The sequence below is a fragment of the Protomyctophum parallelum genome (genome assembly GCF_964188405.1).
Source record: "Protomyctophum parallelum genome assembly, chromosome: 13".
In the NCBI taxonomy this organism is placed as follows: Eukaryota; Metazoa; Chordata; class Actinopteri; order Myctophiformes; family Myctophidae; genus Protomyctophum; species Protomyctophum parallelum.
The window spans coordinates 6,792,444-6,936,622 of NC_139708.1; the positions used below are offsets into that span (position 1 = coordinate 6,792,444).

Sequence of the window (144,179 nt, forward strand, 5' to 3'; positions counted from 1 at the left end):
TATCCTCATATTGTATTGACTCATAAAAATTACAATCTCATACGCATACAGTACATATTGACTCATATTGAAGATATATGTTATTTTTGCTGGAGAGGAAATAGTACTTACCGTAATTTGTTCAACGGTTGTTATAATATAGCAAATATCACACATGATCTGATTCTGAATAGAATAAGATCATTACCCCACTAAGACAGGGACTTGGGTGGTCTGTGCACCACTGGTGGTCCGTGAAAGTATTGCATGTGGTCCTTGACCATGCATTTAGTAATGTAATGATTTTGTATTTTCTTCCACGGAACAGTGCACTAAACCTTTGTGCACTGTTCTGTGTGACTGCAGGCCAGTCAATCTATGACTTGACACAAAATAAATTGGAATAGTAATCAAGGTTTTTTATGATCCTTAGGGTCATCCAAATAACATAAAAAATTGTAAATTCAGGGGTTGAAAGTTGGGGTACCATTAACAACCTATATAAGGCAGAACATTCAAAATGTCATTATGCTTTAAGTAGCATGTGACAACTGGACAGGTTTCATGATTCTAAATCCAAGCATTAGTTTTTCACTAGAAAATAAAAATAAAAACGGGCATAGCCGTCATGACAAATGTGATGATGCCATCACTTTTGGGCACATTTGGGAAAGTGGCTATGTGCCGAATTTAGCCCAAGGAGCATTTCTTTTAATATTTTTTGGGCCTTATGGGTTGTTAATAGTACCCCAACTTGCAACCCCTGAATTTACTATAGCTTACTAGAGCGGTGCCCGTTGGAGCCTCTACAGCGGTGCCCGTTGGTCACTGGCAAGCTGAAATGCATGCCCCACCCAGATATCATGTCAGTGTCCCTTTTATGCACATATATGGAGTTCTTTGTCATGCAGGCATGCCCAAATATGGAGTCTATGCAGACGTTAGAATGATGTCAGAACAGGCCAGCTCCATATATGGACACTGGGCAGGGGCCCTGTCCAGGGCCCGGGCAGAGGCCTTTTGGGGCGGACAACCATTGGTCCGACCGACTCGACACCGGGCACTGCACTCCCTGTGGGGGCGTGGAATGCGGCAACACTCGTGTCGAATTTGAGGTCGGTGGGGTGAACGGTTCTCGAGTTACATGGATTACAACACACACACACACACACACACACACACACAGACAGAGACTTGGTGCATTTATAGATGTTACCTGTTACCTTGAATGATTACTATTGCAATTTATTTTGCGTCATGGCCCTTTTTAGCTTAGATTGACTGGCCTATTCCATGGGTTCAATCCAGTGTTCAAAGTGTCCTTGAGCAGGACACTGACTGCTCCTGATGAGCAGGTCGGTGCCGTTGTCAGTGTGTGAATGTGGGATGGGTGCTTTGGATAAAGACTACAGTCACTACACTATAGGCTATAGGCCTATATAATTAATTATAGTTTTTTAATCATGTTTGAGTCTCTGACTTCTATTTTATTTCATGTTTCTATATTCATGTCTCGTGACTATCTATGTTGTTTGTTGCACATGTTTCTATGTTGATGTTGTTATACAGCACTTTGGTCAATTTTGATTGCTTTAAATGAATGTATATGAATAGGCTACAATGTACCATTTACACACACACACACACACACACACACACACACACACACACACACACACACACATACGGGGGGTACATAGGCCTATATACTGTGTTAATGTTATTATGTTATTATAGTGTTATATTTGTTATTATAGTGTTCTTAATATTATTTGTAGTGAGGATATGCCTCACATTCAGAAGGAAATATAAATATCCATATGGTTTTCTTGTTTTAATTCCCTGTGGGATTTAAGACGTAGGGTGTCACATGACAGTGGAAAATGGCACTATTATGTAACAACATGTCGGCAGCAGTCAGTGCACTCCTCCTATAGCAGTCATCTCATCGTACGATTCCACGCCGTGGTGTGACGCTGCGTGTACCGGCGGAGGAGGCGTTGGCCCCGGTTGGCCCAAACGGTGCTTCTCTGCTGCGAGGCGTCACTTTTTATTGCACACAAACTAACCGGCTGCCCTGCACGCACGCACGCACGGACGGACGGATCGACGCACGGACAGGGGGGGGGGCATATACATTCAGTAGGTATACCAGGCTTGACACATAGCCTTTCCATCCAAAAACGCGAGCAATCCCATTGCTGTTGTTTTTTGTTTGTTGTTTTGTTTCTCTGTAATAGGGTTGTACCGCATAGATAGAATCTTTTTTGGCTATTTTCTTTGCCGTTGTTTGCCTTGCACGCACAAAAATGATCAAAAACGGACACCACCAACACCAAGGGAACGGTAACACAGCACCACCGGCCGGGGGGAAAGACGCAGGCACTGTCCCCAGCGCTGCAGCCTGCAGCCCGGAGAAGAGACGGAGAAGCATCCGGGTGTGGTGCGATGGCTGGTGAGTTCAAGTTGGTGGCATTCTAATAACCGTAATATGAATATGATGATGATGATGCTGCTGCTGCAACATTAAGCCATGTATTTTATCTCAGCATCATATTAGCGAGCATGTTTGATTCAATGACTCAAGGCAAGCCCACATCCATAGGCCTATAATACTGAACACTGTAGTGTAGTCTATTTGAGAGCTGACTGACATGATGACAGCCTAGCTGCTTTCTTGTGCATGTGCCATGTTGTATGCATTACATTATTGCAATACCCTAACCGCATGCAGAGAGAGACTAGAGAAGGCATTCTTTTATATAACATCACCACCAGCACGGCATGCAGCGGCAGCCAGAAAGTTTCAATGGGCTCCTAGGACAGCCTACAGTGAGTGTAGACATGACAACTTGTTCTCTTCCATGGGAACAAGTAAATGGAATCGTGACACACTAATCGCACGAATCTGCACAAGGAGTCCTTTTCAATATGATTCACTGCCAGTGCCACCATATGGACTCTAGACATGGGGCTCAATTTCATCAGGTTACCTTGCCCACACAGCACCACGTGACTCACTTAACCCCTTAACCCCCATATGGTTGACCCGACTGAAGTACCCCAGGGATCTATACTATAGGGTCCCTTGTGGGGAAAGCTATTAGCAGATCTACAAGACGCGTTGTGAGCTTTGTTGATCTCCTATTTTCTGTGAAAGCTTTCCCTACAATACTTTCCGGATACTGGGGTTTAAGTGGTTAGGCAGAAGATATGTATTTGGTCAAATGATCAAAATGCCAAATTTCTGACATTAGTAAGCAACTGGCTGCTATGCACAATTAAAAAAAAGGTTCATTTGAATATGACATCTTTGTCATTTAGGTTCTTCTGGCTGTATTTATCTATGTAAAATCCTGTGGATAACATGCAGGTTACACATTGATGGAGGCCAGGTTTATGGCAGAGTTCTGTTTACACTTGCATCATGCCATGTATCTATATCTGTTAGGTGAAATTAACCTTTAGATTGTTAATGTGAACTATGGCTGGACAAGATCAAATATTAAGACATTTTTGACCAAATACCTCGAGAGCAAATACCTCAATATAATGTTTTTCTTTTTGACGATTTCCGAAAGTATAAAATAAATCTTAAGTGATTAAAACCAGGACAAGACAACAGACATATGCCATCAAATCCCAGATGGTATCTAGTCGTCGCATATCACAATCTTGATATCATATCTATACTGCATGTTGCCCAGCCCCGATGTGGTGGGAGGGCTGTGAGTATGTCATGTACAGTACAAATCCTGCACTGATCTCCATGAAGCACCGCTGATACATTTGATGACAACACACTGATATCCTTCTAACGATAAACATACATGATATACATGTTATACATGACGACATGATATAACATGCAACATATGCCAACATGATGTAACAGCAAGCTGATGGAGAAGACATTTTCACTGACACTGCATAAACGGTACTTGCCTTGGCTGTGGAGCCAGTAATGGCTATTCAAGGCACAGAATGGAACATGTGCGCCAACATTCCTTTGGTCCTGAGACGCAGTACGTGCACTGCCTGGGAGCGTGAATGTGATGATGTTTCTATAACAATATGTCCCAGCACTCACACATCCCACAGTACATTGCACACACGGGTCAGGCAAGTTCATTTGATGCTGAACATCATTTGAACATTTCATTGGTTCTCAATACGTTTTAATTTCAAGGATCCCCATAGCTGTCAGTGTAAAGAAAAAATGGATTTGTTTCCATTTGTACTCTCAGTTATGGACCTGTTAATGGTCCATTTGGAACCAACTCAAGGAACCCTGAGGGTCCACTTTGAGAACCACTGGCATTTTAAAGCACTATTCCATTCAAGTAATGTAAGGAAAATAAAAGTAATTAAATAATAATAGGTATATTCATATAGGCCTATTAAAATCAAGATATTTGTATATATTTAAAAAATCAAACTGCATAGCTATGTGAAGCAACTGAACTTCCTGTGAGAATATGGACAGTAAAGAACAGTAATGAATTTGATCATTAATAACTCAAATATATAAATCCATATGGATACCATCAATAAAATAAATATGACAAATCTACTACACTACTCCAGCGACTTTTGCACTGCGTGCGTGCGTGTAATATGTGAATGTATATCGGTATGCACACATACTGTAAGTACAAGTATGCGATGTACAGTACAGTACCACAGTTATCATGCATTGCTCTGTTGAAGCTTGCCCAGTAACCCGCAGGTGATGGATTGTCCATGTGGAAAGGCTACAGTGAACTATGTGAGTGGCTTTGTGTCACTCTGCCAACTCACACAATAACAATAACAACAGCAGCAGCAGCAGCAGCAACAACAAAGTCAGAATGAGTGAGAACACATACTAACTATTCCTACAAACTGAGTCCATGCGTAGGCTGTAGGTAACATCATTTTTTATGTTCAAATAGTAAAAAGTCTAAACTCAGGTCAAGCCTTTCAGCTAACTACACAGAGACAGGATTACAGAATTAGTTGCAGTCAGCATTGCATTGCAAATTGAAATGAAACAAGTAATGGCAAGTCATGGAAATGGTAATCACATTTGATCCATTTATAACTATATAGGTTATGATTATATACTGTGCAGGTTCTGGAGTTGAGTAGGTTCATAGATTATGTTATTCAAACGCACACGGGAAGATGTACATTTATACCTAGTTATTTTTGTTGAAAAGTAAAAGCTCTGAAAGTAATCATTGCTATAGTGTTAGTTCAGTAAGTAGGGGTCTACTCATCTCTCCAACTCTTCAATAAACAGAAGATAAATATTGTGGTGGGTCATCTATTTTAAATCAACCCGGAGCTGTAAGGTGAAAGGTTGTCTGCAGTAAGGCCAATTCTGACATTAGTAAGCAACTGCTATGCACAAAAAGCTCATTTTGCAATCTGACATCTTTTGTCATTTAGGTTCTTCTGGCTGTATTTATTTACATAGAATCCTCCAAATGATTTATTGGTGTAGTGGTGGATAACACAGGTTATACATTGATGAAGGCCAGGTTTATGGTGGAGTTCTGTTTACACTTGAATGTTCTGAGTTCTTGAGTTCTGTTTACACTTGAATATCTGTTGTTGGGTGGAATGAACCTGTAGATTGTTAATGTGAACTAGGGCTGGGCGATATGGACAAAATCAAATATTAAAACATTTTTGACCAAATACCTCGATATCGATGTTGTCATGATATCAGCTGTAATGGAGTGGAGGCACCGCTCAAAAATCACACCTGTGTGAAGTGAGGGGCACTCTTCATACATCATCATACATCATCTCATTCCGGCCAATCAGAATTTGCGTCCTCACCTTCGTCTTCAATGTTTGTGCAATGTTTGTGTTTACACGAACACTCAAAATTCAGTCCATTCAATTCATTGCAATCCTTTGAGACCAAGGTCTCTTTTTCAATTTACAACAATGATTTTATAAATGACAGACAACAAGATACATAAAGTTATAATACACATCTCTTCTCATCTCTCCAACTCTTCAATAAACAGAAAATACATATTCTGGTGGCAGTGGTGGATCACCAATTTAATCCAATCCAATTTTGTCTGCTCATTTGTGACACTGCCACATACAGTACAAGTGTGAAGAAATGTATTTCCTGTCCTTGTATGAGTATTGAAAGAAAATGAAACATAATATATATGTGTATGGAAAATACATTATGTTTAGTGTAGTTAAACCATGGTCATTCATTTTCTGTTGACAAGGTTTGATCATAGGGGGAGCTGTGGGGGAAAAGCATGTTAGCACTATTGCTAACATGCAATAGTCCCAAGGAAGCTCTGAGAAGGAAGTGAAGTGGTCACGTGACTGGGCTGCGCCATGACACTTTCATGGACACTTTCATGGGAGCCAAACTCACACCGGTAGTGCAATGAATACATGGCAGTGAATGGAGCCGGCTGGACCAGCTCATAACAAACATTATACATGAACGATTGCGAGCTTTGTCATATAATTGGTTCAGGAATATGAAAGAAGACATAAGTGATATCACACGTTGTTTCCGAGTGGTTGTTTTTCGACTTAATAACTATTTATTTTTATTGAGGTATTTATAGAAGAGCACATAGTAAGTTTTCTGCCTGGGCTGCTCTCTGCTCTTTGAAAAAATAAATCACATTAAGTAGTATGCACATCAAAAAATAAGACAGCCTAAAATAACGTGTTATATATATTATTTTATTTTCCAGAAGCGATCACTTTACAAAAGGTCTCATGCAGTCATTCATAAATAATGTTTGTTCATGAGCTGGTCACTGAGCTCTCATTGACTCCAGTGCCTTCTGCCGAACTTCCAGGTGTAGTTTGGCTCCTGTGAAAGTGTCCATAAAAGTGTCATGGCGCAGCCCAGTCACGTGACCACTTCACTTCCTTCTAAGAGCTTCCTTGGAATAGTTCCAGGAAGTGAGGTACCAGGAACAGTTATAAAAGTACAGGAAGTGAGGCAGCAGTGGGTTCCATTTTAGGTATCAAAAAGTGTTTGGTGGTAATTTGTAAAAGAGATTCTTTGGGGCCAATGCTAAACCATAATCAGAAATTGATAAACCACATAGTAGTGGGGCCTGGAAACCTTCTGGAATCAATTCTGGAATCAATCAATACAGTTTGGATACAGTATAAAGAATTACTGACGCAGGTACAGGACCTTTATTTCTTTTAGTTCTTTAATATAACTCAGACATACAGTACAGGTTTATGGTTCTGATTGTTATACATTTGAGTTTTTCTTGATTAGTTTTTGGCTTTTGTGCCTTCGTTGATAGCAGCAAAGGTCGTCATGAATGGTAGTAGGTACTGCGCCTGGACCTTTAGGTCAGCGGACGTCCCTCTTCATCATTTCTTGTTTATTATATCCTGTATGAGTTTACTAAAGGAGTGGAGAGATGGGGAGACCTGTTACTGAACACTCACTAGCAATGAGCTCTATTGGAATGTAGAACTGTTTAACACAATGTATTCTTTAAAATAAATGTCACTTAGTTTACACCTTTCATTTTGGGAAATTGTTGGGCAATTGTTGTTGTTGTTTTTTTTTTTCAGAGGTGATGCTTTCCATTGTCAAGGTTATTTGAGGAGAATCAAATCATCAAATCTAGCTTTATTTATAGCACAACATTTACAACAATCGAAATTGACCAAAGTGCTAGAATAGAAGGCATGAAAAGAACAAGGCCTGTGCAACAACATAGTCACATCACAGGACATGCACAGATAAAAAGATAATGAAACAAGCTAGAAGACTATTGACTCAAACCATAATTATTAAAAGCTAGAGTAAATAAATGTTTTTTGATAGATTTAAAAACCCCAATAGTCTGAGCACTTCTAATGGGAGGGTAGGCTGTTCCAGAGCCTATAGGGGCAGCAGCAGAAAAGGCACCGTCACCCCTGTTTTGTTTTTACCTCCAAGAGCAACTTGTCAGCAAACATCAGAGCCCTGACTGGGGTATAAGGTTCCAAAAGTTCAGCCCATGTGAAGATTTTAAAAACGAATAAGAGGACCTCTCACATTTATCACCAGCTGTAAGCGCCTGAGTGCGGACTGCTCAATACCTCCTGTATGGCGAGAGTTGCAATAATTAAGCCAAGAGGATATGAAGGCATGGATAGTCCATTGTTGTCACATCTTGGACACCCTTACACTGCTCTGCACTATGATGACTCATCTCAGAAACCATGTTAAATTGGAACATCCACTTTGGATGCACATGACTCATGCTGTGTAGTTGTTGCACATGAAGATGCACTGTGTGTGGCACGAGATGTAATGTAAGCAGAACAAATTAGAACGGCATGGACCGTCTTTCACACAGTCAAATATCTTGATTTAAACTTCCTCACATTTTGATTTATTTTCTTTAAAAAACAGTGCATTTTCTTCACATATAAAATAAATGAGGATATTTACAGATTCACAGAACCCCCCATATTAGTCGCCCTCCTTTTTTCCTTCTACGCCAAATCTTTTTGCCGAAAATAGCAGATCTACAAGCTCATAACGTGTCACATTGTAATGTGTCGTGCACATGTAGATCTGCTATTTTTCTGAATGTTTGCCTATTATGGCGAGCCCAGAATAGGGCATCAGACGCAGGTGTGTTGGACACTACAGTGACAAATGAATCAACCATGAACAAACAAAAATCCAACACTGCTCTTGCTCAGCAGCACCGTTAAAAAAAGAAATCAAATCAACATGACGTTTCTGTCCCTCTGGACCTTCATCAAGAGTCAGCAGCAACTTCATCAGCAGTGAGGATTTTACTTAACGGCAAACTTTTCTCCTGGGCAGAAACTGGGCTCATTACAAAGAGAGAGAGAGAGAGAGAGAGAGAAGAGGAATTCTCTGAATCTGCGTTGCTCGAAGACCAGGATTAACGGGGGCTTTCTCTGGGAGAATTCCAGCCGTTTAGGTGCGGCCCGGCCTCGCTGTGGTTTAATGGAATGTTTGCGGAATATTTGGGATGCCACGATATTAACCGGTGGGCTAGCTCGCAAAGAGCCCCAGTGTCAACACAGCTCATGTCATTAACCCCATCTAACCCCTGTGGGCCACACCTGCCAGCAGTGGTGGAAAAAGTACGCACATTCAGTTTTTACTCAAGTAAAAGTATCAATACTGCCAATGCAGAAATACTCTTGTTTCTCTTGAATTAAAAATGTACTTGAGTAAAAGTACAAAAGTATTGGCATCAAAATGTGCTTAAAGTAATGAAAGTAAAAAGTACTCATGCTAAAATCTTACATTTCTTGTTTTAAAAATGTATAAAATCATTTGAATATAGCAGATCTACAAGCTTGTGAGTAGATCTGCTATTTTCAAATAGCCTAGACAATGTGACGTCTATATAGGGCTGAAGTGGTTACGTTTTGTAATATTATTTAAAATCTACAAAGTAACTAGTAACTAAAATTGTCCAATGGAGTATTTGCCTCTGGGATGTAATCGAGTACAAGTAAATGTATTGGAAATACTCAAGTAAAGTAAAAATAAATAGCTCAAAATTGAGTAGTACAGTACCTGAGTAGTGAGTACATGTACTTAGTTACTTTCCATAGTGAACACGTTGCGCTGGACCATGCTCACCATGTTCTTATTGACATTCTGCAGCGTCAGCACAATGATAATAAAGGCCTAATTGTTCCAAGGAGGAGGCAGCCCTCGTCTTTCTCGCCCGGCGGTAACGTCACGTTGTTTGTATGGGTGGGGACAGTTATTCCAAGTAATCGATATATAAAATATATATAATTATATCGTTAAGCGATTTTAAATACAAATAGTACATTTTGTGCAGGGGGGTGGGGAGGCAGATCTAGAAGCTAGAACGACGATTTGCGTCCCTAGACCAATCATTTGATGACTGGTAGAGTTTCTGGTAGGAGACTGAAATGAGTCTCCGATTCCTATTGACCAATGACCCGGACATCAAATTATTGGCCAATGAATGCGACAAAAAAAAAATCTCCATGAATGGGGTGAACTACACCTTTAAGTGGTTAATCATCCATCCATCTTCAACTGCTTATCCGTAGTCGGGTCGCGGGGGCAACAGCTCCACCAGAGAGCTCCAGACATTCCTCTCCATAGCAACATTAGTAACTTCCTCCTGGGGGATCCCGAGGCGTTTCAAGGCCAGTGAATCGATGTAATCTCGCCATCTGCGCCTTGGTCTGCCCCGGGGTCTCCTCCCAGTGGGACGTGCCTCGAGGACCTCCCTAGGGAGACACTCGAGAGGCATCCTAACCAGATGCCCGAACCACCTAAGCTGGCTCCTTTCCAGGCAAAGTGGTTAATCAGATATATCAATTTAAATTATAAGAAATCATTTTTTTGTGTTTATTTGTTGATAATACAGTACTATATATAGTCTATATATAAATATTACTCAATTAAATGAAAAAAGTTATCAATAGAATAATAATTGCGAACGCAGTGAGCCACTTACTATGACAGCAGGGGCTGAGTGTCTGTGTGTGTGTGTGTCACGCTGTGTGGTGTCACGCTGTTACACCACCGGCCCGCCACCAGAGGGCGCAGCTGTGGCACGCACGCACGCACGCACACACACACACACACACACACACACACACACACAGGGCGCAGCTGTAGCACACACACACACAACCACACACACACGAGCTGCGTTCGCTTCACGCGTTTGCGCGTCTTACTTGTCACTATATGCACCCCTAGTTGTTTGTGTAGTCATCCCTGTCACCAACGAGGCATGTACTCTGCTGTTGTTTTTACTCCTGTGACACAGCTGGGCTAACAAGGTAAAAGTTCATCTGCCATCATCATCCAGGCCTCGAGTAAAGTCCACTTCCAGTTCATGTAACAGTGCAGACATGCACTTGTCCTGTTCTTTATTGACTCATTCTAGGGTCACCTGAGACGATGCAAACATACTGTGAGTTAAACCAGTCGATATCAGATACAAACACAATAATAAATAATGATATATTTAAATATTTATTGTCCGACATGGTGTTGATTTAAGTGTGTAACGTCATAGCAGCACTAGTAGACAGACATTGAAATTGTTCCTGTTCAAATCTCGAATAATTGTAAACGGTATAGTTCTTTACTTTCCATACATTATTACTTAAGCCATACTGGTATAATGTGTGTGTCTCCGTGCTGTACACTCTGGCTGTCAACGAACCGCAGTCCTCTTGCAGGTATTATTGTCACGGAGCCCTGGCTCTGTTTGGGTGTCTGTTAACAAACGAGTTAATTTTTTATTAGTCACCTGTGATCCGGGTGTGATCCATCCCTGCACAAAGAAAAGACAACAGAAATACAATCACTTCACCCTCTCAGCGTTCCTGGGTTACTCAAGGGCAGATGCTGCTGACTGGCTGCCTCCTCCCCAACAAGTCTTATGTAAACAGGGCTTCTCAAAGTGGGGCCCGCCTGGGGGACACCAAGGGGTCCTTCAGAGGGTTCCAGGTGGTCCCCTGCAAAACGGGCAACAGTTTAAAACACTCGCAGGCATTCGAAATTAGCCGATCTACAAGCTCATACTTGAAATATATGATGTACAGTATGCTGTCTGATGACGTTACTCAGGGCCAGCTGCAAGATGAAATGACTGAGGGGTCAATTGAGATTTTTTAGGGCGCAAAAAAAAAAAAAAAAAAAAATCATATTGCGTTGTTAAATCAAGCAGGCAGTGTCAGTTCTATGACTCAGGTGGTCCTATGCAAGATTAGAATGATAACGCTGCCCAACCAGGGGCAGGGGCTCCAGATTTTTTTTTTAATGAAAATGCTTCATTCTGGTGCAATTAAAAATGAAGAGGCTATATCTATAAAGAACTACACACATCATATTAGATTATTATCATCTTTACTGTGCTATTATTGCCATTTGCCAACATCAGCAGTAGGCTACAAAACAAAACATTGGATAGGCCAGGGGTGGGAAACTTCGATGATGGAGAGGGCCACTATATTTCAAACTCACTTCAGAGGGCCACAATGCATATAGTCAAAAATAGCTGATCTACAAGCTCAAAACGTGTCGCAGTGCGATGCATTTTGATCTGCTTTTTTGCTCTTTTTTTTTTGGAATCCTGCATTATTTTCACCTATTTTTTTAATTGGAATCCGGAAAAGTAATCTTGTTTTATTTAATTTCAAATAAATGTATATGTTATGTTAACTTTATGATTATGAACTGAAATGCAAATATTGGACATAAAAAAGCTACTAATATAGACTGAAGTAATTAAAGCGGGTCATGTTTGCAATTGGAACAGCTGAAATCAATAACATATCAGTATTCTGATATTAACCTGCAGACCACAACTGTCTTTGCTCAAAGAACACATTCTTCAGCGTGTCCACAATAGTCCACATGCAGCCCACTTTGCCACTCTCTCTGATCCACTGCATCAATAGCACACCTCCCCCCAATGGCAGACAATCATGTCAGACGCATACATTCAGTAGATCTGAATTAACATATGTTAAATTCCTGTGCCTCAGGAATGTCGTACTTCCTGTTCTTTCCAGATGGGAGATGGCCATGACGCATGTTAGCTGTTCCTTGCATGCCTGTACAATATATTTTTTGTTTGTAGCAGCTGTTCGCTGCTAGCTGTTTCGAGTTGTTATAACCAGTGCTGCTAGTGAATATCTCTGCCCAATATCACTAGAAAACCAATCCAGCACAAAAGGTAGTTTTATGTTTTTATTATTGACAATAATATACATCTTCTCAATACATCTTTTTTTTTGAGGGGTCAAGGAGGTCGGGTTGAGGGGTTAAGTAACCCCTTTGACCCCTCGTGGCGTCGGGCCTGTTCTAATGTTCTGCTGTTGTGTACAGCACTTTGGTACAACGGAAGATTCTTCTCAATGTGCTCTATAAATAACTTGATTTGATTTGAAATGACTCCTCGTCACCTCCAAATGCCGTTGGCCTGCATTTTCCATCAATTACACACCCCATGAAGCTTGTCATCGGTCAATGGGTCCCCCCAGGTACCTCCTACCGACCGGGTTAACGGTGAGATTAGCTGTTCACACACGGACAGACGGAGTGCAAAACATACTCTCTCCCCATGCCTTCGGCCTGGTGGGGCCAATAATGGTTTATCATATCTTTTAGGACCTACTGGAAGACATAATAATAATAATAATAATGGTTTATCCCATATTTTAGTTCATACTGGAAGATTCATTCAGGCCACTGTGTGAATGTGTGTACAGTGATACCAGCCACGGCAAGGCATACACAGATGCACAGATATGATTAACATGCCTCGGAGCTGCAGCATCAGTGCATTATCATACCGTTCTGGCCGCGCACAAGGTCCTGGTGGCAATCTGTTTCTTATCTGTTCCTTATTGATTTGTAGAGGATGCTACAGTATGCTATTCTTGTTCCGCACACCACTGTGAAAATCCCGGGTAGTTTTCTTAAATGCAATTGGAGAATGTTTACAACTCTATGTCATTGTCCAGCTAATCACACAGGTTGTGTACACAGTCCTACAGTACATACCACTGAGCAGGTTCTGGGCCTTGCTCCAGGGTGTTGAGGGCGGTGAGTGGTGAGAAGTGGTTATTCACTTCCTGCCCGTCCAGTGGGCTGAGTGGTTAGTCTAGGGGAGATTGTGGAATAGTTGTCTGGCTTTGTAGTAATAATGCTTAAAACATGCTGAAATCACCCGTCACTCCTGACAATGCGTTGTTCCCGACATGCGTTGCGCTGCACAGCACGGTGCAACGCATGTCGGAACAACGACCTAACCGCAAGCATGGCCCGTTCTTGCAGTTTGGGTTAGGCTAGGTTAGGGTTTTGGTCTAATGACAGTCGGACCAATAGTATAGGAAACTTGGAACTACCCGTTTTATTTGGTACAAATACAGATGTATTATTTCAGTTAATTTTGTCTTCCAGCTAAATGCATTTATTTACCAAAGATACTGTACGCACCCCAGGGTGACAGGGTCCAAGCGAAGCAGCTAGATTATTGCCATCATTTATCTTTGAAATGGAATAAAATGCCACCAACCTGCAAGAAATTCTTGGACAATGGACTGCATAAGATTCACTACCTGAGGCTGGTACCTCAGTGGATTTTTTGAGTTTTATTGATGTTGATGTTTTGTTGACAATAGCTACACTTATGGTGTGCATCCTGATCTTGGTGCTATCACTCCCAATCTTCCGCCGTAGTCTGAAAACCCACCTTTTTAGACTCCATCATGGCCCATAGCACTTACCCTACCCCCTTAGATAGCATTTCTGTAGACTTAGATAGCATCTGATACAGACTTATAGCATGTTATATGTAGACGGCACTATAATTGCATTGTATATAGTCATAGCACGCCATAGTACATATGTATAGCATAGTAGTATATATATATATAGTTTATATGTATAGTCTCATAATATAGATATTCCACTGTTACTTTCTTAGCTTACGCATGTTTTATGATAAATGCTTTTGTGATGTATTCCCATGCTTTTGTTCTTGATTATTGTAAGTCGCTCTGGATTAAGAGCGTCTGATAAATGCCTAAATTGTAAATTGTAAATTGTATCTTGCCTGTACATTAGACATCACTGTGTGCAGACACAACAAATACCAGATGAGTATCCTGCAGCCTGTGATCATAGAGGGGCCAATGACCATCTGTCTGCTATCCCTACGCTACATAATATAGGTGACAGTGAAAACTCATTTGTCTGTCAAGGTTGTGATCAAATTCATATTTTATTCAACATACTTTATTTCTTATTCTGTCGATTGCTTTTTAAAAGAATGAAATAACTGGGAAGAGCATTATTTTCATTTAACATATTTTTCGGGTAGTATGATATAACCTTGTGCCTATTTTATACATTGTCTTACAACAGTGTTGCACAGAAATAGAAAAAAATGTGGATCTACAAGGTCGTGATTATTATTTTAATGATTTAAATCGATTTGTTCTATTGTGCCTGCACCTGTTTGGAGTACAGTATTAGGGCTACTTACTAGAGCACTGGTTTTCAACCCCTTACATGCTGTATTGTGGTACCATAGGAGAGACAACAAGCAAATGTTGATAAAAACAACACCTTCTCTAATTGTGTAGACATAATTTAACTCTTGAGAGCGTCCATTTAGTTTTATTTTACGCTCTCAAGAGTTAAAGATCCATAAGAGACCACTTGGAACCCCCTCAAGGACTACTGGTGGTACCCGAACCACTGGTTGAAAACCACTGTACTAGAGGGTAAGAGAGCTTGCGTTGTATCACAGGAAAAACCAGAGTTAAGTTAAGCGTGTATCTTCTCCTTGTCTCTTCCTCAGCTATGACATGGTCCATTATGGCCACTCCAACCAGCTGCGACAGGCCAAGGCTATGGGAGATTACCTCATCGTTGGAGTACACACAGACAGTAAGGTTCCACCGCTTCAACAGTGTTGACATTTTGACTACTGAGCCAATGAAAGGAGAAGGGGTCTTTAACAGGGGGTCCGTGACCCCTAGGGGTGCTCTGAGATAATGCCCTAGGCGCTAGGCGCTAAGTTGTTAGCCAAACTGCACCTCTTTCCAGAATCTTTGGTTTTCTTCATAAAACACCCAAAACATGCTAAATATTTGTTTTGTTGTTAGTACTGGGTGAACATTGACACTTCTCTAGCATCATGTGATACACATTGGTATGCAGCTTGTTGGCAGTGGTTTAACCTTTGCTTTTTTGAAATATCCAAGAAGACCATTGAGGTTTTATGCAAGATGCTTCTCATCATCATGTATGCTTGTGTTATCGTATCCCTGTATTCTATGTGATATCATGCAACAGCAAAGCTTGTTGTTGTCCTGTAATCTAGCTTTTCACAGATTTAAGTTATAATTCGCCACGACTGAGTTCAGTCATTTTGATAAGACTAAAGACTAGTATTAGAATGAGTCGAACTAGCATATTAAATCAGCTAGATTACAGGACAACAACAAGCTTTGCTGTTCATGATATCACACAGAATACAGGGATAAGATAACACAATGCACGAAAAAGTCTTTTTCTTAGAGACTGGCCCATTATCATGTCAGTGAAGGAAACGTTGCTGTTGTTCTTTGTTCAATTACAGTATATGTGAGGATCCCATTGTTTATTGTGAGCCACAGTAACAGTTGCTCTTCGTTAACCTTAAGCCTGATTCATACTTAGTTGTGCGCCAGTGTTGTACACTGAAAATAGACGATATACAAGAGCATTTTGCTGCGCCACATTGAGGACTTGTAGATCGGGTATTTTCGGTGCACGACAGACACCCTCAAGCAACTAAGTATAGGTCAGCCTACTTTGTTGTACCATGAAGAAAGGGAATCCAACAGCACACTAAACAGTTAAGAGGCAGGTCCAGTGGTCACAGCATCACAGAACCGAGACACATCAGCAGACTGGAGCATGGATGAATACATTACTTTTTTATTTATGTTAAAGTAAAGAAGAGACCGACATTACGATGCCACGTGCATCTCCATTCATGATGCTGGTGAAGATGCACTTGACGTCAGTCACTTGTTTACGGAGGCCCTTTGAGAATAAAAGGGAATTTTGTCGTCCGCGATGCTCCGGTGCTTTATTCTTTTTGTCCACTTTGGTACACCGTGTTTGTGTCACAGTGTCCGAATACCCCAGTGTGCCATGATAGAGTGGGACAGATGGGTGGGCCAGCATCCCTGGGTCCCTCCCTGTGCTACCGTCACGAGAGCAACCCTCTGGAGCTCAGAACACACAGCTGGTGCCTGCCTGCTGATTATTGGACCGAAACAGAACAAACAAGGGCTGGTGTGATGGGGAGTTTAAGGTTGGAACACGAGTGGGTGAGTTCAGAGGAATCTGGGATAGTGATGGAGGCAACAGGCTAGGGGATCCAAAGGTCAATCGAAGGACCTTTTGAGGTAATGACAGGGTTCCCACACATTTTATAAACTTTTACCCAACTTTAACAACATTTGTTGTATACCCCATTTCCATCACTTTATTGAAGTAGTTTAAAATAGGAAGGCCTATAGCGAGCTCGTCAATCTGCTGTCTTCAGCAAAAGCTTTCCCAGCATTACGGATGCTACTGGTTTAAGTAGGCCCTTTAATCGCAGGTCTACTTCTGACCTCAGCGGTCTACTTCTGTCTCTCTGTTGCTCATCAACGTATAGGCACAATACCAGCACTTTGTGAACTGACCCTTGCTTGCACACTCCTCCAAGTGTGCCCTGGTGTGGTCACTCCTCCAAGTGTGCCCTGGTGTGGTCACTCCTCCAAGTGTGCCCTGGTGTGGTCAATCTCTGTGCCACATTCTTCAGATTCAAATCATTCACAATCTTCAATGTATTCGCAGACAATCAGGACGAGGATCACATTCCCCTCTTCCCACAGTGCCGTTCTCATGAAACACTACAGTGACTAACTATCCACTCCTTCTGTTCTGACGTGAACCCTACAGCAGTGGGTTTCAAACAGGGCAAGGCACACAAATGGTCCAAAAGTCCAAATCTGAATTAAGGCACACCTGTATTCATAGCGGGCGACTGTGGCTCAGGAGGTAGAGCAGGTCGTCCAATGATCCATGGGTCGGCGGTTCGAATCCCGGCTCCTCCTGTCTACATGTCCAAGTGTCCTTGGGCAAGACACTGAACCCCAAATTGCTCCCGATGTGCTGGTTGGTACCTTGCATGGCTTCCGCCGCAATCGGTGTATGAATGGGTGAATGTAATGCACAATCTATGTAAAGCGCCTTGGATAAAGGCGCTATATAAATGCACCATTTACCATTTACCATAGCGGAAATAGCCAATTTACAAGCTCACAATGAGTTAACCTTTTCAAGTACATTCTACTCCTTCGGACATGTACATTTCCCATTCAATTATCCGGGCACAAAAGTCACTTGTCTGAATAAAAGTCACATCATTTTGCACAAACATGGGCGTCCGATCGTCTGAATCTTGTTTTTTTACTTTAATCACGTTCCGTGATTAGGATTCTGTTGATGACTCTTTATCTCATGGGGTGAGAGTGTATGTTTAGCCTCATCTTTAAGACAACAGTTGTTGTCATGTTGTTGTCCATTTAATCTTATTTCCCTTTGGTACAACGGACAATCTGGAGTGGGTGACAGCTGATAGTGGAATTAATACACACGCAAATATTGATGATGACATCACTGGGTGACAGGGCAGTCCTGGGCACCAGATACAAGAAGATTTACAAGGTCTTTTTTAACATAGTAATAAGATGTGAACATAAAATATGAAACAATAAATCATAATTAAGAAAATACCCATCAACTGGTTTGGTGAATATTAGATGAATATTCTCATTTTACGAGTTAATAGCCCCCTAGAATGTCTGATCTTTTACAAACATCTTACATACATGTATTCCAAATACACGTGTGCGGATAGGATCGATCTATGGCTGTGTATTTGGAATACATAAAAAAAAAAAATATGTAAGATCACAGACATTCTACGGCTATCACCAATATTGGAAAGGTGATTATGAGGGAAGCCAGACAATAATGCCAGACAATATTGTTGTCTGATAGGAGCATCTCCGAAAATATGAAACAAAGAGTACAATTTTAATACACTTGTGCGGAAAGATTCTTTATTTGTCCCGGACAACAGGACAAGCCTTAATGTAATGTAGTACATTAAAAGATAATTCATGGCCTTTTGTATAGTGGTTGTGGTCACTGGTAGGTATATATTGCCAAAATGATGTATGGTTGTCACAGCCTTGGCAAGGCACACCGTTTGGTTTGGGAACCACTGCCCTGGAGTGACCTTGGGACGCCCTGTACTCTCTCTCTCAAGAAGACATCATCACTCTGTACTCCTTTCTTCATTTTCTGCACACTTTTTGTCTTGTTTTTGTTTGGCTCTTTGTCTCTGATCTAGGCATCGCATGCTTCTAAGAAAAGGTTATTGCACAGGTGTCTTGAGCAGGAGTGAGATGAGTAAGGTTTTACAATCCATTTCTCAAGCAGCACCTGCCCTTTTATTTTAGATCAAAACCAATATCCACCGTAGGCCTGGTATATAATAGTTATGCACCAAAAATACATTTCTAAAAACTCTACTACAACTTCTATTTTCAGTGTACAAACACCGGAGAGCAGCTAAGTATAAAATAGGCTACCCTTTAGAGGCATTCTTGTGTTCACTTGCTTGATCAAAAGTCACTATTAGAGGACGTTTCTTTCAATGTCCTCTCTTTGATCAAACAATCCATTGTCTCTGCAGACAGAATAAAGCGGAATAAAGACTAAATGTATTAACTGGTTGCCTAGGTCATCATCATATTATTCCACTCACGTTATTACTTCATTTGTTCCCATGAGAAAAATAAAAATTAATCATTCAGTTTCAGTTTACTGGCTAATTTGGTGACTGTCACAAATATTTGTTTATTACACTTTCATCAGATAAAATACATTCAACATATTGATAGTTTAAACAATGTGCATTGTATAAAGGTTAAGGTTAAAGTTAATATTTCTGGATTATATTACATTCATCAGTTCTACAGCGAACATAATTGTTTGACAGCCGATTCTGTTTCAATTAGTGAATTGGAAAGAATGAAACTACAGTAGGCCTATGTATTTATGCTTGTGAATGGTATAGCTTTGGCTTATCGGTTTGGTATTGGACGAGAAAATGGAATGTTGATGGTCTCACTGGAAAAGTAGATCTGCTCCGGCTTTCTTGACCTCCTGTAAAAGATGTGATCTTTGGCTCTGGTAATGCTCCTCTTGAGACTGTGTGACATGGTTGATCTCATGAGACCACAGAATCAGTCCTATCTCACAAACGTTCAAATGTTTAACCCATCGGTGCTGGCAGAGTCTAAGCATGGATGCATGTGTTGCATGCTTCATAAGGTCTTCCCAGTGTTCAGGGCTGTTTTTAAAATGCCAATACAGTAGGGAGAGAGTATGATCCACCTTCCATCCGCTTGCCCTCTATCCATCCCGGAACACGTCAATGGAGAGTGCCTAGTACAGTACGTTCAGCAGAGATGTTGACTTGGACAAGTTTGGAATGAAGAAAATTTAACACTGTACAATTTACATTAGGCCCGCCCATTAACTGCACAAGGTTCTTATATTCTGTCTGTGCTGTATGATGTCCTGCGTCATGGACCTCAGAGCTTACATACAGTAGTACTGTAGCAGGTTTTCACCAGCCCCACATCCATAATTCAGACACACACAGCCATTTGTTTGAGTTGGAGGGCTTTGTTGTTCAGGCCTTCATTGAACATCATTCCATAACCAGCCAGCCTGCATGGTCACCTTTGATAACAAGCCATTTGAAGTAGGGCACAATTCCGAATTGTGGTGGAGAGGTATGCACTTTGTTTACACACATCTAAATTTGGCTGCTATTCCAGGAGCCACACATTATTAAACGGGCACAAGTTCCTAGGCATTGTTGCAGATATGCAAACTGCTGGCACTCGCTAACCTTCTTCCTTGTTAACCCATTACGACCTGTGGCCGATTCTACAAATGGCTTCTAAATCGGTAGTTTGCACACTTCTATAATTATGACACGGATGCTTTCCTGGTAAAACAAATCTTCCGATGTTTGTTAGGCCAAGTCCCAATCTGTGATTTGTGAAACAGCTTGAAAGGAACCCTAGTGTTCTGTTTCCTAAAAGATTAGCACAATATGTAGAATTATGATGTTTAGCATTTGTGTAACCTATGTGTTGCTGTTCCGAAACTGCAGGTTGAGGCTTTAATCCCTGCGCTTGCTCCCGTAGGTGAAATCGCAGAGCACAAGGGCCCGCCGGTCTTCACTCAGGAAGAGCGGTACAAGATGGTACGCGCCATCAAGTGGGTGGACGAGATCGTGGAAGGAGCTCCCTACGTCACCACCCTGGGGACCCTGGACAAGTACAACAGTGACTTCTGTGTGCACGGAGGTACAGTAGAGCTGCTCATTACAGCCAGATATTTATCGAAAATAATAATAATTTATATATCTTAACACGCAAAGGCAAATCACGCATTCTGGGTCATGTGGTTATATGTGGCAGAGCTCAGGATACAGTGTGATGTCGTCATGTTATGTAATTTCAGATGATATAACGCTAACTGTGGATGGAAAGGACACGTATGAAGAGGTTAAGAAGGCGGGACGATACAGGTGAGTACACAGATGTGATGAATATGATGATGTCATTGCACAAATTGATATCCCCCCCCCCCATCTGAACAGGTTTTGGGATCCCCAGAAGAGAAGACTTCTCAAACACTTTAAAGTTAAATGTTAAATGTACAAGCGCACAGAGAGAGATTCTAGCTATTTCTGAGAACCACTGTTCTGTAAATCCCTAAATCTAAAGAGTTTATTTTTTTAAACGTACGTTTTGCTATATACAAACATATGTAGCTAAAATCTAAAATTACACAGATGCTTTCCCGCTTTTTAATCAAATTAATTAAAAATAATAATCAATTTGAACAAAAAAGATCACACTCGTGTGAAGTGGGGCGCGATAATTATCATCATACATCAGCCAAAAATCATCACATTCTGTGTTACAAACACCTACACACAAAGCTGTGCATAGGAGGGGCCAGCGACCCTCGAAAAAAGATCTCTTTGTACATCGATCGAACCAATTAGATTTCTCTAATTAATTGTTGCGCACCTAATGTTCTGTTCTTCCAGGGAGTGTAAGAGAACACAGGGGGTGTCGACCACAGACCTGGTGGGCAGGATGCTGCTCATGACCAAAGCTCACCACAGCAACATAGTGAGTAGAACAGTTTTTATTCTCACCACAGCAACATAGTGAGTAGAACAGTCTTTATTGTCACCACAGCAACATAGTGAGTAGAACAGTTTTTATTCTCACCACAGCAACATAGTGAGTAGAACAGTCTTTATTGTCACCACAGCAACATAGTGAGTAGAACAGTCTTTATTGTCACCACAGCAACATAGTGAGTAGAACAGTCTTTATTGTCACCACAGCAACATAGTGAGTAGAACAGTCTTTATTGTCACCACAGAAACATAGTGAGTAGAACAGTCTTTATTGTCACCACAGCAACATAGTGATTAGAACAGTCTTTATTGTCACCACAGCAACATAGTGAGTAGAACAGTTTTTATTCTCACCACAGCAACATAGTGAGTAGAACAGTCTTTATTGTCACCACAGCAACATAGTGAGTAGAACAGTCTTTATTGTCACCACAGCAACATAGTGAGTAGAACAGTCTTTATTGTCACCACAGCAACATAGTGAGTAGAACAGTCTTTATTGTCACCACAGAAACATAGTGAGTAGAACAGTCTTTATTGTCACCACAGCAACATAGTGATTAGAACAGTCTTTATTGTCACCACAGCAACATAGTGAGTAGAACAGTCTTTATTGTCACCACAGAAACATAGTGAGTAGAACAGTCTTTATTGTCACCACAGCAACATAGTGATTAGAACAGTCTTTATTGTCACCACAGCAACATAGTGATTAGAACAGTCTTTATTGTCACCACAGAAACATAGTGAGTAAAACAGTCTTTATTGTCACCACTCACCCCTGTAAGAGCATTAAGTCTGCTAACCCAGTGTTTCTCAAAAGGACCCCCAAATTGAATTGGTTCTCAAACCACACTTTGAGAACCAATGTCCTAACCTTACACTCTCATCTCACCTCTTCAGGGTAGCCCAGACTACCAGCAGCACACGGACAACTTTGGAAAGGTAGGCATCTTGTCTGTCAAATCATTCTTCCTATTACACTTTAACCATGATGAATGGGCTGTCTATGGGAATTTGCACCTTAATTAAAAAAACGGAATGTCAATGTTTTTTGGAATGTTGCCACTACTGTTGGAGCAGCCATAAACTAAACAGGTTCATCTCGATGTTCTGGGAATCTTTGTAATGTTAGTGTTAGTAAAAAGCAGGTAAAAGAGTAACGTTTGACTTGAGGCTGACTAACATCAGTCACTCTACCGTTCACTGTAGTAGAAGAGGCGTGCCTGGTGAGGGTTTAAACCCCGCAGCTATAGCGAGTCCGCCTACAGGAAATACGTAAGCTGCGACCATGAGACCCGTTTCTGAATTCGTCTTTAGAGCACCGAAGTCTGACATCTCTGCCGCTAGAGGGCGCTATCCCTCTGGGTTTTCTCTTGAAAATCCCATAGGGGAATCTTAGATCGTGTCATATTAGTGTTCCAGAAATAAACAAATCAGCAGGGTGATTTTAATCATAAGGATATGAAGCATCAACTGATGGTGAAAAAGTACAAATGTTTTTCTCTCCAAACACAGACGTTATCAAATGTAACTCAATATCATAAACAACACACATGCATAACAAAATCGCCAGGGTGTTCTATTTTGTTTTTGGAACAAAGTTATATCACACGATCTAAGATTTGGGATTTTCAAGCGAAAAAAGAACACCATGAGTCATGACCCAGCGGTAGTGGAAATGACTAAGGTAAGGTAGTATATCTTGTCCCATCCTTTGGGAGTGACATCTTGTCCCATCCTTTGGGAGTGACATCAGGACTAAGGTAGTATATCTTGTCCCGTCCTTATCCTCCTCTACACCAAATCTCTTGGATAGAAATAGACGATTTAAAATCTCGCAACGCGTCGCAACACGATACATTGTGAGCTTGCAGATTTGAATTCCGCCGGATGTTTTTGCTTATTTTTTGCCCACCCAGACTAAGGACGGACTCTAGGGTTCATGTCAAAGTCATTATAATTCTGCCCACTTGATTTACTCACAAACTCTAAACCAGGGTCTATTTATTTAGGGACCAAATCCTTGCCTCTTTAGCCAGTCTGTTACCCAAAGTTTCCTAAGTTGTCCTCTGGGCCAGATGCCACCGTTTCCAAACAAAGGCCTTTACTGTGGGCCCAGTGCAGAATCATGCTGCGGGACTGGCGAGGAAACAATGAATGCCAACCCTGTTCCCGGATGGGGAAACTTAACACGCCGTGAGTCCTTACGGTGGCAAAAGAAAAGAGCACTGTTTTTAGGTTGTCCTTCACTCTTCTGACTGGAAGGGTAATGATGTGAATGTAGAAGGCACAGCAGAAATGCACATCTTTGGATGAATGGGCCAGTGATGTTTCTGTCTTGACATTTGTTCAATGTGCTTCTCATGCCACTTGAGGGCGCTGGTGTAGTAGCATGAGCATTCAGTGTTCCATAGACATTAAACTGTGCAACACATGGATCCACTGGATCATAATATGTTAACATCTGTGCCATATTAGTAGGGGACATTTGCTATAATAACTCCACTGCAAGAAATTGTTGTATAGGTAAAGAGTTGTATAGGTAAAGGTATAAGTTAAAAAATTTGACATTTGTAACAACCCAAACCCACTTTAGAATCGATTGCGAATACAGACAGCAAGTTATGATGATTTGAATGGAATGTGGATAGACCTATACCTCCGCATTGAGGCATGGCTCCAATGAACGGCAGCAGCCAATGCTGTATCTACATGTCTAATCATATCTATGGCATCCTCTGTTCAATGCACTACACAGTGTTTGAGAGCACATCTCGTCTTGACTGCTTCTTCTCAGTACTTATTTACTTGTGTCTGTGAATCCAGAAAGGCCACAGTCCGTGGACAGGGGTGTCCCAGTTCCTGCAGACCTCCCAGAAGATCATCCAGTTCGCCTCGGGCCAGGAGCCTCAGCCTGAAGACACCATCATCTACGTGGGGGGAGCCTTTGACCTCTTCCGTATCCTGATGACCATACTGTACAGCATGCTTCCTGACTGAAATTTATGACCTGACTAAAATAACCTATAGGCTTCTTGACTGAAATAACTATGACCTATAGGCTTCCTGACTAAAATTACTATATTATTTCCACCTGACAGAGACAGTACAGTTTTGTCCAAAAGGTTGAAATGGTTAAAAATCGTCTGCATAAGTTCTCAAATGTTATCAAAAAAGTCAAATAAATATCTGATATATCGACCAGGCTGATATACCTTTGCCCTAAGTTCATATCTAAGTGGCTATCTAAGTGCTAGTCAAATGTTTGACCTGCAGGAGTGAGGACTTTTAAACCAATTCTAGGAATCTAATGTTCAAGTTCATGGCTGGACCTGCAAATTGCATCATTGTAGCGCTCTCAAGCCCTGTAATGAACTGTTAACTCTATAGAGGGTATGCGCTTGTATGGGTATGCGCTCATCATACCCGTAAAGAAAATAAAACTACTTTCTGGCCGTGACAGTCCAAACAGAAAACTCTTATATGATTGAATTAAACGGCATTAAACAACGTTAAACTCACTTTGCCACTCGATTTATACATGCAGACAGTTGTGTGTTCTGTTTTTTATTGGAGGGCATACGACAATCATTCCCTGCACGACATGCACACGTATAGGCTAAATAGGCTGTACGCTTGGCACGTGGTCAATGGATGAAATGGTTAGCAGACACTATACGCTTTTCCCCTGAAAATCTCTGCACGGCATACTACGTATATACTGTAGTGTAACACGGTAGAACCACACCACTGCGTACAGACTAAAAGGCTGCACTGGCTAAAATGCCTGTGTGTCCTGCCTGTGGGTTATATTTTGCATCTTTAATGGTTTTAGTGCCTGTCGTGTTTCTCCTTTCTTTTTTGTACCTATTTCTATATGGACCTAATAAAGATTGAGTATCTGAAACTGTAGTGATCCTTGACCAGTCTCCTCGCAGACATTGGCCATGTGGATTTCCTGGAGGCAGTGTATAAGCTGTCAGATAAGCCATATATTATTGTGGGGTTGCACTTTGATCAGGTACAGTTCTACTCTCTTTTTTTATGGTTACAAATGTATGAGATATAGCTACATGTATACTGTACATTTTGTTGAGGCTTATGAACTGGTTTCATACTGTGATTTGACGTTACTTTATTTCAGGAGGTGAATCGCTACAAAGGGAAGAATTACCCCATCATGAATGTCCATGAGAGGACGCTCAGTGTGCTGGCTTGTCGGGTGAGTTCTTTCCTATGTAGGGCCATAGCTGCCATATATGAAAAGAATTATGAAAAGATGAAGAAAGGAAACAATAAAGAGCGAAATTCGCTAAACATGTTTAGCACTGCAGTTTTCTTTTGTAAGTAAAAAATCAAAACAACAATAACAAACAGTTATTTTTTATGTGTTTCTTTCTCAGTATGTTTCTGAAGTGGTTATCGGGGCACCCTTTGCAGTCACAAAAGATTTGCTGGACCATTTCAAGGTAAGGTAAATACCACGGCTACAGTTTCCACCTTAAACACGAGAACAACAGAACAATCTCATTTCAAAACAAATTTCACTCAAATAAAAACTGCCTACGTACGTGTGGCTTTCAATTTACAGGTGGATCTAGTGTGCCATGGGAAGACGGAGATATATCCTGACAAGGATGGCTCTGATCCATATAATGTAAGATCTATTATTTCACCTTTAACCTTTCCATTGAGCATTTTCACAAGTGTCGTCACAAGTGCAAGACGAGGTTGATTTCTTCCTAACCAGGAGCCCAGGAGGAGAGGGATTCTGCGTACTGTGGACAGTAGCAACAGTCTCACTACGGACGCCATCGTCCAGAGGATCATCAAAAACAGGTACCAGGAGGAAGGTCCACCAGTGGAAAAAGGGTCTGAGGCCCCTTTTCTACCGGTCGGTTCCCAATGGGAACCGGTTCAGTTATTTTTGGTTCTTCAAAATTGGAACGTTAATTATGAATTGAATGGGAAAAACCATACCCATATTAGATTGTTATCACCATGAAACTTCCCCAATTGAGATTTATTGTATGACAAATGATTTATTGTGATACAAATTTTACATTTTTAAATATGCAAAAGAACTGAACTGGTTCCCGTTGGGAACCAACCAGTGGGTCTCAGTGTCTTCACATGATTGAGAATGAGAACCACTGTTCTAGTAGTCAACATAGAGACCTACAGTAGGGGGCAGCAGTGGACCAAATTACATTACATTCCCTGCATGTTTTTGCCTGCATCCTAATTTAGATGACTGCTTGCTTACATTGTATATTTCTGGATGACTCAGGTTGCTGTTTGAAGAAAGGAATCAGAAGAAGGAGGCCAAAGAGATGGCTGTGATCCAGGCCATGAAGAGACGAGAGGAGGAGAAGATGAAAGAACGAGCCCAGGCCGTGCTGTAGGAGAAAGATAGGCTCCGTTCCGCTCCATGAATGAACCACTGACCAGCCCCCCCGTGTACATGCAGCCCAGATGAACAAACACTACTTCCACATGCTCTCTCTACTCTACCCACAGCAGTCCTTAAACCGCTACACTTGTGGGACACTCTGCCGGAGAATGATCACAAGATTTGGCGGGGATATTCTGTTTTATTTATTTTATCTCCAGTACATGCCACATTATGCAATTTACCTTTCATTTCAACGAGGAGTCATTCGACAGATCAAAAACTAATGGAATACCGGGTTGGAAAGTATCATGAATAAACAGAATGAACATCTGCTCCAATGTAATTTAATGAGCCAAGGCTCTTTTTGAGTGAAAAACCTTTGAACCGATGTAGAGCCTTGGCTCGAAACGGTGTCATTAAATTATTGGAGCAGATGAGTGTGTGGAATCATTCTTTTTATTCAACAGATCACCCATGCATACACATAATACGTACTGTACATCCCACACTGGCGGCCCTCACTGCTAGGTTACGGTCGAGGCCATAGAAAGCCAAAGAACAGATGGAATCATCATCATGTCAGTAACTTCACTTATTTTCTGCCTTCAAGATGATGGAATTAATTTTATGGGCATTTATTTTTTATTATTATTACTATTCCTATTATGGAATTTGGAATAGGATGTGGGCGAGCAGATCACCTGTGATGTTGGTCAGAGCTTGGTTATTGTTCCATTTGTGAATGAATGGCGGGTAGATTGTTTAAAATATAAGTGGAATATGAAATACGACTGGCTGTCATGGGATGATAGATGACCATCAAAAAACCTTTGATGATAGCTGACCATCAACAAACCTTTGATGATAGCTGACCATCAACAACCAGGGGGCTGTTGCTGCTTTTATGCCCGACACTGGGATCAGTCCCCCTCAATAATCTGACCTTTGTATATAGTGTATGTAGTTTGTATCTAGTATTAAATTAATAACAGGCTCTGTGGAAGATGCTGAAGCCAACGGAGGACCGGGAGTGAGACGCTCTCCTTCCTCCCCTTGGAAGCATTCCAATCGGCTGACCGGGAGTGAGACGTTCTCCTTCCTCCCCTTGGAAGCATTCCAATCGGCTGACCGGGAGTGAGACGTTCTCCTTCCTCCCCTTGGAAGCATTCCAATCGGCTGACCGGGAGTGAGACGCTCTCCTTCCTCCCCTTGGAAGCATTCCAATCGGCTGACCGGGAGTGAGACGCTCTCCTTCCTCCCCTTGGAAGCATTCCAATCGGCTGACCGGGAGTGAGACGCTCTCCTTCCTCCCCTTGGAAGCATTCCAATCGGCTGAACGGGAGTGAGACGCTCTCCTTCCTCCCCTTGGAAGCATTCCAATCGTCTGACCGGGAGTGAGACGCTCTCCTTCCTCCCCTTGGAAGCATTCCAATCGGCTGATTTGCTTTAGGAGAAGCAGTGGGCATTAATTGCATTTTAATCCGATATATAATGTTTTGATACACATGGTCGTGTCTTGATTATATAAGAGCCGGTGTTATTTCTGAGGTGTGCTCGACCCGAGAGTGCACAGACGGTACCCTGCTGCCTCGGTTACTGCCCTCTGCATTTAAAATGGTGAACCTCAGCCTTTGGAAGTGGAAGACAAACGGAAAGAAAGTATTGGATATTTTGGTGGGCTAACTTTATGGGACCTCATGTACTGTACATACCAGAACCTAAAGCCTGATTCATACATAGATGCGCAATGGTGTCACGCACCGAAAATAGCTGATCTAACGCTTTAAAGACCTGAGGCCCATTCTACAAATGCCTTCTAAATCTGTAGTTTAAAAATTTGTTTTGCCATTGACTTGAATGGGAATTGGGAATTGTGGGGGGGGGGGGGCTAATATGGCATAGACATCCACACAAAGCCACACGTTGGAGTGGTTAGCACCGCTCAGAAATAGATGTACAAGCTTGCAGCGTGGCAGAAACCATATCTGCTATTTTTGAATAGCCAATGCAAAAATCTAAAATGACACGGATGCGTTCCCAGTTTTAATGGGCTAAAGCTCACAGCCGTGTCAGAACACGACAACACGTTGAGAGTTTGTATGTCAGATATTTAATTTTGGGTGCGCGACACTGGCTCACAGCTACGTATAAACCGGGCTTAACTCCAGAATGCACTGACTGTACGCTGTTCGGAACCATCAGAACTGTTCTGTTTTATAGATAGAACAGTTTTTTAACTCAAAATGCACACTATCAAGGTCTGCACATCTGGCCTTTCTGAGTGCAATTGTTTCCTCTTTTTTTAAAGACACACTCCTTATTCTTATTCTAGCATAGAAGCACCTATAGAGTTTTAACAAGAATGCTTTTAATGTTAAATTATCTTAACAAGTAGAGGATTTATGAAAGATGCTCGGTGTCGTCGCCTTGATTATAGACCTCTTACTGTCATATTGTCGAAGCCCTGATGACGTTAACCTCTATCCCAAATATGAAATGGGATTTAAATAATATATTTTTTGTAGATGTATATTTTGCTGACCACCTCTACATTAACTCTGGTTGGTTTCATATTGTTTAAAAACCATAGTATGTCTATATGTCATGTTGGAATGTATTGAGTGTAGGCTGTAAAATCTATATGTTAATCACAACTCCTAATTGACAAGCACTGTAGATATCGGTTGGCCTACTACAGTATGTTATCATCACTGACAATAATAACATTGATCTGAAAAGCTGTGTCGTCTTGTGTTTATGAACTTACTGTAACTCTACGCCTGTAGGTCATAGCAGTGGTGGCCATTTTGTGTTGGCACATATAGAAAACCCATCCACTTTTCCCATGGAGATTTCCGAAAATATTTATATAAATTATTTTAAGCCTAGAACCATGCCATCCGGCTCCTGGTCAATCAAGACCATAAAACATTTGATTCTGCGTTAAATAAGTATAATAATTGGAAACTGCAAAAGATTTATTTATTATATCACCAGCCTGGATGGGTTAATATAATTTATTTAAATACCTGTAAATATTTTCGGAATTCTCTATGGGAAACATGAATGGGTTTTCTGTATGTGGCACCACAAAATGGCTGGCACCGCTATGCCCTAGCCTAGGTCAGGAGGTCTATTTTACTGTAGGCCCTCATATGAGTCATATAATAATACTGAGGTAATTGTGAAGGTTATGTTAGTAACATTAACAAGGGTATAAGGCCTAGTTGGACATAATCCTATTCATCATCAGTAAACACAGTTAATTTGAACTTGAAGGTCAATGACTGCATGCAGTGTCCATTAAAATCAGGGCATGTATGCAGAGCAAACCTGGCTGCTCCCCAACATATTAGGCATGACTTAACAACTTAAACCCTATAGGCCTACTGTATATTGTCTCGGTCGGGTGGAAAACATATACTGTATGTCTGAAACGGTTACTTTTCAGGATTCAAATTCTAAAGTAACAGATTTGCACATGTACTGTAACGCCCAGGAATTATCCATGGCTGGGAGAGATATTACATATTAGGCTTAGTCATTAGGCACATCATATGCTCTGACTCTGAGCCACTATAGGCCTACACAGGTGAGCTACATTCTCCAATTAGTCTCATCATTGCCTCTGCCAAAAAAAAAGGAAAAAGATCGAACCCCACCCCTTCTTCCTCTGGGGTTTGCATTCATATGAGAGAAGTCTACAGGTTGCTGTGAGCTCAAGGACTACTGTTTAAAACAAACAAGCACGCCAAAAGTTGTGATGTTTTGCTGTCTCACTTTTCTGCCATCCCCTCTGCAGGTAGGCTATTTATCTATGCAGTTGTTCTGCATAGACTTCATGGTTCTGCTTCTGCAACGTTTTCATTACAAGGACCTGTAGGCCTACAATTTTACTCTTGAGTTACAGACCCGGTAAAGGGTCAATTTGGAAACCTCTTTAAAGAACCACGTTTTCCCCATTCATTTTAATATGTGCTGCTCATCACTACCAAATCGAATGCTTGCTATTCTAACTGTGTAGTTTAGATAAACAATCCTATTGGGGTGGCATAATGAAATGAATACATGAAATTGAATTATGGAAAAGTAGCCTTTTCTGTCTAAAGTTGTCCCACCTCCTCACCTGCCTGTATACATAGATTTGCATGGGCCTTTGCAACCAAGATGTGACTGAGGCGGGTAAGAGGGCAAAACTGCAAAACTCTATAATAGAACACGACATATGTGAACATGCCAAGAGTGAGCTCAACGTGACAAAGGTCCTGATGCTGGGTGAGTTTTAAATGTCTTCTTCAAATATTTCTGCTGCAAAACAATGAGTCATGTCAGCTAAGTGTCTGTCTCTAAGTGAAATGACTTGTTCTGTGTGGTTGGTTTGCACCAGGTGCTGCAGAGAGTGGGAAGAGCACCTTATTGAAACAGTTCAAGATCATCCACAGTCATGGCTTCTCCAAGCAGGAGCTTATTAGCTTTAAGGTAGGGTCCATAGACATTTTTAAATAATTACTGAAGACCTATTTCTTTTCTCATATTTCTTCTCTGGCTTTTGAGCATAACTAAATCTAGATTTCACTAGCCGCAATTTGCAACACTAGATTGTTTTGAGTGGTGCAACCACTCCCTTACGGAGCTATGTGTGTGGCTGGCTGGGTGCGTCTGAGCATAAAATTAGCATGGTTGTTTTTCACCCCCTGTGCTGTGCGCAACCTCACACACACACACGCGCGCACGCACGCACATATTAACTGTATATATGATGATTTTGGGTGTGCCAGTACATTACAGTGACAGTACAGTACAGTCGAGGGTACAGTAGAGGCACCCACACCATAACTGTCATTTTTAAACCGTTTCGGACGTGGGTCGGCTTGCCGGGAAACGGCATGCCCCCCTGGGAGCATTCTTGGGGGTCTGGATGTTCCGGGGACCCCCCCAGGGACACCCCGGGGTCCCCCCGAGACCCCCACATGGTAACTCTCATTTCTCTGCTGTTTCGGACTTGGGGCGGCTCACCGTAACTGGGCCGGCACCCTGGCTGTGGTCCTGTGGGTCTGGAACTTCCGGAGACTCCACGGGGACCCCCACACGGAGTTGCACCACTCACTTCACATGGGTGTGATTTCTAGTTTTATAATGGGATGAATCTAGAGTTGCAAATTTGCAATACCCTCCATTGACTCCCTACTCATCCAATGTTCATCTGCGATCTGCTTGTATTAAACAATGTTAAACTCACCAACATTGCAGCTCTAGGCCAAGCTTGAATGATCCTCTTTCAATCTGCCGAGCTTTTGTGTCATAAAAATCCACCGTAGAAATGTTATGAGCTACTTTCTGTCAAGAAATTCTGTGCAGGTGATTCTTTTTCTAAGTGTTGGAGTTTGGAAGCACTCGTTTTTATTAACGGGTCGCGCCGCTGCCTCCTGCATTATGTGCAAATGCGAAACATGTGTTACGCACGGCCGTTCAGTGACCTACGACGAGTGCTTCCAAACTCCAGCACTTAGAAAAAATATCACCTGACAGAAAGTAACTCATAACATGTCTACGGTGGATTTCGTTTAAAGGACCACTTCACCACTTTTTTTTTTTTTTTTTTTTAGATTTTTTTTTTGCGGCTTACGCCTTTTTATTGATTTTTGAAGGGACAGACAGTAGGCTGACAGGAAACGGGAGAGAGATGGGGGGATGACATGCAGTAAAGGCCGTGTCGGGCTCGGGAGTCGAACCCGCGGCACACTGCGACTGGATTACCAGTCAGGTGCCCAGACCGTTACGCCACGGCCTGGGCACTTCACCACTTTTCAACCTATCTTCATATAATAGGTCCTCACTAATAATCATGAAAAAATTGCACGATGTTTTTCTACTCAGTCTGTGTCTCATAGGAGGGCTGTGGGCAGTTTAGAAACGGTCTTCCAGTGACATCATCATTAGGCAGACTTTTTTTTTAAAACATGATTTCTTTACAAAAATATTTTGATTTTCATTATCGTGAGAACGATGGCTTCCATTTTCACATTGCAACTTTTCAGGACTAGAAAGCCTGCAGTTTTTCTTAGCTTGTATTCCCCATCGATGATGTCACTGGAAGACAGTTTCTGAACTGCCCACAGCCGTTTCATGATTATTAGTGAGGACCTATTATATGAAGATAGGTTGAAAAGTGGTCCTTTAAACGATGTTAAACTCACCAACATTGCAGCTCTAGGCCAAGCTTGAATTATCCTCTTTCAATCTGCTGAGCTTTTGTGTCATAGAAATCCACCGTAGACATGTTATGAGTTACTTTCTGTCAGGTGATAGTGGTCCTTTAAGTTGCAAATTGCGGCTAAAACTGGGCCAGCCAGTCCCGTGCGATAATCCAGCCCTGGGCACATAAGGCACCACTAGAGTTGACAGTGGTTGTTATCCTTCCACAGCCTGCGGTGCTCAACAACCTCCTGACCTCCATGAAGTTTGTGCTGCAGGGTATGGGAAAGCTCAGGATCAACCTCACCAACAAGAAAAACAAGGTGATGCCAGCACACACTTCAATAGACATTCAGAGTTCAGACGCAAGATGTTTGTTTGAGAAAACTCACCAAGTGCAACAGTCTTTGTACATGTATGCAGTACCTCATTGTCACTCTAGGTGTCTGTATCTATGCACTGCATACAGTGTGTGAGGAAATGAAGGCTCTGAGCCTCTGACCAACTGAAGATTGGTGTCGTAAAAAGGATGAAACAATTCCTACATTGGTAGCATTACGCCATTTTGCAATTAATTCACTAAATTCTCAAGCACTGGGATGCATTTTCTCATTGCAGTTCAAAGTGAACAAGAAAATCTGTCAATTATAAGCTATATATTCCTAATCTAAAAAGCTGATTTAACTGTTTAAAAAGTGTGTGAATCCGTTTTTTGCACGCATCTGCCTAGGTGACAGCAGACGGCAGACTGCTGGGCGAGCGCTGGCGCTTTGGCATGGGGGGTCAGATCAATACATGGAATGAATTCTGTACTGGCCATATATGGAGTGTGTCTTGAGTGTACAGGGTTTGATGTGGTCAGATCAACATTATGGAATGTCAGAACAGGAAGGACGGGTGGGGTAGGATCAACATATGGAATGTCAGAACCAGTCAGCTCCAAGGAGATCTAAGCGTTTGAGGTTTGACGTCATTGATTGATTATTATTTACACTCCCTCTAGTATTATGGCTGTGGGAGTTGCTCACCTTTTTGATATGGTGGCGTGACGTGTCACGAGGCATGACCATATATGGAGGCGTGATGTCACGAGGTGTGACCATATATGGAAACGTGGGTGAGATGTAGGTTTTCATAGTAAATGCAACCTATGGTCGCAATTAACAAAGCCAAAACACTCTACATTCTGTATCTACTCTAGGTCCATGCCCGTGCCATCCTCTCTTGTTTCCAGTGTCATGGGGAGGACCAGGAGTTGCTCCCTTTCGTAGCTCATGCTTTCTATGCTCTGTGGACGGACCAGGGCGTGAGGACCGCCGCAGCCAGAGGCGCCGAGTTTGAGCTCAACGACTCTGCTCTCTAGTGAGTGTATATACAGTACTGTACCAACTCCTTTATGGTGCATCCTTCAAGGTCCCCTGGGGGTGAGTGTATATACAGTACTGTACCAACTCCTCTATGGTGCATCCTTCAAGGTCCCCTGGGGGTGTATATACAGTACTGTACCAACTCCTCTATGGTGCATCCTTCAAGGTCCCCTGGGGGTGAGTGTATATACAGTACTGTACCAACTCCTTTAAGGTGCATCCTTCAAGGTCCCCTGGGGGTGAGTGTATATACAGTACTGTACCAACTCCTCTATGGTGCATCCTTCAAGGTCCCCTGGGGGTGTATATACAGTACTGTACCAACTCCTTCATGGTGCATCCTTCAAGGTCCCCTGGGGGTGTATATACAGTACTGTACCAACTCCTTTATGGTGCATCCTTCAAGGTCCCCTGGGGGTGAGTGTATATACAGTACTGTACCAACTCCTCTATGGTGCATCCTTCAAGGTCCCCTGGGGGTGAGTGTATATACAGTACTGTACCAACTCCTTTATGGTGCATCCTTCAGGGTCCCCTGGGGGTGAGTGTATATACAGTACTGTACCAACTCCTCTATGGTGCATCCTTCAAGGTCCCCTGGGGGTGTATATACAGTACTGTACCAACTCCTTCATGGTGCATCCTTCAAGGTCCCCTGGGGGTGAGTGTATATACAGTACTGTACCAACTCCTTTAAGGTGCATCCTTCAAGGTCCCCTGGGGGTGAGTGTATATACAGTACTGTACCAACTCCTTTAAGGTGCATCCTTCAAGGTCCCCTGGGGGTGAGTGTATATACAGTACTGTACCAACTCCTTTAAGGTGCATCCTTCAAGGTCCCCTGGGGGTGAGTGTATATACAGTACTGTACCAACTCCTTCATGGTGCATCCTTCAAGGTCCCCTGGGGGTGTATATACAGTACTGTACCAACTCCTTTAAGGTGCATCCTTCAAGGTCCCCTGGGGGTGAGTGTATATACAGTACTGTACCAACTCCTTTAAGGTGCATCCTTCAAGGTCCCCTGGGGGTGAGTGTATATACAGTACTGTACCAACTCCTTCATGGTGCATCCTTCAAGGTCCCCTGGGGGTGAGTGTATATACAGTACTGTACCAACTCCTTCATGGTGCATCCTTCAAGGTCCCCTGGGGGTGAGTGTATATACAGTACTGTACCAACTCCTTTATGGTGCATCCTTCAAGGTCCCCTGGGGGTGAGTGTATATACAGTACTGTACCAACTCCTTTATGGTGCATCCTTCAAGGTCCCCTGGGGGTGAGTGTATATACAGTACTGTACCAACTCCTTTATGGTGCATCCTTCAAGGTCCCCTGGGGGTGAGTGTATATACAGTACTGTACCAACTCCTCTATGGTGCATCCTTCAAGGTCCCCTGGGGGTGTATATACAGTACTGTACCAACTCCTCTATGGTGCATCCTTCAAGGTCCCCTGGGGGTGAGTGTATATACAGTACTGTACCAACTCCTTTATGGTGCATCCTTCAAGGTCCCCTGGGGGTGAGTGTATATACAGTACTGTACCAACTCCTTTAAGGTGCATCCTTCAAGGTCCCCTGGGGGTGAGTGTATATACAGTACTGTACCAACTCCTTTAAGGTGCATCCTTCAAGGTCCCCTGGGGGTGAGTGTATATACAGTACTGTACCAACTCCTTCATGGTGCATCCTTCAAGGTCCCCTGGGGGTGAGTGTATATACAGTACTGTACCAACTCCTTTATGGTGCATCCTTCAAGGTCCCCTGGGGGTGAGTGTATATACAGTACTGTACCAACTCCTTTATGGTGCATCCTTCAAGGTCCCCTGGGGGTGAGTGTATATACAGTACTGTACCAACTCCTTTAAGGTGCATCCTTCAAGGTCCCCTGGGGGTGAGTGTATATACAGTACTGTACCAACTCCTTTAAGGTGCATCCTTCAAGGTCCCCTGGGGGTGAGTGTATATACAGTACTGTACCAACTCCTTTAAGGTGCATCCTTCAAGGTCCCCTGGGGGTGAGTGTATATACAGTACTGTACCAACTCCTTTAAGGTGCATCCTTCAAGGTCCCCTGGGGGTGAGTGTATATACAGTACTGTACCAACTCCTTTAAGGTGCATCCTTCAAGGTCCCCTGGGGGTGTATATACAGTACTGTACCAACTCCTTTATGGTGCATCCTTCAAGGTCCCCTGGGGGTGAGTGTATATACAGTACTGTACCAACTCCTTTAAGGTGCATCCTTCAAGGTCCCCTGGGGGTGAGTGTATATACAGTACTGTACCAACTCCTTTAAGGTGCATCCTTCAAGGTCCCCTGGGGGTGAGTGTATATACAGTACTGTACCAACTCCTTCATGGTGCATCCTTCAAGGTCCCCTGGGGGTGAGTGTATATACAGTACTGTACCAACTCCTTTATGGTGCATCCTTCAAGGTCCCCTGGGGGTGAGTGTATATACAGTACTGTACCAACTCCTTTAAGGTGCATCCTTCAAGGTCCCCTGGGGGTGAGTGTATATACAGTACTGTACCAACTCCTTTAAGGTGCATCCTTCAAGGTCCCCTGGGGGTGAGTGTATATACAGTACTGTACCAACTCCTTTAAGGTGCATCCTTCAAGGTCCCCTGGGGGTGAGTGTATATACAGTACTGTACCAACTCCTTTAAGGTGCATCCTTCAAGGTCCCCTGGGGGTGCTGAACCACACCTTGTGGTGCATCCTTCAAGGTCCCCTGGGGGTGAGTGTATATACAGTACTGTACCATCTCCTTTATGGTGCATCCTTCAAGGTCCCCTGGGGGTGAGTGTATATACAGTACTGTACCATCTCCTTTATGGTGCATCCTTCAAGGTCCCCTGGGGGTGTATACTGTATACAGTACTGTACCATCTCCTTTATGGTGCATCCTTCAAGGTCCCCTGGGGGTTCTGAACCACACCTTGTGGTGCATCCTTCAAGGTCCCCTGGGGGTGCATCCTTCAAGGTCCCCTGGGGGTGCTGAACCACACCTTATGGTGCATCCTTCAAGGTCCCCTGGGGGTGCATCCTTCAAGGTCCCCTGGGGGTGCTGAACCACACCTTATGGTGCATCCTTCAAGGTCCCCTGGGGGTGCTGAACCACACCTTATGGTGCATCCTTCAAGGTCCCCTGGGGGTGCTGAACCACACCTTATGGTGCATCCTTCAAGGTCCCCTGGGGGTGCTGAACCACACCTTGAGAACCAGTGGTTTACATTCAAATACTCATCTTCACTATAGAATTCACAGACACGTCATCGCTTGTCATCACCACTGACTTTATTTTTTTTTTAAAGATTTTTTATTGATTTTTGAAGGGACAGACAGTAGGCTGACAGGAAACGGGAGAGAGATGGGGGGATGACATGCAGTAAAGGCCGTGTCGGGTCCGGGAGTCGAACCCGCGGCACACTGCGACTGGATTACCAGTCCGGTGCCCAGACCGTTACGCCACGGCCTGGGCACCACTGACTTTATTGACGTAAAATGATGTATATGACGTAACTAAGGCTAAATTGGCTAAACTAAGTCTTGACATTTACAAAATGTGGTGTGTGTGGCTGTGGAGGCATCATAATGGCACTGTTTGCACATTATTTTTTTGTTGTAAAGATGAGCACAAATGCAGTGATGGAAAGTAACTAAGTACTTGTGTGTTAGGCTGCACAACAGTGACACTTGCTTTTGAAAACCAACCAAATGCTATTTTCGTGCTCAGACACAGCCAGCCAGCCAGCCAGGCAGGCACACACACACAAAGCTACTTAAGTGGTTAGAAATATATGTCTCATTGGCCGCTGCAGTTTGTTGGAGCGATGTGTTTTGAAGGAGGGGCGGAAGAATGTACACTGGGAGAGGAAGTACGCCGGAAGTGTGGAAGGCATGCTAGGTCACGCTGCCACTCAAGTGATTACTGGCCAATCACATGCACATCTTTTCCGGGACTTACAGACCCGAACATGCGCTTCGCAAGGAATCTCGGGAAAGTTTTGCCCTCCCTTGAGCACATACGTTCCAGAGCCGGAGCCGTTTATATGTCTATGCCTGTGTCCGTGTCCAAGCACGAAAATATATAGCGTTTGTTCACCCCCAGGTGTCACTATTGCACAGCCTAACACACACACACACACACACACACACACACAGGCCAGGGAGGAGGGACAGTACAGTACAGTACAGTACAGTACAGTACAGTACCACTCACTTCAGACGGGTATAGGATCTTTTTGGATAGATTAAACTTCTCCACTTCTACTCTTTTTTTTTTCTACACTTTTCACATCAACACAATTGACAGCTTTAGTTACTTTGCAGATTTATATTTGATCTGAATACACAAAAAAAAAAAGCTATAGCTTGTATTTGACAGAAAAATGTGTACAAAGACATGTAATCATCCTCATGTGGGCTAAAGAGCTTTTTAAATTATTCACCTTTTACACGATCATGGCACACGCACTCTGTGTAAAGTGACACCAAATCCAGATTGATTAATTTCTGTAGCCTACATCTTATGGGTATTCAAGAAATGCCAGACTTGAATGGTGGCATCAGTGACTGGAGAGCAGTAAATGTCACAAACATTTTTCACCACTCTGGGACTCGGGACTGTATGCCGCTGTGAGGCAACGGGCTGAACACTGTCAAGTTAAGATGGGAACATGACGGCTTCATCGGAATTCAATAAGTGTGAGTGGTTGGGAACTGGAAGGTAATCACTTTACTAACTCTCTCTTCCTGTTCTCCACTCTCTCCGATAGACCTCATGCTTAAATCTCTCGTCCTCTGACCATTTTGCTGTCGTGACATACTTTTGGGGCTTTTTTTGTGGAATTTCAAGGACAGGCATCACCTTGGGCTACGACGAGCAGACTTTTATTATAATAATCTGTCTCCCAACTTTTCTAACATTTAAATGTCTTGCCATTCCAGAAAATGTTACATTAATAAGGCACACTGCATTATGGATGTATTATGTGACAGTCTACTAAATGTAGTTCCTGCCGCTCTTGGAGAAATGGAAATGTGATCCCCAGACATCAGTGAGTCACCCTGTTCTTGCTAGACACCGGTCCTGTAACTCTGTGGTGAATTGCAGGGATGTGGGTATTGTGTTAGCCTTCATGATTTTGACTTCATGAACATGCACAAACACCCACTGATTACACTGTGATGATAACACTGATTCTTAACAAGTGTATTATCACAAATGTATTATCACTTTGGCCGGGCCAATTGAATCAATCACTTTAAAGCTTTTTTTATAATCTGTTTTATTGTGTAGTCATAGACTTTGGCTTTGTAAGGCAGTAAAATGTACCTGTATGCTAGATCATATCACCCCCTGCCCCTCAAGTGCCTTTGAGACTGCCCAATGTCCCCAGTCCTATTAGTCCGTCATCTGAGCCTGCTGAATTACAATTGCAAGGCCGACACCCTGACTTGCTCTGGATTTCCTGTATGTATTGGATTTGGGGCAGAGAGTCTTTGAGGGAGGTGGACATGCACCCTGGGGTGTGACGTGATGAGAATGGACCTGACTGGAATGTTTCCTGTCGGGTGATGTCCTGGCTGGATGTGATGGAAGAATTACTTGCATGTTTTAAATACTCTGCGCTTGGGTGGTGCAGTGTTAAAGTCCCTGGTCACCATAGCAGTGCAAAAATTAAAACACGTTTCCTGAAAAACTGGAAAAACCAGTGCAAGTGAAATGCTTAGAATCATGTGTACTAGACTGAAGGAGTCAAAGAATGTATTAATTATGGCCTTGAAGGAGATGAAGGAACGCTATTGCTTCTTTGCTATCTTTTGTAAAGGATGGAATACCACTAACACTGTTTAGCAGCTGACCCATCATGTCAACAAACACTGGTGTCTTCATCTTTTTTTTGTTATCAAATGTTTTTTATTTTAAGACAGAAATCACAATAAGACACGTTAACATCATGAATGACTTAAAGAAAACAAAATGCATATAAAACACATAACAGCAAAAGCAAATAACACAGAAACAAAAAACAAACAATCCCACCCACCCCTCCCCCCCGAGACCAAAGATGCCACAAAATGTCATTACTCCTACTACTGTGCAATGGAAACAAAAAATAAATAAATAATGATTAAACCATGCCCTTAACCAAATCTGCAATACCAGACCAAATCTCAATGTTTTCCTCTTTTTCACCATGCAATCTTGCTGTAGACATTTCTAGATAAATGATATCTAGAAAGGTCAAAGCCCATTGGCGAAATGACAATGTATGAGGCGGTTTCCAGTGCGAAGCAACCATCACTGGTGTCTTCATCTTGATGTTTTAATGTTCCCTACTAATGTCTCCTTCTTTTCTAGCTTCTTCGAGAACATCAGTCGGATCATTTCCCCAAACTTCATTCCTTCAGAGATGGATGTATTGAGAGCGAGAGTGAGGACCTGTGGAATCATCGAGACCCAGTTTGAAGTTAACGAAACTATCTTTCGGTAAGAACTTGTAAGGAGCCTCTCTCTCTCTCTCTCTCTCTCTCTCTCTCGATTTGTGGCTTATGCCATGACAACACATTGAGGTTAGACAACACACTCCATATTTGGAGCATAGATGCATTGGGAGCTCCTTATATGCTTATTTATGGCTGTGTCTGAGTGACGTTAGTGGTCTGCATGCCCGCCCGACCTCCCATTGGCCATATTTTACTATAGGATAATGCCGTTGCCTGTTACTCTGATATGCTAACACTGAGTCTAGATCTTGTGTCAAAATGAATGATATCCTTCTACAGAACAGCTCCACTGTACCGTTTGTACTGTAACAGAACAGCTCCACTGTACCGTTTGTACTGTAGCTTCTTCAAACGGTTCATACTTGGATTAGATCAGATTCTAAAAATGTCAGTCGTTCTTCGATTTAAAAAAAAATAGCAGACCTACAAGCTCGTATCGCGCCACTCGGTGGCGCGATATGAGCTTGTAGATCTGCTATTTTTCAATAGCTAAAGCATAACATGATGCCGACACCAAAATGGGTGCCCGGTCAGAATGGGTTAATGGCTGTCAATTATTACAATTTGGGGGTTTATTCTAGGCAGAAATGTTCAAAACATATTAAACATTTAGGCTGATTTCAGCACAAAATTTGGCCGGGATGTTATGATGAACTCACTTACTGTTGCTTCACCCCAGCCCAAATTAGACTTAAATATATTTTTTATAATTTTGCACTTTGCATGGCATGAGTCGCCCCGGTCCCCAGAACCAGGTAACGTTTTCTCCAGGCTACTTCAAACACCACAGCTCTGGGTTACTGTCCTCCGGCTTTTGAAAGATGACTTTTTACTCACTATAGACATGATTATAGCAATCATGCACCTGGTTGACTGTGTCTGCTCTATTGCCCGTGTCACCTAGACCAATCTTTGACATTGTAAGTAAATGGTCTGTTGGATACTTCTTCAGTTTAGAAATTTGTCACGGTACTGAAAAAACAACTCCTTGGGCTACTGGCAGCGACAGTGTGCACAAGACATTTGGCACTGATCGGTCCAACGGTTTGTGAGATTATCGTCACTCACTCACTCAGTCACTCACTGTGTATACTCGGCCCCTAGGAGTTGGGCAGTTATAACACTTAGGTCAGGAGTGTTCAGACCATAGACTGTAAAAAATATGGACAAAGCGTTCCCCGGGTCTAACATGAACGTAAAATGAAGCCTGTAATGATATGCTAATTCCTGATGTAAGTCGCCATCTTTTGGTACCAGCTGGCCATTGGCTGGCTCCGTTTTGTACCAGCTGGTCATTGGCTGCCCAGACAACGAGGCGGGACTTCCCCCCTTCTTCTCCGTTGGTTTTTATTTTGACTCGAGTGGGAGGAGAAGACTCTTGAGTGGGAGGGGAATCCCGATCATAGACTGTAACGGTAGCCACGCCCCTCAGAACATACGCGACTTTATGGTCATTTGTTTAATTAATGGGGCCATAATTTTCCAAAAATAATATTATGACATTAGAAATGAGACTTTAAACTAGTGACTGGAAGAAGAAAGTATTCATGACCATGTTTATTAAGGTAATACAGTCTAGGTGAAGTTGGGCCAAAATACATGGGCCTCTATGGAGCTATGGGGCTTTTTGGGTCCAGTCCAGCGCCACAACAGGCCATTATATGAACTACCGATTTCAAATGAGGCTTCACGAAATATCTGGCTGACTGCCCCCCTGGTTCAGACCAAGGACCCCCTAGCTGAGGGGGAGATGAAGCGGGTACCTCCACTACATTGTATGAAATTGTGTTGCAGATTAAACATTTTCATAGATTTCATAGATGGCTTCATAGACTTGTTTGACAGAACTGTCATCAGTGTTGGAGTCATGTTAATGTTTATTTATTTTATTTGTATTTATTTTTTTGACATATTGTATCTGTAGCATGTTGTGTATGATGTGTTTTGGGGTGTGACGCACCCCAGGAAGAATCGCCATGCTTAGACGAGTGCTAATGGGGATCCATAAAGTAACTTGGTAAACTTGACCTTTCACTCTGTACTTAATCTGCTCTTTTTTTTACCTCTACAACAAACCTCTTTGTCAAAAATAGCCAATCTACAAGCTCTCAGCTCAATGCCTTGCGCCACAAGGTGTTGTGAACATACACAGTGTTTTCACAGCCAAAATATGTAAATGCGCATGATGCTGTACAAGTGTACAATGTACTTCTAATTCATGGAAGTAGTCTGTTCTGTAATTGGCGACACCTGGTGACAAATGTGTAACTTAACTACTATGAATGAGAACATAGAAGCTGTTGAAAATGTCCAGTTTACAAACTCGCAACGTGTTTCATCCTATGAAACACGTTGCGAGTTTGTAGACTGGACAATAATGACATTCCCAAAATGGGGATGCCAGGTTGAAAGTTGGTCTGTGATATTGGTAAATCAAATCTTCTGACAAAAAATGACTACATTGGATCTATTGTAAGACAGGTGAGGTTCTTTATTACAGTTCCTGAAAGGTAAATAGACACCAAACTATGCTTCCAGTTCCAGACTATGCTTCATACACATCAACACTGGCCCATTGACCTTATTGTCTTGCTGTGTTGACAGCTTGTATGACGTGGGAGCCCAGCAGAGCCTGAAGAGGAAGAAGTGGCTGGGCTGCTTCGACTGCGTCCAGGCCGTGTTGTTTGTGGTGGATCTGAGTGGCTATGATGTGAACATGATGGATGACCCCTCACCTGGGACACACAGAGTAATGCAGTGTTCGTTCTCTCTCTCACACTCTAAATGTTGACCTAATGACTTAATTAATGGGTTGACGATTCTACAAATGTTTTCTGATATAGAAACTCGGGTTGCTCTATCGGTGACCTGTGTGAGACAGAAGATTTGAGATGAAAGTTAAAAAAAATATATATATTAGAGCTGGGACTCGATTAAAAAAATTAATCTAATTAATCAGAGGCTTTGCAATTAATTAATCTAGATTAATCGCATTTTAATCGCATATCATTATTTGACCCGAGAACAGTGAGAAAGCAATTTTTTCAAATGGATTTTGGTATACTAGTGAATCAATGAATAGTGAATACATAAGTTTAAGCAATAAAACATTGTTTTTGTAGTAATAGGGGTAATAATTCTTTATTGAATAATTACACACAACTGTGCTGTAATCCACGCTACCATCGGATAAACTGTCCAGTGACAACGTTCCGCGGTGAAAAAAATAGTGCGATTAAAATGCGTTAATTTTTTTAATGCATTAATTTTTCTGTAGTTAATTAATCGTAATTAATCGCAATTAGTCCCAGCCCTGATATATATATTCAAAGATTTTCACAAATGTTCATGATTTTTCTAAAATGGCAGATCTACAAGATCATATCGCTGCACAATGACTTGTATATCTACTATTTTTGAATAGAAAAGTATAAAATATGGTAAAAATGATTGTGACAATATTAACTACTAAAATGACATTCTTTCCCGGTTTTAATTATTAAGAAGTGATTATTTACTAATCTTAATATGCAGATAGATGGCTAATTGAATTGAGGACTGTCTGTTATTATGTCCTCTTCTGTCTTTTTCAACATATATTTGCTGCTTCAGAGCCGGCTGCAGGCAAGCCTTGATCTGTTTACATCCGTCTACACAAACACCGTTTTTAAGGACACTCCGTGGGTAAGTTTTAAAAGGCCTTGATTCATTACACATTAAGCACTTAAACGCTATATGGGGCCCTCCTTTTTACCCTCTACACCAAATCTCTTTCCCAAAAGTAATCAATCTACAAGCTCGCATTGCAGAAGTAATGACATTTTCACTGAATGTTAGCCTGTTATACCATGCCCAGAATGGGGACACTAAAGCTTTGTTTATTGTTTACCAGTATGTTGGGACACGGACTCGGTGTGTATTGGGATGTCTGTATATATATTATACACCCAGTTAACTCTGTGGGTGTGAGAGGAATACTGAGTGGTTGGTATTATAATCACCTTGCCAAGCAGACGGGTCACTCACAGCCTGGCAGTGATTGCCTCTGACACGGATAATTAGTGCAACTGCCTGGACGTGGCGGTCTCAAGGCAGGTGATTTGTGTTTGTCATGTCAGCTGGAAGGGCTGTTTTTAAAACCCTGCAGTGTAATGAGTTTGTTTGATTTGGTGATATTTAAAGAGCCATGTACAGTACAGTGTGTCACTGGATGTTGGTCACAGTGATATTTTTAAGCAGCTGGGTGCAGGTTTGTTTCTATTTTTGCTCTTGCGTGATTTCCCCCCTAGGCAGTACAATTCCACCCATTTCCTATACACTGCACTCTCTCAGTCACTCTCTCATAATGTCAAGGGGGTGGTTTGGGTTCTAAACCATGTAGGCTAGTCATCACAGTACAGTGTCCCCTAGGGTAGATACCCTCACAAAAACATGCCGTAATCCTGGTCTCTAAAACTACCTCCCCCTGGCCAGCCGGGGCGCCTGATGGAGGGGAAAGGAACTGGTCGGAATAACGTGTCCCTTCCACGCGCTACATCCGGCCGGGGAAATTCCCCTCTGTCAGGTGAAAAGAAGCAGCTTGGACTCCTCATGCATAGAAGGAGGCATGAGGTCAGTCCGCTGCCCCCCCAGGTTGGCAGAGGAAGTGTAGCGCCCAGGATTACATTAGATAATTGGCACTGGGTGAAAAGAAAACTGGGTTACAAAATCGTGGGATAAAAATTTTTTAGAAAAAAAAAAATCTACAATGCCTTGAATAAGAAGACATTCTCCAGTGTTCTGGCAGTTCTGCCCTGGTATTCAGTGTATTCACTAATTTAATCAAACCAATCAGATACTGTATGTGTATGTCCCTAAAACAAATGTTGTGACCTACCCGACACCAGGGTCTACATTTCTCAATGGAAGAATGGGGAAACTACCTCCAACCATTGCAGATGTACTACTGTTGGCTTTCCTTCACAAGACAATGAAAACCAGAGACAACAAATACTCTGAACTTCTTAAATGCAAGTCCATGCTAGCCAAGCGCTTCGACAGTGATCTCCAAACTAAACTGTACATCCTAAAAACACAATGTAACAAGCTAAGAAACGGTGTTATTGCCATGACCAAATCAGCAAAAAGTTACTTTATCAATGATAAAGCAGAGGAAATTAAAAACAATCCTCGGGAGCTTTGGAAGCTACTAAACAACCAACTAGGCTGTGGTCAGAAACTAAAAACCAGGTTTTACTAACATAAACATCAAATTGAATAACACCCTCATCACTGACAAGCTCGACGTAGCAAACCACTTGAACATCTTCTTTACAAACATTGCAACAATGCTGGTTAACAAACTGCCCTCCCACTCTGGGCGTTTTGGTGTAGAGCACATCAAAGCCTTCTACAAAAACCTAGGTGTTTGTAAAGATGATTTTAAAATGGCAATGGTAACAACTGAGGAGGTACTTAAAAAACTGAGTGCCCTCCAACCCCACAAGGCCACTGGCCATGACAATATTCCCTCCAAATTTCTCAGAGACTCAGCCATTTCCATTGCTCCCGTCATCACCCACATAGTAAACCTCTCCATCAAACAGGGACGGGTCCCCCAAGATTTTAAACTGGCCAAAGTAACCCCCCTGTACAAAAAAGGGAGTAAATTAGAACCCGGCAACTACCGCCCTATTTCTATTCTAAGCTCGAAAGTGATGGAAAAAATAGTCTATGAACGGGTTGAAAAGTATCTTGCCACTAATAAATTACTGTACGAGTTCCAATCTGGGTTCAGAACATCCCACTCCACTGACACATGCCTCCTCTATCCACATCAAACACGGGGTGGGCGCTGGAAAATACTGCGGCATGGTCATGCTGGACCTCCAAAAGGCTTTTGACACCGTGAACCACTCCATACTGGTTAACAAGCTTAAAGCTATTGGTTTTGATAGCACATCAGTGAGCTGGATGCAATCCTACCTGGAGGGGAGAACAGATGGTGGAGGTGAACGGAACACTGTCCCCTCCCCTCCCAGTGAGCTGTGGCGTCCCACAAGGAAGCATACTAGGGCCTTTACTGTTCCTAATATATGTTAACGACATGACTTCAGCTTGTGACTGCAACTTGTTCCTGTTCGCAGATGACTCAGCTCTGCTGGTCTCGGACAGGAACAAACTGCAGGTTGAAAAGACCCTCAGCTCTGAACTCGGTAGAATCTGCACCTGGCTCGCTGATAACAAACTATCCTTACACCTGGGAAAAACTGAATCCATCCTCTTCGGATCAAATAGTAATCTCAGCAAGGCAGATGGCTTCTTGGTTAGAGTGGGTGACAATATTATCACACGAAAAGATCAAATTACCTACCTAGGTTCCATCCTGGAGGCCAATCTTTCCGGTGATAAAATGGCCACCAACGTAATCAAAAAAGTCAATCAAAGAACAAGATTCCTTTACAGGATCTCCTCACTGGTCAGCAAAAACACCTTGAAGACCTTAACAGGAGCCCTCGTACAAGGTTTCTTTGACTATGCATCCACCTCTTGGTACCACAGCACCTCAAAGGCCCTTAAAACAAGGCTCCAGACCTCCCAAAACAAACTGGTCAGGCTCCTACTTGGCCTCACCCCCCGAACCCACCTCACCCCTGCCCACTTTGACAGGCTGGGATGGCTTAGGGTCGTCGACAGAGTACAGCATCTTGCAATGGGTCTGGTCCACAAGATTCGATACACCACCAAGATACCCATGTACCTGTCTAAATACTTCCTTAATGTAAACGAAGTCCACACCCACAACACCAGAGGGAGTGCAACAAACCATGTACAACCCAGATTCGGCACAAACAAGGGACTAAATTATTTTCGCTCCTATGCCACCAAAATGTGGAACGCCCTACCAACAGTCATTAAGACATGTGAATCCCTTGACTCCTTCAAAACCGCTCTCAAAGGGCACCTACGGATGGCTGCAATTCGAAACTGGCCTCTGTAAAATCTGAATCCTTAATCGGGTCATCCACTCACAGTTAACAGTCATTGTATTGAGTTTGTGCTTAAAATGTACTGTAAATTCTACAAACTGTTAATAAATATTTCAATCAATCAAAACAACAGGGTATTCTTGGAGTATAGTATACTGTAACTAATAAAGTTGTTTTTTATTATTTTTGTCCTGTAACGTGACTTTGAGTACCTGAAAGGTCTATATAAATTGTATGTATTATGTGCAAGGGATCACATCTGCTGTGGCTGAACTGTCTGATGTTTGAGTAGCAGGTCTCTGGTGCAGTTTCGGCAAGAGTTGTACTGTAGAATTTCACTCGACCATGGTTGACTGACTGTAGCGATGGTGCACACTTATTGCAGAGTGTCTTTCTTTGAATGGACTTTGGAAGCATCTGCCAGGGGCTAGCCTTTGATGGGCATGCAATGAAGGTCATTAGTGATGTTCAATCTGTCTCTTGGCTCTGGATGAATGGAGTGTTGCCTTTGATGGGCATGCAATGAAGGTCATTAGTGATGTTCAATCTGTCTCTTGGCTCTGGATGAATGTGTTCCTGGTGTGGACAGGCCATGGTTGGTGACTCTCAGCCGAGACAGTGACTTGCTGTAGCTTGCTGTTTTGGACTGGATGACGCCAGATGGTGGAGAAGGGTGTTGGGCAGTTCTTGAGTACAGATGAATTGAACCACAATCGTTGGAGTAACTTCCAGCTTATCATATCATCGTTGCCAGTTTGATTTCCCTCATTTTGCATCAGTCTCAAAACTTTGGATGTCATTGATAATGAAGGATTGATAAGTGCAATCATTACTATATATTAGTATCATCCTTGTTGTTTACTAACTTAAGAAAATGTTAGTGTAATGTCACATGAATCTTGAAGCGGTTTATACCAAAGGAGAAAATAGTATTGTGTCTAGTGCACATCCAATTATTTCAGCATGTCCAGTATGTTTGCATCCTGTTGAAAATGTACCACTTCAGTGCCATTATAACCACTTATCTAAATTGATTGTAAATTATTTCTCTTCTATAGATTCTGTTCATGAACAAAACTGATCTATTCCGGGAGAAGATCCTCTACTCAGGAAGACACTTAAGATTGTACCTCCCATCTTATAAAGGTACAGTATGCCTCCATAACTGCTTTTGTGTATTGAATTTCTTGGTGGAAACAAATGTTCTACCTTCTCTGGTCATCCTGATTTCTTGTGAGAAACTGAGCAATTCAGAACAACTACTTGACACACACACACACACACACACAGAAACCACAGATTTTCTTTTTTTGCTTTTTCTGCCTTTATTGATAGGATGAAAGTAGACTGACAGGAAATGGGGGGAAAGATACGCGGCAAAGGCCATCGGGAGTCGAACACGCGGCACGCCGTCAGGCTGGCTCAGGTTGAGCTAACCGTCCGGGCTGGGAACCACTGATCTAAATGATTTAATACTGCCATGTCTCCCTGTAGGAGCTGATGGTGACGTGGATGCTGCAGCACACCACATCGCTACCATGTTTCTGGAGTGTAACAACAAGCCCAACAAGCCCATCTACCACCACTTTACCATCGCCACAGACACCACCAACATACGGGTGGTGTTCGAGGTGCTGATGGAGCAAATCAAGGAAAAGGAAAACGGCGACCGCATCGCTACTGTGACACTACTCTGAAGATGCCATGCAGATTGTGTTTTTTTTACTGAACTGTAAAGAGTTGATTTATACTCGTTTGCGTGTTGGTGTCGCGTACCAAAAATGGCGGAAAGGGCATCATAGGTAGACATTTGGCTCCACCGCACGAAATGTCTTTCATATACCGTAGGGACTGGCAGAGTTTCACCGCACAAAATGATCTTAATATCACCAATTTTGTGACATGGATTTCATTACCCTGTAGGAGAGGCTGATTACTGGCCGTCCTCAGAGATTCTATAGAAAGACAGAAATTAAACATGCTCTGTGTAATTAAGTATGCCCATGACGGGAGCCCAGTTTTACCACACTAGTTCAGCCATTTGATGTTGAAGATGGGCATGCTCCTGTCTCCAGGAAGCCCCGTCACCAGGGCAATCCCCTTGTAGATCTGATATTTTTGGGGCGTGACATGACACTGTGCACGACCAAATCACCCATAGCATAAGCCTAATTCCTACTGTGTGAGCAAAGCCATGAATCATGGCTTCAATAGAATCTAGTAGATCCATGGCTTTTCTCACACAATTTAAGAACACCCTTTACCGCAACACACATTCTTGAGTCATAGATTGCAAAAGGTCATAGTAAACACACATCTATGGGAAGTACATAGATTTGCGTTGCTGTACTGTCTATAAGTTGTAATAGGTTTTTACTGATTTTAAATTTAAATTTTAAAGCTTTTTTGTTTTTAATAAATATTTAATTGATGAAGCTTTACCTAATTTTTCGCTCATTCTTATTCATTCCTCTTATGGGGATAGGGTTAGGTGGTGGGGTATAATGACATTTAACCCAAAAGACACAAATGTGTTACTTGGCAGTTGGCAGGTGGTAGAGATGGAGGCACATTCAGAGGACTGTTTTGGAAACATCACAATTTAAATGATCTAAAATATGGACTTGCTATTGCTAACATGTAGAATCTACTGTAAATTATTTTCTTTCATCTTTTGCGATTTAATTTAATATCAAACAATTGCTGTCTTGAGGATGATCAGCGTATCTTTGATCATCCTGTCTTTATTGCATGAAGATATGTAAACATGGAGATGGACAATTAATGACAACTTGGATGAATGTACCTTGTTATTACAGTGCATTATGTAAAATATTGTGAATACACATCAGCCACAAAGAATGTTGTAGAGGCATTGGCGGAATGGAAAATAAGTTCTTTCATTTGGTGGAACCAAAGATAGATCTTCAGTTTTCACCGCAAACCAAGGCTTATCCCATGATATCTGATCAATATTCTGTGCAGTCTGTGGCGTCCAATGACAGGAAGACATCGGCTTTACACTTGAATAACCCCTTGATGCCTCGGTCTAGTTCACAGCTCTGCAGGTTGGGTGTGATGTCTTTGATGCATATGGGCTGTTGGAGAAAAAAACACGGATATATTATTCAGGGATTCCATACATCCTTGAGGGGCGTATAGTCTGTTCCCCAAGTGGGGGTCTCTAATACGCCAAATGATTTTGGGGGGTCCCAAGATGATTAGCTTAAAGGACCACTTCCCCTCTTTGCAATCTATCTTCATATAATTGGTACACACTATTTTTTTTTACTGTCCGTGTCTCATAGGAGGCTGTGAGCACTAGTTCAGAAACCCGTCCACCAGTGACATCATTGTTGCGCAGATTTATTTTAAACTAGATTAAAAATATATATTATGATTTTTATTATAGTGAGAACGATGGCTTCCATTTACGCATTGCAACTTTTCAGGAATAGAAAGCCTGCAGTTTCTATTAGCTTGTATTGCCCATTGATGATGTCACTGGTGGATGGGTTTCTTAACTGCCCACAGCCGCCCTATGAGAGACAGACTGAGTAGAAAATAGTAGCAACATTGTTTTTTCACTAACAAATCAATATACAGACACAGTATAAGTTTATGCAGGGTATCTGCTCATTCCTAAAGTTACAATTTAAAGACTTTTAATACCAAATTCGCCAAATTGTGAAATATTACTTAAGGAAGAGGCAAAACATTGTAAAAATCTACAAGCGTGTAGATCTGCTATTTTCACAACATTAATCTGTAGAACTAAAAACTACTTGGACTATATTCTCAAATATAGCCGATCTACAGGCTCACAGCGTGTGTGCAACACTATGTGAGCATGATGTAGATCTGGTATTTGTTTTTAAACTGTTTGAAGAAAAGAGGGGGAAAAAGAAAATGAAACCATTTTGAATTATTTGGAACATTTTACACAAATGTGTGGGTTCCTGGCACAAAACATTTTAAACATTCCGCATCCAAAAATAGCCTATAGAAAGTATAGATGTAATTTGGGGGTCCTTGATATGAAAATGTCACAGTCTAAAATAATTCTTGCCCTATGCTATAGTTGTAAAGAATGCCTGCAGTGTAGCCTATATGCTATAGTTGTAAAGAATGCCTGCAGTGTAGCCTATATGCTATAGTTGTAAAGAATGCCTGCAGTGTAGCCTATATGCTATAGTTGTAAAGAATGCCTGCAGTGTAACCTACGGCTGTAAAGTGACTGCTGTGTTCCAGCTCCCGGTGCTGAACGGACAGCTCCCCCATTCGAAATACGGTGGAATTTGAAAAGCTAGCCTATTCCTATTGTTTCTCTTCTTTATAATAACTTTATATAGCACCAATTTTACAAAGTGCTTCACAATAACAATAAAAAAATTATTATATATTATAAAAATTGTATAACCAGTTTATAAAAAGGCTGAGCGTGTTTTTTTTTTTAAATAAGTCTAGTTTCTGTTTGATCCTGCTTTACTTACAGTGTTAAAGAAGAAATTCAGAGAACCAATAAAGTCTTGTATGTTGTTTCCTGTTGGTTCTCTGCTGTTGTCAGATGAATCCCGTTCCCTTCGGAATCTGCGGAAGCCTGACCCGGACAGCAAGCCAGACGCTCTGCCCACGGAATAGTAGCTCGGACCGGCGGTCACCTGCTTGTACCATGCTTCCGTTGGACTGCACCGCAGCAGCATGGAGATAACCGCGATACAGAAAGTGAGTTTAACTGTCATCTCCATAAAGAAACTGAAGTTGATCGGCGGTGCGGTCACTGAATGCGGTGGCTTATCTGATCAACTGCAACTGCGGTCGCTCTTGATCTCCTCTCACTAGGTAATGGTATGATCTTGTTTCGAATGTATTCTCTACTTATAAAGACCCCGTGAATCCGTGATCGTAGGCTATGCCTCTTGACTCTTGTGCACCATAGTAGACTCTAAAGTGCACGACGCAGATCACTTCTGAGGGCATTATGATGTGATCGTGATGAGCACACTGTCTGGAGTGGGTAACCAGGACCGTGTCCAGGCTTTCCAAGACTGGTATAGCCAGCCTTAGCCTATAGGATACATGGAGGGTTTTCTATCTAAAATAGTAATGTAGAGGAACTGTGGTAAATCATTCTCCCAAAACCATTGTTCTTAATCTTGACAGTACAATGGCATTTTAAAATGGCAAACTGCACAGTACTCTGACTATCTGCACTCATACGATTGAAGTTTTATTATATTATTAAAAGCACTGATTAGAAAGTGTAGCATGCGTCATTAGAAATCAAGATAGGAAGTGTACAGTAGGCCTACTTCTCAGAGGGTATACCCGACACAAAAAGTAGTAGGTCTACATTTGATAAAATAAACTGTATGGAAGACAATAATAAAATAACTGTTGGGATTTTCTTAGCTCTGGCCCATAGTGTTGGAGAACTGAGAAAGGCTTTTCTGAGAAATGGAACGCAAAGTGAAAGTATATTTCAGGAGGTCTGCAAGTTGCATTCCATCCTGGATATGCACGGCTTTTGAAGCCGTGGATATGCACGGCTTGGGATACACTGCCATGTCTTCCTTCTCAGAATGCATTTCTTTCATGTGGATTCACAACACCATAAGTTTCATTGGTGTTGGTGTTGGACCCCTGGGGACCCCCCAGTGACCCCCAAATGGTAACTCTGTCATTTCTCAATTGTTTTGTACGGGGGTGGGCTCGTTGGAATCTTGTCGCCCCCCTGGGGGCGTCTTTGGGGGTCTCAAGGTTCAGGGACCAATATAAGTAAAATAATATAGCCTTTCTACAGGAGTATCTTTTTATCTTTTTCCAAAAAGAATACAAACAGCCAATAGCACATTACAACGTTATCCCCCTCACTGGGGAACATTCCGGGAGGAAAAACGGGCAAGCACCGGGTCGAGTCTTCCGGTATTCCCCCCCGTGACCCCCCAGGGACCCCAAAATGGTAACTCTGTCATTTCTCAACCGTTTTGGACGGGGGTGGGCTCGTTGGAATCGTGTTGCCCCCTCTGGGGGCGTTCTTAGGGTTTTGGAGGTTCGGGGACCCCCCCGGGACCCCCCAGGGACCCCCAAATGGTAACTCTGTCATTTCTCAACCGTTTTGGACGGGGGTGGGCTCGTTGGAATCCTGGGGGCGTCTTTGGGGTCTGAAAGGTTCAGTGACCCCCAGGGACCCCCCGGGACCCCCCAGGGACCCTAAAATGGTAACTCTGTCATTTCTCAACCGTTTTGGACGGGGGTGGGCTCGTTGGAATCGTGTCGCCCCCTCTGGGGGCGTTCTCAGGGTTTGAGGTTTGGGGACCCCCCGGGACCCCCAAATGGTAACTCTGTCATTTCTCAACTGTTTTGGACGGGGGTGGGCTCGTTGGAATCGTGTTGCCTCTCTGGGCGCATTATCAGGTTTGGAGGTTCGGGGACCCCTGGGGGCTCCCACATTTTTCTTTTACAGATTGTTTTTTTACGAACACACAGATAATATTGGCATGGATTCGGCTCCATAGTGGATCCACTCATAATTTCGATGCCACATGGGTCCGACACGTGGCATTGCGTGCGGTTAGGGTTGGGGACAAATTGGACAATGTTAGTCATGGAGCGAGTGAGCAAGCTTGCGTCAGTGGCACATCAACATAAAGCTCTGAGTGCATTTCCTCTATCACAGTTTTAGTTATTTCTGGGTCTTGGCTCTCTTGAGTGGATGTCCAAATAAATGACTCACCTAATGCATCCATTAGCTCGTATGTTTTAGTTTTTTTCTTCTCCATCTTCCTCCAAAAACAGCTAATGGATGGGAGCTCAAAACACCTTAGTGGTCAGGAGGTATAGCTACACGCACATCCCAGTAAATTCAACGGGAGCTCGAACAAAATAAATAAACTGAAAAAGGAGAAAGTCTGCACAACGTTTTAAAAGCTCACAAAAAAAGCTTTAATTACCAGAGCAGAAGAAAACATAATTTCGGCCTCCTTCTCCTTGCTCAAAAAACCTTTCATTCATACCATTAAGGCAGTAAATGATCCTGTTATATATACTAGTCCTTACCCATTGTATGGACAATTTCCCCCCATAAATATAGGGGGGCGACATGATTCCAACGAGCCCACCCCCGTCCAAAACGGTTGAGAAATGACAGAGTTACCATTTTGGGGTCCCTGGGGGGTCCCGGGGGGTCCCTGAACCTTGAGACCCCAAAGACGCCCACAGGGGGGTGACAAGATTCCAACGAGCCCACCCCCGTCCAAAACAGTTGAGAAATGACAGAGTTACCATTTGGGGGTCCCTGGGGGGTCCCTGGGGGTCCCTGAACCTTGAGACCCCCAAAGACGCCCCCAGGGGGGGCGACAAGATTCCAACGAGCCCACCCCCATCCAAAACAGTTGAGACATGACAGAGTTACCATTTGGGGGTCCCTGGGGGGTCCCGGGGGGTCCCCGAACCTTGAGACCCCCCTATTTAATATAGGCTACTAAAATAATGAATTAGTCAATTGGCCATTGAGTTGTTGTTTTAAGACAAGATATATAGCTAAACTTGTAACTCATAAACTTATACTTATAACGTAGCCCCAGACAAACATGGCAACCTCAGTTGCCAGGCAGACTTATGGAGCTTTTTGATTGGGTAGAGGAAAAGGCCTTACGTGATTGGTTCTCAGCCGTCATGTGATTTTTGGCAGTGATTTCACTGGGGAACCAAAAAAACCATCTGTAACTGAGGTTGGCATTTTTTCTGTTCGTAAGTCTAAACACAAAAAAACACTATCCGTATATATTACGCATTTTCTTTTTACAGATTGTTTTATTACACATTTTTCTTTTACAGATTGTTTTTTTACGCATTTTTATTTTACAGATTGTTTTTTTACGCATTTTCTTTTTACGGATTGTTTTTTTTACGCATTTTTCTTTTACAGATTGTTTTTTTACGCATTTTCTTTTTACGGATTGTTTTTATACGCATTTTCTTTTACGAACACACAGATAATATTGGCATGGATTCGGCTCCATATTAGTTTCTATAACAATAGAAAGACTCGTCATAAAAACGTACACAACAGGCTCAACAAATGAATTCTCAGTTACGGTTACACAATCTCAGCAAATTATTTGAGATTTTATTTAGTCACAAGCTCTTAATAATTTTCATTGGCAAAAAAATTCTCTGTTCATATACAATCCCCCTTCCCCCTTATTTTTCATTTTAACATGTTACATTGTGAGAGGCCGTGCAGCTGTGTACACTCCTCTGCTTTCCACTCCCCTGCCTTCTCCAAGGTCGAGACACTACTTGGAGATCACTGCTCAAATGGGCCAGTCAACGTAACTGGTTTCAACCAGTTGCTACCCAGTATCTCAGAACTTGCCATGTCAGGCCACACCCCTTTGCTGATTTCATGTCTTTATACAAATGAAAGTCCATCTTTCCTCATGTTACCCCGATCTCTCCTTAAGAGAGGTCGTGATCTCATCACTCGTGCACGTTTTAATTACTTTATAATAAATTGAACATCATCAGACCAGACTTTTCTCTCCTTAATTTATGATGCTCACACTATGCTGAAAAGTTCCATGACAATGCGTCATTAGAAATCAAGATAGGAAGTGTACAGTAGGCCTACTTATCAGAGGGTATACCCGACACAAAAAGTAGTAGGCCTACATTTGATAAAATAAACTGTATGGAAGACAATAATAAAATAACTGTTGGGATTTTCTTAGCTCTGGCCCATAGTGTTGGAGAACTGAGAAAGGCTTTTCTGAGAAATGGAACGCAAAGTGAAGTATATTTCAGGAGGTCTGCAAGTTGCATTCCATCCTGGATATGCACGGCTTTTGAAGCCGTGGATATGCATGGCTTGGGATACACTGCCATGTCTTCCTTCTCAGAATGCATTTCTTTCATGTGGATTCACAACACCATAAGTTTCATTTCATGCTTAGTTTCTATAACAGTAGAAAGACTGCACTCGTCATAAAAACGTACACAACAGGCTCAACAAATGAATTCTCAGTTACGGTTACACAATCTCAGCAAATTATTTGAGATTTTATTTAGTCACAGTTAGTTAATAATTTTCATTGGCAAAGTTTTGCTTCTACGTGTAGATCTGCTAAAATCCACATAATTTGGCAACTACTATGTGACACTGTGTATGACAAAGTAGGGATTTTTTTTTTTTTTATAAAATAACGTCAAAAGTTGAAATATGGACATATGAGCTTTCTGCCCAACAGCAACGATATCCTGAGCAGAGTTTGTACATGGAAGGTACACTATATCAGTATGGGTTATGCCTGGTGACAATGCTGGGCTGGCTTGAGTAGATTTGTCATGTGATGCTCACATCATGTGATGACCTTAGCCCGCAGCTAGTAGATTTGTCATGTGATGCTCACATCATGTGATTACCTTACCTTACCTTACATCGTGAATTTAAATCAATAATGTGAAGGAAGGGCTCCACATTGTAAGTGAACCTGGTCATACAGACCCCACCCCCCATCCATTGACCAGCCCCATGAACAACATTAACACCATTGCCAGAAACTCTGATAATCCCCATGCAAGTGATTTTAATGTTCAGGTAGTACAGAAGCACCAAAGCATCATTGTGCACGGTTTAGGATATGTATACAAGTACCATTTGTGTATATTACAGTTTATCAACATTGTCTAAGTCTATTATAATAGAGTCAATGTCATGTATGATGCGCTCTCTTGTTTTCCTTTTTCAAGGTTGTAAAGGAAGTTGATTTGATCTTGATTATCCTGCTGCTTCCTCTTTGATTTGTTTTGGCCAGCCCATCTTCTTCTACCTCCAATATAATTTTGCCTAAAAGAAACGGAAGCATATACCTTTTTGTTCAACCATTTCACACGCAGCAATCTTATTGTATACTGACCTTGAAGTTCCAGGTTGAGAGCTGGAGCTAAATCCTTCAAGTAATGTTTTCCTGGCTTTCCTCCTCTCATGCACCTCTCTCCACTTTTCCCGCTGGGCACACTGTCCACTCTCACTGCGGTCTCTTTGAAGTATCTTCTTCCCTGCTTCTACGTCTTTCCTCCATCTGTCTCTCTCTGTTTCCAAGTACTGCTGTCTCCTCTGTACATCAGCATCACGCCTAGCACGGTAGATTCTCTGCCTTTCAGCCGCGCTCAATGGTGGGCCACACTGTAAGAAAAGGAAAACACTATTCAACTTCATCATTTCTTTCTAAATGTATTTATTTTGTCTCACCCTGATAATATACATAACAGGGTTGCGTGATGCAAAATGAGACATTCAAGAAAGGGCTAAAAATGTTATAAAAATATGAAACAGAAGAGAGGACATACCTTTCTCCCAATATCATGTTGCCTAAAATAAACATAGAAGCATATGTTTTTGTTCGTTAACCATTTCAAATGCATCCAAATGGACAATCATAGCCATTAGCATTCTGTGCTTTATACTAACTAGCATTCCTGGAGCTAGATTCTGAAATTTCTGCCTCAACTTTGATTTCTGAAGTGACTGGAGTTTCGGGGCTGGTTGGAGAGATGTTAAATCATTCTTCAAGCAGTGACAGCTCCAGAAAATTGTGACTGGGGGCAGTGGGGGGACTATGGGGGCGCTGGCTATTTAGTACAGGGGCGAATGAATTTTGTTTTACATAGAAGTCAGTCAATTGAGCTTGTGAGGACGGGGGCGGTAAGTCTCCACCAGAGGGGGCTAAAGCCCCCCCTAGCTGTCCCCTGGAGCCCCCCCTGTCTTCAAGTAACGTTTTGCTGGCTTTCCTCCTCTCATGCACCTCTCTCCACTTTTTGCGTTGTGCACACTGTCCACTTTCACTGCGGTCTCTTTGAAGTATCTTCTTCCCTGCTTCTACGTCTTTCCTCCATCTGTCTCTCTCTGTTTCTAAGTAGCCTACTGCTGTCTCCTCTGTACATCAGCATCATGCCTGGCACGGTAGATTATCTGCCTTTCAGCCGCGCTCAATGGTGGGCCACACTTCATTTTGTGTCCAAGAATCATTAATTCAAATCATGAGTTACAACTCATTATTTAAATACAGTTAAATTCATGTTGAGTTCATATAATATTCCTATCCAGGTAGTACAATTTAGCAATTTAGGCATTTAGCAGACGCTCTTAACAGTAAGCAAGAACAACACATGGTAATACATCAAATACATACACAGTAGAAATAGTCATCAACGATCAATAGTCATCAACAGCAAGCTAAGAACCTAAGTAACATCTGTCTAACAGTAGAATATATGTAGGCCTACAATGAAACTACGAGTATACACTAGTGCTATGTCTACATTATATGCTGTCTAAATTACACAAAATGTAGCCTTTGCATCCGTCTGGGCAAGTGCTATGGCAAGTAAAGGCTCATACATAGTATGGATTTTCGGTGGTGGGGTGACCACCGAAGTGACGGTGAAGAGCAAACCACCGCCACCGTCCCAGCCCTTCTCTCTGTTTTTACTCACCAACGCTCAACGCTATTTCAGCTCCGGTGGTCAGCTCACCACCGGAGCGGTGGTCACCTCACCACCGAAAATCCTTGCTGAGCCATGAGGCCCCTATGGGCAGGAGCCTATCTCCTGTTTCTGTAGCGTGAGGCAGCTTGATGTACAAGTACACCCCCTGGATATGACGCTAACAGGACTTCCCCCAATCCAACCCTTGATGCTTGATGCTGAGTGCCAAGCAGGGAGGCACTGGCCGCAAGCACACTGTCGCGCGTGGATGCGTCAGAAGCCCTTCTTCTTCGTGGGGTTTTTAGACAGCTGGTGGATGGAAAAGAAGCTCCACCTCTGCGCCCGACTGACGCAACGGACAGCTTCACGGACGCGCTCTCCTCCGCGTCAGTCGGGCGCAGAGGTGGAGCTTCTTTTCCATCCACCAGCTGTCTAAAAATTGTGCGCAGCTGCTGTGCGCAGCCGAAAACCGCAGCCGAAAACGTGCGCGACCACACGCGAAGGTCTGCCTCTGCTGACAGGGTTCCATTTTTAGTCTTTGGTATGACCCGGCAAGGATAGAACAGACCCCGATCTCCCAGTCTCAGGGCGGACGCTCTAACCACAAGGCCACTGTTCTACGGAATGTGGCTGCTGCGGGCTAAGGTCGAGTCTGAGGAAGGTGATTTTTCAGACTGTAGTCACATCTTCCGCTGTAGTCTGAAAACTCACCTCTTCAGTGAGGTGCAGAGGTTCAACTCTGGCATCCATGGAATGTGTGTGCAGAGTTTGCCTGCGATAAAAGTGCCAGAGATTAGCTGTCCACAGACGGACACAAAACATACTCTCCCCAGGCCTTTGGCATTTAATGTGTAGTGCCCAAAACGAAACTGAACGAAAAGAGACCTCACAATATGGCCTATATTAATAATACAAACGGGCTGCATGCATGTGGACACAGACACTTTGTGTAATGCTTATTTTAAATAATTGATTAATAATTCATGATGTCCACATTGAACTATTGACAAATTTTCTTTAATAATATTTGAAATGTTTTATTTTAGATTCAATTTGGATGTAAAAAATAAAATACAATGTGTGGTGGTGGTGGTGGTGGTCCTTTTGACATGAAAAAGTTTGAGAACCATAGGAACGTGTTGTTCGTTGACGCCCACTTCTGACAAAACGAAACTTCAAGCTCCACGATCAGTTACCCACACAGTACACTCTGTCTTCATCAGTGTCGTTAGCAGCAGGAGCATTCCAGTTAATGCTCGTCAGTGACTCAGTGACAGACACTTGTGGGGATCCCAATCTGATGGTACTGTTTCAACGTTACTTTGTACAGGTAGGAAGGCATTCATAGTACTGTGTGAACCATCATTGTTTGTGATTGAATGCTAGCACGCTGTGCTGCATGGCTTGTTGTGACGGACGGAGGGCAGTCAGGACGGCAGGAGTTGATGAGAGAGAGATGCTCGAGGCCTCGGTCGGGTCGCATGACTGTTGATATCGACTACATACAAAGTCGACAGCAACATTCGCCTTTCTGTTTATCACTGACATACTGTCACTGACTCACTGATGTGATGACGGTGGTGATGCATGCATCATTTCATCTCTTGACTGCAGAGGTAGCTTATTTAGCTCAACCAATGGAGCTATGTAGCTAAATAACGACCGAGCGATTTTGACCGAGTTTGATTGTAGGTTATAACTTATAAGGGAACCATCTGTCACGTGATATCAAGTGTGTGACCCAAAAGTCGTGTTTATTAACCTAGCATATTGCGCCATCAATATATGACTACAGTGTGCAGACAAGGAAGTGGACTTCAGCATATTGCCCGCGCATGCGATTGGCTAAAAGACTGAAGCGGTCGCTTATTATTGGACGTTGGGGATGTATGTGGGAGGTGTGTCTGTCGCTTCGCTTGTCAAAACATTAAAACAACTAGTTTGCAGTTTGCTTTGTAGTGTGAAGATCCGGTCTGGAGCGGATATCTATAACTACGTATGTTTGCTTGCATGTTATATGTGTGCGTTGAGATTGTCCGGATGCAGTAGGTAGGCGGGCTCTAGACCGGATCTGGGCACAGCAGTAAATACGAAAAGCCCTTTTTTACGGAATGTCGGGATGATAAAAAAAAACTGGTTTGATTGATTGATTGAAATATTTATTAACAGTTTGTAGAATTTACAGTACATTTTAAGCACAAACTCAATACAAAGACTGTTAACTGTGAGTGGACGACCCAATTAAGCATTACACTTGTTTACAACAGGGTCCACATTGTTCAATTCATCAAAACATTTAGAGACATACAAACATTTAGAGACATACAAATAGACATTTCTATGTAGCTAAAGAACAGAACAGGAATTCATCATATAGGAAGCAAAAAAGGGAAAAGATACATTATACAGTGAGGGGAAATGGGGGGGGGTGGGGTGTGGTACCCTTTACGTTCTTTTTCGTGAACGACACCCTCGCTCGATTGAGTCTTATTAATTAACTATTCATTTAACCCTGGCATCCCATTATGTCAATATACACGGAGAAAGAAATTGACAGAATTTCCAAACTGTTTCTTTAGAAAGTATACAGATACAAGCCTGGACTTGCCTGTTGGCTATTGAGATAACCAAGCTGTGTATTGGTAAAGTCCACACAATTATTTGATATCCATATCTACATAATGTCTCAGTTCATTAGGCAACAATTAGCAGCATACATGTTAAAGTTCACGTGAAACAGATACGTGGTTTAGCAGAAATGAAAGTGAAAATGTTCTAGTGACCTTCTAATCCAGTGGTTCTCAACCTATTCAGGCCCAACCCCCCCCCCCCCCCCCTCTCCCTCCCACAATAGCTCACAACGCCTGCTTGTAGATCGTATTGTGTGAGTCATGGTGAGCTTGTAGATCTGCTATTTTCATAATTTTTGCCTCTTATATTATTTGACTATTTGGCCCATATTTGACCAGTTTTTATAGCATAGGCATAGGGCATAGGCTATGTTGATTACCTTTGATACAGTAAATGTTTTGTAACTTTTTTTTCTTTGTTTCTTTCATTAATTTTTTTGAGGAATTAAAAATGTCTTAAAATTGACCCTTCACTCAGTGTCATCTGGTGACCCCCCAAAAATCATGTTGAGAACCACTATAATCTACTGACAATATGTTTATGATGCAGAAGACGTACGCCATTGAAAGCTGAAGATGAAGTGCCCCAGTTGTGACCATACTATTGTGGAACAGACTGCAAAGTTCTGCAGTCAGTGTGGTTTCCGTCTGTCCACCCAGCCTTTGAACACCACACCTGGTTAGTATCATTATACTGTACAAAACCGATACCGAAAAATCAGTATCACCCCCTTATCAGCACACACACACACACACACACACTGGCCGGGGGCACACCTTAGCGCACAGCCACGGACCGAGGAAGCTGACGCCCGACGTCATTCCGGCTTTTTAGACAGCTGGTGGATGGAAAAGAAGCTCCACCTCCGCGGCTGACTGACGCGACGGACAGATTCCCGGAAACGCTCTCCTCCGCGTCAGTCAGCCGCGGGGGTGGAGCTTCTTTTCCATCCACCAGCTGTCTAAAAAGCCGGAATGACGTCGGGCGTCAGCTTCCTCTGTCCACGGCTGTGCGCTAAGGTGTGCCCCGGCCCACACACAGTGCAGCCATGGCGGAGGCCAACCCCCACAGGAAACAAATCCAACTTACTGCCCAGCAGCCCAGCACTCGAACACAGCTCTCGCTTTGGGCATAATACAGAGTTTGGATAGCGCTAGTCCCTCCTAGGTTAAATTTTTGTTTTGTCTCAATGTTTGTTTTACATCATCATGTTGTAAGATGATAAGAGCACCCCTCAGTTCACACGGGTGGGATTTTTTATATTACTCCTCCAGATTCTGTCCAATAATTCCACAAATCGTTACACACTATCTCTATAGTCATGTGTTCAAGCTGGATCTGTCCAATATTTCATGCCATCTAAGGCGTAAGAAGGAGTTTCTATTGTACATTAACATTTTAGTCAATACAACTACGTCTGTACCTGCATGCAGCATTATAGGATTAAGAACATAACATATGGCTTTAATATTTATTTTTAAATTACCTATTTGAGTTTAAATCTGTACTGTTACATTTTAGACTGACAAATGTGTAACTAATTACTATTCTTTAACAAACTGTATGCAGTCAGACTCAGAATGGGTGACCATGGGTGGCTTTCATTTTTTAAATTTAAATAGCAGCTTAATCAGCAGTTGAGCAAAATACAGTATGATGTATTTTTGAATTATTCATCTTTAATGTATTTTCTTTTTGTTAATTAGAACGTGTCTAAAATAACTTAAAATGAAATGTATAAGGTGATGGATAAATAAAAGCCATAATCTGATTAATTGTTTAATCGTTGAAATAATCAGCCAATTAATCAATTATGATAATAATCGTTAGTTGCAGCCCTAGTGCCGGAACAGCCAGGGCCAGCCCCCTGGGCGTGTTCCTGGGGGTCTGGATCTTCCGGGGACCCCCACGTGGTAACTCTGTCATTTCTCAAAGATCTTTACCAAAAATAATACAATTCAGTACAGAGCACAGTACAGTACAGTAACTACAACAATACATGTATAGTATTAGTTGCACCGCTCAGTTCACACAGGTGTGATTTTTATTGATTTTTCAAAAGTCAGACAAAAAGAGACACACAAACAATGGTTTATATACTCAATCAAAAATGATTTCCAATTTTGTGAAAATATCTGTGGACCTTCTTTTCCTAATCCAGATGCAGCAAGCGTGCCTGTTTCAAAATCTTCAGAACCAGATTTGGTTGAAACTGAAAATCCGGAATTGCAGAATTCCCCCTCGTCTGTGGACAACCATGAATCTAATCGATCCCCTAAACGGCCAAGTGATGAGAACGAAATCTTACCCAACCCCAAGAAAAAGGTTTGTGTAAAGTGTCGTCTCATATTCAGGGACAGAATTGGGTTGCAGGATTGCTGAGTAGTGTGCGTCATTTAAATGATTCTCACACATTTAGCACTTATAATGTGGGAGATTGTAGAGTTCTCTATTTCCACTCGCTGCTTTAAGTGATAATGTTTTAGTGTTTTTTCATTAAACATGCGTCTCCCTGTCTCTCTAGCTCTGTAGTAAACGGAAAATACATTTGCCGGTTGTGATTCCAATTTCATCCAGTCACGATTACAATGATTATCATCAGAATATAAAGCTTTAACGTTTTAACGAAACAAGAAAAACGTTTTAGCCAAAACACAACACTTACAGCACCTTGAATGTTATTTGTACACAAACACAGACACAAGTAGCAAACAAGCTTCTACACTGGCAGTGGTTCTCAACCTGTGGGTCGGGACCCCAAGGGGAGTCCCCACATGCTTGTTTCAGTCCCCAGATGACAGTGAAGTCAATAATATAAGGGAGGCAAAAATGCAAGTGCTTATCAAGGTGGCGGGGTCCACAGTTCAAAATCAAATATGATTATTTTGTGGGGGTCACAGCCTGAAAAAGTTTAGAACCACTGTTCTACAGCGTAGTTCAGAGAAGTTCGAGCAGGACAAAAATGCAGTCCAAACTGTAAGGGAGGCATATTCCAAACTAAGCATATTCATCCCTTTGTGAAAATGTGCAAAGTGTCCTGTAGTTTATCAGGAAATAATTTGATACTATATTTCTCAGTCACAGTATACAGTACATTATCATATTGGTTTTCAATGGGTACTGATGCTTGCCCAGATATCTGTCTAGGATCTCCCACAGTCAAATCTGGCCATTTCCAGCACTGATTATAGTAACACCAGGTTACACATTAAAGATAAACGGCACTTACTAACTACATTGGTGTTTTGACTTTTGGTCTTCACAGAAAAAAAGAAAGAAGAAAACCAAAAAGAAGAATGATGGCCTTATATCGTTAGATCCGGATAATGTAACCTCTGAACTATCCAACATATCCCTGGCAGACAGAGGGGTGAAGAAGACAGAAGATGGAGGAGAGTCTTCTGACAGTGACTGCTCATCCAGTGCATTGGATGAAAAGGCAGACTTGTCCCATGATGGTGGTTCCTCACTTGAGAGCCAGCCTAGATCTTTAGTAACCACACCAGCACCCAGTGCAGAGGGTCCCAATGTTGCAGCTCAGAGTAGCAAGCCACTGGGAGAGAACAATGAGAAAATATCAACCCAGGGAACAAAGGTAGTTATCCAGAAAGGTCAACAGACTGAATCTAAAAGTTCAAAGAAAGACATGCACTGTACAGTTCACAAGCATTGCCTTTTGTCCACTTTCGATAAGGCTAATCAGGCTGGGCAGGCAAAGAAGAAAGACAAGACCAAGGCACCAGGTCAACAACTGAAGCAGACGTCTTCCATTGAGCAGAGCTCTCCCGATGCTTTAAAGGTAATTTGCAATGATTTGCAATCGGAACCTTTGTATTTATAAAAAACTAAAGGGGGGGGAAAACAAGTGACATTTCTATGCTTGTTAGGAGGATATAAATGTGAGGTGCGTACCTAACTTATCAATATAACGTCCACAGGCTGAAAGCAGGGGATCCAGTGTAGACCCAGAGGTGCAGGTAGAACACATGAAGGAGCAGCAGTCTGCCCATGGGGGAGGAGGTGACTCATCTATCTCTCTATCTGCACCAACAACCTCTGATAATGGCGGAGAAAAGACAGACAACAATGATGATAACGCAGAGTCTGAGGTTCGGGTTGACCCACCAACAAAAAGGTACAATAATCACATTCTTACATTGACATTGTTAACCTGTTACTATCGTCACTGTCTGCAGAAACGTATCTCCCAAGTTTCAGATTTGTACGTTTGTATTTGTAAATTAAAGCCCTTGTTAACCCATTTAGACCTGTTACTATATATCGTCACTGTCGGCAGAAACCTTGTATCTCCCAAGTTTCAGATTTGTACGTTTGTTTTTGTAAATTAAAGCCCTTCATCATACAAGACTGTCGCACAACAAGTAGTGCAAATTGCAGATCTACGAGCACACAACACTGTGTCACGATGCAAGCCGTTGTTTTCACTATTTTAAATCGTTTTTTAAAAGTAGGAAAAAGGAACTGTTTTGGACATAAAAGATTTCCACCAAACATCACTGATAGTGTCCCTTTAGAAATGTACATTTAAGTCATTTTGACCAGTATTAGTACGTTATTTAGATTTGTCTTTTTCCACACTTCAGGATAACAAGGGCAAGTAGCAAGCCAGTGGTAGGGAGTGATAAAGGAATATCATCTCTGGCATCTAAGCAGACCACAGCTAACCTCTCGGAAGCCAAAACAAGTACAACCCCTCAAGGTTCAGGTAAAGCATACTGATAAACCAACCAATGTGTCGGTTTGCTTGCGAGCAAATGAATGTGATTGTGAATGTGATTGTTAAACCGATTAATATTGATTGATTACAACTGTTATCAATTTACGGTTAAATGGTTAATAGGGATGTTAATCGGTTAATCAATCGTTAAGCATTCTTCAATTAAACTTTACAGTTAACAATTTAATCAAATTCTGCGGTTCCATCATTGGACGGTTTCTGTGAATGTAATGCTGTCTGCACATGTGGAGAGATTAGAAAAAATTCCCCCACCACCTTGGTAGCCACAGAAACGTCTCTGCTTTTGCATGTGATGTGTCAGACAAGACGGTGCACTTTTCATTTCATTTTATTCCTCATACAATTGATTGAAGTATTTATTAACAGTTTGCAGAATTACAGTACATTTCAAGCACAACTCAATACAAAAACTGTTAACCGTGGACGACACCATAAAGCATTACACTTGTTTACAATAGGCTCCACCAGGCCAAAAATCCTGTGTGCAAGCCCGTGCATGCGCACAAGCCGTATTATGCATTATGCCTCATAATCTGCAAAAAATGCGATATTCGGTGCTTGATTACACCTTAGATTTACTTAGTTATGATAATAAAATGGATCGCTAGTATAGAAAGGCCCAGATACACTACTGTGAAATGGCCGACTTTCACTTTCGGTTCAAGCCGAATATCTGCTAGCTATTTGGTGACCTATTCCAAATATGCCTGGCACTGGTCAACGACCATCTCCCGGCCAAAAATATTATGGCACGGAAACTGTTTTAAGATTCTCAGATTTTAAAACAACAACAAAAACGCTGCTTATCAACTAACCGGTTAATCGACCGATAAGGTTATCAATTAATGCATTTATTGATAATTGACATCCCTAATGTTTAATCATTAACATCCTTAGTGTCTGTGCATTATTGTTTGCTTTAGTACTGTATTATTGTATGGTTTAGAACTATATTTATTGCCTACTTAGGCCTACTCTGTTTATTGTGTCTACTAAGCACTTAGCCATGAATTTCCCTTTTGGGGGGGATAAATAAAGTCCTATCCTATCCTATCCTATCCTATAGGGACAAAGGTCGCTAACCAGAAAGCTGTAAAGACCAAGAAAGACATGACCAACACCAAACTCACTGAACTGGACCAGAATGCCAATGTGAATCAAAAGGCTAATCAGAATGGGCAGGCAAAGCAGAAAGACAAGAAGGAAGCAGGTCAACAAGTGAAGCAGACATCTGCTGCTGAGGCAGGGATGCTTTTTGGCTCTCCGGATGCTTTAAAGGTAATGTGACGATTTGCAATGAGAACTAATTGCTCCTGATGTGCAGGTTAATGCCTTGCATGGTTTCCTCCGCCATCGGTGTACGAATGTGTGTGTGAATGGGTGAATTTAATGCACAATCTCTGTAAAGCAACATTTAAATGTAATGTCAACAGGCTCAAAGCAAGTCCTCCAGTGTAGACCCAGAGGTACAAGTAGTAGAACACATGGAGGTGCAGCAGTCTGCCCACGGGGGAGGAGGAGGTGACTCAGAAAAGACGGCCAATGATGATAACACGGAGCCCGAGGAACAGGCTGTCCCCCCACCCACAAAGTACAGTCATCACATTCTTTGACATTGATTAAGCCATTAAGAAATGAGGCTGATTCTACAAATGCCTTCTAAATCAGTAGTTCTCACACTTGTTAAAGATGGCAGATATACAAGCGTGGCACAAAGTGACGTGCTGTGACCTTGTATTTTTTAATTGACAAACGTTAAAATCTAAAATGACACGGATGCTTTCCCTGTTTGAACGGGTTAAATAAATGAATACATTTAGATGATTTTGACCTGTTTTAGACCTGAAATCTAATTTGCTTTTCTTTACCAATTTTCAGAAAAATCAGGGCAAACAGGCAAATTGCAGCAAATGCTAGACTCACGATCTACTTCCATGCAGTTCTCTCAAAGGATTTCAAATTTGATCCAAATGAAGACCGTATCTTTATAAGGGCGGGAACAAGTATCGGAACATGGGAAGACGATGCAGTTGAGCTCAACATTTCGAAGTGAGTTTTTCCCCAAACAAACATCCCACAAAGCACTGTTGTTCAGGAGTTGTACAAAATTATGTTTCTTTCTTCAAGTATAGCTCACATTTATTGTTGTTAGACAGGCAGTGTATCAGATAACCTTGACCTAGTCAATGAATGCATTTCTTAGGAAATCAGTGATGTAGCGTTAGGAAGTGTAGATATTGTGCCATGAGCTTCTTCAGGCAGTTCATACTTGTCAAGCAGTCGGTGTCCTTTATCCAACAACATCAACTACATTTCTCATTAGAAGAATAGGAGAACCTCCTCCTCCTACCCTATATAGCTTACTACTCTTTCATCCAGAAAAAAAAAAAATTGGTGGCAGCTTGGGCATGGAAAAACGGTTCCCTTAACGGATCCTAATATTATTCTTTTCCACTTTTTTTCTGACATAGATTATGCTTATATTATAACTAACCTAACCAAGTACATAATAAACACAATCTATGGAGGTATATGCACCTAAACGCTGGGCTCTCAACAGTCACGCGATTAATTTAGAGCCAAATCAAAAGCTGTTGAGTTGTAAAAAATAAGTGCAGACAAATTGATTTGGCGTGATTCATAAAATATCAGACAGAAAGACGTAGAGACATTGGCGTTCTAAATTAACACCATTAACAACAGTTGTACAATACACCTAATGAAAAGCTCTGTAGACATTAGTAGTTTTTATTTTCTATTACGTTACTAGCCTGGGGAAAGTGAACCAGCCTTGCATCATCCTCATCCCCCGCCGGCTGTGGTGGAGCTGCGGGGAGTGCGGGCTTTCCGCATGGCTCTCAAACGCGATTTGCCTTTAGATTATTCTCGTGAGTTGTGGACTCGTGTAGGCATATTGATTTTGAGTTGTTTCATCAATGTGGACGTGCAACTGGTACAAGTTGCAACAACCTTTGCAGGGAACTATAGCATAACATTTATTCCACTTTGCGTGCTCAGCCTCAGACTAATTTCCCTCTCTGTTAACCACACTTTGGAGATCTCTTCGACATACTGTCCCACTCGCTCCGCGGCGGTGAGCGGTCGCTGAATGCACAGAACAGTGGGCATATCCTCCCCGACCCCACACACACTTTAGGTGGGGTGACGTCACCTCAGGCTCTGCTTGCATGCATGCACATTGCACAGACACAGCGGAGCTAAATGATGACAACTAAATGAGAACCGTTTGGGGAACCATTAATAAAAAAACAATGGAACCGGCTCCGGATCTGCAATGTCGGAACCGGGTCTGAAATGGACCTGGTTCCGAATCCCAACCCTAGGCAAGACCTACGCTGAAAAGACTATCAGCGGAAGTTGGAGGATTTTAGTATTGCCCAAGGAAATGACGTTGATGCTTTACAAATCAGTTTACATTCTCCGCGAATGAGTTGTGATTGGTCGGGAAAATATCGTATCCGGGGGAAATACATTTGACAGATGTTCCGGAACATACATCCGCCGATAGCTTCTCTACCTTACATTGTGACCAGGCTTTTCTTTTCGCAGATAAGTAAGCCTGGGACCGAGGCTAGGCTCTGGGTGCGTGTAGCCCCAATTATGTGCCCTCTCCCTACGCTCATTCTGTAGCTCCGAGATGAGGTCACACACTGGGCCCCTCCCACCGCGTTTCAGAAACGGCGCAAGTTTCCGAAAACATGGTCTCCTATCCTTACCACACCATTAATCCAAAACGTGTAGGGCCGATCCAGGTTTACACTAATTCAAACTTAGGACCGGCCCAGAAAATCCAACTAGAGATTTGAACTGAGCCTTTACGTCCCGTCTTTTGTCAGTCGCTTCCATGTTTATCAAGGAAGTTGAAAAGCTTTAGCGCCTCCCCGGCGCCTCCCCTGGTCGAAAATGTCCAACTGACTTCAGTTCACTCGACATGCACGCGCACACGCACACTTCCTTGATAAACATGGAAGCGACTGACAAAATACGGGACGTAAAGGCTCAGTTCAAATCTCTAGTTGGATTTTCTGGGCCGTTCCTAAGTTTGAATTAGTGTAAACCTGGATCGGCCCTACACGTTTTGGATTAATGGTGTGGTAAGGATAGGAGACCATGTTTTCGGAAACTTGCGCTGTTTCTGAAACGCGGTGGGAGGGGCCCAGTGTGTGACCTCATCTCGGAGCTACAGAATGAGCGTAGGGAGAGGGCACATATGGGGCTATGGGTGCGGGTAGCCACGTCAGTGTTAGAGAGAAAGAGGGAGGCAATACACAAGATGGACAGTAACTTTCACAATAGCAATAATTATCGTATCAGCTCAAGGCTTTTGCGAAGTCAGTGGTAGTTAATGGTTTGTTCTCTGGCTTCCAGAATATTTCTTCTCCTCGCTCATTCTTCTCACTTTGCTATTTTCATAGTGCCTTTGGCAGTTAATCAATCAACTATATTAATTGATTAACCTGGTTATATATAACAGTAATGGAAAATGTTATAAATGTGTAAATAGAAATGTGTTTTATTCTTTTCTGTTTCACACAGGGATCTCGGAGAAGGTGGATTTTTAGTTGAGGGCAGGCTCATTGCAAGAAAAGATGAAGCCATCAATGTGTCTATACCATACAAGTATATTGTCTGGAAAAAAGATAAAGAAAAATATGACTATGAGTACATATACAAGATGGATTCTTCAAATATTATCAACAGGTGTTTGTTTGTGAAGTCCCATCTTCTCACCACGGAAGGTAAGGACACAACGCTTAATTTCATGGCATTTATATATAGAAATTGTGAAATATGTTTTGATTTACATGACTGTGTCTTTTTTGTGAAAGGGGACTGGCATCAGTATGACGACATGATCTGTCACAAGCCATCACAAAACGTGCTCAAGCGGTTGAAAGACACCTTTTGGACACCTGGAAGTGAACAGAAGAAGAGCCTAATCCAAGGCAGGGACTTTGCAGGGAAAGTCATGCTGGAAAATATATTTGATCTCCTCAGGAACTGGACTGATGTCAATCTGAAGAGCTTCCAGATCCAACTAGATCAGTTCTTTCAGATTTATGCGAACCCCTATGTGTTTGAGGACGGGGGAAGGGGGACACAGAAATGGTACTCCTTGGACTATGGCGCGGATGACGTAAGTAAATGACATGCATAGATATTTTAAACATAGATGCCTCATTGGCCGCTGCAGTTCGTTGGAGCGATGTGTGTTGAAGGAGGGGCGGAAGAATTTACACTGGGAGAGGAAGTACGCCGGAAGAGTGGAAGGCACGTTACGGCACGCTGCCACTCAAGTGATTACTGGCACACAGCGCATATTTTCCGGGACTTACAGACCCCCCTTGAGCACATACGCTCCAGAGCCAGAAAGGGCGTCTACGTTTATATGTCTATGATGACATGCATGTACAGTTGTGTTGTAGGTACTGTAGGGCTGGGTAATATATTGCCTTAAGGCCAAACCGCACCAATGCAACTCCATGCAACTGCCATTGGGGATAATGGTTGCAACTGTTTTGTTGCAAGGAGTTGTGTGACTAGTTGCATTGGTTCGGTTTGGCTTTAAATTGTATTTAAAAACATTGGTTTTAATTTGTATAAATACTGTATTTCTTTTCCCCCTGTGTTTTTTTTCTCTTCCCTAGGTCAAGAAGTTGATCAAGGAATTCATGCTAGAATGCGTGACTCCTCAGTTGCTGAAGACGGATAGAGAGAGTCATTTCATCCAGAATCCATTGAAAGCAGCTGTGATCATGCTGTATGTGTGGAGAAAACATGCTCTCAAATTCTCAAACAGTGAGCTCCATCATCTCTGCAGTGCCCTGTGCCTGCCCAATCTGCCCAAAGATGACTTCCTGACGTTTTGGACAGAGTTTTCAAATACCATCTCAAGTCTCAAAAAGTATGTCCTTGCGTACCTTTCCGGTACAATCATTTTACAGTTTTTAGAGAGAGTTACAAGAAGACAGGATTTACAACTAATCAACCAATACAATCTGATTTATACACCTTTATATATTACATATACAAGTAAGACGCGCAAACGCGGGAAGCGAACACAGCTTGTAAATTGCAATAACAACAATTAGAATAAATTACGTACTTCTTTTTCTTTTTAGTTAGTAATTTTTTTAAGTTTCTACTGTGTGTGTGTGTGTGTGTGTGTGTGTATGTGTGCGCTACAGCTGCGCCCTCTGGTGGCGGGCGGGTGGTGTCACAGCGGGACAGACACACAGACACACACACAGACATGATCTGCAGGGTCTCATAGTTAGTGCTCATTGCGTTCGCAAATATATTGTTCTTTGATTTTACTTTGATAATACATTTTCTGTCAAGGAGCTAATGATTTTCTCTTTATATAGTCTTCCGGAAGCATTGGTGTTTCTGATTAAATCCGTGAGAGGAGTGGGAATGCCACGGTGGATTTTGGTACTTCCCCTTCTCCACCTCTTGAGAGGCACGAAGCCTTTCCAACCATTGCCAAAGTCATCCAACCCCTCTTATGACCCATCTTGGACAGGATTGCAAGGCCTTAAAGGGGATTACACAGCATCATTGAACAGCCAGGATCAGAAGTATGCACTTCATTGCAACATTCACCAACTACCTGTACCAAAATATTATTATAACAAATTTAGGCTGTATTTATATAATGTAAAATAAGTAATCACCATGTTTATTGTAAATAAGCTTAGCTGTAGCCCATGTATTGTCTATGCCTATGGCAAAAAAAATGTCTGTCACTGTCAGAAGAAAGTTGAAAAGGTCCAATATGTTTTCTGTTGTACTTTGTACATGATAAATTGTTTCAGCTTTTTATCAACCACCATTTCAGGGCATTGTTGAAACTGATGCAAAGCAACAGACATTTGGTGGAGGTGGACAGACTGATAGTCCGGTCCTGGATGAGTCTCATGACAATTGAGGAACTTGTTGAATGTAGCAACATTCTTAAGACTGAGCTGTTGGACATGCTCCACATCTTTATTATGAAGTCTCCACAGGAAATCGGCTACATCTCTGTACAGGTGAAACTACAGTATGCCACCAGCTATGCCACCAGTTAAACACGTTCCATGGTCATCATTGCACTCATACAAGTCTGTGTACTTTGCTTTCTATTTTACAGCATGTTACTGACATTATCTCGCACATCCAAGGGAACCTCATTGAGCAAAAATACAGGTGATTTATTTTCTTGGTGCATTAACACTTTAATTGCCCGGGGTTAAATAATCCATTACATTATAGCGCCCAGTCGATTTATAAACACGGGCCACTTTTACAGACGCACTGGATGTTGTTGTGAATGTGTGTAGCAGCTAACAATAACCACACCACTCTAAAGGCGATCAACAACGGGAGGTAAGAATAAATCTATCGCGACTGGACAGCGGAGGGCTGTCTTAACAGGATATCTTTTCGACGACGTTTCACTGTTGCGCAACATCGAGGATTGCACATCAGGCGCTCCCAGGCTGTGGAGCGATGCGATCCGTTTTCATATCAATATACTTCGTCTTTTGGATCAAACTTCGTCTTGCGTGTTACTAATAGAAAGGACAAAGAACTTCGTCCTGGGTAGGGGTGGGTCCCGAACGTCGGGACCAATTCGGTACCGAACCGAACATGCTCGAGTACCGGGTACCCATTACAATAATTCAATTTCGGTTCTCTCTATCGGTTCCTGGGTGACACCATGCACGCACGCACGCACGCACATAAAACAGCTGATTATAATCTGATCCTGCTACTCGGAGAGCCAGCAACAGAATGGACCGTGGTAATCGCTCTTGTCGCTCAAAAATATGGCTTCACTATAGTAGACAATCAAAGCAGTTGGCGTCCACTGTCCAGATGCCGTGGCCGCGGTGCTCGGCTCGCACACAATACAACAACAAAGTTAACTTCGGGAGAGAGCCCCCACAGATCTGCCCTTCATGCAACGAACGGCAGATCGATGAGCGCATGGGGGGTTTTGCAGCCTGGCGCACTGGCGCAGCTCCATGCGCGTTGTGGATCTCTCATTTTATGGAACGAACCGGAATCGGTACCGGACTCGAAAAAATCCTAACGATACCCATCCCTAGTACTGGGCGATGGGGTGTTTGTTAACGTGATATACTTGATTGAGTGGTCAATACCTTAATCAGCCACTTGTTTCTGTTTGTAATGATAGGTCCTTCAGCTTGGCTTATGGAAGCGAGTGTTTGGAGACAGCAGTGATGCTGCTAGAGAAGATCTGTAAAGCAGCCAGACCTGCCTACACCAAGAACAACACAGAAGTCCCTGTTGCATGCATGTGTCTGGTTGCCAAGGTCTCAGACTTTGTTGAAGCTTATGAGCCACAGGTACTGTATGTGAAACAAAAGACATTAATTATGATATTTTATATATATATATATATACATACACACACACACACAGGTCCATCTCAATGAATTATAATATTGTGTAAAAGTACATTTTCTTCCGTGATATAATTCAAAAAGTATTTAATACCTTTTTTTTGTTTTAATCTTGATGATTATGGTGTACAGCTCATGAAAATCAAAAAATCCTATCTCAATGAATTCGAATATTTTAACGAGACCACTAAAAAAACGATTTATTTTAAAGGACCTATAACATAAAATTCAACTTTTTCAATTTCTTTTGTGTTTTTGGGGCTCCCATATGTGTTTTCTATCCCCACAAATAACCAATTTTGAACAATCAGGCTTTCATATCATATTGGTGCTTTAATGGAAATTGCTCTCAGAAACAGCTCAACTGATTTTGGTCTCATCGTGATGTCATCAATGTCACCCTACTTTGTATAATTCCTCCTCTTCTTCAGTCTTCAGTTCCAAATTTGCATTTCCACTTTGTTTACAATGTCCACCATTGTTGATTTTCCAAGCTGGCATGGAATGGAAACAAGCCTGGTGTTATCTAGCATCAGTATTATAATGACTCAAATATTAAATAATCTGCATATCAGCACCCCCACCACCTCAGGACATTGTGGTACTGCAGCTAAAACTGCTTTCAAAGTCCAGAAAGAAATGACAAGTACTGGTTATATCAGAGTGGTGATTGAGGCTCAAACCATTAGAAATAAGTTTGAGGGACATAGACAATATGATATTAAATATTAAAAGCAGTTTTAAAATGCATGTTATTTGCGCTTTAAACAAGAAATATTGACCATCTGAAAAGTATTAATGTATGCAGTTAATACTTGGTCTGGGCTACTTTTGAACAATTATTTTCATCAATGGGGCGTGGCATGGAGGTGATCAGCTTGTGGCACTGTTGAGGTGTTATGGAAGCCACGGTTTGCTTTGATAACAGCCGTAAATTAATTTGTATTGTTCAGTCTTATGTCTCACACCTTCCTCTTGACAATACAACCTATGATTTAGGCCATGTTATCTGCATGGTGTTGGTCCACTGACAGTGAAAACTTAATAATGGTTTAAACACAGCCATCTTTTTAGAGTACACTGTGCTTCAGTATGTTGACGAGCTTCATGGAGATGCAAATTTTCCTTTCCAGCTCGATTTGGCACCTGCCCACAGTGCCAAAAGTACTAGTAACTGGTGTACTGACCATGGTATTACTGTGCTTGACTGACCAGCCAACTGGCCTGACCTGAACCCCACAGAGAATCTAGGTTGTATTTTAAAGAGGAAGGTGTGAGACATTAGACAAATTGATTTACGGCTGTTATCAAAGCGAACCTGGGTTTTCAACACCTCAACAGTGCCACAGGGTGATCACCTCCATGCCGCACCCCATTGATGAAATAATTTGTTCAAAAGTAGCCCAGACCACGTATTGACTGCATACATTAATATACTTTTCAGATGGTCGACATTTCTCGTTTAAAAACAACATTTTTAGTGGTCTCGTAAAATATTCTAATTCATTGAGATAGGATTTTTAGATTATCATGAAAATGAACTTTTACACAATATTCGAATTCATTGACATGGAGTGTGTGTGTGTGTGTGTATATTTATACATTTTAATTACATTTTATTCTGTTAATTCTCATCCTGGTTTTAGGATGTTGGAAAGGACCAGGAACGTGCCAAATTCTCAATGCTGTTGATGTCCCAGGCAATGACGACAATGAGACGATGGGTCAGTCAGTCCTTCAAGGAGAGGCTGCTGAATACGACTATTTCTTCCTTGTACCTGCACGCTAATATCACCACAGAAGAGACTGAAGTGAGTTGATAAAGAAAAATGGCCTCAGGACCGAAATGATAATATTCAATATTGTGATGGGTACCTAAATACCATGTGATCGATATGGATCATCATAGAAACAAGTGGAAGCAAGTGTCCATTTTAAAATAAACTAACCCTTGTTTGGTATCTACTGTTTGGTCTAGATGTGGAACAACACAATCTCCCTCAAATTCAATAATGAAGATTTCACTGAGCTATGGAGAAAAACCTTCACAATGGACTTTGAGGGCAAGCTTAAAAAAGTATGTAATAAAAATACATATTTTGTCCAAACAAATAAGAGGTGCATTTTCTTGTATTTATTAGTTTTGTTTAATGATCTCTTTTAGGAAAGTGCTTTGGATCAAATTGAATTCTACTGCTCAAAAATTGAGGAACTCATGACGTCCCATTCACACGTTGGCTCTATTGTTGAGAAATGTGCTCTTGAGTCCGTCACAGCCCTGTGTCAGGTATGAGGACCTCTTTATACATCATGTAGAATGGCAGAAAACATGTGTGTAAACAAATTAACCTCTGCACAGAAAATGTATGGAGACATTTCTAAAGTGTACATGAGTTATGTGCTGTTCTGTTTCACTTTGGCTGAAAAATCTAAAATGTAAAATGTATTCAGTTCTATGGTTTACCCGTTACATGGTGGCAATGTTTTATTTTATGTATTTGAAAGATGCAGTGTGCTCATTCATTCATACTATGTTTTATTTTCCTTTTGCAGAACAAGTCAGAGGGTAAAGTGTTTCAGAGGATTAAGATAAATTGGAAGTTCGGAAACCTCATTTCAGCCATTATCCAGAAATCCTGGCCAAAGGACAGTGGTGGACATTATCAGGACGAAGAGGGTGCCATCCTCAAGCATCTCCTTTCCTGGACAGCAGCCAAAGACATATTCCAGCTGCATGGTATCTACTCAGAATCAATCAAACACACAAACCAAATATTGAATGATTACAAGGCACAAAACTAGACTGATGTAAAATATAGTGTTCAGAATACTAGTACATTGCTGTATAAGACATTTACATAAATTGCCAGCAACGCTACTTTAAAACCCATTCTGGGCGGGAACCCCTATTGGTATCTTACCCCCTCAGGCCGGGCACCCATATTTGGGTTCTGTACAGTATGTACAGTATTCAAAAATGTAAAAATTCTGATGCTGCTATATAAATATTTGAAGTTTTTCAGAAACCTTAGGTCAGGATTTAGAGGCGTTTTTTAGAAACGGCCTTAGGCCTAAATGGGTTAACTTGCGTCGTAGTTGGACACTACCTGCATTCAAGTATTTTGTTCACTTTTCTCTTAGTTACATAAATATATGGCAAATAGGGAAACATTCTACAAAAATCTACTGTAAAAGCTGTGAGCTTGTAGATTGACTATTTTCGGCATAGAGGTTTGTTGTAGTGGGAAAATAGGAGGGGTTCCAATGAAGTATATCGGGTTTAAGTGGTTTATATCAACTTAAGCAACACTACTGCTACAGCTACTCGGTGCTACATCTTTTGATTGCCATGTGAATGTGTTCTCCGGCTTTATCATTGGTGGTGTGCAATAGCTTTTGACTGTTTTTGTATTTACAGGTGCTGAGGAGAAGCTTATCGAGCAGCTTTCCCAGGATGCCATGGGCAGAATTGCTGTAGCGATATCATCCTTTTCTGCCATCACCAATAAGCTGCTCCACGGAAACATCGAGATCAGGCTCCTCTCGCTCATTTTAGATCGGAGGGATGCCTTCGTAGAACTGCTGAGAATAGGTAATGGAAGCCTAACTTTCATGTGCATGAAAGACAAGGCAAGAGATTATTAGTTAACGTTTTTATTTATAGATTAAAATGTGACTTTTGACATTTGCAGACTGTCTCTCTGAGAACAAGCAATGTCAGGACAACGGCAAAATGAAGAGGCTGTTGCAGTGGAGACAGGATGAAGTGACAGCTGTGTACCATGAGAGGGAGCTGGTGGACGTCATGATAACAATGACTCGCAAGCTTGAGGAGCATATAACAGGTATGTTGGTATTTGGGATGGGGACACGGTTTAACCATCTACACAACAATTATTCACTATCTGTATAGGACTAATTAACTAACAAAATAACTTGTATAAATAATATAAATTATTCAATTACTTGGGATACTGTACAGTTCTAATTCATACAAAACGGTGCTATTCAGTATTTCCACCACAAAATCTATGAATATTAACTTCAAAGCCAACAGGACATTTATCTTATATACCCAAGTTATGTTTTGCTTTAATTTTAATGGCTTGGCTTTTAAAGTAAACAAAAGGCTGTGCTGATAGCTAGGGAGTTTCCAGAAATACAGATGACTGTTTAACTTAATTTGGACACCGTTCAGCTTGTAGTCCATAATGGGATGGGTTGGCTTTATTCGCTGCATTCAATACTGATACATATGCATATACTGTATGAAACATTTGCTGGGTTAAGGCTAGTGAATAGTGATGTGCTTTACAATGTTAAATTTGCAATGTTACTTTTTATAAATAATTTAATCTGATTATTGTGTACACAAGTTAACCAGCTAACCTTGACCACTCCAAGTGAACAGAAATGGTATTTCCTTGTTATTATATCAAGTATGTCAGTGTTTTGTTTTTATAAAAATGTTAAATTGATTTAATCTGTATGACAGTTGATGTATCCGACTTGGAGCAAAGACAGCAGATCAACATCGACACCATGATCTTGGACCAGTTCATGGAGGTTCGTCCATTTGACCAACCGGACTCCCCAACGGCCGGTGTGGTCACCTACTTCGATCTCGACGAAGAAGTCAGAGAAATGGCTGAGATTCTGCACACCTTCAAGGACAGTTACATATTCAAAGAGTGCTGGGAAAAGCAAGCCTCACTCGTCTCCCGCAGAGAAAGGGAAGCCGAGGACCCTGATGAATCTGGGGTTGCTGATTTGCAGGCGACACCGGACATAATTCACGATGACATATTCCAAGCGTGCTACGATGAGTACAACGTGATCTATGACGAGCTGAAGAACGGCAACATCATGCTTGGTGAGATCGACTTAGTCTTCAAAGAGTTCAGGGACAAGTACGCAGAACTCGCCCAAGACTTGGCCATCATGTGTCGCATTGATCCATTTGACGACAAGCGGTGGATCCAGGGAAGGGTTGAACAGATTGAGCAGTATCACCAGCTTCATCTGGCTGTGGAATCTGCCAAAGTCATCATGATGGTTAAGGAGACCCTTTGTCTTCAGGGTGACTTCAGGGTTCTACAGACTCTGCTTGAAGTTGTAAGTAGCCTTGTTTTCATGTACTGTATATCATTACTAGTGCATGTTTTAAATGCATTCTATAAAAACAATTGAGACCCCTGTCATTGGAGATCTGTACATTTATTTAAAGATGGAGTGCCATGATTTTAGCTTTTTTTGTTCTGCATGCGTCTATGGAGTTAACATTACTCTAATAGACCCACAGGTGTGGTTATAATATTCATATATGTCTTCCCTGTGTATTTTTGGTTTCTTCCTGAAAACTGAAAGCCTTTGAGTAAAATCGAAATAACATCATTTTAGTGACATCCTGTCCCTCTCACAGCTGTTGTATGAACATTATCATACAACAGCTGTGGGGGGGCTTTAACTTCAGGTGGGTGGTGCTATGGTGAAAACCAGGCATACTTGATGAACTGGTGGGTGTGGCCACATAAAACATAATTTTAACACTTTCTGTACACTTTTTTGGAAGAAATCTTCCTCCTAGTATAATCATAGTACCTGATGATCATGTTTTAGGCGGGGGAAAAATCTTCGGCACTCCATCTTTAAGATGTTAAAGAGGCATTAGGCATAAAACCGTTTTGGAGAACTGATTCTTGCTTTGGTCTTTAATTAACATAAATAATATGAATCTTTATTGTGTTGCTGTTATCCATGCATGTAATATATTTGGGCAAAGTGTTGACAATAATGTTGGCATCTCCTCAGACTCACGCAGACTTTCAGCAAGAGCACCTCAGTCGGATTGACAATGACTTGATGCAGGCCAAGATGGTTCTGGTGGACATCACAGAGCCTCGCAGACTGTGTTTACAAGAGGTGGGCCAAAGAAGACAGTTTGTCAACTGGGTGAAGGAAGCCCTTGAAGGTGAGAAGGATCAATAGCTAATATTAACGCTAATTATTATTTTAATGGTCATTCAGGCAAGTGAACAGTGGAAATGTGATCCATTTAATTTCAGATATCAACGAGCTGAAGGTGTTTGTTGATCTGGCCTCCATCTCTGCTGGAGAGAATGACCTGGATGTGGACCGTGTGGCCTGCTTCCATGATGCTGTACTTGGCTACTCGTCCATGCTTTATGACCTCAAAGCAGACGCTGGTTTTCAGGCCCTCAGGGAGGTACTAAAGAAGCTCTGGAGAGCTTTGGAGAACGACAGCAACCTGCCCAAGAAGCTGGTGAGAATAAATGTTCAATACTAAGAATAGTTATTTTTTCTTAACAGTATAAACTTGTACTTTGTAATATGACACATAGCAAACATTGCCCCGAATGTTTTCATGGAATGTTCATCCTTTTTTGCCGAATATTAGTCTATTATGACCTGCCCCGAATAGGGATGCTGCTAGGTGTAGCCTGGCATTAGCCAGATTCATAACACGGATTCCCCTATACGGGGAGGAACTTGTGAGCAGCGCAGGAATTTCACGACGGCCATGGCCGTCGTTGCCCCTCTCTTTGGCCGTGTGCCCCCCGAAAAATGACATGCCCATATGGTGCCCCAGTGGCTGACCGGCGCCCACAGCAGTTCATTTTACCGTTTTTCCTCTGCGCGATTTTCCAGTGATTACGGTAACCTTCCACAAACGTCTCACGCAAACTTGTATTGCCATTAGCCAAGTGGTTTGATTATTTTGCGTGCCTATAACTACCCCCACTGGTCGTCATGGCGCACGCACGCACGCACGCACACACTGTCTCAGAGTTATGCAGAGCTTAAAATTATGTATCTAATTATGACTGGCTGGCACCATTGATTGTAATGTTGTTTTGTGTTCCAGCGTGACACTGCACGCCATCTGGAATGGCTGAAGAATGTGAAGGACTGCCATGGTTCAGTAGAACTCTCCTCTCTCTCCTTAGCAACGGCCATCAACAACAACGGCATCTACATGATCAGTGCACAGAATGTTAAGAAGGTACATTTATTTTTTATTTAGCCAGGTTATTACACCCTGCACACAGACAGCACACAGACACACATTAAAACCTGTGACCTGACCAGTACAACCACAGCCCTATACTGAGCAGCTCCACTGGAGCAGTTAGGCATTCAGTGTATTGCTCAAGGTAACATCACTTAAGCCACTTTTTTTGTAATCAATTTACTGTGTAACAAAATAATCAATACTTTGCAGCCCTACTTGAAACCCGAGTTCCATTTATTTTTGGAACTTCTTCCCTGTCAAGACTGGGGGAAAAGAATGGTGTTGGTTTAGCATATGTTTGTTTAGCAAGGTCTGGCAGTGGATCAGGAAGTAGAGTGGTTGCTTGGGAAACGTTCCTGGTTCAATCCCCGGCTCCCCCTCTGCTAGTGTCAAAATGTATTTGAGCGAGACACTGAACCCCTAACTGCTCCTGATGAGCAGGGTGGTGCTGTCACTGCTGTGAATGGTTTCCTCTGACTTTGGTGTGTGAATGTAATGCACATTGTAAGCCCATTGCTCTGCTTTCAGTTGGAAAGCAATGGTATAATTTCTCGCAAAATGATCTTTCCAGAAGTAAGTTTAAAGGACAACTTTAGTTTTTTTCAACCAAGGTTCATGTTTTAGGTTGTTATTAGAGAAACTAAAAGGTGAGTGTTAATTTTCTTTCATTTGCTGCTTTCTTTCGTTTTAGGGATTTTAGCTCTTTTTGACAGGGGCGCGGGGGCATTCGAGCATGGGGCTAAATATGTAATTTTTTACCAAATTTGATGGTGATTTATTTATTTATTATTTACTATAGTCCTAATAAACCCCAGGAAATTACATCTGGCCACAGAAGATCACAGGATCTACTGAATGTGAAGGTAGCCTACTGGGGGAAGGCTTATACTGTGTGTATAGGCTCAATATGTCAGTTTGACACATTCAGTAGATCCTGTGATCTTTTCTGGCCAGATGTAATTTCTTGGGGTTTATTAGGACTATAGTAAATAATAATAAATCGCCATAATATTTTGTAAAAAATTACATATTTAGCCCCATGTTCGAATGCCCCCGCCCCCCTGTCAAAAACTGCTAAAATCCCCAAAACTAAAGAAAGCAGCAAATGAAAGAAAATGAACACTCATCTTTTAGTTTCTCTAATAACCTAAAACATGAACCTTGGTTGAAAAAAACTAAAGTTGTCCTTTAAGACTATGCCTTTCTTCTCAGTTGAGTCTTGACACAGCCTTGAAGCTGCAGATTCCAGAAGAACATGATGAGGGTCGGAACATGCGCTGCTACTCTCTGGAGGATCTGAGGGAGCTACAGAACAAACTCATGCTCATGTCTGGGAAAGGAGAGCAGGGGCAGTGTGAGGTGGACCGCTTTGCAGAGGTAAGACCTGCTAGTGACCACCAACCCAGAAGTTTAGTAGTGTACTCTTAAAACGGCAGATTTCTTTATTCTGAATTTTATTGATCTGATGGAATATAATTATTTTTCTGTTCAATGACAAAGCTAATTGTTTTTCTGTCGTCTTAGAAGCGGTAACATGCCATGACATGCATAATGTTCACAGTTGTGACGGAGACATCTCTTTGCACCCACTCAGGTTTTTTCCAGTATTCAGCGACTAGCTGAGGCATTCATTGCCCTGTACGCAGCTGGGAATCCTCTCTTCAGGCAATGGGAGGCCCACATCAAATGCAACTCGAGTGGCACAGAGCCCAGCATCGTCATGGATTTCAACCTAGACTGTGCAGTCGGTGTTACCTTTGTGGATGGCATTGTGGAGGAGCAGCTCCCTGAACTTTGCAAGAAAATGGAGAAGTGCTTCGACTACTGGATGGACTTCGTAAACAAACAGAGGTCGCAGCATTACTACCTGAACTACTACACAGCAGAGCAGATTGTATACCTGTGCAGTAAGCTGACACAGGAAAACGCCACTCAGTTGGAGGACCAACTTCTCATGATGCTCTCTTTCGTCAAACCAAACTGCACAGCCTTAGATTTGAGGGAGGTTTGGCACAAACTCCAGTATGAAATCCTCACCAAACCACGAGAGATAAACGAGGACATCGAATATCAGACATTTGGAGACGTTCCAGTCAATGCGCAGGCAGACCCAGATGCAATGGCTGATTGTGATCCTCTACCAAGTCTTGTGGAAGCAGCGAGTGGTTGCCAGAAGTTTGACCTGATATGGAACGCCTACATGAACGACATGAAGAACTTCCTTCCAGACATGCTCGACACTAGAAGCCTTGGAAGACTGCTGGAGATACTGGCCAGCGTGGAAGATGAGCATGCAGAGGGCCTTTCTGAAGAGAACAACGACACTTGTGTGAAAAGAAAGATGCCCAAAGGTTTGTCCACCGGGAAGCCAAATCTTATAGTCTGTCCACACGACGAGGTCTTGACCTCGTGCATCTCCATCTACATGAGCAGCGAGGACGAGGTGCTGCCCACATGCGACGAAGTCCTCCTGTGCAATTCGTCCACGCCTTATGAGCACGTGGAGCTGTTCTTCAGACGTTGTCTCACAACGGGCTACAGGGGACAGAAGATACACACTCTGCTGTACGGGGATCAGCTGAACTACGAAGTGAGCTCCAAAGTCGAGAGGTTCTTCCGTCGAATGGAAATGCAGAGCAGGAAGGACTACAAACTGGTCATCGTCTGCAGCTCGGACAGAGAGCACGCCTACCTTCCTTCTGCCTTCAGCCAGTACAGATTGCACATGGTTCCCCAGGAGCCATTGGTCCGCATCCAGAAGTACCTCCGTCGACACTACACTGTCCCAGCGGATCAAAGCAGCGCTGCGGCTGTGTTCAGAGACAGAATGTGCGTGCGAGTGGTGTCGTCCAAAAGAGCTGGTGTTGGTGAGTACACATCTAAAGATACTTATTAACATTTTGTGCAGAGACAGTTACTATTTCATTTCTAAGCATGTTGATGCATGGTACATATATTAATGACTTGCTATTGAAACATTTCAGGCAAGTCTCTCTACACCAAGAGGCTTTGTGAAAAACTGAAATGCTCAACCAAAAGGTCATCAGTGATGAAGTGCATTCGCTTGATTGAGCCAAAGGTCGACGAGAATGTCATTCTTCAGTCTCTTCTCAACACCTCCAAGAAGGATGAGCTGACAATCTTCCATTTTGATGTCACATCATCGGTAATGATTGTAATGCAAAGGCATTTTTAACCCATTAAGACCTGAGGCCGATTCTAAAAAGAATAAAAAACAGTTAATTGAGTAAGGGTAAAAAAAAAAAAGCTTTATCGGTGGTTTTCAAACCTTTTCATGTCAAAGACCCCCCAAATGAGTTGTTTTAGCCACCAACCCTCCCTTCAAGAATATTTTGTTTCAAGAACCCCCTCAGAAATATTTATAATATATTCAAAGATTTGACAATTTCTCGAATGAATTAAAAACTGTCTTGTTTATCCTAATTAATTAAACATCCTTCTTGTTTATCCTAAAGGTGCGGAAAGGCCTCCAAGAATTCCTTTTCAAATTGCTGTTTCTTCGTTATCTGATGGACTCGGAGGGAAAGATGTGGAAGTGCAGCAACAAGCAGCTCTATGTTATCGAGAGCTTAGAATCAACGACAAATCTTCCACGCAACACTTCACGTCAGGTACATTTTCCCTCACAATATATATATTCTTTTAGCTTTTTCTTTTGTCTAGCATTGATTTTCAACTTCTCATTTATCCTCTTTTGTTTTGGTCATAGACCCGGGATGAGAAAACGTCTTTCATAGACGTGTTCCCAAAAGTGGTCTGCCAATCACCAAAGGAGGTGCTGATGATCGAGATGAGGAAGGAAGATCATCCAACAGTTGTGAATCCTCTGGACCCACTAATGGATGATGGAGAATTCAGAAGTCAAGCCTTCCAGAGACCATACCAGTATCTCAGTCGGTTCCATAACGGTGTGGATCTGGACACCTTCATGTACCAGGGCGTCGAAGGCTCTCACGAGGAATGCCTACAGATGCTTCTCATGTACTGCGGCATTATTGACCCCTCCTGGGCAGAATTGAGAAACTTTGTATGGTTCTTGAACCTCCAGCTGCAAGACTGTGAGACGTCCGTGTTCTGCGACATCGAGTGCACTGGTGACACTCTGAAAGGATTCAAGACCTTTGTGGTGGACTTCATGATCCTGATGGCCAAGGACTTCGCCACACCATCACTCAGCATCTCTGACCAGAGTCCCGGGAGACTGCAGACAGACCTTCCCTCTAGGTCCGAGGAAGACTTGGCCCCATTTCTGATCAGGAAGCGATGGGAGTCGGAGCCACATCCGTACATATTCTTTAACGATGACCACGTGTCCATGACCTTCATTGGCTTCCATCTTCGGCCTAATGCAGATAACCGCGTAGATGCTATTGATGCCACCTCAGGAAGGGTGATAAAACGAAACATCATGACGCTGGAGTTGTATGAAGGTCTGAAGCTACAGAGAGTCCCTTTCAACATTGACTTTGATGGTCTATCCAGGGGGGAGAAGATAGAGAGACTATGCAACGTACTTGGAATCCAGTGGCCTCTTGATCCAGACGAAACTTACGAGCTCACCACCGACAACATCTTGAAGATGTTGGCCATCCACATGCGCTTCAGGTGTGGCATCCCTGTGATCATAATGGGGGAGACTGGGTGCGGGAAGACTAGGCTGGTTAAATTCATTTGTGAACTACGGAAGAGTGGAGTGGCCACGGAGAATATGAAACTGGTCAAGGTGCATGGAGGAACAAGTTCTGACATGATCTACAACAAAGTCAGAGAGGCGGAAGCGATCGCTTTAACCAACAAACAAGATTACGGCTTTGACTCCGTTCTCTTCTTTGATGAGGCCAACACAACAGAGGCAATCGGCAGCATTAAGGAAGTCCTCTGTGACCAGACGGTTGAAGGGGAGGGCTTGATGCCCCACTGTGGATTGCAAATTATAGCGGCGTGCAACCCGTATCGAAAGCACACAGATGAGATGATTCAAAGGCTAGAGTCTGCTGGTCTCGGGTACCGAGTTCGAGCTGAAGAGACGGATGAGAAGCTCGGATCCATTCCACTGCGCCAGTTGGTTTACAGAGTTCAGGCATTGCCACCAAGCATGATCCCTCTAGTGTGGGACTTTGGACAGTTGAACGATCACACAGAGAAGATGTACATCCAACAGATTGTACAGCGAGTGGTCGAGGTCAATGAAATGCCTGTGGACTACATCAAAGGCATCACGGATGTTCTGTCAACCTCACAGAGGTACATGCGGACGAGGAAGGATGAATGCAGCTTTGTGAGCCTGAGAGATGTGGAACGCTGCATGCAAGCATTTGTGTGGTTCTACAAGAACCATGACATGCTTTTTGAGGAGCTTGAAGTGTTTGAGAAAAGTCTAAATGCTAACAGGCCCAGCGCAGGAGACCCTGTGCTGTGGTCCCTGATTATGGCTGCGGGAGTGTGCTACCACGCTTGCCTAGAAGACAAGGAGGAATACAGACAGGAACTCAGCAGGAAGCTTCCTCCAGAGTACAGTCCAATGAGAGTTATGCAAGAAATCTCACGTATGCAGGATCTACTTTTGAGTGGTGTGCCAAAACAACAGTTGCAAACAATCGCAAGAAACAATGCGCTGAAAGAAAACGTCTTCATGATGGTGCTCTGCATTGAACTACGAATCCCCCTCTTTTTGGTCGGAAAACCCGGAAGTTCAAAGTCTCTGTCTAAAACGCTGGTGGCAGATGCAATGCAGGGCCAGGCCGCCCACTCTGAGCTCTACAAGAAGCTCAAACAGATCCACTTGGTGTCCTTCCAGTGCAGCCCTCACTCAACGCCAGAGGGCATCATCAACACTTTCAAACAGTGTGCTCGCTTCCAGGAGGGAAAGAACCTGACCGAGTACATTTCCGTCGTGGTCCTCGACGAGATCGGCTTGGCGGAGGACTCCCCTAAGATGCCCCTGAAAACTCTCCATCCCCTGCTGGAGGAAGGTTGCATTGACGACGAGCCGCTGCCACACAAGAAGGTTGGATTCATTGGCATTTCTAACTGGGCCTTGGACCCTGCAAAGATGAACAGAGGCATCTTTGTCTCCCGCGGTGACCCCGACGAAAAGGAACTCTTTGATAGTGCCAAAGGCATATGCTCATCCGATGCCATGATTCTAGACAAGGTTAGGGATTTCTTCCAGCCATTCGCCAAGGCCTACTTGAATATCTGCCGCAAACAGGGAAAAGGCTTCTTTGGTCTGCGCGACTATTACAGCTTGATAAAGATGATTTTCGCCATGGCAAAGGCCTCTCAACAGAAACCCAGTGCAGAGCAGATTGTGGAGGCAGTGTTGAGAAATTTCAGTGGCAAAGATAATGTGGACGCAGTCACCGTCTTCACCAAAAAGTTGAAGATGACACCCAACCTAGAGAGCATCAGCACCATTGAGCTGGTGAGACAAAACATTACAGCAATCGGACAGGAGGAAGATTGCAGGTACTTGCTGGTTCTAACGAAAAACTACGCAGCCCTCCAGATCCTGCAGCAAGCCTTCTTCTCGGAAGGCAGCCAGCCCGAAATCATCTTTGGCTCGAGCTTCCCCAGGGACCAAGAGTACACCCAGATATGTCGCAACATCAACAGAGTGAAAATCTGCATGGAAACGGGTCAAACCGTTGTGCTCCTGAACCTGCAGAACCTTTACGAAAGTCTGTACGACGCCCTCAACCAGTACTACGTCTGTCTCGGAGGACAGAAATACGTAGACCTCGGACTGGGAACCCATCGTGTCAAATGCAGAGTGCATAAGGACTTCAGGCTGATTGTCATTGAGGAAAAAGAGGTGGTCTACAAGCATTTCCCGATCCCTCTCATCAACCGACTGGAGAAGCATTACTTGGACATCCACACCGTCCTCCTTGCTGAGCAGAAGAGAGTTGTGAAAGAGTTGGAAACCTGGGTCGCACAGTTCATCTCCCCCAACACTCAACACGCAGCGGTGCCTCAGACACACAAGTACCTGCCGGCGGATGTCTTCATCGGCTACCATTCAGACACGTGCGCTTCCGTGGTCCTCCAAGTGATAAAGAAGCAAAGTGACGTGGAAGCATCGGACCATGACCGAAGGTTCCTGGATGAGGCCAAACTCGTACTGCTCAAATGTGCAACGCCTGACTCTGTGGTGCGTTTAGACTGCATGGGTCTCCCCAAAGTCGAGAGCGACTATCTGGCGAGGGTCTACTTTGACGAGCAGAAAAACAGTTGCTTAACTGACTTCATCCTGGCTCACATGAATCAGGATTCCTATGGCCTGGCCTTCTTCACAGAGGTAATATTACATTTGTCATATACTGTATATGCTTAGATTTGCTTTTGTAATCTCTATAATACCCTGAACGTATCCAACTTGTCTTTGCTGATGCTTGTAACTCTAATCCACAGATGACAACATTCTCCAGACTTCTGACAGTATCTGATTTGGAGCCACTGGATCAGGGGTGTTATGGCGTGGAGCTTCTCTCGCTCCAGCAGTTCGACACAGAACACTCATTCCTCAAGAAGATCAGGTCTATTAATGGGTCTCATCCATATTGTTTGCAGTTCTGCACTCAGAATCTGACATTATGTTAATGTAAAAATCTCCTGTCTTCCTACTGTAGGCATTTCCTCACAACTGGAAACGGCCGCATGCCTGCACCTGGCAACAGGCTCCTCATCATACAGTGTGATTATGATGAAGATTCTCAGAGTGCCAAACTGATCGCGTCTGCAAAGTGAGTTGTTTGCAAAATATTTATCAACCCATTAAGACCTGAGGCATTCTCCAAATGCCTTCCAAATCAATAGTCAAGTGATTTCCCCCCCCCCCCCCCCAAATATTCTAAAATAGGAGATTTCCATACTCGCAGCACTACGCGAAGTGACATGCTGTGAGCTTGTTATTTTTGAGAATCAAGAGTTTTCTATGTTGCTCTATATATATATATGTATATATAGCTAAAATGCCATAGATGCTTCTTTTGTCATGTTGTGTTTGATTGTTTGACAGGTATTCAGCCATCAATGAAATCAACAAGTCAAGACAAGAGAACACTCAAAGCAACGTGTTTGTCTACTTCATCACCAAACTGCCCAGGATGGAAGGAGAAACTCCCTATGTTGGCTTTCATGGAGGTGAGGTCAACACGACTTAACTCAATTCCCTGTCATCCAAGCTTCCAAAATTAGTCATTGATTCTATTAACTACTTTAACCATTACAGGGCCCTGGAGTTCAGTGCATATTGACGACCTCAGAAGATCAAAGGATATCGTGTCTGATATCAAAGCCTTGCAAAATCTGACAATCAGTCAACTGTTTGAGGAAAGGAATCAGCCTGAAGGTAGAAAATATTGATTAAAACATCTCTGTTGTTGGGTTGAAGTAACTTTAAGGAGTAGATCTTTTTTTGTTTGTTTTTATCGCATTCCTAAGCCAATAATTTGATGACCGGCTTCATGGGGTGTGTGATAGAAAAATGTAAAAAGTAATCTTTTGGGTAAACTACAGTACTCTTCTAATGTAAAAATGTGGCCTAAAATCACAAATTTGATATTTCATACAGCTATGGAGGTCGATGACTTGTACTCTGAGACGGAGCAATGCGAAGAGGAGCCTGCAGGCCGTCCTGTAAGTAAAACACCTGTAAACACCTCAAATACAGCACCTATAAAAACAGGTCAAACATTGGCCAACTTGTCAAACAATATAAAAATGTATCTGTAGAACAGAGTCTCCAGTGCAAATTATTTTGGCCTGTTAAGGTTAAGAACCTCTGACTACAGTAGCTACTTGTTTTTATGTGAAGTGTTGCTTGTTTCTCTTGAAAACGTGTGGTACCTTCTACTAGCAGGGCTGTGAGAATATCCTGGACACCACAGGACTAGTGCGGAGCTGTGTGCAGAACGCCGTGGGAATGCTGAGGGACCAGGTGGACAGTGGTTTCCGCAGCACAAGAAGAGTAGAAATCCTGCTCGCGCTCCTTAACGACCACGAGGAAATCAACGGTAATATTCTCTTTGTTTGGCAGGGTTTTTTTTATTTATCTCCTCTTGTCCAAGACCTCACAGCAACCAATATTATTGTTATTTATTCATTATTCTCATCAGTGGAGTTTCTGAGACTGGTGAAGAAGCGCCTTCACTCGTCATTGGTGACTCAGGACGGCAACACTTTGTCAAAAAGTAACTGGGTCATTAAGGAGGCCTCCAACATCGATGCACTGCAGGAAGGCGGGACGTTCAGGTATTAAGATATATAATTAAGATATATAATATATATATATTATTTTAACCCATTCTGACCTGAGATCAGATTCATACGAGGTTTCCGCCGGACAAACACTGGGTCTGATGAACCCATTCTGACCTGAGATCAGATTCTAAAAATGTCAGTCGCTCTTCGATTTTTCAAAAATAGCAGACCTACAAGCTCGTATCGCGCCACTCGGTGGCGCGATATGAGCTTGTAGATCTGCTATTTTTAAATAGCTAAAGCATAACATGATGCTGACACCAAAATGGGTGCCCGGTCAGAATGGGTTAAAGCAAACATTTTTAACTCAAATCTTTGCTTCTGGGCGTCCCTGGAACAAAATACTTTGAGATGGGTCGGCGGCCGAATACATACAATTCTGGGGGGTGCTTGACATGAAAAGGTTTGAGCAGCACTGATATACAGTAGCAACATAGGTTTTTCAGCAAACTGATTTAGAAGACATTTTGAATTGGCCCTAGGTCTTAACGGGTTAATGCAGCATACTGAGGATCAGGAACATCGAACGGTTTCTTCATCTAAAGCTTGCAACACTGTTTGGACTCTTGATAGACACACCCTGTGGAAGCGTGTCCAAGCTGCCGTCGTTCCTTTCCTGGCCCAGCTGGTCTCCATCATCGACCATGATCACAACCTGGATCTCCTGCTGGACACCAACTCTGGTGACCCCCTGAAGAAGCTGTGGTTGGACATCTTTGGCAACGAGAAACTGTTGCCGTCCATGACGCTGGACCGCAGGTTAGTGACTGTTGGAAGTCTCATCCATGACGCTGGACCACAGGTTAGTGACTGTTGGAAGTCTCATCCATGACGCTGGACCACAGGTTAGTGACTGTTGGAAGTCTCATCCATGACGCTGGACCGCAGGTTAGTGACTGTTGGAAGTCTCATCCATGACGCTGGACCACAGGTTAGTGACTGTTGGAAGTCTCATCCATGACGCTGGACCACAGGTTAGTGACTGTTGGAAGTCTCATCCATGACGCTGGACCACAGGTTAGTGACTGTTGGAGGTCTCATCCATGACGCTGGACCACAGGTTAGTGACTGTTGGAAGTCTCATCCACGAAGCTGGACCACAGGTTAGTGACTGTTGGAAGTCTCATCCACGAAGCTGGACCACAGGTTAGTGACTGTTGGAAGTCTCATCCACGAAGCTGGACCACAGGTTAGTGACTGTTGGAAGTCTCATCCACGAAGCTGGACCACAGGTTAGTGACTGTTGGAAGTCTCATCCATGACGCTGCATGGACCACATGTTAGTGACTGTTGGAGGTCCCGTACATGACGCTGCATGGACCACATGTTAGGTTGGAGGATCCCCAGATCATAAGCTTAATATCCAACATTGTTTTCTCACTCGACAGTAAAGAAACCAACATACAGTAGTAGTATAGTAAGTGTATACAGGGTATTTACAAATTTCTAACCATTTAAGGACTTTTAATACGAAATTGGCCAAATTGTCATATATTATGTAAGAATAAACTTTGTGAAAATAGACGATCTATAAATTACCTATTTTACAATGGGTGGTCCCCAGTTCAAATATGATTTATTTTGGGTCGGTCACAGCCTGAAAAGTTTTGGAACCCTTGATCTAAAGCCTGCACAGATCTCTACAGGCTTCTACAGGCTCGGGAGGAGGTTGAGAGGTAACTTGGGAATCAGAAGGTTCCCGGTCCATTTACCAGTTTTCTTATCTGTGTCTACATATGATCGCCTATTTATGCATTTTTTTGTATGCTTTGTATGCTTTTTTCCCCATCTCCTCATAACACTCATCTCCATCCTTCTGTCTCTGTACATGTACTGTATCATCACAGCTCAGAGACCAGGACCATCCTGGTACAGAGGCACATAGGCCTGGACCAGAACGTGGGCTGCAGCATGCCTTTCAGCTGGAGGATCAAGGACTACCTCGATGAGCTCTGGGTTCATGCCCTTCAACATGAAGGTATTTGACACAAAATATTGATTTGATCATTATTAGCTTACAAGCTCCTGCTTCCATTGGCACATTCATCAGAGGCAGACGAGCAGTCTGTTATTTCCTGATTAGCAGACTGTTGCTCAATAACAGAGCTAAGTTCATTGATCAATCAGAATCGAGTATTCAACAAAGCGTTTTAATAATGCAATTCATAATTTCCAATTGTAACATTACTCCAATACATCTCAAAAACAAATATTGTACTTTTTACAAGAAAAACATATGAGTACTGTTGTTTTCCCACCATGCACTGACTTCATTGTCCACTAGGCCAAACCCAAACTCAGTTTGAAGAGTTCTTTGGGAAGACTCCACTTGGCAGATACATTGCAAAAGCAGATGCCGAAACGCAGATGGAGTTTTTCCAACGATACCTGCAGGATTTCGTCTCCATGACCATGAATGTGACTGGCAAGGAAGATGTTCTGGTAATCACGTCTTTCCATTCAAACTTCTAGTGATGGCAACACTGCTCCGTCAATCAGAAGTTCATTAGGGTCATTAATAAGCCATCTAATAATAATTCCAGGATGGTGTAAATATTATTTCATACTTTGTTTCCCATTGCAGCTCCTGTGCGGTGCATTAAACTGCAGTGTCAATGAGCTGCGACTGCGCCTCAATGCAACAGATAAAGAGCTGATCTCTCTCTCATGGGTCCATGCCGCCTACCATGAGTTCAAGAACCGACTGCAGAACCTCTCCAGAATGCTCACCATTGAACCCAGCATGGCACAGGCCCTCCTGAGAAACACCCATGCCAGAGAGGGGATGGAGCTTGTAAGCCTCAAAATAGCTGTTCTTTGTGGGGGGGGGGGGGGGGGGGGTTAATGCTTGAAATCTCAGTGTATTTGGGAGTATTTTGATGGGGTGTTGATATTCTGAAACCATTTTTGTACAGTCCCTCCCAAATGTATGTTATGTTTGCAGTATTTGTTTGCAGTATTTGTCTTTGGTCTGAGGTGTCCTCTTTTTTTACTGTGTTCCCTCTGCCTCCTGGCAGATTCTCGATGTATACGCCGCTGTGGCCTGCCTGGAATTCCTGGAGCCTCAGGAGCTGAACACTGATGCCCAGAGGCAGGCCTGGCTCAGGCAGGTCAAGAAGCTCCAAGTTCCCATCGAACTGATCTGCTCTGAAGACAGCATGAGACACTATGGAGCCAGGAGCAGGGACATGGTCTGCAGGGTCCAGTGAGTGCAACTTCAGTAACTTGGGGCTGCAACCATCCATGTATTTCTTGACAATAATCTGTTTAATTTGATTAATCGAATAGAGTGTGCTTACGTGTGTGCGTGCGAACAATTCTATTAACTACTGAAGTGTAACTTTATACTTCATCAGACAAGGTTGTCATGCAAGAAATAATGAAAATGTTAGATCTACAAGATCACACCGATGTGTTGTGAGCAAAAATAGGCCCAAGCCCAAAATAGGGATTGATTATGAATTGATTATTTTAGATAATTATATATACTTTTTATATCAATTAAATTAATGAATCAATTAAATTATAGTTGACTGTTGCAGCCCTAGAAATATTTTTCAACTGAGGCAATTTGTGATGTAGTTGATGGGTTTAGAAGTAGCACTGTGTTGATGGTTGTTTTCCAATCGAGACGTTCTCTTGCGGCTCCGTTCAGGAGCCGATGGAGCCGGATCTTCTCCTTGTCTCTGTTTGTGGAGCACCTGTTGCTGGGCATCGAGGAGGTGGAGAGGCAGCTGACACCGCTGGTTCTAAAACACACACGAGGACTTGGCCAGGTGGGTGTGCTCTGATAAATGGTGTCATTATCTTTGTAATGGTGTAATTAAATTAATCTAACCCAAAACACTATTGATTTTAGTGTGCCTAGTTGTCCATGTAAGACAGGTAACAACCCTAAATTGTTGCTTGTGCATTCGTACTGACATTGTTACATCTGACTTGCATGGATTCAAGTTTTCAGTCACCATTTAGTCATTTGGATTCCGTAGAAGCCTTCTTCTATGGAAGCATGTTCCCTCACAAATTGCATGTTACTGTAGGACTTGGCGAAATGTTTTGTTGTCTCATTTTGCTTTTAATCCATGGACTTGTCATCCAGGTGCTGGAGAAGAACTCGGACCTCAAAACGCAGCAGGCATTTGAGGCGGTGATCACTATTCTCAAAGCCTGTAAAGACGGCGCAGTGGAACACATCTTCAGGTATGGTTCCATCTTTACCTTTACTTGTATCGATATTTCTTCTTGCCATGCGATGTGCTCGTGAACTGTAATTCTACACTGAATGTGTGTTAGAGCCCTGCACAGGCCTAAAATATAGGCCCTGGCCCGGCCCAGGGCCCGTGGAGTTAAGGCCCGCCCGGCCCTAAGCCCGTTGGTAAAGTCTAGAAACGGCCCGAGCCCCGACATATTTTTATTTAATATTTCAAGCATGCGTGCCGCCGCCGCGGTCGCTCTATTGGTGCACGGACGCAGCAGCAGCAGCAGCTACTCACTCACAGCTGCACTATATCGCTCTGATAAACCCACATTAAGGAACAAGACGTCAATAACACACAGACATCAGACTACAAAGTAGCCTACTTAATTATAGTTTTATACAGTAGCTGCTGCACGTGCACTGTCAATCAGCGCAACGCTATCGCGGACTCACGCTGCATTATAAAACCCAGAGTAGACGGACAATAATAAGAACACTTACGTTATGTATCTGCAGTTTCTGCAATGTACAAATCCAACTTTGTTTAGTGTGGTAATAATGCTCCCGCTGTATTTAATTTGTTTTTATTGCGGACTGCGGAGCTCCTGAGATGTAGGTTCTGTCAGAGGAGAGTCTGGGTGAAATTCACATCGGAAAATTAATATAACGGCGCGTGAGCCCGCCCCGTTGGTCAGGGACAGAGACGGCCCGGGCCCGGCCCGTTTTGGCGGGCTGGGCCGGGCCCCGACGGGTCCCGACGGGCTTGCAGGTCTCTTAATGTGTGTTGTGTGCCTGTCTCGTCCAGGTTTGGGTCTGAGCTGTGCCCAGTGTGTATGGGGGACCCCCAGGACCCCCTGAGCCTCTCCTGTGAACACATCTACTGCATGGCCTGTATCAAACAGTGGCTGACCCCCGGTCAGATGTACTGTCCCCTCTGCATGCAGGACGTTGCAGATGACTATCCCATGACACCCTCAGAAGATCTGAGGTACAGTAAACATTTTTATGGAAAACATATTAAGACCCATAAGCCTGCTTTTCACTTTCTTAATACATAAATTCGTCAAAGCACATATTTTAATCGTTTCATTCTAAACCTACTTCAATTTAAAGTCCCCATGCAATGTTTCCTTGGTTTGTATATTTTTGCATTTAACAAGATATCTATTTGAATATAGACTGAATCTGGAATGTTTCTTAGTGAATAATTTTTGATTTGGACCAATCTGTATGTTAAATAACGCAACCTTTCCAACCCTCAGAGTATGGTTACGAAAACGGACACTATTGGAATGGCATTCTGTCAAAGACTGGAATGGCACACGCCATAATAAACTCTCCCCAGTATTTTAATTTAATAGGAACTTGTATAATCTGACCAGAGCATTTTTGCATTATTTAACTACTTTGTCCCCATTGTCATCTGCAGGATTCTCATCAGCAAGCATGCTCAGTTTAGGAAGCAGTGCCATTTGTTCTTCATAGACCTGGTGTCTACCGTGTGCTTCAAGGACAACTGTCCTCCCTGTCCAGCCATCATTACCCACCTCGTCATGGTGGTTGCTCCTCATGTTGCCAGCGGTAGGCCACGCATTCTGTTCATAGCTCTCCCAAACAAATTACGTATTTTCTATCGATTAACACATGCCATGAAGCCTTGAATTCACGGAGAGTTTTGTGTTTTTGTCAAACCAATAATTTGATGACCGGGTAGCTGCTCAGTAGCAGACTCTTTTAGCAGTCTCCGCCGGTCATTACCGGTCATCAAATTATTCGCTTATTAATGTGACAAAAAACTAAAGTCTCTGGCCTGGGCCGTGGCTCAGTGGTCCAGTCACCTTGGCTGGTAATCCAGTCTGGCAGTGTGCCGCGGGTTCGACTCCCGATCCCGACGGCCTTTACTGAATGTCACCCCCCATCTCTCTCCCCATTTCCTGTCAGCCTACTGTCTGTACCTCCATTAAAAAAATAAAGGCGAAAGCCACAAAAAAACATAAAACAAGTCTCCATGAATTCAAGGCTTCATGTGGTGTGTAAACTAAGTCACTTTTTGGTTGAACTACTCGTTTATACTCTCTGAGTTATGAATGGATAATTTTGTATTGAGCTTGATTGATTGAATACTTTATTCACACGTTTGTTAGCGGTACGGATATCGCAGTCAAAGGTTATACAATATACACAATGCATACGTGTTCTATTCTCATACGTGTTCTATTCTCGTTTTAGTTTTTAAAAGTAATCGCCAGATTCGGACGAAAGCACTGTCTCCCTTCGATGACTCGTATGATAAGAATCCCGTGGTTCGATCGGTCGTCCTCAAACTGCTGCTGAAGTACAGGTACGGTGATGGCATGTGTGTGCATGTTGGTGATGTTTAGCTCATGCCCAGGGCTCAACACAATTTAAACGTTCAACTTTGTGTTACCCCAGCTTTGACGAGGTGAAAGACTACCTGCAGCTACATCTGACGGCAGTCGAGGAGAGCAACATCTTGGAGGAGTCTGACAAAACAGAGCTGTACTCCTTGTACATCAACTGCTTGGAGGTAAGTACACAATATAGGGATAGCAGTGCAGAAGTTAATTGAATACATTGATTTAACCCATTCTGACCCGAGATCAGATTCTAAAAATGTCTATTACATCCTGACAGTTTCATTATTAACCCATTCTGACCTGAGATCAGATTCTAAAAGTGTCTTCGATTTTTCAAAAATAGCAGACCTACAAGCTCGTATCGCGCCACTCGGTGGCGCGATATGAGCTTGTAGATCTGCTATTTTTCAATAGCTAAAGCATAACATGATGCCAACACCAAAATGGGTGCCCGGTCAGAATGGGTTAATCGATTATTAAAAAGATAATTGTAATCAAATATGTTTGGGTATGTTTGAAAATCTACTATATTATAGTAAATCTACTATATTATAGTAGATTTTCAAACATACCCAAAATAGCAGCTCCACAAGCTCACAATACGTCACATTTGTGACACATTATTAGCATGCAGTAGATCGGTATGAAATTGGGCTTTAGCTCTAGGTAAATCAGTATGTAATATGTACAGGTATATATATCTTTTGCGTTGATTCGTCGATGTACACCTTTGTGTCCAAAGAAATAAACGTCTCGAATGTTTTGATTCATCGTAAAAGTAATCAATGGAATAATCATCACGAAAATATTATAGTTTCAGCTCCATGAAGACACAAAATAGTATAAATTGACTTTCTTTCTTCCCTGATCTAGGACTCCATGTGCGAGAGGCTGCAGTCCCACACCGTAGCCGAGCAGCAGGCCAGCCTGCAGCCTGAGAGGCACTTCCTGATGGACTACCTGCTCTCTGAGGGAGGCTCTGCTCCCGCAGCCACTGTGGAGTACCTGCAACAGGTGGCCAGGGTGCGCATGTGTCTGGACACGGCTGCCAGCCTGCCCAAACTAACTGCTACAGGTGTGTAAAAACCATTACCAGTTTTGTTTAAACCTGATTCTACAAATCGTCATCGTCATCTCACTATTGTATCGCTGCAATAGTTAACAGAGTTAATCAATTTAATTGAAACGTTAATAATGTAATTGTAAACGATTAGTAATCCATCCCTAAATTGGGCATGTCATTATATGTTAAAACGTAATAAAAATGTCAAACCTACGAAATGTGATCTTTTAGATAATCTTATTTCACCATTTGTGCACTATAAAATTGTTGTGCGACAAAGTATGAAATACGGCCTAATTGGTTCATCGATTCGTTGATATATTTAAAAATATTTCAAAACACGCTACTCGATTATTCAATTAATGGAAAAAGTAATAGAATAATGGTTCTTGTTCTCAACAGGATTCCAGGAGGAGCGTCAGGATGCAGAGACGCGCTTCCTGTCCAGTGTGGTGGACCTGTGCACGCGCAGCGGGAACGACTGGTACCGAATCTACCTGATCCGAAAGATCTGCAGCCAGCGTGGAGTGGAGTCTGTGCAGAAACTCCTCAAAGTGGACCATGTGCGCTGGCTGTTCCCTGATGAAGTCCTGCAGCAGGTATGTTCTACATCAGGGGTCTTCAAAAAAAATTAAGCCAAGGGACCCCCTTAGCTGAGAGAGATGAAGCAGGGGCCCCTCCGTTACATGTTGTATAAAATTGCGTTGCAGATTAAACTTTTTCAGACTTGTTTGACCGCACTGTCATGTGTATTTTCAGAGATTTAACCACTTGACAATACTTAGTAAACTTGACCTTTTAGTTCTGTACTTGGACTCCTCCCCCCCGCCCCTCTACACCAAACCCCCTGGCCAAAAATAGCCGATCTACAAGTTCACAACTTCATTGTGAGCTTGTAGATCTGCTACTTTTGGCTAACGTTCTCCTCAGAATAGGAATGCTAGGATTCAAGTGATTAACACTTACAGCACGTAGGACGCCTGAGAACGTCATAGGATAGAGTAGAGTAGAGTTCAAATGACGTGTGAGGACGTCCTAGCGACATCCCAGCGATGCGGGGCGAGATATTAATATTCAGAATTTTTCCTATTTATTTTTTTGGCATTTCGCTTTTCGCTTGCCGTATGCTAACGCTCAGTGCAACTATTAGCTTGTTATTGACTCCCACGTTAGCGAGACGGAAAGAATGACTCGTAGCTCCTAATCCAGGGCGCTCTCCGTGGTGATGAATAGAGCGATATGCTGGCGCTTATTTTCTGCTCCTCATCCGTCTATCCCGCAAAATATGAACGCTTTTTGGAGCGTAAAACAATATATTAAGATGATCGGGGATGTTGAGGTCACTTTGTAAAGTCAACTTTTTTAGGAAAGTGTTTCCGGTTCATGGCTTTCAAAGTAAAAGCGATCAGACACCTCCGGTATTCTATAGCCTATATTTTGAAGGCAGTCGGCGTACTCAATGTGTTAATGTAAAAAAAAAAAAAATCCTGTGTCACACAAATATTTTTTGGCCCAAATATTTGATCCCCCTTGTAGTAACTGGGGATCCCGTATGGATCCCCCTTGTAGTAACTCTGGGGATCCCGTACGGATCCCGGACCCCCTGTTGAAGACCCCCGTTCTACATTATCGCTCTGACGAACAGGCTGCTGAGTGCTGATATATAAGGACGTATTGGATGTTCATCACAAACACTTAACTTCCTAGAATCAAGAAGACACAGCCATAGACCAGTTCCTGGTGTGTGGAGAGGACTACAAGACAATCAGAGATGCTGTTGCCCAGGTGGTGATCAAAGGAAAAGCAGACAAACTGGACAAGATCTGCCAGGTACTGTAGTCTTGTACTAGATGCGTTAATGACATTGAATGCAAATCAATTTAATTATGGTGATAGAGAGAGTGAGCGCGGAGAGAGACAGGGGAGCATAGAGAGAGATGCCTGTGTTCCATCTGCATATTGAGTCTGACTCAATTATGGTTCTATTCCTGTAGGGGTGTAAATGCTCACCACAGCGGAAGGCCGTTTACCTGCTTTTAGCCCTCTACAGAGAAGTCACTTCTCTGTATAGAGCCCATGCAATCTCACACCCCAAACCCGAGGTAAAACGCAACATAAGGATATTTCGATAACATCTAATTGTCTTTCAACTTCAAGACCCGTTTCTATAGTGTTTTTCTCTTCTTTTTCCCGTACCCACACAGCAATGCCAAATCCTGCTGGCGTACGTGAAGGATTCTCCTGTCCTGGCCAGCCTCCAGGTCAAGGCCTTCGCCCAGGCCCTGGTGAGCAACCAGCTGGGGCCGCTGAGTGCTCATCCCGGGGCCTCTGCCAGCTGCTGTGTGCTGGTGGAGCTGACCGTTCACCTGGCAGCCGTCCTGCTCTGTTGGAACCAGGACGTCCTGGTTCCCCTTCAACAGCTGGCTCTGTCACCAACCAACATGCAGGTAACGTGCTCTGCCTTTGACTGTACGACGCCAACAGCCCCCCACAGTCTGTAAGAGGACTGAATATATTTATCTGTGTTAAGAGGACTGAATATATTTGTGTTTAAAAAAAAATATATATTATTATTTTACAGATGGCCTTCTTGCCCACCATGCCTGAGGACATGTTGGCAGTGGCTCACCAAGCCATGGGTAACTTACGGTGGTACTGTGAGTATCAGAAAGATGAACTTCAAAGATTAAGTTCATGCCAAGCTATTTAGAGCCTCCACTAGAGGTCACTGTTGCGGTAAATGTCAGTAGTCCACACAAAGTTCAGTTCAGCTGCTGCATGGGATGTGGAACAACTTGCCGACAGGTGTTGGGGTGCAGTTATTTTAAACATGTTAAATCTCATCTAAAATATCTGGCTTAAAACAAGAAATGATCACATAGTGATATTTGTCAGGTAAAAGAAGCGCTGTCTCCGTTGTGTTCTTGTCTCTGTTGTGTTCTCCCCCCCCCCATATTAGTATGATTATTATTTTAGGTTGCATTCTCACCTCTAATTTGGTACTCAATGCGAATGTGTGGAGAAGTTTCATCATTCCTGTATTAAAAAAAAAAAAATCATTATTTATTTATACTAGAAATATAAGCTGGTGACCAACACATGTGAACCGATGACTAAATAATAAATAAGAACAAATGGACAGCATGCGGTTAAGAAACAAAACAAAACATATAAGGCTTGATATTAGTCTTCGTACAAAGTGTTTTTACTCTTCCGTTTTTCTCTAACGTTTTTTTTTGGGGCAGATCAAACCGCCCATATAGGCATATGACTAGGTGGTTACTATGACTAGGTCATCTACATTTCATGAGCTTTCATTAGTCAGGTTTCACCTCACTAATCAAAGATCTGTCTTGTAATTGACATTTTCTTTAGTTGTTGTACTGTAGGTTGTTATGTTTTGGAGCAATAACGCATAAACATTAAGAAGTTGTGGGTATTAGATGTCAGCAAAATATTCTTATGGCCTAAAGACCAGTTATGCCAATAGTTATTTTTAAGCCAATCAATAACTTTAACTGCCTGGTTTTGCTCCAAATGGTAATAGTTTCTGAATGGAAGGGTTTTCTAGCTACACAGACCAAAGATATCTGCTTACTGGTCATCTTCCACATAAGTCTTTTGGTCTTCTAATTACTCCAATTTGCAACCTAGACTTCCAGGTTCGTTTTTCCAGATAGATGCTGCCAAATACGGTAATTAAATAATCAAGCTTCTTTTTAAAGCACTATTCCTTTTTTTTTTACTTTCCACAGCATGTCCAAATGGTCACCCCTGTACCATTGGCGAGGTATGTACATTTATTTAGTATTTATCTTAATTTGGGGGTTCTATTTGTAATACTGTATTGTATTTTTAAACATGTTATAATGTTGATGTTGTGTATAGTGTGGCCAGCCCATGGAGAAAGCTCGTTGCATGGACTGTGGTGCAGAGATAGGAGGAATTGACCACAGACCTGTCAAAGGATTCCATCCTGTTCAGATCCAGTAAGTAGAGTCAAATCTGTCATTCTATTACAGAATTGCAATACTGTGCATCTTGTCCTGCGTTACCTGCAAAGTTAAATATTGATTGTCAAATATTTAGGCAATCATTAATTGCCTAAATCCATCCATTTATCACCATCAACCACAACCAGATCAACCCGTGCATCTAGTACAACTAGTTTTAAATGAACTAACGAACAGGCTAATTTAATTAATACATTTTCTAACACACAGAGGTGACCGCACCAAGCCAGGCCACATCTTAGGTGAGCCCAGACGCAGGGACAATCCAGACATGTTGGACACCAAAGACATGTCCCCTGTGCCCTTCAACCTGATCCGCCTGCTGACCCACATGGCCATGCTGCTGGGTGCCATGACAGACACACAGGTAGGTTTCACTGACTACAGCACTAGTTTTACCATGCTGCTGGGTGCCATGACAGACACACAGGTAGGTTTCACTGACTACAGCACTAGTTTTACCATGCTGCTGGGTGCCATGACAGACACACAGGTAGGGTTCACTGACTACAGCACTAGTTTTACCATGCTGCTGGGTGCCATGACAGACACACAGGTAGGGTTCACTGACTACAGCACTAGTTTTACCATGCTGCTGGGTGCCATGACAGACACACAGGTAGGGTTCACTGACTACAGCACTAGTTTTACCATGCTGCTGGGTGCCATGACAGACACACAGGTAGGGTTCACTGACTACAGCACTAGTTTCCAAACTTTGTCCTGCTAATGTTTTGTGTCGGGGAACTCTAGTCTAGAAGCAAAGATTTGAGGTACAAATGTTTAAAAATGTATATAATTTATATTTAAATATTTACACGAATGGATCTACAAGCTCATAGCACGTCAGTTCATGCCGTTGATTTCTTGGCATATCCACCTACTCATGCGTCCTGTGTTTCTAGGCCATCTCTGCTATCATCAGGCCTCCTGTCCTTGACCCAGGAGCCTTCCTCCTGGGTCACCTGCAGAAGGACGTGGAGTATCTGAGCAGATCCCTGGGCAAGGGCACCGACGACATGGTCATCACTGTCCACCTGCTCATCAGCAGCCTCCTGGAACCCATCCAGACCACCCAATGTAAGAAACAGTAGAGTAAGAGTACCCAAGTCTGACGTGATTTACCACTCCAACCTGGCATGCGTGGCTTTGCTTGCCCATTCTGAATTCCCATAGACGTGTTTAAGTATACACAAATTGACTCATTTAGCTGATGCTGCTACTCTTTTTTTTTTTTTTTTTAAGATATTTTTTTGCGGCTTACGCCTTTATTGATTTTTTAAGGGATAGAAAGTAGGCTGACAGGAAACGGGAGAGAGATGGGGGGATGACATGCGGTAAAGGCCGTGTCGGGTCCGGGAGTCGAACCCGCGGCACACCGCGACTGGATCACCAGTCCGGTGCCCAGACCGTTACGCTACGGCCTGGGCCCTGATGCTGCTACTCTGATCAAAGCTCATGTTGCCACTCAACTCACGCCACTAAGCTCACGTTAGTGCACAACCTGCACACGCTATACATGAATACAGCTGGCACATAACGGGGAAGCCTTGGTGTTAGTAGACAAGGTCTTGCTTATCTCTGCAAATCATTGGAAAGAAAACGCACAAATAGTTCGCAATCATTCAATCTTTAGCTTGATCAATCTTTTCATTGCTCTTTAGACGGTCTCAAACACTCAGCCTACATACAGTACACAAGGGCCAACCCTGCATGTCATAAAAGTAAAATTGACAATTTATTCTATAGTTTTATTGAAATATTGTCTTGTCTTGTCTTGTCTCTTAGGGCCTGTTCCGTATGACAACCTGCTCTCCACCAAAGAGTCCAGAAATGGCTGGGAGATCAGTGTAAGCAACTCCGTCATCACACCCCAGCTCAAGGTAAACACCAATATCTCATTTCCTACTCAAGTTTGTACATAGTCAAATGTTCATACAGTATATCCATATTGTAACTCAGAGTGCAATTGTCACGGTGTTACCGGTGGGCGGGCACACCACAGAGTATATTACTTGCACACCGATAGCACTGTTTTATTATCATGTTTAATACTAGACTATTTCATTTCTCATGTACCCTATAAAACCACTTAATAATCACTTATTATTATTATTATTATGAAGAGAAGTGAGTGCTGCAATTCAACAGGGCTGCAGGCAGGCAGCAGTCAGAGCGGAGCTGAGCACACACGCAAGCAACATGGTGTCAGATTTCACTTTGGCTTTAGTTTGGTGACAGGTCTTAGCTGCATTGTACAGCTTATACTTCCACAATGCTTTATTTACTAACAATAACCTGTAGCAACGAATTAACGATGCGTTCTCAATTCATCTTGTAATGAATAATGATTTCCTGATCAGCGCTGATGAAGGCTATTTGAGCTGAAACACGTCCGTTGGTTTCGGTGAGGAAAATAAAATGGTGAAAAGAGATCTGCTGGATTGTTTATCTTCTAGTTGTATTTTTTGACCGTGTCTGCCTGTACTGCCTAAAGCCTCGACGTAAGTTACTTTGGAAATTAGATCTAGAAGTGCAAGCGCTGTTGTAGTTTCTGTTTCTGGGTCATTGCCAGGCAGGTCTATTAGGACACCTAGTGGTGAGAAGCATGGTCAAAAGGGTGGGGAAATTCTAACACCGCGACATGCCTAGAGTCAGTGCAATTGCTGAGTTAAATTAACACAAGGATTTTACTGTGTATACTGTAATATACGCCTTCCACACGCACACCGTTTTACTTGGACTTGATAACTGCTCATCTAAGGGGAAAAAACGTGTTTTTCTCTCTCGTAAGGTGAAACGTGAACGTATTTCCCTCTTCTCTCCTTCCCAGCACTTGGACCGACGACGGCTGAGGGAAGTGAACGCGTTTGTGCGAGCAGACACGCGTGTCTCTGCCAACCCGGTGGTCAAGCTGATGTTCGGGGATCCCCGTCTCTTCCTGGCCTCCCTGCCCGCCGACTCTCTGATCCACCGCACGGCCGTGTGGAGCTGCAGGGAGAAGGTCTCCCTGCTGAGCCTCGCCCACATGCTGGAGCAGAACGACGGCAGGGACACCCTGCCCGTCCTCTGGAGGTTCCTGCAGAGGGTAAGAAACACCGCACACACAGGGACACCCTGCCCGTCCTCTGGAGGTTCCTGCAGAGGGTAAGATCAATACTGCACTTTAGAACTACTCCGTTACAAGTAAAAGTATCAATACTGCACTTCAGAACTACTCAGTTACAAGTAAAAGTCCGGAATTCAAAATGTGCTTGAGTAAAAGTACAAAGGTATTGGCATCAAAATGTACTTAACCCATTCTGACCTGAGATCAGATTCATACGAGGTTTCCGCCGGACACACACTGGTCCTGATGAACCCATTCTGACCTGAGATCAGATTTTAAAAATGTCAGTCGCTCTTCGATTTTTCAAAAATAGCAGACCTACAAGCTCGTATCGCGCCACTCGGTGGCGCGATATGAGCTTGTAGATCTGCTATTTTTAAATAGCTAAAGCATAACATGATGCCAACACCAAAATGGGTGCCCGGTCAGAATGGGTTAAAGTACCAAAAGTAAAAGTATACTCACAATGCATGGTATCGCGACGCATTGAGAGCTTGTGGATCGGCAATTTTCAAATGTCTGAAGAATGTATGTTTTGTAATTATAATCAAAGTAACTAGTAACTAAGGTTTTGAAATAAATGTAGTGGAGTAAAAGTACAATATTTGCCTCTGAGATATAGTTAGTAGAAGTAAAAGTATTGGAAATAATAGTCAAGTACAAATACCTCAAAATTGTACTTAAGTAAAAAGAGAGTATAGGTTCTGTCACAAAGAAAGTTATTCAAATAGAGTGAAAAATAAGAACCCGCTTCAAGCCCAGGCTCGAAATGTTATGACCAATACCCGTACTGGTTGTTGTCATTTTGTACCATGCAGGAAGCGGAGCTGCGGTTGGTGAAGTTCCTTCCTGACATCCTCACACTGCAGAAAGACTTGGTGAAGAAGTTCCAGAACGTCACTGACGTGACCCATGGCTCCATGGCAGACTTCCTCGACAGCCACGGAGCAGGTAGTGGAGCCACACCAGTGGTTCTCAGCCTTTTCAGGCTGTGACCCAACAAAAAAATAGATTTGAACTTGGGACCTCACCACCCTGACTAGCACTTTGTATTGAATTGAATTGTAGAAGTAGAGGCATTACGTTTGACTTGGTTCCATTGCGAAAATTGCACGTCTACATGCGCACAACGCCTTGTGTTGCGAGGCGTTGCAAGTTTGTACATGTGCTATTTTCACAATTTCTGCCTCTGATATTTGACAAATTGGCCAATGTTTGACCATTTTATTTTATTTTAGAGGTATTAAAAATGTCTTAAAAATCCTTAAATGGTCATTTAGAAATGTGCTGCCTTGTAGCCTATAAACCTATACTGTATGTTGTTGTTTTTTTTACTGTTGAATGAGACGTGACATCATCGTTAGGCAGATTTCTTTTTACAAAAATGTTTAGATTTTTATTATCGTGAGAACAATGGCTTCCATTTTCGCATTGCAACTTTTCAGGACTAGAAAGCCTGCCGTTTCTATTAGCTTGGATTCCCCATCGATGATGTCACTGGTGGACGGGTTTCTGAACTGTCCACAGCCCTCCTATGAGACACAGACTGAGTAGAAATAAATTGTACCATTTTATCATGATTATTAGTGAGGACCTATTACATCGGTTGAAAAGTGGTGAAGTGGTACTTTTAAGTTGAGAACCCCTGCTCTACAACAGTTCTAAATGGGCCCATACAGATCTGTAACTCTTTGAGATTGTACAAATACAATGACACAGAATTATGCGGTCCTTGAAATAAAAAAGAATGGTGTGCGACCCATACTGCTCTAAACTTTCACCAGTGCTTCTCAACCCTTTCACTTTAGCAACATATTTAACCACATGAACCCTAGCATCCCTATTCTGGTCATACTCATAGTATATGTTTAATATGATCACCAGCACTCCTGTGGTCCTTTTTTTTAGGATCTCTTATGTATTGTGTAGCCCCAGCAGCAGATCATCACACACACGTTTCAGCCTTCCTCAGGGTTCACGCTTTTAGGGTTCTAAAGCGAAGACCTATGAATTATCATGTACCGTTTGTTTTAATGCAATGTTTCGTCTCCATCTGCACCCAGAGTCACTGAAAGCCTGGTATGAGAAACGCATCAACATATTCCTGACCACTTGGAACCAACTCAGGGTGTCCTTGGCCAACAACGGTAAACATCTTAAATAATATTACTAATAATAATACCAACAAGAAACTTTATTTGTATTGCACCTTTCAGAACTGTGTTACAAAGTGCTTTAGATGGCAAGCAAAAATACATTTTGAGGAATGAGCATTCAAAGTTAATCCATAAAAGAGTTTTAAGCAACTATTTAAAACTATGACAATATGATAATCCCCACAAAGTGTGCTAATCTCCTCGTCCTTTACTTTGATGACCATGTGATGCTTTCTTTCTTTCAGGTGAGATCAAGCTTCCAGAGGAGTTCTGCCAGAGGGACCTGGACGTTGGCAGTGACTTCAGGGTGCTGTTACCTCGGCGTCAGGGCCCCGGCCTGTGCTCCACAGCTCTGGTCAGCTACCTCATCTCTGTGCACAACGAGCTGGTCTACTGTGTGGACAAACACACCGGAGAGACCACCAGGTGAGGGCGCTGTTGCCTCATGCATGCTTACTACTCACTCACTGCATTGCATGGCATGTGCAGTAGCCGCACTTGTAATGAACCTTTGTTTAGTATTTTTAGGTTGGGATGAAATAATCAAATTATGCCACAGGATTACGTCCTGTAGTATGCAAAGTAATGTCTTTGGTCTTATTTTATCCATCGTTTGAGAGGACAAATGTACATAAGAGTCTATTTGGTTACACTCTCAGAGGTAACTAAAAGTTGCTGTAAATGATGGGAAAAAGAAGAATTTATTGTTAATAAAAAGCCAAAGCTGTAATATATTAATATGATATAGTGTTTGTTCAACGACAGGGGTCTCAATCTATTGATTGCCTGGTTTCTAATTCGCCACTGATTTCAGTCATTTGGAAGCATGTTGCACAGAGAAAACAGCATCTCTACAGGCTCTCAATGTGTCTGTGATGCATTGAGAGCTTATAGATAGACAAGACAGTTCGGTTATTATTTTAACCCAGTCTGACCGGGCACCCATTTTGGTGTTGGCATCATGTTATGCTTTAGCTATTTAAAAATAGCAGATCTACAAGCTCATATCGCGCCACCGAGTGGCGCGATACGAGCTTGTAGGTCTGCTATTTTTGAAAAAATCAAAGAACGACTGACATTTTTAGAATCTGATCTCAGGTCAGAATGTGTTAATCAGACCAGTGTGTGTCCAGTGGAAACCTCGTATGAATCTGATCTCAGGTCAGAATGGGTTAAGCATTTGTAGTGGACTGGTCAAACCGAGATTTTATTTAGCTTTGAATCCATGTGACTGATTGCTGTGTCCTCCTGCACCCGTCCCCAGCTACACGGTGAGCCCGGCGGACCTGACGGAGCTGCACGTGATCCGCTACGAGCAAGAGAGAGACCTGCTGCCGCTGGTCCTGTCCAACAGCCAGTACAGCATGGAGCGAGGCCAGGAGACGGTACACGAGTACGACCTGCCCAAGATCCAGAGACAGATCCTCACACGCTTCCTGCAGGGCAAACCTCTCATCTCCCTCAACGTGAGTGCTTATTGGATAACCATTTATAAGATCAGGGAATTCCAAACAATGGGTCAGGGCCCAGTTTTTATCGGTCGCCAGTAAATGCGTTTTTGTTCCGTTTTGTGAAGAAAAAAAAAGTACCAGTTATAAATAAAAGATCTACAAGGTCACAATGTGTTGCATTGCGATGCCTTATAACCTTTACAGCTCTTTTAGCGATTTTTAAGATTTGAGTACCTCTTGCCATAGTTGCGCTCATGTTGATGAGACTGTCATGTCATGTCCCCCCTTTTTCTCCACGGCAGGGAATTCCAACGCTGGTCAACAGACACGACCGCAACTATGAGACTATCCTGAAGGACGTGAAAGACAAAGTTAAACAAGTACGTTTGTTCTATTTCCTCTTACCTTTGTGCTAAGCCTCATTTATACTCTGGAGTCCCAAAATAGATCTGTGCTTGTCAACACGCGACACCATTGTGTGGTGAAGTGGTATTGTCCCCATTTTTGACCATTGGTCCGTGCAATTTAGGAATGTGCACACGCTGTTATCCATAGTAGTGAGCATGGAGTAAAGGTCCTTGCAGACTGGATGTGTTTTTCGGAAAACCGAATAGAGGGCAGTGAGAACCGTACAGTGCCTCAAAGAGACTAGGACACGAGGACATCAGTGAACCTGGCATCTGTCTAAATGACATGCTATCTAAACATTTGTGGTCTCTGAAAAACAAATCGAAAGAAATAAAACAAAAAACAAGTGAGCAAGATATGTGAACGTGTGTGTCTGTCTGGCATCCCCCCCCCCAAAAACAGGAGCCACTGGCAACCCTGACCTTGTCCACCCTGTGTGGGGAGCTGCAGTCGTACAGTGAGGCGTGCGAGGCCCTGTCTACGGTGGAGGTGGCCCTGGGCTTCCTGGCCATGACCGGCGGAGAGCCCCGCATGCAGCTGTCCAGCTACCTGGAGGAGGTGCTGCAGATGGGAGACCAGACACCTCCGCACATCCTCAAGGTCTGAGAGCCAGACGAGAGACGCCAGGCCTTATCTCAGCCTTGTGCACTCAACCTCTCACAGTTGTGACTTAGGGCCACTGTTTTCTGCACCCAAATCCTCCCACACTGCGTATCGCTGTTGCTGTCGGGCGTAAAAACCTTGTATGGCCAAAATGTTTACTTTCCAGGAAATGTGGGGGGAGGAAAGGACAAATGTTGTGATTTAGTCACACGCTCTTTGTTAATACTTTTCATAGGTTCAATATTCATAAAATAGCTTATCTACAAGAACACAATTTCTTTTGGGCTTGTAGATTGGCTATTTTGCTTCTTTTGACTTGATACACTTGTATCTGTATATTGGCTATTTTTCTACTTTTGTGCGACACCCTTGTATGAAAAAGTACGGCATTCATTTATGAAAAAGAAACAAACAAAGTTGAAATCTGAAGATGCAAGGTTTTTCTGCCTGACAGCAACGATGGGTGTTGCATTTACTCTCTGTAATTAGCTTAGTTCAAAATGAACAACAAGTTGGTCTTTGACTGCATGTGACACAACTTGGTAAACTGTTGTGTTGTTTTGCTGTATATGCACACAGGCATTGAGCATGTGCAGTTTGAACCACTGTGTGGCGCTGTGGCAACTCCTGACATCGCTCAAATCAGAGAAGATGCTTCGCCTCAAGAGGGTAAGACAACATGCTGGAACAATGCTTCCTCAAGGTTGGGTCCAGGGACCCCCAGGGGCCATGGAAGGGTTCTTTAATTCAGGGGTTCTCAACGTTTTTGGCGGAAATGCTTTGGCCGTGACCCCTTTCAGATCTGTAAAGATCCAATTTTGGAACCCCTTGGTGCTCCCTGGAGTCCCCTGGTTGAGCATATCAATAAATACAAAATGGTCACAGATAAGTGTGATTTGTGGAACGGTGTGAACGTACTCCCCGCAAATTAATTCAATCCAAGTGAAAATATATCCGACTGGGTTGTGAGATTTCTTTTCAACTTTAATCCCTGTTTTTCTACCTCCTGTTGACTGTGGCCCTCAGGACCCGTTCGTAGGGATCTCCGAGGAGTACCGGCAGCCCCTGGGTGAGGAAGAGCGCAGGCTGCTGACGGCCTTCTTTGCCAAGAGCAGTGTGGACGCCTTCCTCCTGGAGATGCACGAGTTCCTCCTGCTGGTGCTCAAGAACCCCCGCGCCCTGGATACCTACAGGCCCAACTGGGGGTAAGACAATGGATCAGATACCTACAGGCCCAACTGGGGGTAAGACAATGGAACAGATACCTACAGGCCCAACTGGGGGTAAGACAATGGATCAGAACCCTACTAGGATACCTACAGGCCCAACTGGGGGTAAGACAATGGATCAGAACCCTACTAGGATACCTACAGGCCCAACTGGGGGTAAGACAATGGATCAGATACCTACAGGCCCAACTGGGGGTAAGACAATGGAACAGATACCTACAGGCCCAACTGGGGGTAAGACAATGGATCAGATACCTACAGGCCCAACTGGGGGTAAGACAATGGATCAGGTACCTACAGGCCCAACTGGGGGTAAGACAATGGAACAGATACCTACAGGCCCAACTGGGGGTAAGACAATGGAACAGATACCTACAGGCCCAACTGGGGGTAAGACAATGGAACAGATACCTACAGGCCCAACTGGGGGTAAGACAATGGAACAGATACCTACAGGCCCAACTGGGGGTAAGACAATGGAACAGATACCTACAGGCCCAACTGGGGGTAAGACAATGGATCAGATACCTACAGGCCCAACTGGGGGTAAGACAATGGATCAGATACCTACAGGCCCAGCTGGGGGTAAGACAATGGAACAGATACCTACAGGCCCAACTGGGGGTAAGACAATGGAACAGATACCTACAGGCCCAACTGGGGGTAAGACAATGGAACAGATACCTACAGGCCCAACTGGGGGTAAGACAATGGAACAGATACCTACAGGCCCAACTGGGGGTAAGACAATGGAACAGATACCTACAGGCCCAACTGGGGGTAAGACAATGGATCAGAACCCTACTAGGATACCTACAGGCCCAACTGGGGGTAAGACAATGGATCAGATACCTACAGGCCCAGCTGGGGGTAAGACAATGGATCAGATACCTACAGGCCCAGCTGGGGGTAAGACAATGGATCAGAACCCTACTAGGATACCTACAGGCCCAACTGGGGGTAAGACAATGGAACAGATACCTACAGGCCCAACTGGGGGTAAGACAATGGAACAGATACCTACAGGCCCAACTGGGGGTAAGACAATGGATCAGATACCTACAGGCCCAACTGGGGGTAAGACAATGGATCAGATACCTACAGGCCCAGCTGGGGGTAAGACAATGGAACAGATACCTACAGGCCCAACTGGGGGTAAGACAATGGAACAGATACCTACAGGCCCAACTGGGGGTAAGACAATGGATCAGATACCTACAGGCCCAACTGGGGGTAAGACAATGGATCAGATACCTACAGGCCCAACTGGGGGTAAGACAATGGATCAGATACCTACAGGCCCAACTGGGGGTAAGACAATGGAACAGATACCTACAGGCCCAACTGGGGGTAAGACAATGGAACAGATACCTACAGGCCCAACTGGGGGTAAGACAATGGAACAGATACCTACAGGCCCAACTGGGGGTAAGACAATGGAACAGATACCTACAGGCCCAACTGGGGGTAAGACAATGGAACAGATACCTACAGGCCCAACTGGGGGTAAGACAATGGAACAGATACCTACAGGCCCAACTGGGGGTAAGACAATGGATCAGAACCCTACTAGGATACCTACAGGCCCAACTGGGGGTAAGACAATGGATCAGATACCTACAGGCCCAGCTGGGGGTAAGACAATGGATCAGATACCTACAGGCCCAGCTGGGGGTAAGACAATGGATCAGAACCCTACTAGGATACCTACAGGCTCAACTGGGGGTAAGACAATGTATCAGATACCTACAGGCCCAGCTGGGGGTAAGACAATGGATCAGATACCTACAGGCCCAGCTGGGGGTAAGACAATGGATCAGAACCCTACTAGGATACCTACAGGCCCAACTGGGGGTAAGACAATGGAACAGATACCTACAGGCCCAACTGGGGGTAAGACAATGGAACAGATACCTACAGGCCCAACTGGGGGTAAGACAATGGATCAGATATCTACAGGCCCAACTGGGGGTAAGACAATGGAACAGATACCTACAGGCCCAACTGGGGGTAAGACAATGGAACAGATACCTACAGGCCCAACTGGGGGTAAGACAATGGAACAGATACCTACAGGCCCAACTGGGGGTAAGACAATGGAACAGATACCTACAGGCCCAACTGGGGGTAAGACAATGGAACAGATACCTACAGGCCCAACTGGGGGTAAGACAATGGATCAGATACCTACAGGCCCAACTGGGGGTAAGACAATGGATCAGAACCCTACTAGGATACCTACAGTCCCAACTGGGGGTAAGACAATGGATCAGAACCCTACTAGATGCCTACAGGCCCAGCTGGGGGTAAGACAATGGATCAGAACCCTACTGGCAGCATTTCCCAACCTGGTGTCTGGGCTGCCCCCTAGTGGGTAATATAGGGTTTACAGTGTGAAGTATATGGGATTTAGGGCCTGTTTGCACCAAGCACAATCAAGATAATCATGTGAGCGTCCTCACTGATCTTCTTCTCTGAACAATGACATTAGAGTAGGAGTTCACCCAGAAAAGGACCTATTTTATATCAATTACACACCCCACGAAGCCTTGAATTCATGGAGATTTCTTTGTTTTTGTCGCATTCCTAAGCCAATAATTGAATTGGTGCCGGAAAGATGCTAATGTCTCCGGTAGGAGACTCTACCGGTCATCAAATTGTTGGCTGGAATGCAAAAGAATCTTGTATTTTTAAATGTAATATTTTTATAATATAAGCTGTTGGTTTTTTTTTAGACCACGCTAACATTGCTGACTGACTGTGTGTGTGATGTGTGTGTGTTGAACAGACTGAAAGTCACGCTGGTGTCCTACATGGAGCGCAAAGACCTGGACGCCCCGCCCGACATGGAGGAGTTCTTCCCAGAGCAGATCTGCTTGTCGCAGTACGTCGAAGTGTGGAGGTTTACGGTGGCTTTCAAACTGGAACGCACCCAGAGATGAGTGAGCCTACTGTATGACCTGTGAAGCGTGCAGGTCTACTGTGGCTTTGGAACTAGAACGCACCCACAGATGAGTGCGACGATGACCTGTGAAGCCTGATTTATACTCCATTGTATGCTGGTTGTGTGTCCCAAACATATCGTTGCTGTCGGGCAGAAACCTCCTTTTTGCCTACATTCGAACTAATGCCTTACACATGATCATAGACTAGTACAGCGTCAAAAGTAGTATCAAGGTAGCAGATCTTCAAGCTCAAAACGTGTCACTTTGCGCCACGTTTCAACCTTGTAGATCTGCTACTTTTGATATTTTGGAGAAACAGTTTCACCAGGTATTCCTCCCAACAGAGACGGTAATTGATGTGCACGCGCTCACAACTTGTTTCGGGACACGCGACTGCCTACAACGGAATATGAATCAAGCGTTAGTTAATGCAAGTCAGTGAAGCTGACGTTTTTGTGGCCCTTTTTACTTCGTATCAAAACGCCACAGCTAATGTTTACATTCGTATCAATAAATGAAAACAGATGTCACAGATTAGTGATATATATTTGCACACGTATTAATGAATGTGCCTTTTTAAAGAGCAGTGGCTGTACGTTTGAGGGCGCCGCCAGCTCATTTGCACAAGTGCAATACACATTTAGAACGACCAAAGTGAATTTGGACTCCTACTTAACTGTGTATCTTCTCTGTATTGAGCTGAACGGATGTATGTTCTGTTGTAGTTAGACCTTTTGTATTTTCCAAGGCAGTTAACACTGCTCACTGTTTGCCTGAATGCTGAAGAGGACTGCTCACTGTTTGCCTGAATGCTGAAGGACTTGTTTTGCTTTATCTTTACCTGCCATCCACATTTAGACTATTTTGTTCTTTGACTCAGGTGCACAACTCCACAGGTGGGATCATAACTCTGGGAACTAAATGTCAAATCAAACAAACCATTTGGCAATCAATAAGTATTGAACAGTTCGATCAACTGTAAAGCTGCTTTTTTTTCCACATTCCTGATTGGACCAAATGTTTTCTTTTTCTGTATCCATTAACTTTATGATCATTAAACCACTGCAATTGTTCTCCCACAATTATTTATTCAGTTTGTCTTATTGATTCAAGCTGTGTATTTTAAACTAATTATGGACAAAACATACCAGTGATACAGGGCTGGGCATTCAACCAAAACTATATCCATTGTAAACTTTAGCTGATAATCTGATATACAGTAAATGGTCTTCACTAATGCTAATTATAAAATGTAACCATTTCAGTCTATTCACTTTGCAGCTCATTGGTGGGCAGTTCAGAAACCTGGCTACCAAAGCATAATTTTTATGGGGATTCACTTGACATTTAAATTTGTATTATCAACTAAATTGATTGATGGGTCTGATTAGCTTCATCCTGTATTATACTGTTGTACAATAGTGGCATACAAAATGTTTTTTTCAAAAATACCCTATCTGCAAGCTCACAACGCGTCTAATGATCATAGGTCACGTCGCCCAGCCCCTAATGTGAAGCATAATAAATACACGTTTCACAGCCTGTCAGCAACGGCAGCTTCTGGGTCAGTTGGAATTCCTCTTCTTCAACAGCTTGTTACATCACATCACATCACCTCCACCGACCGACCGCCTGCCTGCAGGCCAGGGAAGGGAAGACGCATCCATGATGGAAGGCTCAGGAAATGCCTGTCTGCCTCAGGTCGGGTGACTCTGTGACCCTCTCTGTCGGTGGGAGCTCAATGTGTTTCTGATCAGTGGCTGATGGACATGATAAGAACATGGAGCCGCCGAGCTGCTGCATGGGACAGCTTCCTTGATTCAATTTCCTCTCTTACCAAAGCAGTGTTTAGCATAACAATGTCAAATGGGTTCGCGCGCGCGCACACACACACACACACACACACACAGGCTCTTCAGAAGTAAAACCAAGCCAGTGCAGTGACTGCCTCACCAGTCACCACCCCCTGGCTTTGTTGTCGGCCACCAGTGGCCTGTGTTGCAAAATACTAATGCCCCACGTGATCCTAGAGCGTCACACAAAAGTATCAAAGGTAGCAGATAGCCCGAAACGCGGTGTGAGGTTTGTAGATTGGGTATTTTCAGGTTTGTTGTAGACTGACAAAATGAGCAGAAGTAAGAAGTAAGTGAAAGGTCAAGTTTTGACGGTTTAAGTGGATAATTTATAAAAATACACATCATGAATCCAAAACAACACACATGTTAGTGCCATCAGACAAATCTATGGAAGAGCTTAATCTGCAATACTATATAATATGTTTATGGGGGTCCCTGCTTCATCACTCAGCTAGGGGGTCCTTGGATTGAAAAACAAAGACTGGATTAAACAAGTGAATGACCCAGAATTGCTTATTTTAGTTCATAAATAAACGGTCGGTCAATGAGTGTAAAGATCCTCAAATTGAAACAAATGTATAATAAAAAAATACATGTTTGAGAATCATTTAAAACAATGCATTACACCTTACTAGTGTCAGGCCTACCTGTTTCCACTAGGATTATTGTATTATTTGTATTAGGCCTATATATTTTTGGAGGATCATGTAGGACCTATAGCAGAGGTTGAAGTCGTGTCATACCATGGATATCATTTTTCACTGGAAGAAGCTTAATAATTAATAAATGATTATTATGTAACAGCACATCTTGTTAGAGCTTTCTTATACTGTAACATAATAGCTATAGACTATAGCTATAGTATAGACTGAGAGCAGTGGCGTGCACAGATAGACACTAGGCTCAGGCTGACTAGGGGGTGCTAGAGCACCACCTGCCCTTACCCTCTGGACAGCATGTGCCCTTTTAAAGAAAAGAAAACACACTTTTTTGTACAGTATGTAGACCATGGTGACATTGATCAATTCTTGATTTAAAAAAGCTTCTAGGCCTGGGCTGTGGCTCAGCGGTCCAGGCACCTTGGCTGGTAATCCAGTCTGGCAGTGTGCCGCGGGTTCGACTCCCGATCCCGACGGCCTTTACTGCATGTCACTCCCCCATCTCTCTCCCCATTTCCTGTCAGCCTATTGTCTGTCCCTCTATAAAAAAATATAAACTAATATATTATTTATGCCCCAATACTTAGATAGGGAGGGGGGTGAAATTATGACAGGCAGTTACTGCCATCAAAATATGACCCCCCAGTCAAAAGAACACTGTTTGAAATAGACTCGTGCTTTCTAAGGTGTGATTTGGGGCCCTAAAGATGAATACAAAAGTAATATCAACAGTAATACTTTAATATCAAAAGTAATATCAACAGTAATACTTTAATATCAAAAGTAATATCCCGACGGCCTTTACTGCATGTCATGCCCCCATCTCTCTCCCCATTTCCTGTCAGCCATATGTTTGGCAAAATGTTTAGGAGTCATTTAAACATGTTTGTTGGGGTTTGTGTGTGTGTGTGTGTGTGTGTGTGTGTGTGTGTGTGTGTGTGTGTGTGGTGTGTGTGTGTGTGTGTGTGTGTGTGTGAGATGCAACTTGGCCTGTTGTAGCGCCACCATGAGGCTGATTTGAAAACTGTCAAGTGGCATTTTCTTCCTCAGCCTATAGTGGGAATAGGCATGCACGGCTTGGGAAGCCGTGGATATGCACGGCTTGGGATACACTGCCATGTCTTCCTTCTCAGAATGCATTTCTTCCATGTGGATTCCAAGGGTTTCGATTTCCCAAAAGTTGCGTAGCTGATCTGACAGTGCCTGTTCCTCTCCGACGCCGATGTGCATCACTTCAATGTCCACAACTTCAGTTATGATATTTAGCGTGGTGACTTCTCCTTGCACCAGCCATCCAAATACACTTTCCAGTGCAACTAGTCCTTCATTAATAGTCTCTCCATTTTTCCTGTGACCTCCCAAAACAAACTGGTCAGGCTCCTACTTGGCCTCACCCCCCGAACCCACCTCACCCCTGCCCACTTTGACAGGCTGGGATGGCTTAGGGTCGACGACAGAGTACAGCATCTTGCAATGGGTCTGGTCCACAAGATTCGATACACCACTAAGATACCCATGTACCTGTCTAAATACTTCCTTAATGTAAACAAAGTCCACACCCACAACACCAGAGGGAGTGCAACAAACCATATACAACCCAGATTCGGCACAAACAAGGGACTAAATTATTTTCGCTCCTATGCCACCAAAATGTGGAACGCCCTACCAACAGCCTCTGTAAAATCTGAATCCCCCCCCACCCCATTTCCCCTCACTGTGTATGTATCTTTTCCCTTTTTGCTTCCTTTATGATGAATTCCTGTTCTGTTCTTTACTACATATAGAAGTATCTTTTTGTATGTCTCTAAATGTTTTGATGAATTGAACAATGTGGACCCTGTTGTAAACAAGTGTAATGCTTAATTGGGTCGTCCACTCACAGTTAACAGTCTTTGTATTGAGTTTGTGCTTGAAATGTACTGTAATTCTACAAACTATATTATACAAATATACAAATATTTCAATCAATCAATCAAAAAAACATTTTCCAATATTGGTCTCCGCCAATTAATTCCACTGCATCCATCCCTATGATGGGTACATCTGCTAGCATTCCTTTTGCTTCCAAGTCCCTCCTTATCTTTCCGTTTGGCGCTTTAATCATAGAAGAGCTCAATTTGGGTGTTTCCAATAAATGGACATCATATCAATGCTTTGATTGTTCTTAATATTTCTCAAACGAGCCGTTACTTTCCTGCAGGTAATTATCTGGGGTGTTTTGAACCAAACACATACATATTCAACGTTTCTTTACCTATAACTGGCTGTGGCAGGTTAAGTGCTCTGGAAATATCCTCTTTAATGAAACTGCGGGTGCAACCCCCCCCCCCCCCCCCCATCTAATAGGCCCCTAGTTACTTGGCTTTGAGTTGGCGAAGGCGCATCTATCCAAATGGTAGCTGTCTGCAGTAGTGATATACTGACAGTAAACAGGCTTCAGCAGGCAGTGTTGCCAGGTTTTGCGAGATAATTAATCACCCAGGTCTGAAAACAAGCCCAACATATTAAAGAAGCTATGTGAAACAAGTCTTGTATGGGGGTCCTTGGCATCAAATATATTCAGATAGGGGACCGCAGACAAATATATGATAGGCCTGCCGCCTACATACAAGCCCAAAAACCCGCTTTGCGCAACTATACTTATTATTTTCAAACAACAGAAAAACAAGCCCAAAGACGCCTACAATAAGCAAACATGGCAACACGGACCTAGGCGGGCTCCTTCAATCACCCGGGCGGCTTCCACCTGCGCGAGACAGATAAATACGGTGTTTACATCATCCTCCTTCATAGTAAAGTAAACATTATGAAATAATAAACCACTTATAATGTAACGTTACACCTCATGGATGTTGAGAGTTGTCCGTGTAGTTGTCAGGGAGTGAACAGCACTACTAAAACGACGTGACAGACTAGTTGACACGGGACAAACTGCACTGCTTCTGTCCAAATGTTCTCCAGAGTGTCACTTTTATTGTTTTACTTGGTAGGGGTAATAGGGGGCTACAAAAACTAGTTATGTAGCCCTGTGTCTCATGTCTCTAGCCTACTCTGAAGTCTAAAATAAAAGCCTGGGTACTGGGGCTAACTGAGGTGAATATGTCGAGGGTTTCAGTGTTTTGTTTGACATGCAGGCATATAGCTAGCCAGCTAGGCTAATAGCCTGAAGCACATAAAAGGATTATGTATAGTTGTGGTTAAATCTATTCTGTACAGGTTAAACCTCGTCCTGTTCTGCACTGGTTCTTAAATGTTTTTGTGTCAAGGACCCCCACATTGATATGTATCTGCATGGCTGAGCCTGCGCAGACCCCTATCTGAAAAAAATGTGCCAGGGACCCACAGGGCCCCAGAATATTTGTGTTAGGAGGTAGCCTTGGACTGGTCCCAGTCTTACTCATCTGCGAAGACAATTGGGAGGGGGAAAAACAATCTTAACATTTTCAATATTATTTTTACTTTTCAAAAAATAGCAGATCTACAAGCTCGCTCACAGCACCTGCCACAATGTGTGCTGTAGATCTGTTTTTGAACAGCCAACCCAACATATAAATGCATAAAAGTGGTTAAAATGATTGTAATGCTAAATTAACAACTTTAGCTGGGGACCCCTGGAACCCCCCCAAGGAGCCCCGGGGGCTAGGGGTCCCTGGACCACACTTTTAGAACCAACACTGTAGAGTCTGTTCTCCCCAGGGGGAAACCAAGGCGCAGATGGAGGGATTACATCGACTCACTGGCCTTGGAACGTCTCGGGATCCCCCAGGAGGAAGTCATGAATGTTGCTCTGGATGGATGAAGCTCCATGGGTTCCAAAGTCAAGTAGAAGACGGCTCAAGGTAGGAAGTAGGAACCTTTTTCTTCTCCTCTTTTGCTGTTGCTGCTGCTTGTGTGTGTGTGTGTGTGTGTGTGAAAAAAGCTTCTAGGCCTGGGCTGTGGCTCAGCGGTCCAGGCACCTTGGCTGGTAATCCAGTCTGGCAGTGTGCTGCGGGTTTGACTCCCGATCCCGACGGCCTTTACTGCATGTCACCCCCCCACTACTACTATTGCTCTCGTTTTGGGACCCAATTACTGGGTGGCAATGGAACATGTTCAGTGACTGTGTACTGTACACTGTACAGCAGGAGTTTGATTTTAAGTTCATGGTAGAGGTTTTTGAGCTTTGCCGTAACCAGCCATGCATCAATTCCAAACGTTCATTTGGAATTTTAAGACTGACGTGGATCTACACAGAGTGTCCGTTGTGTTGTGGCTGCTGTAGTGCTGTTGAATGTTTGTGAGTTATGACAAGATACTGTAGCGGCTGTATTGGTGGTTTATGGCTGGCTGCAAAACCTATGTCTATGTGCGTAGGCCTATTCCTCACAGCCCACAGGTTGGGAATCACTGCTGTAGATGAGGACATAATAGTAGTACAGTATCTTTGAATCGCTGCTGTAGATGAGGACATAATAGTACAGTATCTTTGGAGGAACAAGTAAGACGCGCAAACGCGGGAAGCGAACGCAGCTCGTAAATGGCAATAACAATTAGAATAAATTACATACTTTTTTAAGGTTTTCTTTTTAAACTTCACTTTTTTGTGTTTTTTAAGATTTTATTTTTAAGTTAAGTTTTTTAAAGTTTTTTTTTGAAGTTAAGTTTTTTTGTGTTTTTTTAAGTTTTTAAGATTTTATTTTGAAGTTAAGTTTTTTGAAGTTAAGTGTTTTTAAAGTTTTTTTGAAGTTAAGTTTTTTCTTTTTCATTTTAAGTTAAGTTTTTTTTAAGTTAAGTTGTGTGTGTGTGTGAGTGCGTGCGTGCGTGTGTGTGTTTTGTGTGATACAGCTGCGCCCTCTGGTGGCGGGCGGGGGGTGTAACAGCGGGACACACACACAGACATTCAGCCCTTGCTGTCATAGTTAGTGCTCACTGCGTTCGCAATCACTGCGTTCGCAATCACTGCGTTCGCAATCACTGCTGTAGATGAGGACATAGTAGTACAGTATCTTTGGAGCTGAAAATAAATGTCTGAAAAAAATATCTGAAAATAAATGTAAACAAAACAGAGGAGGTCATAGTGGACCCCAGGTCCATAGGAGACCACAGTATAATTAGTGTCCATGACCATAACATCAAACAGGTCCCCTCATATAAATATCTGGGAGTACAGATCGATGAGGACCTGAGCTGGCACACGCATGTTGCAACACTGTGTTCTAAGATACACCAACGTCTACACTTTCTCAGAAGACTTAGGCTTTTTGGAGTCAGTAGAAATATCATGTTGACCTTTTACAGAGCTAGTATAGAGTCAATCCTAAGATACGGTATATCCAGCTGGTTTGGCAATCTAACTGTGAAATACAAGTCTCAAGTAAATAGGCTAGCAAACATGGCTGGGAAGATCATGGGCATGTCTAGCCTGGTTAATAAACCAGACCGAATCAGCCGTTGGCAAAAATAAATTGCCTGCCGGCGGATTTCGGTCTGGAGAGGCTCAATTGTACGCCCATTTCCTACACCAGAGAATGTGGGCGGCCAATCGGGACACGGTATGCAATATGGGCGGGCTTTGGTACAGTGACTTTCAATGCTTGAGACCTTTGACTGACAGTAGCTCTGACCAATTGCGTCAAATAGAAAATGTTTCCCTGGAAATGAAATCCGAGCTGAGCCTCCCCAGACTAATATCGATATTAGTCTGGTTTATTAACCAGGCTAGGGCATGTCCACCCCACCCATCACTCCCCAGGCCATCTTTGAACAAGCAGTGGTGAGACAGGCTCGGAATATTGTATCTGACCCCTTGCATGTACTGTACCGAGAGTAGGAGCTGATGCCATCCGGTAGGAGGTATAGAACTCCACGATGTGTATATAATAGATTTAAACACTCTTTTGTTCCCCTGTCAACTAAAATGCTCAATCAGGGATTGCCGGATGCACTTTAATGACTATAGTTGCACTTTATCAAGGGAATGTGTGCAATATCTCTGTTTTGTGTATGTGGGTGTTTTTTTATGGTGTTTTTTCTTTTTCGTATGTGAACATGTCTGTTATTTGTATGCAGCTGTGACTCCGTCTCCAAGACACATTTCTCCCAAGGGAGACAAATAAAGATAACCTTGAACCTTGAACCTTGAGCAATGAGTAGAGTTGTTCCGATACCGATACCGCAGTATCAGGAAAGCTGCCTAAACTGCTGGTATCGTAATCGTATATGTCAGTCTCTAATCTATGCCATTCCGATAATTCTGGTAATTTACCAGTTACCACATGACGTTTTATAATGATATTGTACCATTAATATTTTACTAACTAGCTAGCTGCATTAACAATGATTAATTTAATGGATTTGTTTTATTCATTCCTAGATTAGTGGTTCTCAAACCGTTCAATTTCAAGGACCCCCATAACTGAGTGTACAAATGGAACCAAATGAACCTGTGAGGTGCATTTGGTTTCATTTGTACACACTCAAAGTTACAGATCTGTTAGGGTCCATTTGGTTCCATTTGTACACTCAAGGATCCATTTGGAACTGGAACCCAGACGGTCCCTGCCTGGACCCCACTTTGAGAACCATTGTCCTAGATTTGTTTAAATTACTCACTGGTAACACACACACACACGCACGCACGCACGCACACACACACACTCTCTCTCTCTGTTCATAAACCAAAATCATAACCTGCTTACATCCACTATAAGCAGAAGCTTATACATCTGCTTCTTTCACTTTTGTTTGTACGGAAAGTATATAGTGCTGGCATAAGGATGAAGGGGGAACAAATAAAAAAAAATACTGTACTGTACATTTTGGATGTGCATAACGCCTGACCTCTGTTCAATGATAACATCCAGTGAAGGTGACGATTCAAATGGAACATTGTTACAGAGTAACAGGATTATGTAGTAGTATTTGGGAATGCGCAAAGGTAAAGTTGTTTTGGAAAGAACAGATGTATTTAATATGATACAGTAGATCAGATTTTATCCAAGGATGTACCTCTTGACCCTAAATCTTGGATTCTGGGCCTGCAACCCCCCTGTCTTACACAAAGAGATCAAATTCATAGACGTGTATCGTGCGCACAGAGCGTATAATTGCTTGTTCATGAACCACTAATTGGTATGTGGCTTAGGGAGATGTCCCCATGTCAGTGGAAAAGATAACGTATAATGTTTTTATTTTATTTTTAATAAAAAAAGAAACAGGGCAATGTCCATTGGGAAAACGGGCCCCTCGGTTACCCTTGTACCTGTTGTCAGAGAACCAATCTACCCATTATCATAGCACTTGGAGGCCAGTGCATTATGTCAGTGGTTCTCAACCTGTGAGTCGGGACCCAGGGGTGTCCCCAATTTGTTTTTGCATTAGCTTAATGTGCTGTGGGAACCTTGTTTTCTCACACAACAGGAAACAAACCAACACACAATTTCTGAAGTTATAATTTAAGGACATTTAAGACCAAATAGCTGAACTACAAGCTCACAACACCTCACAGTGCAAGGCGTTGTGAGCTTACTTATATTTCACAATATTCATCAGTGGAACCGAGTCAAACTAAATGTAATGCCTCAACTCCTAGATTCCAAATGGTAGGGGGTCCACAGTTAAAATATGATTATTTTGGTCGGTCGCGGCCTGAAAAGGTTGAGAACTGTATTACACGTACGTCACAATCAGAATCAACTGAATTGTTATATCACAGGTTTACGGGAGTAAAATAAGTGGAGTGAAGAAGTATTTTTTCACATGCTTGCTCCTTCATTTTGTAGTTTCCGTGAGAAGAGAGCGGACAGAGATGGAGCAAGAGCGGGAGGGAAAAGATGAAGGCGCGTGCGTGCGTGCGACATGCGTGCATGCGTGCGTTCGTGCGTGCGTGTGCGTGGTCTTCTTCACCTATCGCCGAGGTGTTGAGTGGGAATGTGATTAATTGGACGGCGCAAAGATTACCAAGAGGCCAAATTATATTAGTGTTCTGATTGTGTGGTCTTCTTGATGAGCAGAAATTGGATGTGAGAATGCAAAGCTAGCTTCGTGGAAAGGATATGGATATCTGGCAGTGGGATGAGCGAGTGTAATTATTTTTTATTTCCAGCCTTTAAGGGTGAATTATGTGACTGTGGCATAGTATTAACATAGCATTAACTTTTGAAAACTGCATTGCGTAAAATCCCAGTCACATGTATTATACTGACCGGTGGGGATGCTTAACCCATTGACGCCTGGTGTAACGTATACGTTGTTCTACCCTTGATGCCGGCGCGCTCTCTGTGTCTCATCAGCTATTGCTATACATGTAGCAACATAACAATTTTTTTTTTTAATCATCAGAATTTGAAGGTTTTTAGAAACCTTAGGTCAGGCCCTAGAAGGCGTTCCCAGATTCGGCATCAGGCATCAATGGGTTAATCGCAGGAATAACCATGACCACAACTTTTTATAGGAATAATCTTTTATTTTGGTGTGAAGTACATTTACTCAAGACTGTTTTAAATTTCTACTCCTTTCCTAACCTGACTCCGCCAGATTGCGGCAGTATTGAGTTCACAAGTTCCCTCCTCCTGGAGGAGGAACTCACTGCGACCACCAGCTGGCGGAGTCAGGTTACTCCTTTCCTGAAGAGACAAATATTGCACTTTTTAATCCACACTAGTACAACTATTTGATGGCTTTAATTCCTTTTCAGATTTAGATTATTATTATAAAACATACATTTAACATACAATCATTCATACTTTGTCTATTCAAAAATAGCTGACATAGAATCTTTTTAAACATGAGACATTCTGCATAATGATTACTACTACTACTGCAATTACAGCTCACAAAACACCCAACCCAAGTGCCAAAATACACACAACATAAAACACATGCACATAAACACAATGACCCCAATAAACACATTCCCTCACACATAATAACGGAACAATAAGCACAATAATAAGAACAATAACGTGGGAACATCCCTGAGGTGCACTGGGAACCTCCCTCAGCCTGGAATGCTTGTGAGAGGGATGTGCCACATGTTCCACTCCTCTGCATGGTAGCCGGAAGGAGGGCTGCAGGACTTATGCTTGTAACAATATTTCTGCATTCTGGTGCAGCACTTTTACAACTTACCCATTTAGACCTGAGGCCGATTCTACAATAAATTGTCTTCTAAATCATAACAGTTTTCTGAAAAACGTATGTATCGTTGCTGGTGGCCAGAAACCTCTTACCCCTTACCTGCATAAGCGTCACATAAAAGTGTCAAGCAAGATTTCACATTTTTCATTTAGATTTGTATTAATGCAAGAACAATGGAGTCCATTATAGCATGCTAACTTTCCAGGAATAGAAAGCCTGTAGTTTCTTTTGTCACTGGTAGGCAGGTTTCTGAGCTGTCCCCAGCCCTCCTCTGAGACACACATTTAGTAGACAAAAATGGCACCATATTATAATGAGCATTACTAGGACTAATAATTATATGAAGATGGGTTGTCTTGAAAATGGGTGAAGTCGTCCTTTCACCCATAAGACAAAACACCTTCTAATGTTTTCTGAGAAACTTCAAATTATTCAAATTATTATTATGTTGCTACTCTATTATATTATGAATCATTGCTATGGGGTGGAAACATTGTACAGTATACTGTATGTCCAAAACCGTTCCTTTTAAAATTACTATTTTAAAAACGATGCAGATCTACAAGCACATGATTGTAGGTCTGCTATTTTCACAACTTTTTTGTGAGTCTTTTATGATGAAGTAGGGCTTTAATTTATGAAAAAACAGACACAGATGCTTTCCCTGTTTGAATGGGTTAAATTGGCCTACTTCTACTTTAAAAAGCATACGTGCGTGTGTGTGTGTGTGTGTGTGTTAAATCACATGGTGTGTGTGTGTGTGTGTGTGTGTGTGTGTGTGTGTTAAATCACATGGTGTGTGTGTGTGTGTGTGTGTGTGTTAAATCACATGTAGCCTATGGATAAAAACATGTATGAGTTTTCATACAGTCGTTAATTATTCAAGGAAAAGGTAGACTTCCTCGGTCAGAAAATCTAATCTGAAAGCGAGTGAAATTACAAAGAAAAATTTACAACACTCTTCAAGCCAATGCCAACACTTCATCATGTTTTTTTCCTCCCTGAGCCTGGTAAAAAAAAAGGAGAGAAAATAAATAACTGACTCTGAAAACCTAAAAATGCCATGCCTCCACTTAATCCCATGTGGTATGTTCCCACTTAACAAGTAATTGTATTTTCTCTTCACATATCTAATAGAACAACATGGCAGCCGCGCTTCTTAATTTCTTCCTTGTGCTTGGAGGGCAACCCAAGTGTTGAGTGCACGGAGAAGTGCACACAATTAGCTAATATAATTCACAGATGTGGTGCGTTCTCGTGGTTGGAGCTTTGCTCTCTCCTCGGCCCAAAGTGAGGTGGACCGATCAGGGCAACCTGAGAATCTGGACAAAGTCTCTGCCTCACCCCGCCCTGACCTATTGGCACATACATTTCCGATGACGTAGTAATTAAAATACACTAATTTGATAATAATGCAATAACAGCAGCACCCCTGAAGGGCTAATTTAAAGAAAACATTTACCCAGACTGCCAGTAAAGCGCATGTAATTCCCCATAGAAAATACAGTAGCCTGTGTTGATGTGTTTCCTGAGGTCTCGGGGGTGTTCCGAGGTACTGATTTCATACCACAATCATTAAAATCTTAGCTGCCTTTTGGCTGGGAGCGTCTGGCCGGCGTCAGACGTAGCGAATGATATTGGATCCCCCGAGGTGCAAACCTGATGAATATCTGAGGTTGTTTTCAAAGGGTTAAGTGGAATCCTCCTCGCTACAGAAGAGGGAACAGTGACAATTCAAAATGTGAACTTGAACTGTGTTTTTATTGGAGTGCAGGAGCCAGGCTATCTCCAAAAGAAAGGCCTAATGATGAACAGAAATAAGGGGTAGGCCTGGCTACCACAAAACAAACATGGAAATGGAGGTCACCATCAGTGGTGAACAGTAACAAAGTACATTTACTTGAGTACTGTACAAGTAGGGTTTTTTGAGTATATGTACTTATTTTTTTTTTACAAATGTACTTTTCGCTCCACTATATTTCTAGGAAGGGAAAAAGTGCATGATCAATTAACCACTGAAACTGATATTTTCACTATAATTGCAATTTTTTAACAGCCCAACATTTTAATCCTGGTTGCGCCACTACTGCAATGCAACTACTTGGCAACTGCCTTTTGAGGATAATAGTTGCAAGGGTTGTAGTTGCAAGGAGTTGATCAGACAGCGAGTATTCATAATATTGCACTGGAGGGGAGAGTGCTACAAATATCGATGGACCTCCAGACAGAGGTATCGGAATAAGAAACAGCTTTATTGTCACATAACAGTAAAAATGTTTAAAAAGTGGGTGAAATTTGTTTTTGTGCTTAGTTCCCATCATGTCATTTGTACAAGAAAACAAAGAAAGGGAAGAAAAAGGGGGCGGGGGGGGGGGATCAAGGCAGAAAAAAAAATAGTTTGAGTGCTTTTGCCACAAACAGTACACGTTTACTCCTGACGGTGTGGATAAAAAACAGAAAGGCTAAAAGAAAATACTAAAAAGAAGAAATAATGACACAATGTACTGTAGCTTGCATGAACGCTACCTTCGGCCTCCATTGGCACGCCCAAGGTCCACGATGAGCTGTGCAGCGCTCTAAACGTCGTGTTGCAGCAGTGTTTTGGGCAACCCACATTCCACCATGAGGCCAGTGGCTGGAAGATGAAATGATCAAGTGAGGAGGATACCGCACAGCATCTCCAGTCTCCCCCAGCAGTGGTGAAAACATTTTCCCGTGTTATGTGGTCAGATGGGTGGGCCGATTGCATTTTTAGATCATGTTTATTTTAAGTACCAAAAAGTGAGTCACATTGTGCTGTGCTGCAAGCTTTGAATAGCCAATGCTAAAACCTAAAATGACACGGAGGCTTTCCCCGGTTTTAATTGTTTAATCTGTCTTGGATCAATGGCACTGACATAGTATACTTTTAAGTTCCTATTTATTAGTATCACAATGAAATACGTTTTTTTTTTCTTTTTTTTTTTTGATAATATACGTTATATGTTATCATTTCAATTTTAGTGTCTTTACCAATTACTTGGGTGGCCCACTTGCAATCTCCTCGCGGCACACAGGTTGAGAAGCACTGGATTAAAGAACACACTGAACACTAGGGACTTTCCTCCTTTCAATCTAAAATGGCTATTTTTTTGCTTAATACTTAACAGTCCAGGTGGAGCCACTCAAGCCTCAGCCTGGGCCCAAAGAAATCTTAACCTGGCTTTACCAGTTTCATTATGACAGCTTGAATTTCAGTACCAAAGGAGAAAAAAAAAAGCTCTGCAACAAGGCAGACCGCTTTTTTGCCCTTGCAACTCCACTACACCGCATATTGAATTGGATTGTTATGGTAAGACGAGATGGTGTTTGAGAAGCCCAGAAATATGTCTAGCATTTCCCAAATAACAACAAGACACGGGGCAGGACGGGGTTGCGGTGTCAGGTGCCGTGTTACATTTACAAAGTGAGAAGCCCCTGCCGCTCTCGCCGACTCTTTGTTTTGGGAGAAAAAAAAAATAACAGAAAAAGAAAAACTGTAGACACTGGATACAATTATTGGGGCCAAGAATCTTACCCCCTCATTGCACGTTTGTCAGGATTGTATTTTGCTTGAAGGGAAACAGTTTGGAACAGCGCGTCTCAAGGCCAGCGAGGGATACGTATTTTTATAAGGTGCTGAAACAGAAATGCCTTCTTGCTGTGCTCTGATGGCCGGGTAACAGAGCTCTGCAACTTGATATGGTCCATGACTGGGATGATAGCTTTAATGGCAACACAGGCCACAAATCATTAGCATTTTGCTCATCGCTGCTGTCGGGCAAAAACCTCTCGTCTCCATATTTAAACGGTTTGTGTTTTATTCGTAAATGAAACGCCCTACTTGATCATACTGCAGCGTCACGCAAAAGTATCAAAAGTAGCTGATCTGAAAGTTTGAACTTGTAGATCTGCTATTATTTTAATTGAATCCTGAAAAGTAACAGTTTTGGACAGAATGAGGTTTCGCCTCGACGGAGATAAGTATTCTATTCTGTTCTATTCTATTCTATTCTATTCTATTTCAAATTCAATTCAAATTATATTTATCTATTCTAGCATGTCTTTCCGCTAACTTTAACCACATGAAACCTAGCATCCCTATAATCTACAAGACTGTAGATCTGCTATTTTCGGCAAAGAGATTTGGTGTAGAGGGAAAGAAAGTAGGGGACCAAGTATAGACCCCTGGGGGACCCCGGTCAACAATACAGTATATTAATCACTATCCTTGTTCCTCAAGGAACTGCATGTGCTTTTGATATCCACCCTCTACCAATGGCTCTGTATTCTGTTCTTCAAGCCCCCTCTGCATGTGCTCCATCAATGTTTTTCAACATTTTCTGAATCAGGAGCCACTTGAAAATCTTGAAAGTGTTCGCTGCCCACCCATATCTGACCACTAATTTGGCTGCCGTGTTAAAGTGGTCAGATGGGTGGGACAATTGGGCAGCTACCATGCATATACACTTACTGTATGTTGGTTTGTTTACTGTCAGAAATCAATGTTGCACATTAAAGGGATTGTGACATTAAAAAAAAGGTTTTGGAATTGTTCTTGTTTGTTTTTCTGTGATCTGGGGTTTTCTGGCTCAAACAGGTGCTCTGATTTGCCGGCAGTAAGTGACATCACTTACTGCAAATCCCATATATGTCAATGGGATTTGCCAGCCGATATCACTGTTTCACTGTGTTGCCTGTTTTCATTGTAGCTCAAAAGGCCCAAAAAACCCCAAAGAAAACTTCAGACCACAGAAAATCCACTGAATGTTCAAAGTTCAGGTTTTTTGGGTGTAATTGAGGTCATAAAACCTAAAATAAAAAATAAAAATAAAAATAAAAGAAAATGAATGTCATAAAACCTTTAAGCTAATCATCTGTGGATCCCTCAAAATGAATATGGTGACCGTCTCCCAGGTTGGGGAACCACTGCCTCTTCTAGATCCCATCTGGAGATCCCTGCTACCCCCCACGGTGTGGGTGTTCAGCGCTGGCCCATAGAGCAGCTGCTCTTCATTCCCCTGCACACCGCTCTCCAGCAGATCCTCAGCTGTTCCCACTTTTCCCAGGAGTTTTCCGGTGTGAGGGATTAGCACTTTGGTTCTTTTGGACTCTGTGAATGAGTCTCTGTAAGCACAGGGAGGCCACACAGAGCAGAGCAGAGCAGAGAGAGAGAGAGATGGAGGAACGGGTTAAAACGGAGTCAGACTGCTCAGAGCCACCAACATTGTTTTTAAAGCAGGTCTACATTTGTGAACTTGGACGCTGTCGTCGGCTGAGGAGCGAGGAGACATTTGATGAATACTTTTTTAGTCAGAAATGTAAACGGCACGATGTACAGTCAGACATTAAGGCTAAAATAATGACAGAAAAGACCTGGGAACTACAAAAACAACACAATACATGTCTTCAGCTAATACAAAACACCATTATGTAGTAGGCCTATGTACAAAAGGAAAAATGGCAGCACCTAATTTCTATGGGAAATGTCATTTATCTCCCCTTATGGTCTCTTGATACGTACGTGGATGTTGGCTTTCCCAGGCGTTACATTGGTGCCGTGTGTGTGAATGCGACTGCCTTCTAAGCCCTGACACTGTATATTTCTTCTTGGACAAGGACTGAAATAGCCAGCCAGTCATCAGTAAGAAAATTATGTTTTTAGACCACGTTTTGTCATAAAATGTCGCTGAATCACCATTCACGACTTCTCAAATTTAACGCAGCACAGAATTTCCAGTTATTTTTATTTTTATAATGACCATGTCACATAAATCAAACTATAGAGAAATATTAGTATCAGTTTTCATCAGAGGGGGGGAAAAGATCTGCGTGGTGCACACGACTGGCACTTTCACAAGAGAAAACTCTCCATTAAATAAAGAAACACAGATGCTGGCACGTAGAGAAGAGTTATATAATACAATAAAAGTCTGCTCTGCTTTTCTCTCCGCCTTTGTAATTTCCATCTGTAATTTTCTATCTCTGATTTGCCATTAAGTCTTCCTTCTTTCTTTCTTTCTTTCTTTCTCCATCCATTCCCATGTTCCTGATATCTTATGTCATGTGACATATTCACAGCCTACTGGCTGTGAATTGATCATTGCTTTTTTTTAACTACTATTCATGGCGTAGATACAGTATAGTATCACAATATTTTAACCACTTTATCCGTTTAGATGTTGGCTATTCAAAAATAGCAGAGCTTCAAACTCACATTGCGTCATTTCGTATACCACGCTATGAGCTTGTATGCGATCTGCTATCCTATTGGTTTTTAAGGGAGGACTGGCCGGCCGGCCAGTTCCCAATGCAGCTACGCCAAAATAAAGTGTGTTGCCGTCTTTTTTTCAATTTCTGAAAAATAATACTCTCCACCTTTTGTCTTGGCGTCTAGTTTTTCTATCTCAGAATTGCCATTGCAGTCTCCTTTCTTTCTCCACCCATTTCCACAATGTCCCTGACATATCCTTTGTCATCTGACGGGCGTATGAATAGACGATGACTGCGCGAGAAAGTTGTGTTTACCGTGGATAGCAGAGGATTATGGGTGGTGATTACTGCTGGTGCCAGCGCTGCAACAAGACCAGAGGAGTCAGGCGGTCAGACACAGTGTATGGAGGTGCTGACAGCCATCCCTGTACAAAGATTAGAGAGCTTGGATTATGGGGCCGTGTTTTCCCTTTTACCTGGGTGATGAGAGACTAATTAGGAAGAAAAGGATGAACGTCAAAAATGTAGAGGAGGCCCTGAGGGGGAGAGTGAGTGTGTGTGTGTGTGTGTGTGTGTGTGTGTGTGTGTGTTTTCATTTTCATTCATCATTGATGATGTCATTGGTAGGCGGGTTTCTGAAGTGTCCGTAGCCCTACTCTGAAACACAGAGTCAGTGAGTAGACAAAAATGGTGCTATCTTATAATGAACATTAGTGAGGACCAACCATATATATTGAACATTGGGTGAAGTAGTCCGTTAAGTTTAAGCCATGGACCTTACAGACCTGCACGGGTCCAGTTTAAGCCATGGACCTTACAGACCTGCACGGGTCCAGTTTAAGCCATGGACCTTACAGACCTGCACGGGTCCAGTTTAAGCCATGGACCTTACAGACCTGCACGGTCCAGTCTGGGGACTCCCTGGAACTGCTGGGCGGTTGGAGTTGAGAACCAACTAGCGCTGTGGTGGCCCGCATTTGAGGTGCCGAGGAATGACGTCAGTATATTTACCTTGACCTTTTGCATGGCTGATACCAGAGGAGGTTGATGGTAGGAGATGGTCCCTCTCGTTTAGCTCCGCCGTGGTCACGGCCCGGGCCGGTGTTCAATTTCACAGCGGCACCGCTCTCCTTGGCCCCAGCACAAATACACAACGCCCTCTCCGATTGCATCCCATAATATTTATCCTCAATTATAATTCCACAGATATGGATTCCTGAGTGGAGTACAGTGGCAGAGGGGAGGGCAAAGTGGAATGGCCTTGAGAGAGCCCCCCGCCCTGACTGAGCACACATCTCAGTCAGGGGTCTCCTTTGCGTAGTCCCTGGACAATTGACGAGCTACACTCTCCAGCATGTGGGGTTAAAATAAGCAACGTAGCCATTAAGATCTCCGATGCAATGTAGGAACACTGGGCTGTATATTTGTCCTTGCCGTGGAGTGCATGTTTTGTTGTGACTGTGAAATGGGAAACCGAGCTCAAATACACACTAAAAAGTGTTGCATGTGCGGTGGTCGCAGTTCAAATAAATTAAGCCCAGCTCCTATAAGCGAGAGCCTGAGCCAAGTAAGCCCATGGCTGTGTTCACCTCAATAACCAAGCCGGTGTCAGAGATAAGTGTATTAATGACTTCAGCCCCAACACAATGCCATAAACCGTGAAGCCATAAATCGGTCAAACACACGTCCGCAGGTATGAGGGATGGTGGGGCGTTCCAGCCGCTAGACCTTGGTAAAAGGCTCCCCTGGCTCTGCTGCTCTCTGAATGGAGAGAGCCCCTCACCTCAGCTTCAACCATAATAACAATGAATAATCGCCGGTGCGGAAACAACGCTGTCAGATTGTCGGTTTTGTGTGCAGATGACTGGTCTGAAGGGTTTGGATGGGGGTGTAGAAAATAATCTCAATTGAGTTCCAATCCACGCTGCTGGGAAAACAAGCTTTCACCACTTTTCATTTCACTGCAGCAGGAAAACCTGTGCTGCTCCTGGGTAAGCTGAGGAGAGGGCATAATTAGGTTGTGGAAGGGATCACACGAAAGTGCCATGATCTGTAGACTATCTGCCCCTGGTCCTCCAAGTGTACATCCTATTAACATTGACTGCTAGCATGTAGGGCTAAAGGTCATAACCTTTGTTTTAGTTTGAACTGGTGATTTGCCAAATATTCATGGTCTAATTGACCAGGAGCCCCAAATATAGTGCTATAGCCCACTACAACGTATTGTCGTTAGTAGTACAGAAACATTTCATCTTTTCAGTATGATTTTAAATTATTGTCCTATTTTAAGCCAGACAGTTTTAAGTCATGTCACACCAATGCAACTCCTTTCAACTGCCATTAGGGATAATGGTTGCGGGTAGTTGCATGTACGTAGTTGCATGTTGCAAGGAGTTGCGAGTAGTTGCATTGGTGTGGTTTGGCTTTATACTTTGCAATGCAAAAGTAGCAAAAATAGCCGATCTTCAAACTTTTAGATGTAATTTTTTGTTTACATTTGAAAATCTTTGCTTCTCTATATACATGATGCCCAAAGTAGGGCCGCTGCAGGTTGAATTTCTGTCTGTGGGTTTTCAAAGCATTAACCGAACTGTATCACCAAGAGCTTGGAACTATACATAATTATATTAACTACACTGGATCGGATCAGCAGATTATTTTCCCCCCATGTCCTGAAAAGTAACGGTTTTATCCCATTCTGACCTGAGATCAGATTCACACGAGGTTTCCGCCGGACACACACTGGTCTGATGAACCCATTCTGACCTGAGATCAGATTCTAAAAATGTCAGTCGTTCTTCGATTTTTCAAAAAATAGCAGACCTACAAGCTCGTATCGCGCCACTCGGTGGCGCGATATGAGCTTGTAGATCTGCTATTTTTAAATAGCTAAAGCATAACATGATGCCAACACCAAAATGGGTGCCCGGTCAGAATGGGTTATACATACAAGGTTTCCACCCGACATCGGCGATATTTTGTTATGATGAGAGGCGAATCTAATCTCCGCAGTACACAAGGAGTCATATTTAACTTGGATCATCACTATACAGTACGTACAGCACAGTGTACGAGTGTCCCATTACCGGTGGCTCTTTATACCTCTCAAACTGTGGCACTCCCTCCAGCATGGATGTCCTTACATCATCACCCGTCTCATTTGGGCTCTCTGGGCTGCTCTACCTACCGGTATCCTGTGTAAGCCCAGAGCCCCTTATTGAGGATCAGCCAGTGATTTGTTGGTTGCCTTGGCTATTAGAGATGGCATCGGAGAATTATTGAGGATTTTCTAGCAAGGGGAAGTACTGTAGCTAGGAAATAATGAGGGGAAGGAACGGCCGCCAGCCCCTGCTTCTTTAACCTGTAACACGCATAAAGAGATTTGTGTGCAAAACTGTTGTTACTGGCAGGGGTTGTTTTTTGGGCAAGTGGTGGAAGAAGTACTCCTCTTTTTGTATACTTAAGTAAAAGTAGGAATACTGCAATGTAGAAATACTCTGGTACAAGTAAGAGGCCTGCATTCAACGTTTTTACTCGAGTAAAAGGTGCAAAAGTATTGGCATCAGAATATACTTAAAGTACCGGAAGTAAACGTTTGCATTGTGCAGAATGTCCTATTTCAAAGGTTTTTGTAGATCAGCTAGTTTCAAATAGTCGTAAAATATAAAATATGCCTTAATTACTTAATTACGTTTTGTAATAATAAATCTACAAAGTAATGTGTAAATAGTTTTCAAATAATTGTACTAATAGCGCTATATTTGCCTTTGCGATGTAGTGTAGTGTAAGTACAAAGTATTGGAAAAATTGGAAATACTTGACATATACTCAGGTAAAGTAATCAAGTAAGTACCTCAAACAATGTGCCCAAGGACAGCCAGTACTTGAGTAGATGTACTCGGTTACACTCCGCCCACTCTAAAGAGATTTGTGTGCAAAGCTGTTGTTACTGGCAGGGCCTGTTTTGGGCAAGTCAGCACTACCCCGTGATGCCCAGCCACGACATGCGTGTCATTTCCTGCCAGAGGCAATCATTTGGTTATTACTGCCTGCTCGCTGGCAGACCACGTATGTTCTGTCTCTGATTCCCAAAATGAAACATGTATATTTTTCTTTTGTCGACAGCGGCGATATTTCCAGGCAAATCAAGGATTGCGGTCCAAAAAAAAAAAAAAACGTTTTTTGGGGAGTCTGGGTCTCGAGATTTTTCAGTTTATAATGAACTGTATGAAATGTCTGAATCAGGCCATTTATAAATATGCTCGAGAAGTACCTTTGGCTTTGAAAAATAGCATATTTACTCTACCTTGTAATGCCCTGTATGATGGATTTCCAAACTGTATATATAAGGCCTGTACCAACAATACAGACTAATTGCAGGGTATCTTGAATTACATGATATTTAGCTGCTTTTGCACAGAACGATAACAGGAAGGTCACATGTAATTAGATGTTATTAATGAGTGGGCTGAGTCAAATGGATGCTGGTCGAATGCTCATAAATGTTTCTTGTTTTTTTTTATCTTAACGGGCACAACATTTTGTAATTCGATTCTGACTAAATTGCTTTGTAATATAAGACAGTCCATGCGCTTATTTGTGCAGTTGCAGCCGAATGAGAACATGTTGAAATCACAGCGTTAATTTTGTGCGACAGCATGAAGGTCATGAAGGTGATCATCAAGGTCAACCAAAAACACAATCTTTGAGCAGGATCTAGCTAGCCCTCATCCAGTGTCATTTTGACAATGCATGCACCTCATGGTTCTCCCAACACCCCCAAATCAGTAAAATATAAACGATAGGCCTCTCAAACCAAACTCATAAGGCTGCTACTAAACCTCAAACCCAGGAGTCACCTAATTCCAGCGCAGGCTAGGCTGGGATGGCTCCATGTAGAGGACAGCGTACAGCAACGGCCTGCAATGGGCCTGGTCTTTTAACACTTCTGTAGCCGCCAGCATCTTTCAAAATATAGGCGCTAGAGTGCCAGCAGATATGGCAGATTTTACTCTGAAAAGCATCGCCTTTCCGTTCGCCCCAAAAACCGGGAGGCATAATCTTCCATTCTTACCTCGCGCTGGTCACGCTAAAGCGTTAATATTCCAAAGAGATTCATGCTGAAGTCAGAAATGAAGACAGAACATTGCCCATCTGGTCAAAACCATGGAGAGATGCAGTACCCATGTACTTTACCTGTCAAACTACTTCTCTCTAGTGTGAGACACCCATGGGCACAACACCAGAGGGAGCGGCTCTGACCTAGTTCCCCCTACATTTCACTCAAACATGGGGAAAATGCACTCTACCACCAATGGAATGCCTTACCAACAATTTTCCCCATCCCCCAAGATTCACCATCCACTTTTAAATCAGACCTAAAAACATGGTTGTCCTCAAATTATAATTGGACTTAGTTAATCTTATCCGGGCATTCCCAACGATCTTCTTGCCCCCAGAGAGTCAAACAATGCACTCCCTCAGCAAGCTCCACAGAAGCAGTCCCATGGGAGTGTCCCCACCCCATCTTTTTCTGTAAATATATCTAGATCTTGCTTTTAGTGTTGTTGCTGATATGCAATGAATTGTATGTGTCTTGCTGAATTGAATGCAAAGGACCACAATGCAAACAAGCCAGTTGGGTCTTTTTGTGGCAAAGCACTCGTTTCTACAACATCCCGGGCAGCGCACCCCCCGCCTCCCCGTCTCTAATTCCATTAAAATTGCAATATCTTATTATTATTATTTCAAAGATAGATATAGAAATATGATGTGTAGCAAATATTAGAGCCTATACGCCCCCTATAGGCTACATGCACCTAATTCCCCATTCTGACCTGAGATCAGATTCTAAAAATGTCTATTACATCCTGACAGTTTCATTATTAATCCATTCTGACCTGAGATCAGATTCTAAAAGTGTCTTCGAATTTTCAAAAATAGCAGACCTACAAGCTCGTATCGCGCCACTCGGTGGCGCGATATGAGCTTGTAGATCTGCTATTTTTCAATAGCTAAAGCATAACATGATGCCAACACCAAAATGGGTGCCCGGTCAGAATGGGTTAAAAATAGCAATATCTATGTGCGTGCGTGCATGCGTGGCATACGGAGAGATTATACCTAAAATGAGTGATCCAGAATCCTATAATTTCACATCCCTCAAAAGCCAGAAGATCAACATAGAATAGAGTCCCTATAGATAGAGTAGATATATAGATACAGTAGATAGAGATATATCATCATCTGCCGATGCATTTTCAGATCTAGCAATCCCATTCCCTACTTTCTTGCACTCTTATTCTATCCATTTGTTTGCTGTGTTTTGTTGTTTGAATGTCATGCTATCTATTATGATGCTGCATTGTCTGTAAGGAAGCCAAACAAAAATAAGATTTACAATAAGAATTACAGTACATTTCAAGCACAACTCAATACAAAGGGCTTGGTAGGGCGTTCCACATTTTGGTGGCAAAGGAGCGAAAATAGGGCAGAGGTCGGTTCGAGGAGTGAGGCCAAGTAGTAACCTGACCAGTTTGTTTTGGGAAGTCTGGAACCTTGTCTTAAGGGCCTTTACAACCTTGAAGTCTGGTAGAAGACAAAATGAAATCAAGAGTCACATTTGATGTCTATCTATTGAGAGTAACTTACTGTGGAAAGTGCATTTTACAGACCTGATCAATGACGTTACCTTACAGAAGACGGCTACAATAACGTACAGTCAAATGCCATTTTCATATTTTCTGCTGTGCTACAGTATGTCGTATAAAGTAATTTTCTTCAGGCTAGTTGCTCTATTGCTGTTGTATTGCGGCCCAAAGGCTGGGTGGCATTGAATCATCCAGTGAGTGTTTCTGGCTATGGAATTGAAGGGCGATGTGAATCCACTGTATGTCTTGTGAGTTGTAGCTGATGATGAAGGGTTTTGGTTGTGACATGATGGCTGTTGTATTGGTTCACATGATTGACTGGGTGGTAACTGTAATACTGTGTGTATTCCTCTGGGTCACTAACTAATACCAGGGATTCTCAACCTTTTGAATTCCAAGGGCCCCCAGTTCGATTAGGACACGGACCATTTTTTGATTTAATTTATTTGTCATTGTTTTAATCTCTGGTACTTCAATCTACACTGGATATGAATATGAATTGATTGACTGATTGATTGGATAGGCCTAATTTTACTGAAATGTAAATAACAGCAAACATTTAGTCCAAAAGGGCTAACACACACAAAAAAACCTTTGCAGTCTTGTTTCCATTTAGCTCCTAAGCATATTATGAATAATATTATGAATAGTTTATGTTGGTCTTAAATCGGTCTTAAATCATGTACAGGGTTAATTACAACAAACCTCACAGAACATATTTAATATGTAAAAGCATCAGTGTTTATCAAACAGAACCAAATGGATGATCTGTGAGGGTCCATTTTGCCCTTGGTGGTCCCGGAGTTCGGACACAATGTTAAGAAACTGAGTATTACTCTCCATCTGTCTCAACTCTCACAAAACTGAAGTCTATGATCATTATTTTGCTATCAGTCTCTCACGATCTGCGATGAGCGCAACCCAGGGCCCCATGATTTACCCAAATCTGACCCAAGTCCCAAATAATATTTATATAGCAGTCAGTGGCCTGATGGGGCCACTGTCTGCTCACATAATGTTCTGCAGTTCTGAGAAGACCGTGAATGTGGCCTTGTGTGTTACAAGGATACATTATGCAAGAATGAATGTCCTATGAGAGTTCGGTATACAGACGGAAATCAGTGAAATCCAAAATGATCTTCCTTTATACTGCTGAGTGTGTAGGCCAGTGGTGGAAAAAATACTCAAATATTGTACTCAAGTAAAAATATCAATACTGCAATGTATAGAAACTGAGTAAAAGTCCGGTAATCAAAATGTACTATACTTGAGTAAAACTACAAAAGTATAGGCATCAAATTGTACTTAAAGTACCAAGAGTAAAAATCCTCATAAATAGCAGATCTACAAGCAACAGTAGATCTGCTAATTTGTAAAAGTACTGGAATTTGGAAATACTCCAGTAAAAATACGCCAAAATTGTACCTAGGTACAGTACTTGAGTAACTGTACTTTGTTACTTTACACCACTGTGCAAGAATGAATTTCCTATGACATTTCACAAGCGGTTCGATCACATCAGTGAAATCCCCCAAAAAATATTTTCCTTTGTACTGCTTGAGTGTAGGCCAACAGGCATGACATATTGTCTAGCTCATATTTGTTGGAAATACAACTCTAATCAGTTAGATTTTTTGTGAATATTCCCATTCAACATTTATCTTTGAATACAGACGTCAGTGACGGTTTTCCTGCAGACTAATAGGCTTTTCGCTGCCAGTTCCCGTGGCCAATCTCCCGTGGTTAAACTCTGCGTCTTCATCAGCTCTGGCCACGAAGCCTACATACCAGATCTACAGGCTCACAACATGGCACATACGCAACGTGTTGTGAGCTTGTAGATCTGCTATTTTCTGCTGACGGGAGTACAAATCGGGCGTAACAATGCGGTTCAGAATCCAGCTTTTGAACAAAGCCTTTGACTAGTCTGCACAATTTCCCTGCCCAGATCCATTCTGCTATAATTTATTGATTCTTTTTCCCAAAGCCTCCTTTTCCAAAAAAACATCAAAAAGAGGAAACGAAACATGAAAACAATGAATGGGATTGGTATAAACAATTTTAATAGTAGAGCTTCTTTTTTTTAAAGATCTTTGGAAGGGAAGGAAAGGACTTCTCTCTGTGGGCGAGAGAGCCCCACAGCTGAGCATCAGTATTCCACAGCCATCAGATAGTTGGCTGGGCTGACGGCACAGCCGGCGATGTGGGACCCTTGCCAACGAAGCACTAATGGTTGAATTATAGCCCAGAAGCAGCTGGGCCCATCAGCCATTGGACCAGAACACTTTGGAGGGGAGAGGTGTGTGTGTGTGTGTGTGTGTGTGTGTGTGGGGGGGGGGGGGTGTATGGGGTGTATCAGCCTTTTCATTCCCCACTACTTTTGATGATGAGGACTATGATGGAGCACATGTGTACGTGAAATAGAAAGGATGCATCCCTCCTCTGTGCGAGCAGGTCAGGCAGGCTGTGGGTTGTGCAACTATTCATTTTCTTAGCCATTACGACTCCCTTTGATTAATTGAAATAATTGAGAAGTGCACATTTGTATAAATGTTTTTTTGGGCGTTGTTCTATACCTTGTTCCATAACGGTGTCGAGCAAAAATAGACATCATGGTCAGTATCATGTCAGCATCATGTCAGTAACATGGTCAGTATTATGTCAGCATCATGTCAGTAACATGGTCACATATTATGTCAGCATCATGTCAGTATCATGTCAGTATCATGTCAGTATCATGGTCAGTATCATGTCAGTATCATGTCAGCATCATGTCAGTATTGAAGTATCATGTCAGTACCATGGTCAGTATCATAGTCCGTTTCATGTCAGCATCATGTCAGCATCATGACAGTATAATGATCAGTATCATAGTCAGTATCATGGTCAGTATTATGTCCAGTATCATGGTCAGTAATATGGTCAGCATCATGCCAGTATCATGGTCAGTATCATAGTCGGTATCATGTCAGTATCATGTCAGTATCATGTCAGTATCATGTCAGTAATATGGTCAGCATCATGCCAGTATCATAGTCAGTATCATGTCAGTAACATGGTCAGTATTATGCAAGTTAACTCCAATTAGCACCCAAAATACAGCGTCCTCTCCTCTAAGCGTGTGCAAAGGAGATGAGGGTGAGTGAGGAGTTCTCCTTCTGCTCTGTGAAACAACATGTGGAGTGATGTCTGAGCTGTTCATGGAGGAGGTTGACGTTCTTGACCTCAGGGCCTTTCTCTCTCTCTCTCTGTCTCTCTCTCTCTGTCTCTCACTCTCTGTCTCTCTCTGTCTCTCTGTCTCTCTGTCTCTCTCTCTCTCTCTCTCTCTCTCTCTCTCTCTCTCTCTCTCTCTCAGGCGTTCAGGCATCAGACCTAGCCAGCAGGGACTTTGTTTGTGGATAACGAGGATGAGATCATGACAACAGCTGATTCCATATAACCAGACAATGTATCTCTGCATACAGCCTATAAACGCGTTAGTGTGTGTCTGTGGTGTCAAGATTTAGGCTGACCAAAAACGAGAAAGATCTGAAGTAGGCCTATGTAATAGGTGCTATAATGTCTGATTGCACGCCGGCATGCACCAAAAATAACCAATCTACAAGTTCACTCGCAGATCTGCTATCGGTGTGCGAGTAAATAAACTAATCATCAAAGTTAAAGATCTCTGCAAAAAAAAATAGCGCAATAAACCATCCAAGTCCAGCCCAGATGTGGCATCCTCAGAGGCACAGCTGTGTCTGCCCACTGCACAGCACTATCAGTGGCTTCTGGGTTATCTGGAGGCCGGGCGGAAGCGTGGGCGATATGCTGTGTTTGCTTCTTAGCACGCTCCGGCTCGTTCTGACCGGACCTTTATCAGTGGTGACGGGGCTCCTTGGCAGCGGCCCTACGTCAACTCGTTGAGCTTCCCCGGGCTGTTGCACCGGGTCGAACCAGCGGCCCTGGAACAGGCCAGACTGATAACAACGGGAGGGCGGCTTCCATCCCAGCCTGCCCCAGATAACACTCTGCAGGCTGGGGTAGAGATGTTGTTGTTGTCCCCTGACAGTATAGGCACTGTTCAATATCCAAGGTCCCTCGGATCAACCATGGAAAGCGGAAACACCATCCAAGTGTGTTAGTCCTTGTGGTTGTTGTTTTTTCCTTGTAGAACCACTTTGTGCTTTCGGGGAAATTACTTCAAATCCACATCCACAACATTAGTTCAAACTT

General features: G+C 42.8%; 4 protein-coding genes across 4 annotated transcripts; 3 read left to right on the forward strand and 1 right to left on the reverse strand.

Annotated features, from left to right (window-relative positions):
• The first annotated feature begins 2,130 nt into the window (after nt 1-2,130).
• On the forward strand, nt 2,131-29,921 carry LOC310869204 (ethanolamine-phosphate cytidylyltransferase-like). The gene is made up of 13 exons (XM_083779820.1): nt 2,131-2,434; nt 15,336-15,424; nt 20,809-20,970; nt 21,128-21,194; nt 21,723-21,807; nt 22,725-22,766; nt 24,651-24,783; nt 25,763-25,845; nt 25,969-26,046; nt 26,228-26,293; nt 26,416-26,481; nt 26,575-26,663; nt 27,115-29,921. Exons 1-13 carry the CDS (start codon nt 2,289-2,291, stop codon nt 27,227-27,229), a joined length of 1,221 nt encoding a protein of 406 aa, XP_083635946.1. The 5' UTR covers nt 2,131-2,288; the 3' UTR covers nt 27,230-29,921.
• Nucleotides 29,922-30,982: 1,061 nt separating this feature from the next.
• On the forward strand, nt 30,983-49,962 carry LOC310869662 (guanine nucleotide-binding protein G(o) subunit alpha-like; the record flags this gene model as incomplete). The annotated part of the gene is made up of 10 exons (XM_083780493.1): nt 30,983-31,021; nt 31,362-31,494; nt 31,607-31,698; nt 33,645-33,737; nt 34,616-34,776; nt 41,152-41,280; nt 43,902-44,046; nt 44,910-44,981; nt 49,324-49,411; nt 49,760-49,962. 10 exons carry the CDS (start codon nt 30,983-30,985, stop codon nt 49,960-49,962), a joined length of 1,155 nt encoding a protein of 384 aa, XP_083636619.1.
• A 1,272-nt stretch (nt 49,963-51,234) lies between these two features.
• LOC310869663 (neuropeptide B-like) lies at nt 51,235-53,007 on the reverse strand (the record flags this gene model as incomplete). The annotated part of the gene is made up of 2 exons (XM_083780494.1): nt 51,235-51,363; nt 52,759-53,007. 2 exons carry the CDS (start codon nt 53,005-53,007, stop codon nt 51,235-51,237), a joined length of 378 nt encoding a protein of 125 aa, XP_083636620.1.
• A 7,922-nt stretch (nt 53,008-60,929) lies between these two features.
• LOC310869819 (E3 ubiquitin-protein ligase rnf213-alpha-like) lies at nt 60,930-116,533 on the forward strand. The gene is made up of 71 exons (XM_083780759.1): nt 60,930-61,085; nt 62,936-63,064; nt 64,548-64,711; nt 65,652-65,981; nt 66,090-66,185; nt 66,325-66,521; nt 66,991-67,112; nt 68,212-68,423; nt 68,579-68,736; nt 69,024-69,194; nt 71,703-71,905; nt 71,996-72,303; nt 72,815-73,071; nt 73,535-73,747; nt 74,008-74,200; nt 74,302-74,357; nt 75,352-75,523; nt 77,227-77,391; nt 77,559-77,657; nt 77,745-77,867; nt 78,134-78,317; nt 78,999-79,172; nt 79,273-79,425; nt 80,076-80,695; nt 81,392-81,551; nt 81,646-81,863; nt 82,467-82,604; nt 83,826-83,990; nt 84,208-85,480; nt 85,598-85,779; nt 86,090-86,245; nt 86,344-89,934; nt 90,048-90,172; nt 90,266-90,379; nt 90,655-90,779; nt 90,868-90,987; nt 91,210-91,274; nt 91,498-91,651; nt 91,754-91,889; nt 92,472-92,657; nt 93,746-93,876; nt 94,183-94,340; nt 94,483-94,692; nt 94,916-95,103; nt 95,554-95,674; nt 95,998-96,098; nt 96,902-97,084; nt 97,526-97,677; nt 98,326-98,437; nt 98,530-98,644; nt 99,348-99,549; nt 99,940-100,136; nt 101,245-101,367; nt 101,532-101,639; nt 101,742-101,984; nt 102,119-102,194; nt 103,293-103,327; nt 103,426-103,526; nt 103,761-103,917; nt 104,456-104,630; nt 105,339-105,433; nt 106,384-106,638; nt 107,478-107,610; nt 108,723-108,806; nt 109,061-109,241; nt 110,080-110,281; nt 110,569-110,646; nt 111,077-111,274; nt 111,857-111,946; nt 112,304-112,482; nt 115,295-116,533. The coding sequence occupies exons 2-71, from the start codon at nt 62,962-62,964 to the stop codon at nt 115,446-115,448; spliced, it is 15,918 nt and encodes a 5,305-aa protein (XP_083636885.1). The 5' UTR covers nt 60,930-61,085; nt 62,936-62,961; the 3' UTR covers nt 115,449-116,533.
• Nucleotides 116,534-144,179: the final 27,646 nt, after the last annotated feature.

Bases quoted from the DNA above. Each gene is read 5' to 3' on its own strand.
- LOC310869204 (XM_083779820.1), top strand. From the start codon at position 2,289: ATGATCAAAAACGGACACCACCAACACCAAGGGAACGGTAACACAGCA. The intron at 24,784-25,762 runs GTATCCTGATGA...GTCTCCTCGCAG, and splicing joins GGGAGCCTTTGACCTCTTCC to ACATTGGCCATGTGGATTTC. The intron at 26,294-26,415 runs GTAAGGTAAATA...TTCAATTTACAG, and splicing joins ATTTGCTGGACCATTTCAAG to GTGGATCTAGTGTGCCATGG.
- LOC310869819 (XM_083780759.1), top strand. From the start codon at position 62,962: ATGAAGTGCCCCAGTTGTGACCATACTATTGTGGAACAGACTGCAAAG. The intron at 82,605-83,825 runs GTACATTTATTT...CTTTCTTCTCAG, and splicing joins GTGCACAGAATGTTAAGAAG to TTGAGTCTTGACACAGCCTT. The intron at 103,328-103,425 runs GTATGTACATTT...TGTTGTGTATAG, and splicing joins ACCCCTGTACCATTGGCGAG to TGTGGCCAGCCCATGGAGAA.